The sequence below is a fragment of the Marmota monax genome, unplaced genomic scaffold (assembly GCF_021218885.2).
Source record: "Marmota monax isolate L192 unplaced genomic scaffold, Marmota_monax_Labrador192_F-V1.1 WCK01_AAM20220418_F8-fsc00397, whole genome shotgun sequence".
In the NCBI taxonomy this organism is placed as follows: domain Eukaryota; kingdom Metazoa; phylum Chordata; class Mammalia; order Rodentia; family Sciuridae; genus Marmota; species Marmota monax.
In genome coordinates this window covers 159023-300290 of record NW_026692162.1, presented here as the reverse complement: position 1 = coordinate 300290, position 141268 = coordinate 159023, and the positions used below count along the sequence as shown (strand labels likewise).

At 49.9% G+C, this 141268-nt stretch overlaps 3 protein-coding genes across 6 annotated transcripts; 2 read left to right on the top strand and 1 right to left on the bottom strand.

Annotated features, from left to right (window-relative positions):
- Positions 1 to 42128: 42128 nt before the first annotated feature.
- On the top strand, positions 42129 to 69497 carry Grap (GRB2 related adaptor protein). 2 transcript variants are annotated; one of them, XM_046420666.2, is made up of 5 exons: positions 42141 to 42345; positions 51068 to 51165; positions 56130 to 56252; positions 65707 to 65875; positions 68143 to 68477. In XM_046420666.2, the coding sequence occupies exons 1-5, from the start codon at positions 42268 to 42270 to the stop codon at positions 68326 to 68328; spliced, it is 654 nt and encodes a 217-aa protein (XP_046276622.1). In that variant the 5' UTR covers positions 42141 to 42267; the 3' UTR covers positions 68329 to 68477. The 2 variants fall into 2 exon arrangements, with proteins under 2 accessions (XP_046276632.1, XP_046276622.1); XM_046420676.2 differs by lacking the exon at positions 65707 to 65875 and having other exon boundaries at positions 42129 to 42345; positions 68143 to 69497.
- A 2-nt stretch (positions 69498 to 69499) lies between these two features.
- On the bottom strand, positions 69500 to 135097 carry Slc5a10 (solute carrier family 5 member 10). Of its 2 annotated transcripts, XM_046420644.2 has the most exons (16): positions 134889 to 135097; positions 124596 to 124667; positions 124092 to 124196; positions 123704 to 123763; positions 122881 to 122985; positions 116256 to 116361; positions 115908 to 115988; positions 115617 to 115811; positions 114305 to 114510; positions 109876 to 110011; positions 76910 to 77017; positions 73964 to 74114; positions 70805 to 70973; positions 70430 to 70645; positions 69946 to 70003; positions 69500 to 69856 (listed from the first exon to the last, which is right to left on the bottom strand). In XM_046420644.2, exons 1-16 carry the CDS (start codon positions 135000 to 135002, stop codon positions 69750 to 69752), a joined length of 1989 nt encoding a protein of 662 aa, XP_046276600.1. In that variant the 5' UTR covers positions 135003 to 135097; the 3' UTR covers positions 69500 to 69749. The 2 variants fall into 2 exon arrangements, with proteins under 2 accessions (XP_046276600.1, XP_046276608.1); XM_046420652.1 differs by lacking the exon at positions 115617 to 115811 and having other exon boundaries at positions 134889 to 135084.
- Positions 85179 to 116645, top strand: Fam83g (family with sequence similarity 83 member G). 2 transcript variants are annotated; one of them, XM_046420630.1, is made up of 6 exons: positions 85179 to 85288; positions 85833 to 86502; positions 99645 to 99812; positions 107254 to 107378; positions 108045 to 109314; positions 113855 to 116645. In XM_046420630.1, the coding sequence occupies exons 2-6, from the start codon at positions 85975 to 85977 to the stop codon at positions 114221 to 114223; spliced, it is 2460 nt and encodes an 819-aa protein (XP_046276586.1). In that variant the 5' UTR covers positions 85179 to 85288; positions 85833 to 85974; the 3' UTR covers positions 114224 to 116645. The 2 variants fall into 2 exon arrangements, with proteins under 2 accessions (XP_046276586.1, XP_058428144.1); XM_058572161.1 differs by lacking the exon at positions 85179 to 85288 and adding an exon at positions 85332 to 85485.
- Positions 135098 to 141268: the final 6171 nt, after the last annotated feature.

Genomic DNA, 141268 nt, shown 5'->3' with positions numbered 1-141268 from the left:
CAGGGAAGCCCTGACTGACCACCTTCCCTAGACTGGTGCAGGCCCCTTAGATATCCTCTTCTCTCCAGTAACTCTGAGTCTGTAGGATGGTAGTTATTGTAATCCCTGACTCAGGAGATTGAGTCAGGAGGATCACAAGTTCGAGGCCAGCATCAGCAATTTAGCAAGGCTCCCGTCTCAAATTTATAAAATAAAAGGTGCTGGGGATGTAGTTTAGTGGTAGAGCCCCACTGGGTTCTATACCCAGTACCTCAAAAACAATTAATTCATTCATTAAAAAGAGACGGTCATCTTTTTGTTGTTGTTGTTTTTAAAGAAGGGTTCATATTTATTCCTGCATCATTTAATTGACATTTTCAAGATGTGAAGAGATGGTAATCTTTTGCTTTGTTTTTTTGTCTCATCCACTGCAAAACTCACAAGGACACTGGCATATCTTACCTCAAGCCCAAACCTCTGGGCCAAGAGCAGGGTCTGGCACACAGTAAGTGCTCAATAAAAGCTTGTCAATAAGAGTGAATTATTGTCTAAAACATTTATCCCTGGTTAACTTCTTGCTCTTCTGGTTTAGACTTAAATGCCACCTCTTCCAAGCAGCCTTCCTGATTGCTTCCCTGCTTTGTATTCTGGATTCTCAAGATCTTCCCCGTGTCCTTGCTCTTTCCCCCTTCACCAGAGCTTCCCGGATACTGGTTGTCCAGTAGCTGTCCAGTTATGGGGTCCCCAGACTGCCCCTGCCCCCTCATTCTGCTTTTCCAAACTTGTCCAGACCAGCCTACAGCGAGGGAATGAAAGTCCGAAAGGAAGAGGAAGGGTAAGGAGGCCCAGAAGCATCTAGAAGGCTCCTGGTAGTAGCGGGAGATGCGCCACGATCTGGCCTTAGAGGCCAGATCATTGCCACGGGTGGAGAAGGGAGCTGAGGCCTGGAGGCCGGAAGGAGGAGGGCCGGACGTGGCGCTGGACTGCAGCTCTGGGTTGGTGACGCCAGGCCCCGCAGGGACAGCGAGGGGCGCGGAGGGGGGAGGGGGAGGAGAAGGGAGGCGGGTCTGGTATTTCCTGAGGTCTGGCAGGAAATGCTTGGGGCCCGCGATGGGGCGGGATCGGTGGATGGGATCCGCTTGGGAGGGACCCAGACGCTGCGCCCAGCGCTCCCCTCCACGCGCTGCTTGGGGACTCCGAGCGTCCGCATCGCGCTGGGCTTTCCAATCAGCTTTGCGAACCCTGGTCACCGGCCAGGAGATGCTGTGCAATCCTCATTTTACCGAGGAGACTGGAAACTCAGAGGTGGCCACCGGGCTTCCCGGTCACAGTGGCTCTGGCACACTCCAGCTGACTTAGCTTCGGGACCGGGCTGCGCGCTCCAGGTCCGTGGTCCCTGCAGAGGCCGCCTCATCTAAGCTCATCTACAATCCACCCCGCCTCTAGGAGCGCGCCCCCAGTCCATCCCCGCAGGTGGCTTCGCAGGCTGGGCTCCCTCCCACCAGGAGAAGGGAAGTGGAGACTCGGAGCCAGAGCGAGAGGCGGTTGCGAGGCTGGACGCCCACACACCAGACAGCGCCGCCCCCCGGCCTGCTGGGACAGCAGGTGTCAGCGGGCAGCGTGGGTACAGAGCCTTCTGCGGGCGCGCACTCACACGCCCGCGTCCGTGCTAGCCTCGCCTGCCTCGGCTCTCACAGCAAGGCGGGCTCCCCAGAGACGCATCACTGAAGCCCGGAGAAGGCAGGTGCACTCATTTATTCGCATTCATTCATCTTCCTTTGAAGAGTCAAAGAATCTATCGTGGGCTGAGTTTCACCTGCCGGTTCAAATTCGGCTTGCACTGCCTATTTAGCTACAGAACCTCCAGACCACTTTGCTTCTCTGGGCATCAGTTGCCTCTGAATCACGGGGATAAAGCTGAGCTGTCTCAGAAGGTTGTGATGAGAATTAAATTTGGAGTTGATCCCTGTAAGTTGATCCTGCAACCTGGTATGTGATCAATAAATGTCAGCTATTATGACAGAACGATGCTGAGAACTCTCCCATTTTCAAACAAGTCTCTCTCCTTGGCCTTTATCCTCCACTGACTCCTGCCCAGCCTCTCTTCTTCCCATTTCATCTGAATTTTATCAAATATCCATCTTCTGTAAAAGATTCTGCAAAACAACAACAACAAAAAACAACAACAACAACAAAAAAAAAACAGATCACAATAGTTTAGACAACTAAGGGTTTATTTTCCCCTATCACAGTGAGCCAGGACACCAACCAGGGTCAACATTGTTTCACCAGCCCAGTGACGTCAGAAGAGCCCATCCCCAATGGAATCGAATGAAACTCCTTAGATATTGTTGACCAGAATTGTCACATGGCCACTCCTAGCTGCTAGGAAGGCTGAGAAAGTTTTTTATTTTTCCAGTCCCCAGTGGAAGGAAGCTTGGTGAGAGAGGGATTGAAAATGGCAGTTAGATCAATCAGCCGGTGGTTTCTGCCATACTTTATCCCTGTATCTCCCTGCAGCCCCACCACTTCCCAGGCCCTTCTCTGCCATCACCCCTGATCTCTTCCTTCATCCAATGGCTTCCTGTTCCAACCACTTTGGAAGTCAGAAGTTGACAACTCTGGGCCTGTGCTCCCACAGGGCAGCCATCTGTGGATGCTGAGGAGGGCTGCCTATTTATTTATTTTTGGTACCAGGGATTGAACCCAGGGGTGCTTAACCACTGAGCAACATCCTCAGCCCTTTTTTATTTTGAGACAGGATCTTGCTAAGTTTTTAGGGCATCACTACATTGCTGAGGCTGGACTTAAACTTGCAATTCTCCTGCCTCAGCCTCCCGAGTTGAGTTGCTGGGATTATTGGCAAGCTCCACTGAGCCCAGAAGGGCTGCCCCTTTAGATAAACGGGTTGCCTCTGTTTCTACCACGCCCCATGAGTGAAGCATTCATTTACTTTCCCATCTAGCCCTGGTTGGTGTTAGAATTTGAATCCCTGCATTAATGAATTTGTTTTCCCCTCTTGCTTCATTTCAGGGATTTAACACATGAAAAATACCCCTTTTAGGTTTTTCATAAGCAAAAATTTTTCTTCAGTCATTGAGCCCAGTCACCCAATTCCCCTGCTGTATGTCAGTTTTTCCTGACTATGATAAAATACTTGAGACAGTCAACTTGACCTATTATGTCCCATTTATGGAACACCTAACAAAGTTGAGCAACAAACTGAGTGACAAATAGACTCATTTACTTTCCTACCTAGCTGTCATTGGTGTTAGAATTTGGTAACTTTTAAGTAAATATTTGTTTTCAGGGTTCTATTTTTTTTTTGAGAAAAATAAAAGGTGAATGATAAAATAAAAGGTGTGTGATCATATTCATTAATATTATTAATGACATTAATATTATTAATGACAATAAAGTATGTAGTAAGCTCTTGATGATGATTTCCAACCTATTTTAATGCTCTTGTGTCAGTTTCTTTGAAATATTTGCATAATTGAAAACTTGGTTTTTTTTTTGTTGTTATTGTTTTGTTTTTGTTTGTTTGTTTGTTTGTTTTGTACCAGGGATTTAACCCAGGATGCTTTACCACTAAGCTATATCCCCGGTCCTTTTTCTTTGGATACAAGGTCTCACTAAGTTGCTGAGACTGTTCTTAAACTTGTGATCCTCCCAAATGGCTGGGAATACAGGTATATACCACCACACCCAGCTGAAAATTTGGGATTTAATGGGTTAAAAAGAGGAAAGGTTTATTTTGGCTCACAGTTTTGGAGGCTTTAGTCATGGTAGATAGGCCCCACTGCTTTGGGGCCTGTAGCAGGGCAGTGCGTGATGGCAGGAAGGTGTGGTTGAGGAACCTGCCATATGGCAGCTGCAAAGCTAAGAGAGAGTGCAAGAGGAGGGGCCCTGGTCCTCCAAGCTCTTTCAAGGGCACACCCCAATGACCTAACTTCCTCCCATCAGGCCACCACTTGAAGGTTCCAGCACCTCCTGATAGCACCATAGGCTAGTGACTAAGTCTTTAGCATATAGGTCTTTGGGGGACATTTAAGATCTGAACCGTAGGGCTGGGGTTGTGGCTCAGTGGTAGAGTGCTGGCCTAGCACGTGCAAGGCCCTGGGTTGGATCCTCAGCACCACCTAAAATAAATAAATAAAATGAATGTATGGTGTCCAACTACGACTAAAAATAAATGAATATTTTAAAAAAGGGATAGATCCAAGCCATAAACAAGCCACAGTGGAGCCTGTAATCCCAGCACTCAAGAAGTTGAGGCAGGATGATTACAAGTTTGAGGACAGATTCAGCAACTTATCAAAACGTTGTTTAAAATTAGAAAATAAAAATAAAAAGCATTGGGGATGTAGCTCAGTTGTAGAGCATACTTGGATTCAATTCCCAGTACCCACCCCCCACACTCCAAACCATAGCACATACCTATGAATAAATGATATAACAAATCCCGTGTTAGTCTTTAGACATATTTTATGCACATATAGGAAAATTTACCTATACATGTAATTTATCTATCTCCTTTATTTACTTGTTTATTTATTTATGTACTGGGGATTGAACCCAGGGATGCTTTGCCTTCGAGATATATCCCCAGCACTTCTTATTTTTTATTTTCTTTTTTCTTTCTTTTTTTTTCCTGTGGTGCTGGGGATTGAACCCACGGCCTTGTGCATGTGAGGCAAGTACTCTACCAACTGAGCTATATCCCCAACCCCCCTTATTTTTTTTATTTTTTGACAGGGTCTTGCTAAATTGCCCAGGTCAGCCTTAGAACTTATGGTTCTCCTGCCGAAATCTCTCAAGTAGCTGGGATGATAGGCATATACCACCATGCCCAGCTGTCTGGTTGCTTTTGGTCTATCCTTTTTGACTTGTTCTATCGTTTTATTATGATATGTCCAGCTGTGAATTTCTTTCTGTTTATCTTGCTTGGGATTCATTGCATTTCTAGAATCAATGGAATTGGTGGTTCACCAAAAGATATAAAATCAGTCTTTTTTTTTCTTTACATATTGTCTTTGTCCATTCTTTCTCCTCCAACTGAAACTACTGTCTGCATTAGATCTTTCTCCTCCATCTTCCCTGGCTCTCAACCAACCAACCCCACCCTGCTTCCGCATTTGTGTGTGTGGGGGGGGGGAGGAGGGGTTACTGGGGATTGAACTTAGAGGTGCTCTACCACTGAGCTACATCCCCTTTTAATTTTTTTTTTATTTTGAGACAGAGTCTCACTACATTGCCCAGGCTGGTCTTGAATTTGTGATCTTCCTTCCTCGGTCTCTTGAGTTGCTAGGATTACAGGTGTGCACACTGCGTCCAAATTAACCTTTTTTTTTTTTTTCCAAAAATGCTTTTATTTATTTATTTATTTGGTTTTCAGGATTGCACTCTGGATAATTTCTTTAAACTCATCTTCCAGATCACTGATTCTCTGATGAACTTTGTCTAATCTGCTATTAAAACTACCCTCTGAGTTTTTCATTTCAGAGACTCTGTTAGCTTCTAGATGTCCTAACTGGTTCTCTTTCACATATTTAGTTCTCATCTCACAGCCTTCTGGCTAATTCGTATACAATCCATTCGTTTCCACTTCCAGGAATGCTCCCCCTGACCTCCAGGCTGGATTAATGGCTTTCTCTAACCCTTCTCAGTCCCTTGGGACCTCTTTTTCACAGTAGTGATCATTTGGGGCCATGATTAGCTACATCTAGATCTTCCTCTCTCATTGAATCTGTGTCCTCATAAGCAGGAGCCATGTCTGCAACGTTTTGCCAGGCCCAGCACACAGTTGGTATTCAATAAATGTACATAAAATACCTGGGCACAGTGGTGCACACCTGTAAGTTCCAGAGACTCCAGAAACTGAGGCAGGAAAATTGCAAGCTTGCAGCAAGTCTCTGTTTCAAAAAAAAAAAGGGACGTAGCTCAGTGGTAAAGCACCCTGTGTTCAACTCCAAGTACTGAAAATTTTAATGAAAAAAAAAAAAAAAATGCTGGGCTGGGGGTGTGGCCCAGTGGTAGAGTGCTTGCCTCACATGTGTGAGGCATTGGGTTCAATTCTCAGCACCACATATAAATAATTGAATAAAATAAAGGTCCGTCAACACTCAAAAATATTTTTAAAAAATGCTTATGTAAAATAAAAACAATTGTCTTTTCGTGTTTTTTTTTTGTTGTTGTTTATTTATTTATTTATTTTTATTTTTTGCAGTGTCAGGGATGAACCCAGGGCCTTGCATATGCTGTGCAAGCACTTACACTGGGTTACACCCCCAGCCCTTTTCCTAAGTTTTCACACTTAGCCTATCCATCAATTCCTGTTATTTGTTGATTCATTTACTTGGTTTTTTTTTTTTTCTTTTCTGGGGTGCTGAGGAAGTGATCCAGGGTTTAGCAGGCTAGGCAAATAACTCTCCCACTGAGCCACACCCCAGATCCATTTACTTGCTTTTAAATTCATTAAGTCACTTCCCCTTCTGTTAACTCAATTCCTTACTCATTCACTCATTCACTCCATAAGCCTTTTCTAATTCCTGTGGATGTGGAATAAACTAATAAATCTCCAACAATGAATGGCCAAGGCAAGATGCTGTCAAAAAGATTAACAGCTAGATCTAGGTTTGTGCTCAGTGGTAGAGCATTCGCCTAGCATGTGCAAGGCCCTGGGTTTGATCCTCAGCACCACATAAAAATAATACATAAAATAAAGGTATTGTGTACAAATAATATATATGTATATATTTTTAAATCTAACAGCTAGAAGCCTTCTGGTTGAAGTGACAGTGGAGTAGGACCTGGAAGGAGGGAAGTGGGGAGGAACCTGTGCTAGGAGCACAGGGCAGTGTGAAAGGGGCCCCAGGACAGCCTTGCAGCCTCTGGGATTGAGTTCATGCCATCTAACTGCTCCAGCACACAAGCAATTTATCTTCTTTCTCTTTTTTCCTCAGCTGTCAAGAAACTCAGAGCTCAGCTTGGTGCACAACTGTAGCAACTCCTCTTGACCTCAATGCGTGTGTGTGTGCGCGTGCGTGTGCACATGCAGGTGGGTATTAGGGATTGAACCCAGGAACCCAGGGATGTTCTACCACTGGGCTACATCCGCAGCCCTTTTTAGTTTTATTTTTATTGAGACAGGATCTCAAGAAGTTGCTGAGGCTGACCAAGAGCGGTGGTACAAACCTGTAATCCCAGCGGTTTAGGAGGCTAAAACAGGAGGATTGCACATTCAAAACTAGCCTCAGCAATTTAGTGAGGCCCTAAGCAATTTAGTAATACCTTGTTTCTAAATAATATATTTAAAATAATTAAATAATATATTAAATATATTAATATATTAAAAATAAATTTTAAAAATGGCTCAGTGGTTAAGTGCCCCTGGGTTCAAGCCCCCGGTACCAAATTAAATATTTTTAATCCCTAAAAAACAAATGCCAAATGTCTTCTTTGACATAAGGAGAGCAACTAAGAACACAGTAGGGAGGAAGAGCATGAGAAGAAGATTAACATTAAACAGGGACAGGAAGTGGGAGGGAAAGGGAGAGAAAAGGGAAATTGCATGAAAATGGAAGGAGACCCTCATGGTTATACAAAATTTCATACAAGAGGAAGTGAGGGGAAAGGGGAAAAAAAAGGGGGGAGAAATGAATTACAGTAGAGGGGGTAGAGAGAGAAGACGGGAGGGGAGGGGAGGGGAGGGGAGGGGGATAGTAGAGGATAGGAAAGGCAGCAGAATACAACAGACACTAGTATGGCAATATGTAAATCAATGGATGTGTAACTGATGTGATTCTGCAGTCTGTATACGGGGTAAAAATGGGAGTTCATAACCCACTTGAATCAAAGTGTGAAATATGATATGTCAAGAACTATGTAATGTTTTGAACAGCCAACAATAAAAATTAAAAAAAAAAAGGTGCTGATACTGGCCTTGATACAGCTGGGTGCAGTGATATACACCTGTAATCCCAGAAACTCAAGAGAATGAAGCAGGAGGATCACAAGTTCAAGGCCAACCTGGGCAATTTAGTGAGTTCTCAGCAACTTATCAAGACCCTGTCTGTCTCAAAACTTAGAAACACACACAAAATGGATTGAGAATGCAGCTCAGTGGTAGAGCACCTTTGGGTTCAGTCCCCAGTAACACACACACACATACACACACACACACACACATGATGGATTCAGGATTTAAGAGCTTAAGAATAATATAAGGTTCGTTTCAGCCAGCTATGGCTGCAATAACACCTTGTAACATCCCCAACTCAGAAGCTTAACACCATAATCACGTGATTCTGTCTGATGCCCCTGCAGGTTGGCTGAGGTCTGCTGAACTTGACTGGACATGGTTGAACACCTCTGCAACAGGCTTGGCTTGGGCTCTGGCTGCTCAATGTGTCTCATTCTGGGGCAGGGCTGACTGGTTGGCAGCTGTGCAGATGATCTTACAGCAGAAGCAAAGGAAGCACCCACGCGAGCACATCTTAAGCCTTTGGTCTTGTCATATCTGTTGCCATTTCATGCCAATGACCAAAGCAAGTCACCTGGTTGAGCCCAGCATCAAGAGATTGGGAGTGCACTGTGATCACCCCGAGGTCATGGCCTCAGTACCACATACCCTCCACTCTCATCACCTACCCCCATTTCTTAGAAGGGTGCCCTGGTGTCCAAGGAGTGGTCACCCACAGCGGGTCAGACTGGGATCTAGCAGAGAGTCCTGACTTCTCTTCCCCTTTTCCACAGACAGGCCGTCTGTCCAACAGCCTGACTGATTCCCCTGGACCTGCGGGTAGAAGGACCTGGGTTCTCTCTTGGCTCCTTCATGGCCAGCAGTGGAGTCTTGAGCAAGTTCCCCTCTTTCTCTGAGCCTCAGTTTTCTTCTCTGTAGACTAGATTAATTATAATAACACACCCAGCAGAATGTGTTGGCTCATACTTGTAGTCTCAGCTACTCTGGAGGCTGAGGCAGGAGGATGGCTTGAACCCAGAAATTCAAGACCAGCTTGGGCAACATAGTGAGACTATCTCAACCAACCAACCAATCAACCCACGAAGACCAATAGGAGGACTAGGAGGATTCAATAGCATTTTTGTGTGTGTGTGTGTGGGTGTGTGCATGTGCGCCTGTGTACAGTACTGGGGATTGAACCCAGAACTTAACCACTGAGCTACATCCCAGTCCTGTTGATTTATTTATTTTAATTTTTTTTTTTCAGTTGCAGATGAACACAATATCTTCATTTTATTTATTTATTTTTATGTGGTGAGAGGATCGAACCCAGTACCTCACACAAGCTAGGCAAACGCTCTACCACTGAGCCACAACCCCAGCCCTATTTATTTTTTAATGTTGGAGACAGGATCTCTAAATTCCCCTGTTGGACTTAAAATTGACCAGTCTCAGACTTCTGGAGAGCTGGGATTACAGGTGTGCAACACTGTACTCAGCTGTTTTTTTGTGTTTTTGTTTTTGCAGTGCTGGGACTTGAATCCGGGTCCTTGTGTGTGCTAGTCAAACTCTACTGTTGATGGGCTGGGGTTGTAGCTCAGTGGTAGAGTGCTCACCTAGCACATGTGAGGCACTGGGCTTGATCCTCAGCACCACATAAAAATCAATAAACAAAATAAAGGTATTGTGTCCATGTACAACTGCAAATTAAAAAAAAAAATCTACCACTGAGCTACAACCCCAGCCCTGTATTGTTTTTATCTGATCCTCGCCACAGCCTTAGAAAGCAGGTGCTACTATTATCTTCATTCTACCGAATAGGAAACTGAGGCACAGTGCAGTTAGGTAACATTTCAAATCACACAGCAGAGATTGGTATAACTGGGATTTTAACTCGTAGTGGTCACTCCAGTGCCAGCACTCAGGGCTTGGCAGTACTCAGGGCTTGGCAGTCCTCAGGCCAAAGGAGCTCCGTCTCTGAGCCCTCCAAGTTAAGTCTGTCTGGAGGTGACCCCTGGAGCCAATGGAAGGTCTCTATGCTCAGAGCAGAGCCAAGAGCTGGGGGTTCTTTCTCCCTGATATGGATCACTGGAGTGATCTCAGGGACCCAGAGGCTCAGGAGTCAGGCTGCTCTTTCCCAGCCGTGTGGATTTGGGCAAGTCATGTCCCCTCTCTGAGACTCATTTTCTTCATCTGTAAAAGATTATCATTAAATGCCTCTCACCCATGAGGTTGTGGAGGATTAAGTGGTTAAACGTATATATGAATCATTTCAGAACATTCCTGAAATATAAAACAAAAATAGAAGGTAGAAGAGAAGAAGGAAGAGGAGGAGGAGGAGGTGACAGAGGCTGCCGCAGCAGCATGACATTTACTGACAGCATTGTTCCTGGAAGCTCTTATAACAGGAGACAATTTGCTGGGGAGGGGACCCTAGGAGCCAGCCCTTCCTGCTGACCTGGGACTCAGAACATTGCAGCCAGAAGGGGCCTCACATCACCCCCTAAAACCCCCCTTTGCAGGCGACGAGACAGAGATCTAGGGAGAGACAGCCCCTTGGTCTGGGTCACTTGGCAAAGCAGTCCAGGTGTCCACACTCCTGCTCCCCATGGATCCCCACAGTCCCCAGCCCTGGTTGCTCTAGTCTCTCAGGATGAGGTCATCTCTGCTTCTCCAGCACTGCAGTGACCAGAGGATTTTCAGAAGTGCAAATAGTCCCACCAGACTTCACTTGGGACCTTCAGATACTCCATGACCTCCGTGGGTGACAGTGTCATTGATTCTGCCATTATAGCTGCTTCATGGGGGAAAGAGCATGTGGCCCTGGGGAGCGCTTTCTAGGAGAGGATGAACCTTTTGTCTAGGATCCTGTGCTCAAATAGGCTCAGAGCTGGGGTGAAAGGGACAGGGAGGAGGGATGCAGTTGGGCAGACTTCCCTGTGGGAGGCATCACTGACCCTCACACAGCCTCCTGTTCTGAGGCCAGGAAGTGTCTGGCTCTCTCTCTCCTCCTCCGGGGAGTCGAGAGTGGCTGCCAGAGGCATCTATGTAAAAGGACTCAATCTCTGAGCCTTCTTGCCCCCTGTAACAAGTAAGGACTCAGAAAAGCACCCCGGAAATGGCATCAGAAGTCCAGAAAGATTGAATACGATGCACCCAGAAATTGCTGAGGGTCTCAGTGTCTGGAAGAGGCGGTGGGAGCCCATCTAGCCCTTAACCCTCCTCACCTCCTCCACCTTTGCCTGATGACCATCAGGGATGCCATTATACGTCTCTGGGGGCTCCTTCACACAATGCTGACTAGATTATGGCCCTTGACCAAGTCATACACTCAAACAGTCCCAGAAACCTGCTCTGGGTCTTTGCACCCTCTGTTCCCGCCACCAGAAACAGCACCCTCTACCTCCCATCTATTTTTCGGGGTACAGTTAAAACCTCAACTTCTGGGAAGACTTCCTTCATGCTGCTGGCCAAGGTCCTCCTACCGGCTCCAAGAGCCTCCCTCTGGCCGCAATCTCCCCATCCTGTCACCTGCACCCAATGCTCCCTTTTCTTCCTGAGGTTCCTGAGGTTTTTGACCCATCCCTTCTTGGGCGCGGTCGCGCATCGCCATCGCCCTCTACTGGCGACTCCCGGATAGCAGCGCAGCTTACTCATGCCTGGGACCCACCCCTGCCCCAGCTTGGGGTCCAGGTCCCAACCCTGTTGGAATTCCTGGAACAGTGTCATCCCCAGAGGGACTTCAGTCTTAGAGCTAAAAGATGCCCTGCCCAAATCCCTATCCTTTCTTCTCTTTTTCCTGTGACCTCAGAAAAAAACCACCTTTCCTCCTGTAACTCCTGCAACTTTGCTTTGAACATAGTCCTTGCTGCTCAGCAATTTATTTTTAAAACGAACATGTTTCTTTTTTTTTTTTTTTAATAATTTTTATTTTTTAATTTTGGGCGGACACAACATCTTTGTGTGTATGTGGTGCTGAGGATCGAACCTGGGCCGCTCGCATACCAGGCGAGCGCACTACCGCTTGAGGCACATCCCCAGCCCCACGAACATGTTTCTTTGTCTCCCTCTCTCTTTCTGTCTCTCTCTGCTCCTCCCTAGTCTCTCCTCCTCCCCAATCTCAGGGGAAACAGGATTACATTTCTTCCCCATCCTAGACTGAATTATCTGTCCTTGAGTACACACCCACCATAGGAATAAAGTAATCCAGACTTTGGGGATGGTACCAGAAGATCTCAGTTAATATCTGGCTAATAGATTTCTGAGCCAGCCCTGGGCCAGTCTCTAGCATGAGCAGAAAGATGCTGCTTGTTTTCCACTCTTCTACCAATACCTCTAAGGTCAGCCTTGAGCCAGTCCAAGGCTGGGCAGGGGGGGGACCCAGTCCTGACGCAGGCAGGGATCCTGCCTTCAGGGATCAGTGTGTGATCAAATGAGGGGAGGCACCCAGGAGGCTATAGGAGGCCAAAGGAGCCTGACCTTCCCAGGGGTGGGTGCAAGGTGGGCCTTTTAGTGCTTGCTGACCCAAGACTTGGAAAGTGGATGTGACAAGGAGGAGAGCTGTTCAAGGCAGAAAGAACAGCAATGAAAGACAAGGTGACTGGACAAGGGGGTGCAAGTAGTGGGGGTGACCAGGTCAGGGAATGTAGTGGATGGATTTCAGCTTGCAGTTTAGAGAAGCAGTGCAGTCTCGTGTTAATGAGTGGGTCTGAGCCCCTCTTCCTTCATGTGAATTCTGCTTCTGTTGCTTGGCAGCAATGCGATGTCGAGTAAGTCACTTCACCTCTCTGTGCCTCAGTTTCCATGTGTGTAAAATTGTAACAGTGGTCCCCTTTATGCTTTGAATATAACCCTTGCTGTTCTGCCACTGCAATTTATTTTAAAATGTGTTTCTTTCTCTTCCTCTCTCTCTGCTCCTCTCTAATCTCTCCTCCTCCCTAATTTTAGGGGAAATGGGATTTTAACCTTCTTCCCCATCCTAGGCAGAGTTATCTGTCCCTGAGTTCACACCCAAGTGAACAAGTTCTAAGCCAGCCTCAGCAAGTTAGCAAGGCCCTAAGCAATTCAGCAAGACCCTATCTCTAAATAAAACACAAAATAGGGCTGGGGATGTGGCTCAGTGGTCGAGTGCCCTTGAGTTCAATCCCTGGCACTCCCCCCTCCCCCACCAAATTAAAAATAAAAAGGGGTGGGGATGTCATTTAGTGATAAAGCACTTCTGGTTTAGTCCCCAGCAGACACATACACACATACACAAAAAAGATTGTTCATAAGAAGTAAGTCTCTTTATCTGGAGCATGTATCCAGCAAGTGCTCAATAAATGCTAACTTTGACTATTACAGCTGGGACTCAAGATAATCAGAATTGCCGCAGTCTGGCTGGGCACAATTCAGGAGCCACTTGTCAAAAGAAACAAACTTTATTTTTAGAACACACACACCACTCCACAGGAACTCTTCAGGAAAACCTTCAGAGCCCAACTACCACCACCGGCGTCCCACAAGCCTCTCAACCTCCCCCACTCTTCCTGCTCTTGAGGCCATTGGCTGGGTCCCGTGGGGGGAGCCAAAAAAAGTCCCCCAATGAGCAGCTCTGTGGTCTGAAAGGGCAGGGAAACAGCCCAATGAGCATCACCGCAGAGGAGCCAATCAGTTGGCAGCTAGAAGTTTGCTGGGGCCGCTGTGAGCCAATCATCATCTGGCAGCTGGAAGTTTGCTGGCAGCTGGAAGTTTGCTGGGGCCCCTTCGGCTGTGGCTCTCAACACAGAATATCATTAGAATTGATCAATTCTAATTTATCATTAGAATTGATCTTTCCTGACCTCTTAACTGTTTCCACTCAGGTTCTCCTGAAATAGACCCTGAGACAAGAATTTGGTGCAAGGAGTTTCATTGGGAGGTAGCACCAGTGGGGACATGGGAAAGCAAGACAAGAAAGCATTTTATGGACTGGGATGTGGCTCAAGCGGTAGCGTGCTCGCCTGGCATGCGTGCGGCCGGGGTTCGGTCCTCAGCACCACATACAAACAAAGATGTTGTGTCTGCCAAAAACTAATAAATAAATAAATATTTAAAAAAAAGAAAAAGAAAGCATTTTTAAAAGAAAAGGAGGAGCAGATAAACTTTGCAGAAAAGCTGCCTCATTGCCACGGTGTTGGGGAAGCTCAGACTGGGAAAGCAACCTGCCAAGAGTCCTCAGTCTTCATATGAGCCTTTTCATGTTGCTTTCTGGGCTTCCTCACAACATGGTGGCTAATTCCAGGAAGACAAGAATAGGCAAGTAGGAAAGAATCAAAAGTTACTAGTCCTCTAGAGGTCCTTTTTGGTCAAAATAGCCACAGGGCGAGCTGAAATTCAAGGGGAGAAGAAATAGGCTCTGTCTCTTGTTGCAGTTTGAATCTCCAGATCCCCCAAAGGAGGAGGCTTCATGTTGAAGGCTCTGTGTTGAGGGAGCTCAAACTGAGAATGCAACCTGAGAACTGGCCCCTTTGGGGATGTAGAGATGGCCACATAGTGGCACTATTGGGAGGTAGCCCAACTTTTAGGAGGTGGAGCCTAGTGGGAAGAAGTTAGGTCATTGGGAGCATGCCATTGAAAGGAATATTGGGAGCAAGCGCCTACCTGTTTCTCTTTGCTTCCTCCATTTGGTCCAAGAAAATGGTTTCTTCCATCATGATGTACGTGTGTGTGTGTGTGGGGGGGGAGGTGGGGGTACTGGGGATTGAACCCAGGGGACTCTACCACTGAGCTATATCCCCATCACTTTCTATTTTTTATTTTGAGACAGAGTCTCACTAGATTGCCCAGGTTGGCCTCAAGCTTGCTTTCTGCCTCAGCCTCCTAAGGAGTCTGTCTACAGCCAGTCCCCCGCGGCAGTTCTATCCCCGCCTGGGTCTCTGCGTCTGTGGGAACTGGTGAGTAGATAGCAACAGCCCCCCCCTATTGGGTTCAGATCTGACCACTGGGGGTCCCCCGGGTTAGCGCAGCTCTGGCTGCTGATCATAACCTCACAGAAGGGCTACCTGTAGTTCCAGAAGGCGCCGAAAGGGGGCAGAGGCGGCCGTCAAATAAGGGGTCGCGCTTTGGGGAGCCTCTGGCTGCTACCGGTTTCCGATGAGGAAACCGTGGAGTGAGTCCCGGGAAACCGCGCATCCGGGCGTTCCAGCCCCGGATTCGAACCCAGGCTCCTCCACTTGCCAGGCAACTCTTCTCCCCACCCTGCAAACGGGTCCCTGTAAGGAGTAAATAATATGAATCTAAGGTCCTTAGTTTCTGGACCTCAAGTGGAGAGCATGAACTTCTCATAGGGACTGCGCCGTTTACCTGAGCGAAAAGAATTTAAGGAATTTTTATTTAGCCACTGCCTGATACTGGAGTGCTGAGCAGGGGAATGGCATGATTAGAAAGTGGTGGAAAAGGTGGGGGGGGGGGAAGAAAGAGGAAGGAAGGAAAGGGAGGGGGTTAGGATTAGGGTTAAGGCAAAACAAAGAAAAGAGAAAAAAAAGGAGAGTTAGGGTTTTAGGTCAGTGGTAGAGGCCCCCACCCCCAGCATATGCGAGGCCCTGAGTTCCATTCCTGGTTTTGGGGGCTGGGGCTGGTAAAACCACCACCACCACCATCTACCTACAACCCTGTCTCTCATCAATAACCACAGGAGGTCTTGTCATGTGAATTTATAGTCTTTTTCTCACTGCAAATTCATACACACACACACACACACACACGAATATATGACTATTTGTCCACAAATTTAGAGGTGAAAGAAAGGTCACCTTATTAACTTTTTAAAAATTTTATATAATGACTTTCTCTTTCTCCACCCCACCCCCCCCAACTGGGGATTGAACCCAGGGGTGCTCTACCACTGAGCCACACGCTAGCATTTTTAATTTTTTATATTTATTTATTGAACTGGGGATTAAACTCAGGGCCTCATCACTGAGTTGTATCCCCATCCCTACTTCGGATTTTCCATTTAGAGGCATGTCTTACTGAGTTGCTTAGCACCTGGCCATTGATGAGACTGACTTGTACCACCACCCCCAGCTCCCTAGCAATTTTTATTTGGAGACAGGGTCTTGTTAAATTGCTGAGGGTGTCCTTGAACTTGTGATTCTCCTGTCTTGGCCTCCTGAGAAGCTGGGATTACAGATGTACACCATCAGGACTGGCATTATTGTTCTTTTTATAAAAATAATATATGCTTAACCAAAAAAAAAAAAAAAACAAGAAATTTAGAAAGTATACAGGAAAAAAAAAGCAACACATCACTTAGTATATGTGGGAAAATCATTATGGAATTCTCTCTATACAGCCTCATTCCATCTGTACAGGATGAACAGATGGGTGGACAGATATGATTTCTAAGAATTGGGATCATAAGCATGGACTAGTGGCATGTGCTTGTAATCCCATTCACTTGGAACTCTGAGACAGGGGGATCACAAATTCAAGTCCAGCCTCAGCAAAATAGAATGAGAGTTCTCACTAGACTGCCTGCTTGTCCGGTGAGAACAAGGAAATAGAACAAATAGAAGGAAACCCCAACTGGTTAATACCAGGTTACTTTTTTGAATAGGTTAAAGGGACTTCCTTATTATGCTGACTCAGGTTAGACTAGAATCTCCCTATTTTCATGGAAAAAAAAATCTTTCCAGATCTATTGCTTCCTTTAAGTTTTAATTCCATGAGGTGGCATTTAGCAGGAGTGACACCATTGTGGCTTCATCTGGTCTGTTAGGGTCTAGTTCAGGAGCTCAGTCCAAATCAAGGGTCTTCTATCATTTTATTTAATAAGACTTTTCTTCAGGGAGAGGTTATAGGTTTCCAGAAAATTGGAGCAGAAAATACAGAGAATTCCATGTATCCCCCACCCCCCACCACATCCCATACCTATTTACCTATTATTGACTTTTGCATAATGTGATAACATTCGTTAGAACTGATGCGCTAATACTCAGAGGTAATTATCGAATACAATTCTAGTTTATATTAGAGTTCATTCTTGCTGTAGTACATTCTGTGGGTTTGGACAAATGCATAATGACTCCTCATTATAATATCAGAGAGAGTATTTTCACTGTCTTAAAGATCTTCTGGGGCTGGGGATGTGGCTCAAGCGGTAACACGCTCGCCTGGCATGCGTGGGGCACTGGGTTCGATCCTCAGCACCATATAAAAATGTATCCAACGAATACTGAAAAATAAATATTAAGAAATTCTCTCTCTCTCTCTCTCTCTTTAAAAAAAGAAAAAAAAAAAAGATCTTCTGTGCTCTGTCCATCCTTCCCTCCTCCTAGCCCCTGGTGACTGCTGATTTTAAAAAGTTATTTTTTACTATTTTTAAGTGACACTTAGTGATTGTGCGTTTTTATGGGGTGCAGTGTGACATTCGAATACATGCAGATGGTGTGTAATGATCAGACGATCGATGGTCTTTTCAAGGTCTCCACAGCTTCATCTTCAACAATGTCATATCGTTGGAATCATACAATATGCAGGCTTTCAGAGAGACTTCTTTCACTTGGCAACATGCATTTAACTTTTCTCCATCTCTTTTTGTGGTTTGGTAGCGCATATCTTTTTAGCACTGAATAATTTTCATTGTCTGGATGTGCCACAGTTTATGTTCATTCACCTACTGAGGGACATCTTGGTTGCTTCCACATTTTGGCAAATATGAAAAAAGCTGCTATAAACATCATGTGCTGGTTTTTGTGTGGACATACGTTTTAAGCTCATTTGGGTAGATACCAAGGGGCACGATTGCTGGACCATATGGTAAGAGTATGTTTAGTTTTGTAAGAAACTGTCTTAGCTCAGACTGCCATACAAAAATACTATAGCCTGGGTGGTTTAGACAACAGAAATTTATTTCTCACAGTTCTGGAAGCTGGAAGTCTTAAGATTGAGGTACCTGCAAGGAAGGATTCGTATGTAGACTCTTGGCTTATAGATGACTGTCTTTTTGCTATGTCCTTGCATGACAGAGAGTTTTGAATTTTGATATAATTCTTATCCTTGTTCCTCTATAGGTAAGGTGGGACTAGTTTTGTTTGTTTGTTTTGATTTTGGCTTTTCTTATTTCTCTCTAGCTTCTTTTTTTTAAATATTTTCTAGTTGCCAATGGATTTTCTTTTTTTTTTTTTTACTTTATTTGTTTATTCATATGCCATGCTGAGGATCGAACCCAGAGTCTCATACATGCGAGGCAAGTGCTCTACCACTGAGCTACAATCTCAGTTCCTCCTCTCTAGCTTCTTTTAAGATTTTTCTCTTTGTCTTTGATTTTTCTACCCTTTGAATATAGTAAACCTATATAAATATTTTATTATTTACCCTGATTGATGTTTTATATATATATATAAACTTATTTTTTAGGTGTAGATGAACACAACACAATACCTTTATTTTTATGTGGTGGTAAGAATCGAACCCAGGACTCGCCCGTGCTAGGCGAGCGCTCTACCGCTGAGCCACCATCCCAGCCCCTGATTGATATTTTTGTTTGTTTCTTTCTTTCTTTTAGAGGCAGGTGCTGGGGTTCAGACCCCGGGCCTCATGCATCTCATGCATGCCAGGCAAGTGCTCCTCTATTGAGCTACATCTCCAGTTGGTGGGTATTTCTGAGCATCCTGTGCCTGTGGTTTGTTTTCCATCGCTAATTTTGAGAAATTCTCAGTCACTATTGCTTCAAGTATTTCTTCTTTTCTCTCTCTGTCTCTCTCTCTCTGTCTCTTTCTCTCTCTTGAAATAAAACTCATAAAAACATGCTCTCCCCTACCGGGTCTTCCTAGAATTTTTAACTCTCAAACTTATCCACACCGAATGTCCATCCATTTCTCAATTACAGTTCAGGTTTTTCTACCCAACTACTAGTACTGTCAGTTTCTGCTCTCAAGTTTTTGCTCTTTAAAGTTGTGATTCTCTGTATCTGTTCTTCTCCCCAGTTTTGGGGACCATGTTTTGTCCTGTGACCGTAATTCTTGATGGATCTGAAAAGAAGTATTGATTTTCAGTTGGCTCAGTTTTCTTCTTGTTGCAAGATCAGGTGTGATAGTGACAACTGCCAAGACCTTTGCATGCTGGACCATAAACCAGAATCCAGAATCCAACCTATGCCATTTAAAGAATAAAAGCATTAAAAATCAATTTTATCAGATGTTTTTCTAAGCTAGAGTTTGAAATCAGGAGCATTCTAACATGGAGCCAATCCCCTGCCCTTTTAATTTTTTTTTTTTTAATTTTGAAACCAAGTCTCACAAAGGTGCCCAGGCTAGCCTCAAATTTGTGATCCTCCTGCCTCAGCCTCCTGAATTGCTAGGATTATAGGTGTGTGCCACAGTACTGAGCAATTTTATTGGAATTTAGAAGATGAATAAGAAAAGTGAAATAGAATAAATCCTGTATTTGATATAAGTTTTGTTTTGGGAGGGGTTGTTTTGTTTGCTACAAGAAATATGAGTTCCTTTCAAAGAATCCCTGTGATTAATAGAGAGTTCATGAAACTCATTAACAAGTTGATAGGTTTTTTTGTGTTGTTGTTGTTGTTTGTTGTGTTTTTTGTTTTTTGGTACTGGGGATTGAACTCAGGGGCACTCAACCACTGAGACACATCCCCAGCTCTAGTTTGTATTTTATTTAGAGACAGGGTCTCTCTGAGTTGCTTAGCACCTCGCTTTTGCTGAGACTGGCTTTGAACTCTCGGTCCTCCTGCCTCAGCCTCTGGAGCCGCAGGGATTACAGGCATGAGTCACTGTTCCCTGGCAAGTTGATGGTTTTTTAAAACCATTTTTTTAATTTTTAGTGTTTTATTTTATTTATTCTAATTTGTTATATATGACAGCAGAATGCAATTCAATTCATATTACAAAAACAGAGCACAATTTTTCATGTTTCTGGTTGAACACAAAGTAGAGTCACACCAGTCACGTTTTCATACATGTACTTAGGGTAATGATGTCTGTCTCATTCTACAATCTTTCTTGCCCCCATGCTCTCTCCCATCCCCTCCCTCCCCTTTGCCCTATCTAGAGTTTGTCTATTCCTCCCATGCTCCCCCTCCCTACCCCACTATGAATCAGCATCCTTATATCAGAGAAAACATTCGGCCTTTGGTTTTTGGGGATTGGCTTATTTCACATAGCATGATATTCTCCAACTCCATCCATTTACCTGCAAATGCCATGATTTTATTCTCTTTTAATGCTGAGTAATATTCCATTGTATGTATATACCACAGTTTCTTTATCCATTCATCTACTAAAGGGCATCTGGGTTGGTTCCACAATTTAGCTATTGTGAATTGTGCCACTGTAAACATTGATGTGGCTATGTCCCTGTAGTATGGTATTTTTAAGTCCTTTGGGTATAGACCGAGGAGAGAGATAGCTGGGTCAAATGGTGGTTCCATTCCCAGTGTTCCAAGGAAAACTGCAGGTAAATGTATACTGTTTTCCATATTGGCTGCACCAATCTGCCATCCCACCAGCAGTGTATGAGTGTGCCTTTTCCCCCACATCCTTGCCAACACTTATTGTTGTTTTATTCTTCATAGCTACCATTCTGACTGAAGTGAGATGAAATCTTAGAGAGATTAAGACCATATTTTTCTTTTTCTCTTTCTTTGGTATCATAGATTAAACCCAGAACGCTTTACCAATGAGCCACATCCCCTTTTTATTTTTTTTTTTATTTTATTTTTTTTTTAATAGTTTTATTTTTATTTATTTATTTTTAGAGAGAGAGAATTTCAATATTTATTTGTTTTTTTTCAGTTTTCAGCGGGCACAACATCTTTGTTTGTATGTGGTGCTGAGGATCGAACCCGGGCCGCACGCATGCCAGGCGAGCGCACTACCGCTTGAGCCACATCCCCAGCCCCCCCCTTTTTATTTTTTATTTTGAGAGAAGGACCCAGTTGCTTAGAGCCTCACTAAATTGCCCAGGCTGGCCTCAAACTTGTAATCCTCCTGTCTCAGCCTCCCAAGTTGCTAGGATCACAGGCTTGTGCCTCCACACCCAGTTTTAAATTATATTTCAAATTTAGATTATATGAACAACTACCTGAAGCAAAAGGGAGTGACAAAGTTTTAAAACTTAGGTCTTTTCAACTTTAGGTGTTTTTCACTTTGTTAACATTTAAAACATGGTCAGACAATGTTCTGCAAATATAAATCTTCCAAATGGGTTTTAGTTCTGTATGGGAAGGAATTCAATATTCACCTCCAATTCTTTTAACATGGCTTTTCTGTTTCTGTATTCTTTATTTGGGTTCATTGAAAAAATGGTTGGCCAAATTTTATTGTGTAAGCTTTTTTAGAAGGTCTGGGGAGTACACTATTTCCAGGGTGCAGAGTCTGGTCTAGATGGAGCACAATATGTTAAATGGGAATAATTATATATTATTATTATTATTATTTTTAAAGGGAGAGAGAGAGATAACTTTTTTAAATATTTATTTTCTTTTTAGTTTTCGGCAGACACACCTCTTTGTTGTATGTGGTGCTGAGGATCGAACCCGGGCCGTACGCATGCCAGGCGAGCGCACTACTGCTTGAGCCACATCCCCAGCCCTATATATTATTATTAAGAATGGGGCTGGGGTTGCGGCTCAGAGGTAGAGCGCTCACCTAGCATGCATGAGGCACTGAGTTTGATCCTCAGCACCACATAAAGTAAAATAAAGACATTGTGTCCACCTAGAACTAAAAAATAAATATTAAAAAAAAAAAAATGACCGACTGCCTGTGTAGCTCACTGGTAGATCATGTCCGTATGTGTGAGACCTGGGATCAATTCCTATCACCCTGCCATTCCCCTGGTGGTGGTAGGGGCTGAGAATGACCAGCTATGATAAAAGAGTGACTAGCTATAAGACATAAGAGAACTGTCGTGGTACATGCCTGTAATCCTGGAGACTCAGGAGGCTGAGGCAGGAGGATTGCAAATTTAAGGCCAGCCTGGGTAACTTAGCAAGATACTGTTTAAAAGCCAAAAAATAAAAGGAACAAAAGCTATAAGGGAATTCTCTATGGTGCTGAAGGAGAGAACCCAAGGAAGGGCAAACTTGGAACATGTTCAGATCTCTCTGGGGAAGGTGTTGGAAGTTCTAGTTCCCTAGAAATTCTCTAGTTTAGCCAGGTGGGAGCTGGCATTAAACTGCAGGGCAGATGTTCCAAGTGCAGGTCAGGGTCAGGTGATTAGTAATTACAAGTGAAAAGCAGATGACCTCCCTCACAGGATGTGGTTCTCCCCTGTGGGGAGGACATGGCTTCTTGATGTGTGTGACCCTCTAGGCCACAGGCAACCAAGTACAGACCAGCATAGGGGCTTTAGTTTCCATGTTTGAGATGCTGCAGAGATTTCACCAGGATGAAGCTACAATAGGGTCACAGTTCTATAGCAAGATAGCAAGTCCTCATACCCACATAGCTCTTTCTCTTGTGCCAGAAATTGCAAGAAATTTCTACCTTCTGCAATGCCCCTTCAGACCTCCCTCCTGGGAAGGCTTAGTATTGCAGGCACTTCAAAGGAGAAAAAAAAATGCTTAAAAGAATTCTTTTGGTACTCAGAGAGCCTGTATTGAATGAAGGGTGTATTTGGAGATGTAACTCAATAAATGGAGTCACACACTGAGATTCTGTTAGTCAGTTTTCTGTCACTATACCTGAGACAGTCAACTTATAAAGAGAAAAGGTATATTTTGACTCATGGTTTTGGAGGGTCCACTTCATGATCAGGTAGACCCATTGCTTTTAGACCTTGGTGGGGTGCTGGGTGGCAATGACGGGGGAGCACGTGGTAGAGTAAACTGCTCACCTTATGGCCAGGAAGCAAAGAGAGAAAGAAGAAGGGGTTGAAGTCCTGTTATTCCCTTTGAGGACACGTTCCCATTGACCTGAAGATCTCCCCCTAGGCCTTACTTCTTCAGGGTTCTACCAATTCTGGGGACCAAGTTTTTAGCCCATGAGCCTTTGGGGGCTATTCAATATCCAAGCCACAGAAGGTTCCTTCATGTTTGGGACCTTTGGGTGCCATTTGAATGCTTCATTGGCCTTTTGGAATATAACCTCTGGTTATAACTGAGGAGTATGGCTTCTGGTTAAAAACCTATGTGTGACCTTTGATCCCTGACCATGGCCAATGGCAGGCTTTCCCCGGGGGACATCAAGGGCGTTCTGCCCTCTGCATACACACTCGTCCCACTGCACTGAAGGAGCTGTGGTCAGGACTCAGGTGCCCCACTCGGTCAGCCATGCTTTTTACACAAGAGCGTCATTCCTTGGTCTCCTCCTCTTTATTGAGGAGAGGAGGAAGAAACTTTGGAAACACGTTCCCTTCTCTGACTTACTACCCAGGACTTTTTCACTCTTGAGTTTTCCTTCCTATACTCTGCATCCCTGGGTTCATAAAACTACTGGAGCCTTTTGTTAGGGCTCCTTCCCCAGCGAGACACCCCACTACCATCTTGATCTACCTGACCTTTGATCATGTATCATTCCTTTAAGGACATGGAAGAAGTGGGAGTCAAAGCTTTCTCTGGTTTTAGCCACTTGTTTACACTGTTGGAGCAACGGATTATGGGCTTCCCTCTCCTGTTTGTGGTTTGCTGCTTTAAATCAGGAACTCGGACACTTAGCAGCTCACGTCTCTCCCAGCTCAGCTGAGTTTCTCACCATAACGTTCTTGGTCCACCCTAGTCCTCAGAACACTCTGGCTTTGTGGTAGGACCTCGTGACATGAAATGTGGCTATGAAGAGGGCTAAGGGAAGCCTGTTTTTTTCCTCCCTTTGTACTGAATGTTTAGTTTGGAGATGTGTGTTGTCAGCTTTTTTTTATTCCTGTGATCAAAATACCTGACAAGAGCCACTCGGAGGAGGAAAAGTTTATTTTGGCACACATTTTCACACTTGTCCACGGGGCTGACTTTGGGCCCAAGGTGAGGCAGAACATCATGGAGGCAGGGTGTGGCAGAGGGAAGGGGCTTGGTTCATGGTGACTCTGAAGCAGAGGCTGAGAGGGGAAGGCTCTGCTGAGAAGATGAATCCTTCTAGGGCAGGCCCCTAGTGACACACCCTACAGCCATGATGTTCCACCTGCCTGAAGTTACTACCCAGTCAGTCCATCAAACCAGGATGGACTGATTAGGTCACAGCTTCCGTGATTTAATCATTTCACTTCCAAACATTCCCACATTAACACAGGAGCATTCAGGGGACACCTCATATCCAAACCATAAAAATAGGTGAAAAAATTTTACCAGGCTCTGTTCCTGTTGTTATGTACAAATTTTCCATTCTAAATCTTTCTGGTGTGTGGTCTGCCCTTCACATCCACAATTCATTTGTTTCGAGGACTTTTCATGGAAAAATAATTTTTCATATCCACGGGGGCTTCTCTTTTTCAGAGACACCAATTGTCCTTATTTTGGATCATCCTTATCTTTATTCCTTACGTATCACTTCTTGCAGGTTACGTGAATATCTTTTTTTTTTAAACCTTTGCATTCATTTTGATGTTTTCAAGTCATTCCTTCACGTTTTTAATTTTATTTTTATTCTACACCTGTTCATCCTATTTCTTGGTAAATTTATTAGGACCCTAGTGGAGTTCTTTTTCTTCTCTCCCTCTCTCTCTCTCTTTCTATCAGGGATTGAACTCAGAGGTGCTTAACCACTGAGCCATGTCCCCAGCCATTTTTATTTTTTAGTTTTGACGTGGGGTCTCACTAAGTTGCTTAAGGCCTTGCTAAATTGCTGAGTCTGGCCTTGAACTTGCAAACTTCCTGCCTCAGCTTTCTGAATTGCTGAGATTACAGGTATGTACCACCATGCCTGACTCTAATGGAGTTCTTTGGATGTCAATTATATCCATTCATCTCGTTTTCTGTTCTTCCTGTCACTTGATCCCTTATCATATTCTCTCTTTTTTTTTAAAAACTTTATTTATTTTTTGGCAGTGCTGGGGATTGAACCCAGGGCTTTGTGAATGTAAGGCAGACACTCTATCAACTGAGCTACATCCCCAGCCCTCATTTATTTATTTATACATACTGGGAATGGAACCAGGGCCTGGCACATGCTAGACAAGTACTCTATATCACTGAACTACATCCACAGCCCTTTTTAAAATTAAATTAAGTTTGTTTGTTTGTTTGTTTATTTATTCATTGGTACTGCAAATTGAACCCAAGGGCACTTTGCCATTGAGCTACATCCCCAATCCTTTTTATTTTTTGAGACAGGATCTTCCTAAATTGCTGAAGTTATTGCTAAAATGCTGAGGCTCGTTTTGAACTTGTGATCCTCTTGCCTCAGCCTCAATACGTCACTGAGCACAGCCCTTTTTATTTTGAGACACAGTCTCCCTAAGTTGCTGAGGCTGGCTTTGGACTTCTGATCCTCCTGCCTTGGCCTCCTGAGTCACTGGGGTTAGAGGTGTGGGTCACTGTGCCTGGCTTTTTTTTCTAGTCAGAGCACTTTTGGGGAATTTTCTGCTCTTCATTGGTTTTTCTTCCAGACTAAGTAGGTTTTGTGTTTGTTTTAGTTTGTTTGAATTTTGAGGTTTGGGCCTAATCATACACAAGCCCCCGGACTGTGTGGCTGAGCCATTTCTCTTTATCTTGCTCTAAGTTACTTTGGGCAACTTTCCAATTCATCTCTCCTGGGGCCTCCTGCCACATCCCCTTTCCTTCCACGTGAGGGAGAGATTCTTTCAGCATCTTGAGCCCTGAGAGGGACAGCTGTAAGTCCTCCTTCCTCATGGCACCTTGGACTTCTGCGCCTCCCTCGTATAGGAAGTCTTCCTCTCTCTCCCCCCCACTTCTCCCATTTATGCCCCTGAAATCCTGGGTTATTTAGCCTTTCGTCACTGTAACAAATACCTAAGATAATAAACTTATAAAGAGAAAAGGATTTTTGGCTCCCAGTTCTAGAGGTTTCAGTTCAAGGCCCATTGGTTTCCATCTGTGGTGTGGTATCATGGCAGAGAGTGTGGGGTAGAGCAAAACCTCTTACCTCATGACCAGGAAACAAAAGAGAGAAAGAGGAAGGGGCTGGGGTCCCAACAAGCATACCTCCAGTGACCTGAAGACCTGCCACTAGGCCCCATCTCTTAAAAGATTCCATACCTCCCCATAGCACCACTCTGGGGACTAAGCCTTTAACACGTGGGCCTTTGGGAACATTCCAGATCCAAATATAGTGAGCCCTGACCTTCATACCCTGTAGATTCCTATCATAAGCTCCTACACGAGATTCATATGTCAATAAGAGAGCGCCCCTTCTAGCTCTGAGCCTCAGAAACTTCCCTGAGGGGATTCAAAGGGACTGGCTTCCCTCTAGGAAGTGTCTCGATGGGCAAACGTGCAACTTATGCAGTCGAGGGGGAGAAATAAAGAATGTCCACGTGCTTATGCTTTATTCACTCAAATCACCCAATACAATTTCACTCTATAGGTCCTTAATCAAGAAAATGACAGGGGGCTGGAGATGTGGCTCAAGCGGTAGCGCGCTCGCCTGGCATGCGTGCGGCCCGGGTTCGATCCTCAGCACCACATGCAAACAAAGATGTTGTGTCCGCTGAAAAATAAATATTAAAAAAAAAAGAAAATGACAATCTTTAATGCTAGGCACTGCAATAGACATAATTAATCCACAGCAAATAATTCTAAGCACTGCAAACACTCTTAATCATGACGGGCTCATGACAGACATTCCCTCTGCATGCTAAGCTCAAGTGTCAATCTCAAGTCTCAAGCCTTGGGTTCTAAGGCCAGCAGATGCACATTTGCTCAGACCGCAGTGATCAGGTCAGGGTCCAATGGAGGCTTCTCCTGGGGTGGAGCTGACGGCCAGTTGAGGAAAGGGAAATGTCACCATTCTCACTAAGGTCAAGATGTGACTCCAGGGTTTGAGAGTGGTGAGGATCAGGCAGAGGATCAGGCAGATGATGAGAAGAGTTGGAATGTTAATCTAGGTCCTCATCAGGCTCTCCGGCACGTGGCCATCGGTGTGGGCTGGCTGAATGTCTGTTCATTGGCTCTATCATTTATGCTTAATCTTGGATCTTCTACTCACCCTTTCAATCCCTATCAGCCATTTCTGGGTTTCTCAGTGACGTCTTTAATTCTGGGGTCAGGACATCTGGTCTGGTGGTTTCCACCCTGATCTGTTACCTCTGCCTTTATCAGGATGAAGGCAAGTGGCAGTGACTTCACTCTGAGTTTTATCAGGGTTGTGGAAAATGACTTATTTTTTTCAGGCTAAGCCTGATGACAATATTGGAGGGCTCCGTAGGCGTGCCTGGTGGGGACTGGAGTTTTATTTTAAAATGGAGTTACTTAGGCTAAGGCCCTTCTTAAGTTAAGAGTGTGGGAGTGTTGAGAAGAAAACATAGCCCAAATTGTGTTCAGTTAGGGGAGATTTCAGGTTTTAGCGATCACATGAAGTAGCAGTTGTAGGGATTGCAGAGATGGCCCAGGACCCTGCTGGAGCAACTGGACAGGTGAGGAACCCTTAAGGATATGGAGGGAGAGTGAGTTTTATCTGGGCTTCAGTAGATCTGAGGACTGTCCAGGGGGTGCCTCCCAGGAAGCTCTACAGCAGATCTGTAGGGGTGTCAGTGGCTGTCAGGACAGTGGAGGTGGTTCCTGAGCTGTTACCCATGTCCCCAACCCAAACCCCCAGAACAGCAGGCTTGGGTACAAGTGGCCTCTTCTGCTTTTCCTCAGGACACTTACCTGGGCAGCACTCAGGACCCCAGGTCTGGGACAGGGTGGGGCTCTTCTAGCAGGCTCTCTCAGCCCTGGAAGAATCAGATTCTCCATAATTAATCTTTTCTTTATTTTTTTTCCTTGATTAATGCAGATACATTTTTGTTGATCCTTTCAAAAAACTGATTTTTTGTTTCAATTATTTTTTTTCTTTTTTTGGAGGCGGGTTGTGCTAGGGATTGAACTCAGAGACACTCAACCATGGAGCCACATCCCCACCTCTATTTTGTATTTTATTTTTTAATATTTATTTTTTTAAATTGTAGTTGGACACAATACCTTTGTCGTATTTACTTATTTATTTATTTTTAATGTGGTGCTGAGGATCAAACCCAGGGCCTCGCACATTCTAGACAAGTGCTCTATTGCTGAGCCACAACCCCAGCCCCTATTGTATTTTATTTAGAGACAGGATCTCACTGAGTTGCTTAGCACCTCTCTTTTGCTGAGGCCACTGACTCTGAACTCCTGATCCTCCTACCTCAGCCTCCAAAGCCACTGGGATTACAGGTGTGTGCTACCGTGCCCTGCTCAATTATTTTCTTTATTTTCTACTCTCGACTTCTTAATTTCTGGCCTACTCTTTACGCTTTCTTTTATTCTTCTTGCTTTTAGTTTTTTTTTTTTTTTTGCTTGCTCTTTTCCTAGTGGAAAACTAGGTTATTGATTTGATTGTTTTATTTTTTCCTAATGTAGGCATTCACAGATATCAATTGCCCTCAAAGTACCACTTTAACTGCATCCAATCATTTTGGGCTTCTTCTATCTTCATTTTTATTTACCTCCAAGTCTTGTATGATTTCTCTTTTAATTTCTTCTATGATATATTGATTATCTAGGACTGTGTTATTTAATTTCCATGTATTTGTGAGTTTCCTAAATGTTTTTCTGCCATTGATTTTTTAATTTTTTTAAAGACACACAGAGAGAGAGAGAGAGAGAGAGAGAGAGAGAGAGAGAGAGATTTTTAATATTTATTTTTCAGTTTTTGGTGGACACGTCTTTATTTTATTTTTATATAGTGCTGAGGATCGAACCCAGCGCCCCGCACATGCCAGGCTAGCGAGCTACTGCTTGAGCCACATCCCCAGACCCTCCATTGATTTTTTAATTTCATTTCATTGTGATTGGAGAACACATTTTGTATTATTTTTGTCTTTTTAGTTTGTTAAGGTTTGATGGACAGAGTGGTGCATGCCCGTAATCCCATCTACTCTGGAGGCTGAGATACGAGGATCATAAGTCTAAGACTAGTCTCAGCAATTTAGCAAGGCACTGTCTCAAAATTTTAAAAAAACAAATGGCAGGGTAGTGGTGGTGGTGAGGGGAAGCTTAATGATATGGTACCCCTGAATCACAACAAATTTTTTGGTAAAGATTTGTTTTATGGACTAGCATATTATCTATTGTAGAAAATGTTCCATGTGCCCTTGAGAAGAATTCTGCTATTGTTAGATGTTCCATAGAGTCTGTTAGATCTAATTGGTTTATAGTGTTAAGTCTTCTGTCTCTTAATTGATTTTTGATATAATTGTCCTAACCATTTTGTAAATGAGTTACTGCTGTCTCCAACTCTTTTTGTTGAATTGTCTTATTTCTTCCTTCATTCCTTTCAGTTTTACTTCATGAATATTTGTGCTCTGCTCTTAGGTGGATATTTATTTAAAATTGTATGTATTCATAATAGATTGACCCTTTAATGATTATAAACTATCCTTCCTTATCATAAGCAACATTTTTTGTTGTTGTTGAATATCTATTTTGTTGATATCACTGTAGCCAGTCCAGTTCTCTTGTGGTGTTGTAATATTCCATTTATTTGTATCCTTGAATCTAACGTGTATCTCACCTAGAGAACAGTTTGATCTTTTTAAAAATTCCAGTCTGAGCCAGGCACAGAGGCACATGCCTGTAATTCCAGTGGCTTGGGAGGCTGAGGCAGGAGGATTGAAAGTTCAAAGCCAGCCTCAGCAACTTATCAAGGCACTAAGCAACTCAGTGAGACTGCCTCTAAATAAAATACAAAAAAGAGTTTGGGATGTGACTCAGTGGTTAAGTATCCCTGAGTCCCTGGGTTCAATCCCCGGTAAAAAAAAAAAAAAAAAAAAAAAAAAAAAAAAACCCAGTCTGAATAGTTTCTGCCTTTTGAATGTATTACTTAATCCATTAACATTTAATGTTATTATTGATCTAGCACTTTACTTCCTGTTTTCAATGTCTCAAGTCCTTTTTGTTTTTTGATTCTTCCTTTATGGCTTTGTTTTGCATTAAGTGAATATTTTTTTCTTTTCTTTTCTTTTTAATTCTATAACATTTATTAAGATCATTTTTTTTTCTATTTTGTGCAGCAATTAAAAAGTATAGTGTTTTTCTTTAATTTAATTGATTTTTAAAAAAAATAAATGACAGAGGAATGCATTACAATTCTTATTACACATATACAGCACAATTTTTCATATATATAAAGTATATAAAGTATGTTGACACCAATTCGTGTCTTCATACATGTACTTTGGATAATGATGTCCATCACATTCCACCATCCTTGCTAATCCCCTGCCCCTCCCTTTCCTTCCCACCCCTCTGCCCTATCTAGAGTTCATCTGTTCCTCCCATTTTCCCACTCCCTACCTCACTACGAATCAGCCTCTTTATATCAGAGAAAACATTCGGTATTTGGGATTGGCTAACTTCTTTTTTTTTTTTTTAATATTTTTTACGTAAATCCACAGTTAAAAAAATGTGTGTGTATATATATATATATATATATTTTTTTTTTTTTAAGTGTAGATGGACACAACACAATGCCTTTATTTTTATGTGGTGCTGAGGATTGAACCCGAGTCCCGCCTGTGCTTGGCGAGCGCTCTACTGCTGAGCCACAATCCCAGCCCGGCTAACTTCTTAAGTGAATATTTTTCAATGTAACATTTTGATTCTGTTAGATTTTTTTTTTTTAATTATTTTTTCTTTTTTAGTTTTTTTTTTTTTAACTGTTGCCCTGGTTGATTTTATATCTTATCTGAAACACCTCTTTTTTAATGTTAGTTTTTTTTTTTAAATAACTTTTTATTATTATTATTATTATCATTATCATTATCATTATTATTTTAATGTGGTACTGAGGGTTGAACTCAGTACCTCACATGTACTAGGCAAGCACTCTACTACTGAGCCACAACCCCAGCCCCTGAAACAGTTTCTGATTTGTATTAGCCCAACTCCAGTGACACAAAGAAGTAACTCTTCTATATAGCTATGTCCCTTCCACTTCTTTTTGTGATAATATTGCATGCATTGTTCTGTCTACAGATAAATAGAAACCAACAAGTACATTGTTACAAACCTAACAATACATTGTGATAATGTTATTTCCCCTCTGCATTCATTTTCTTAGCCCTATTTGCTTTCTCCTATTTTCTTTATGCCGTTATTGGCAAATGTATTACAGTTTTACCTGTTAAAGGCCCAACAATATGTGTGATATGAATATAAATAAATATGATATATAAGATATACATTTAATTTTACATATTTGCTCTGTGAATCAGTAGAAGAAGGAAGAAAAATATACACTTCCATTGCATTTTATAATTGTATAATTTCCTTTACCACTGTTCTTTGTTTCTTCTTAACTTTTTGATGTGAATTCACCCTCACATTTAAGATCACTTGCTTTGAGCCTGAAGTGCTTCCTTCGGTATTTCCTGTAGAGTCAGTCTGAAAGCAGCAAATTCTCTCACTTTTTGTTTGTCTGTAAATGTCTTTATTTCATCTTCATTCCCAAGGGACAGCTTTATCAGGCATAGGCTTTTTGATGTCTCCCCACCTCCCACAACCACTTGCCACCCACCAGATTAGCACTTGAAATATGTCATCCCATTTCATTCTCCTTCAGAGTTTCTGTTGAGAAGTCAAATGTTTGTCTTACTCAGGTTCCTTGGTTAGTAAGAAGCCTTTTTTCTCTTGCTACTTTCAATTTTTTCTTTGCGCATTTTGATTGTCATGTCTGTTTGGGGCTTGCTTCCTGTTTATCTTATTTGGAGTTTGTTGATCTTCCTGGATGTGGAAGTTACAGTTTTTCCAACAGTTTTCTGCCATCATTTCTTTGAATTTTCTCCCTCTTTCTCCATCTAGGAGTTCTATTAGAAATCCTATGTTGTGTTTTGGTGTCCTATATTGCTCTGAAGCTCTTTTTATTTTTGATCATGTTTTTCTGTTTTTCAGCTCACATGATCTCTACTATTCTTTCTTTCTTCCTTCCTTCTTTGCTCTTTTTTTTTCCTTTCTTTCTTGCAAGGTCTTGCTAGGGGTCTTGAATCCTTGGGATCAAGGAATCCTCCTGCCTCAGCCTTCCCCTCCATGCTGGGACTATAGATGTGTGCACCTGGCTCATCAATCTGCCTTCAGTCTACTTATTCTTTCTCCTGCCTGACAAATTTACATTCCAACCCTTATAGGGAAAGAAAAAATATATATATATATATTTTTTGTACTGGGGATTGAACCCAGGGATGCTCCATTGAACTACTTTATCTTTTATTTTGAGATAAATTCTTGCTAAGTTGCTGAGTCTGGCCTTGAATTTGTGTTTCTTCTACCTTTGTCCCCCTACTTCCTAAATTGCTGGGATTATAGACATGTGCCAGCATGCTTGGCCCTCCTGGTGAATTTTTAAATTTTAGTTGTTGCACATCTCAACAGCATAGCTTTCATATATGTCTTTTTAAAAAATTTCTGTATTTTTGTGGCTATTTGCTTTTCAGTACAACATTGTCATTGTAAATTACCTATTTATTCATGGTTTTAGTTCTGAGATCATGTATACGATGGCTACTTGCTTGTATTTTATTTTCTCACTATGTTTCTCAGGTTGGCTTTGAACTTGAGATTCTCAGCCTCCTGAGTAGCTGGATGATAGTCCCATGCCACTGTACCTGGATAATGGGCTACTAAAGTCTTTTCCTGCTAAATCTTTGGTCTCTCTCAAAGGCAGTTTGTATTACCTTCTCCCTACCCCCACCCCCCAGGGTATAGGTCATGTTTTCCTGTTTTTTTTTTTCTGGTTTTTTTTTTTTTTTTTTTTTGATAATATTGGAAACCAGACATTTTTAGATAATATACTATAGCAATTCTAATTCTGGACATGATTCTCCCCACTCTAGGACAGGTTATTATTTTCTAGTTTGTTTCTTTAGTGACTGGCTGGATCATTTTAGTGAGTCTATAGTGTTGAGCTTCTCAGGCTGTTCCTCAGACAGGCATAGCTTTGGGTTTGTCCAGTCATGCATATGGCAGTGATGTTAGTAAGGCTCTCTTTGTTCCCTGACCACACCCAACAGTTAAGCTCCACTAATTGCTAACCGATTGCTATCATTTTCTAGAACAACTTACTCTTCAAACAAATCCAATCAAGTCTGCCTTCTTTGAAGAAATGATGTGTGAGGGCCATATTTGGTTTCTTCTTTTTTTAATATTTATTTTTTTAGGTGTAGATGGACACAACACAATGACTTTATTTTTATGTGGTGCTGAGGATGGAACCCGGGTCCCGCCTGTGCTAGGCGAGCGCTCTACCGCTGAGCCACAATCCAGGCATCCTTTTTTTTCCTTTTTGTAGAACTGGAGACTGAATCTAGGGGTGCTCTACCATCGAGTTACATAGTAAGCCCTTTTTATTTTGAGATGAGTCTTTGAACAATTGTTAGGCTGGCCTTCAACTTCAGATCCTCCTGTTTTGGCTTACAGGTGTGCACCACTGTGCCTAGTTACATCAATAATTTTGACACAATAAATTTTGGCTGCATGAGTCAGTAATAAGGATGGCATCTGTCCAAGTTTAGACAGGAAGTTTTCGGACAGATTTCTTTTCAGAAATAGTTTTTGTCCAAGTTTGCAGTGGCCTTTGTGGAAGGTCATGGTGCCAACAGAGTCTTTGGGATCTTTCTTATCATCAGGCATGAGATCACCTGCTTCATAGCTCCCTGGATGGCTGGCTTTCTTTCCTTTCTTTTTTTAAATTTATATGTGGTGCTGAGAATTGAACCTAGTGCCTCACAGGTGTTAGGCAAGGATTCTACCACTGAGCTACTGGCCCCCACCTGACTTTCTTTGTTTCTTCTCTCTCTCTCTCTCTGCGCGCGCGCTTTCAGTTTGCTGAAAGTGACCTCTTTTTGATTCTGACAATGTTCACATGCACTGGGTGAGGCTGTCTGGCTGAGGAACCTCCTTCTCAGCAGCAAGATACAGATGATCAGGGCTACACTTCTCACAGCATCCTGTCCCCTAGGCAGATTCCCCCATCCCTTTGGGGACCTTTGGAAGAAGGCTTTCCACCTTTGTCTTTACTCATTCAGGACTTAGCTTCAGCAACAAGTAGCTGAGGGCAGGACAGGATGGGAAGAATTCACATCCTGTTCTTCCTGGAAAGAAAATGCTCCTACTGGAAACGATTTTCTTGGTCCCCAGGGGAGAGTGGGCCCATGTTCTTGGCTGCTGCTTCCTGGGGTAAAGTCTGGGCTGCACTGAGCTGGGTGGAGGGATATCGGTTCACAGATGCCAGTTTTGGTTTTTGCAACGCTGGGAATGAACCCAGGGCTGAATGAATGCTCTGCCACGGAGCTACGTCCCCAGCCCTTTTGACTTTGTTTTGAGACGGGTTCTTGCTAAGTTTCCCAGTCTGGCCTTGAACTTGCAATCTTCCTGCCTTGGCCTCCTCATTGGGAGCAGCTGAGATTACAGGCCTGCAGCACAGTGACTGGCATAGCTGTCCTATGTCCCTGACTGGCAATGGTTTGACTTACAATTTTTCAACTTTACAACGAAGTGAAAGCAACATGCATTTAGTAGAAACCACACTTTGAATTTGGATCTTTTTCTGGACTAGCTAAACGCTGAATGACACACCCTCTGTTTTCTGAGCAGTGAGCCGCAGCGCCCACGTATCAGCCTTGTGATCATGATCATGAGGTTCAACAACCGAGGCTCTACAGAGTGCTGTATGGCCACTATCTTTTGGATACAGATATTCAATAACCATGAGATATATTTGACACTTTATTATAAAAGATATATTTGACACTTTATTATAAAAGATATATTTGACACTTTATTATTGGATTTGTGCTAGTTGATTTTGATTTTTTTTCCATTTTGAGACAGGGTCTTTCTGAGGCTAAAGTGAGCTTCTGCATGTGTAAGTTCAGCAAGGCTTAGCTTTAAGATTTTTTGGTAGCTTAGTGGATGAAGTGTATTTTTTTTTTAATTCTTGTTGTTTACACATGACAGTAGAATGTATTTTGACATACATACATGGAGTATAGCCTCTCATTCTTCTTCTTGTACATAAATGTAGTTTTGACTTACAATATTTTCAACTTACAAATGGGTCTATTTGTACATGATCCCATGGTAAATTGTGGAGCATCTATAGCTGTCTCTTTATTTTATTTTCACAATCAAGACCATTTCCTGAGGCTTTAAATGGTTGTGTTTACACCAGTTTCAGTGGGGAACTGGTTGTGGAGACCTTCACGCCATCCTGCCAGAAGTTGACCTCTAAAGACAGAGATTTAGTCTCCCCTCACCTTTTCTTTCTTTCTTTTCTTTCTTGGTGCTGAGGGTTGAGCCCATGGGGTGCTCTACCACTGATATACACGCCCAGCCCTTTCTATTTTTTTTTTTTTTTCCAATATTGAGACAGGGTCTTTCTGAGTTGATGAGGCTGGCCTCCAACTTACTATCCTCCTGCTTCAGCCTCCTTAGTATCTGGGACCACAGGCATACGTCACTGATACCCAGCTTTTTATTTTTCTTTTCACTGTTATATACACAAAACCTCATGTAAAGACTGGCATAGAGGGGCTGGGGTTGTGGCTCAGCGGTAGAGTGCTTGCCTAGCATGTGCGAGGCCCTGGGTTCGATCTTCAGCACCACATATAAATAAAGGTATTGTGTGCAACTACAATAAATAAATAAATATTAAAAAAAGACTGGCATAGAATTTATGTTCAAAAAATATTTATTTAATAAATGAGTAGCAGAAAACAACTTGACTTTTCTTCCCATTGTCTTTTTAACTTTCCCTGACAGCTGGGCAAACACCTGTAATTTTAGCAGCTCCGGGGGCTGAGGCAGGAGAATCACAAGTTCAAAGACAGCTTCAGCGGGCTGGGGATGTGGCTCAAGCAGTAGCGCGCTCACCTGGCATGCGTGCGGCCCGGGTTCAATCCTCAGCACCACATACAAACAAAGATGTTGTGTCCGCTGAGAACTAAAAAATAAATATTAAAATTAAAAAAAAAAAGACAGCCTCAGCAACTTAGTGAGGCTTAGCTAACTTAGCAAGAAACCCCGTCTCAAAATAAAAAACAAAAGGGCTGGGAGATGTAGTTCAGTGGTTAAGTGCCCCTGGATTCAATTGCTGGTACCAAACAAAAACCCCCCCCCCCAAAAAAAAAAAAAAAAAAAAAAAACCCTTTCCCTGACAAATGTGCCCTTCCTTGCTCCTCAATAGAAACTCTGGAGGCCCATCAAATGGTTCAGATAAGCTGAACCCCCCACCCCCCCCCCCACCAGCCTCTTTAGAAAGCTCAAGCATCTAATAATGACAGAACTCCAAGCTTCACTGATATGGCAGTCCCCTCTCTTCCAGCTCCCCTCTCTTCCAGCTTCTGTTGCTGCTATAACAAAGTGCCACAAACCTAACATTTAGTAACATGGTATGGTCTTTCTCTATAGTTCAGGACTGCAAAATCTGTTTCACTGGGGTTGGTCAATGTGAGAGTGGGTTCTCTGCCTTCCTCGGCTCCTGACCCCTTCTTGCAGCTTCAAAGTCAGACCATCTTGCTTCTGTGGCCTCCCTCTTATGAGTGATAAGGGCGGGCTGCCTAGCATCACAGACACCAGCACCTTGGCACTGGGCTTTTGCAAGTAGGAAATGCTTTCCTGAGCAGCCAATCAGCAAAGAGGCCTAGAGGTCTTAGCCCAAATCTGCCCCCACGATCATTTGGCGGTAGGGGAATTTGTAGGAAGGGAAAGAGAAGTTGCCTCATTTGATAAGATATGAGAAGGTGGAGCTGCAGGGTTCTTTTGTGCAGGAATAAATGGTTATCGTGCCTCTTTGTGATTACATGTTTCTTGGGGGGGGGGGGGTTATGTTTTGCACAAGGGATTTTTTTTTTCCTAATTCAAATCTTTTTCTGTTTGTTCTAATTAGTTCTACATGACAGTAGAATGCATTTTGACACACCATACATAAATGGAGTATAACTTCTCATTCTTCTGGTTGTACATGATATAGAATCACACTGGTCATATAATAATGTATAGGGTCATAATGTTCCGTTCATTCTACTATCTCTCCTACTCCCCTCCCCCCTCTCCCCACACTTCCCTCTGCCTAGTCCAAAGTACCTCTATTCTTCCCAACTCCCCCACTATTGTGAATTAGTACCCACATATCAGAGAAAATATTTGACCTTCGTTTTTTTGGGAATTGGCTTATTTTGCTTAGCATGTTATTCTCCAGCTCCACCCATTTGCCTGTAAATGATATCATTTTATTCTTCTTTAAGGCTGAGTAATACTTTATTGTGTATATACCACATTTTCTTTATCCATTCATCTGTTGAAGGGCATCTAGTTTGGCTATGGTGAATTGAGCTGCTATAAACATTGATGTGGCTACATTACTGTGGTATGACGATTTTAAGTCTATTGGGTATAAACCGAGAATTGAGATAGTTGGGTCAATTGGTGTTCCATTCCAAGTTTTCTGATAATCTCAATACTGCTTCCCATAGTGGTTGCACCAATTTGCAGTCCCACCAGTAATGTATGAGTGTGCCTTTCCTCCCACATCCTTGCCAACATGTATTGTTGCTTGTATTCTTTTTTTATTGTATTTTTTAAAGTTATAGATGGACACAATAACTTTATTTTATTTATTTTTATGTGGTTCTGAGGATCGAACCCAGTGCTTCACACATGCTAGGCAAGCACTCAGCCACTGAGCTACAGCCCCAGCCTCGCTTGTATTCTTGATAATTGCCATTCTGACTGGAGTGAGATGAAATCTTAGAATAGTTTTGATTTGCATTTCTCTAATTGCTAGAGATGTTGAACATTTTTTTTCATATATTTGTTGATTGATTGTATTTCTTCTTCTGTGAAGTGTCTGTTCAGTTCCTTAGCCCATTTATTGATTGGGTTATTTGTTTTTCTGGTGTTAAGATTTTTGAGGGGGCTGGGGATGTGGCTCAAGCGGTAGTGCGCTCGCCTGGCATGCGGGAGGCCCGGGTTCGATCCTCAGCACCACATACAAACAAAGATGTTGTGTCCGCCGAAAACTAAAAAAATAAATATTAAAAAAAAAAAAAAGATTTTTGAGTTCTTTGTGTATCCTGAAGATTAGTGCTTCTACCTGAGGTTGCACAGGGGATTTTGAGTCACTGATGTCAAAAAGCCACTGACTGGATGAACTGGCTTCTTTAGCACATGCCCTTTCTTTCTTTCTTTTAGCTGTAGAAGGACACACACAATGCCTTTATTTTATTTATTTATTTTTATGTGGTGTTGAGGATTGAACGTAGTGCAGTGCCTCATGCATGCCAGGCAAGCGCTCTGAGCTACAACCCCAGCCCCACGTGTCCATTCTTTCTTTTTTTTTTAATATTTATTTTTTAGTTTTAGGTGGACACAATATCTTATTTTTAGGTGGTGCTGAGGATCGAACCCAGTGCCTCATGCATGCCAAGCGAGCGCTCTACCACTTGAGCCACATCCCCAGTGCCCGCCACGTGTCCATTCTTGAAAAGCCGGTTCCAAACCATCCTTGAGTGGATTCTGGAGGCTTTTCCTGAAAGACAACTTCAACACTTTGCTATTCAAGGAATTTATGTCCAGTTGTGTCCAAGTCTTGTCAATTTCATGAGCACCCATCTGATTATATTTAGGGTCCCAAATTATCTCCCCTCTCAAGACCCTTAACAGAATCACATCAGCAAAGTTCCTTTGGTCATGTAAAGGAAATGTCACAGGAAGTAGGGATCAGGGTGCAGATGTCTTGGGGGTCATTTTTCAGCCTCCTACAGGGGGGTAGGGTTGAGCACCGGGATGTTGGCTAATTCTGCAGGGATATGGCATGACTGTGGCCAACACTGGTATTTTTCTCCTGCTGGCAGGTTTTGACGCCTGTTACTCGCTAAGCCAGTCTCTCTCCCAGGCCTGTCACTCTCCAATTTCTGGGTAACCTGTAAATCTTAGTTTGTATACTGTTAGCCCACCACTCCATAGATAAAACAAAGAGAGATATCATATTTTGAGAAAAATCATAATTTAGGGAACTTTACAGTATTATCAGTATCATCTACTGATCAGATAATGGAGACCACATTTAGGATCCTAAAAACAGCCAGACTACCAGAAACTGCTTTGAGATCACTAGACTGATGTCATCCCCATCTACCTTCCCACACCCACCCCTCACCAATCTTTTTAAAAGAAGAGTCAGAAGGCCAGGCATGGGTGGTGCCTGCCGGTAATCCCAGCAGCTCGGGAGGCTGAAGCAGGAGGATCGAAAGTTCAAAGCCAGCCTCAGCAACTTAGCAAGGACCTAAGCAACTTTGCAAGACCCTGTCTCAAAAAATTAAAAAAAAAAATAAATTAAAATGGCGGAGGGAGTGACTCAGTGGTTAAGCACCCCTGGGTTCAATCCCTGGTACCCAAAATAAATAAATAAATAAATAAAAGAAGAGCCAGGATCTCTAAAAACACATCTCCTGCTCTCGAGATGGCCACATTCTCCCTTGAATGTGTATTCTTTGCTTTCCCATGTAAAGGACTTGGCCCATAATAAATATATATATATATTTTTAAATCAAGAAATAAAACAGCTGTTTGGCTCACATGCTCCAGGGGACCCTAGCTCAGATTTCTAAGGGGAAGCCCTCCCTCAAGCACAGGGTGGAGTGGGTGGACGCCAGCCCTCTGACTGCTGGGTTCTCAGACTGAAACCTCAGCCGAAACTGAGGCGGAAAGAGGCGCCTTAGAACTTCCTGCCTCCCTCTGGGTCTGGGGCAGGCGGAAGGCAGGGAGGGGCTAGAAGAGAGGTGGCATGGAGTCCTGGGATGGGTCAGGGGCCTGAGGCCTCCAGAGCCGGCCATTCATTGGCTTGTTATCTTCTCTTCTTTCCCTTCAACTATGATTTTTAAAAGTACATCTCACTTTTTTTTTTTTTTTAAGTGATGGGGAGGGAACCCAGGGTCTCATGCATGCCCGGCAAGATCTCTACCCTGAGTCACATCACCAGCCCAAACCTTGTATTTTGGGATAACTATTTTACATACATCTCAACTTTTAAAAAAAAATATGTATTTTTTAGTTATAGGTGGACACAATATCTTTATTTTACTTTATGTGGTGCTGAGGTGGAACCCAGTGCCCTATGCACACCAGGCAAGCGCTCTAGCTCTGAGCTCCAGCCCTAGACCAAATCTCAACTTTTTATATAGAAAAAAAAAATTCAAAACTTCAGAAAAAGCTATGAAATGGTACAAACCACCCATTCACCCTTCAAGGACAGTCGCTGATTCATATTTGATTGAGTTCATGTTTTTTAATTTATTTTCCATCCGTATCTACATTGACAAGTAAATATAGATATGTACAAATGCTCTGTCTACTAGAAAATATGTATTGAAAAACTCATTTCAGGGCTGGGGTTGTAGCTCAGTGGTAGAGCGCTTGCCTAGCATGTGTGGGGCCCTGGGTTCGATCCTCAGCACCACATAAAAATAAATAAATAAAGGTATTATGTTCAACTACAACTAAAAAGAATAAATATTTTAAAAAGAAAGAAAGACTGACTCATTTCAGGGCCTGGGGGTGTAGCTCTGTGGTAAGTGCTTGCCTAATATGCATGAAGTCCTGGTTTCAATCCCCAGCACTGAAAAAAAAAAAAAAGGAATATAGTTAGAAAGTCAGGATGTGTTCATGTCAGTTTGAAGGGATCCCATTGGCCAAATTAGGGACAATTTGACCATTAAAATAAATAATAGGGCTGGGGATTATAGCTCATCTGGTAGAGTGCTTGCCTTGCATGCACAAGGCCCTGGGTTCACAAAATAATAATAATAATAAATTATATAATCAGTTGATGAAAATATGAAGCCCTAAATCCATGTCAATATTTGTGAAGGAAGAAAGAAACTTCTGTTTTTTTTTTTTTTGTACTGGGGATTTAATCCATGGGTGCTTTACCACTGAGCCACAACCTCTGCCCTTTTTATTTTTTATTTATTTTTTTAGTATTTATTTATTTTTTTTTTTCAGTTATCGGCGGACACAACATCTTTGTTTGTATGTGGTGCTGAGGATCGAACCCGGGCTGCACGCATGCCAGGCGAGCGTGCTACCGCTTGAGCCACATCCCCAGCCCCTTTATTTTTTGTTTTGAGACAAGATCTCACTATGTTACTGAGTTTGGCTTTGAACTTGTGATCCTCCTGTCTCAGCCTCCGGAGTTGCTGGAATTGGGCTGGCACCATCATGCCCACCTAAGAAACAGTCTTTCTGCAGCGCTAGGGATTGAACCACCACTGATCGACATTCCCAGACCTTTTTTTTTTTTTTTTGAAACAGGGCATCACTAAATTGCCTAGGCTTGCTTCAAATTTACAATCCTCCTGCCTCAGATTCCCGAGCTGTGAATTACAGGCATGTGCCACTGAACTCAGTTTATTTGCACTTCTTTTTGACCTTACAAAGCACAGATACATAGCACAGATAGTGCCCAGTGTTTAAAGCAGAAGAGGTTCCTTCTGAGTTTTTGTTGTTTATTTAAAATATTTTTTTAGATGTTGATGGGCCTTTATTTTGCTCATTTATGTGGTGCTGAGAATCGAACCCAGTGCCTCACACAGGCTAGGCAAGCGCTCTACCCCTGAGCCACCACCCCAGCTCCTGAGTTGGGTTTTAATGGATGAATAGGAGGAGTCCTCTGGGAACAGAGGAGAGGAACAGCAGGCAGGGGGGTGGTGTGTGCAGAAGCCTGGAGAATGGAATGAAAGTGTGGTGCGTCACCTATTGTGGCCGGAGCCCAGGGGCCAAAGGATGAGTGTGAAAGCTACGTGTGGCTGTGATTCACAGGTGGCTTGCACGTCAGATAAGGAGATTGGCCTTAATGTGGCAGGTGCCAGAGAAACATGGGGGACTAAGGTTTTAGAAAACGGGAGGTGACAAGACACAGTGCAAGATGGATCTGTGGGATTTATCCTGTTTGATCATGTGTGACGTGGGTACAAAGGTACCCCATTTCCAGGCTGCACTTGGCCACTGGGGTTAGAGGCAGTGACTGGGTGGCTCACACGTCCTCCCTGCTCGGGTGACATGTCTCTGCTTCCTGTTTCTCCCCCATCAAGGGCAGTTTCGGTCTCGGCTTCAAAGAACAAACACACACTCAAAACAAAGGAAGACAGTCCTTGACTGCAGAGGAAGCAGGAAGCTGCCGGTCCTGCTTGGAGCCCAGCTGCCGGAGCCTGGGGACAGCAGGATGGAGTCCGTGGCCCTGTACAGTTTTCAGGCCACGGAGAGCGACGAGCTGGCCTTCAACAAGGGGGACACACTCAAGGTACAGTGGTGGGCTGGAGCCAGGCTGAGGTGGCCCTGCATGGGGTGGGGGTGGGCTAGAGGCACTGGGTCCCCAGGACAGCCCCCGCCGGCAGGTCTCTGGAGGACGGGTTCGGCTTCTCTAGTTATGGACCGTGTGATTCGGGACAAGCTACCGCCTCCCTTGGAGCCTCAATTTCCCCATCTAGGAAATGGGGAGATAGTTAGTGAGTCCCCCTTTGGGGGGACTGTTGTGAGTATCCAAGGAGATGTTATTAGAGTGGCTGTCAGGGGTTGTTGGTTCAACCCCTAGTTCTCCAGGGAAAAGAAATTTGAAAGAATTGTTGAGAGAACAAGAGAATCGGCTAGAGAAACGAAGAGACAAAATGGGGGTGAAAGAGCGAGAGAGCGCATGTGCTGTACACACACCAGAGGAGGTGTTAGGAAAGAAAGATCACCCAGTGGGGCTAACGTAGCTGACTTCACTGTCAAGAATGAGCTTCCTGGCAGTGTGGAGAAAAGGGAAAATGGACTCATCCTCAATTCATTTCTCTTTGTTTGGGATCCTTTTGAAGGAGATGGTAGGCTTCAAGATGTCATAACAGATGGGTCTGTGGACTCTCTCTCTGGGGATGTTCTTGCTTATCTGTTTGAATCTGACAACAAGAACCCAGAAGCCAGATTTCATGCCAAGATTTGGACACTGGAGCTGCCAGTGTCAGTACTCATCCTAAGAAGTTAGAGCCCTTTCCTGGGCCTGGAGCAGTGGATATTAGATTGGATGTCCCTCCATTCTGGCCCGTTAGCCATGTTCTTGGCTGCAAGCTTCAAGCATGAGAAGGGGCAGGAAACCTCTTTTTGCTACTGGCCCCCACACTCTGCAGTGTAACCAATATCCCCTTTAAGTTATTGGGGTGTAGAGGACTTGCACCCTCATTTTGTGAAACTGAGGCCACGGGAAGTGCTCGGTGTGGGGTCAGATTTGAACCTATGTCCCTTTGACTCTGCAACCCACATCCAGTCCCCTGAGACACGGCACAGGCTGGGCTGGGAGCTGGGGAGGTTAGTGTTGGGGTCCAGAGGAGTTACATGCCCTTGAGGAATTACCCTTTTTTTTTTTTTTTGCGTTAGGATATTGGCACCTCGGTCCACCTGAGTTGCTGGCTCTGGGCCCGTATACACGTGGCCCACTGAGGCTGGGAACAGGCTGAACATCAGGACTGGGTGATGTTCAAGGCCCTAAGCAACTTAACGAGACCCCATCTCTAAATAAAATATCAAAAGGGCTGGGGATGGGGCTCAATGGTTAAGCGTCCCTGAGTTCAATCCCTGGTACCATCATCACTACCACCAACAACAATAACAACAAACTTATGACAAATGACTGATGTCTTTTTGTGAGGATCTAAATCTAGTTCAGAGGCCTCCGCGATTCACCTGAAAGCAGCACGGGATTTCTAGATTTTGGGGTTTGGGAAGGAGGGAGATGGCGAGGATAAGGAATGGAGTAAGAGGCCCACCCAACCAGGAAGGACTAACTGGAGGTGGATGTGAGCAGATCAGTGGGGTCCCCCAAGGCAATTGCTGAAAAGACTGGGGCATCTTTCCTTCTCTCCCAGATTTCTGTGCCCTCCACCTCTAGATGAGTCAGGTTTCCCACTCACCTTCGCTAAGTGTTACCGGATTCTGGTGGGTTTCTGCTAAGGAAGGAGTGAGGTCCTGATCTCCCTTCTCTGACTGTAAGCCCCAGGAGGGCAGGGCCCATGCTGGAGCAGCAGGACCCGGCACACAGAAAGCTTCCAATAAGATATGGGAAATGTGGACCGGAAAGAAGAGGCAGGAGGAAGACATTAGCTGACACTGGGTATTAACTCTACCAGGGGACTTGTATCCTTAGAGAGAGGTGGTAACTGGGGTAATGCAGGCTCAAGGGGGGATGGAGGGGTGACAGGCAGTGGGAGAAGCCGTCTTTTCCTTCATGCATTTCACAAACCCTGAGCTACTGAGCACCCACTCTGTGGTTGAGCACCCACAAGGCATCAAGCTAAGTGCTGAGAGTATATACAGGGAGGTGGCTGTAGAGTAATAGTGGGTAGGAGAAGGGACAGAGGCCGCTTTAGGTGGGCTGGTCAGAGCAGTTTCTTAAAAGAGGTGACACCTCGGTTGAAATCTAAACGATGAGCAAGAACTGGCCATGCAAAGAGCCGGGGGAAGAGAACAGCAGACTGGGGAGAGAGTGGTCAGAGGCTCTGAGGAGGGGCTGTACTAATATGTTTGAAGAATTGGGGGAAAAAAAAAAGACTGTGTCTAAGAAGGAGGGCATAAGGCTGAGGTGGGGAGGCACCGAGGTGGGCAGGAGTCAGGGCCTGTTGCAACGACAGGTGAGAAATGAAAGTAGCTCCGAAGAATTTAAAAACTTACATCAGTCCAGCATGTAATCCCAGCAACTCAGGAGGCTGAGGCAGGAAGATTACAAATTCAAGGACAGCCTCAGCAACTTGGTAAGGCCCTAAGCAAGTGCTCTACCACTGAGCTACAACCCCAGCCCCAGCAAAATGTAATTTTGTTTTTAAATAAAATATAAAAAGGGCTGTGGATGTGGCTCAGTGGTTAAGTGTCCCTGAGTTCAATCCCTAGTATCGCCACCACCACCACCACCACCAACAACAACAACAAACTTATAATAAATATTAATGTCTTTGATAAATAAAGAGATGTTATAAATCAAACAAAAATCACAAATAGCATAATGGAAAAGCGGGCAAAGGATAGGAACAGGAAAATTGCCTGAGAATGTGAGCAATTTCATCCACAAAAAATGAGTAACTTAAGACAAGTAACTCCTTTTCCATTTGTCCAATTAGCAAAATTTAATTAAAAAAATTTCTTTTAGTTGTAGGTGGACACAGTACCTTTATTTTATTTATTTATTGTTGTGTGGTGCTGAGGATCGAACCCAGTGCCTCACAGGTGCAAGGCCAGTGCTCTACCACTGAGTTACAACCCCAGCCCCAGCAACATGTAATTTTAAAAAGAGTCTCTAAGGTTGTTGAGATTGTGGGGAAATGTGTACTTTCACATGTGGATGGTGAAGGGGTAAAGTCGTGCAATCATTTTGAAGGGCATCTGGGAAATATATAAAGAGCCTTAAAAACATTATCCAGGCATAGTGGTGTGAACCTGTAGAGGTGGCTTCTGAGCCTTTTGTATTTTCTTCTTTATTCTTTCTGTATTCCACGGATATTCTGCAATAAGCAAATACAGTTAGTCCTCCAAAGCCACAGGTTCTGTATCTGGGGATCCAACCAACCTCAAATGGAAAATATTTGGGGGAAAAAATTGCTACCATACCAAACATGTGCAGAACTCTTTTTCCTCTTCATCCTCTAAAGGGTACATTATAATAGCTATTTACATTTTATTAGGTATTGTAAGCAATCTAGAAACAATTTCAAGTATTCTCGGGAGGATATGTGTAGGTTATATGCAAATACTACACATTTCATACAAAGACACTTGGGCATCTATGGTTGGCTATCTGTGGAGTGGAAGTTGGGGTCCTAGAATCAGATCTCCCTGACACCAAGGGACAACTGAATTCCCTCCAGGGGGCCAGGATTATGGTGAGGCAGAGGATCTCATTCTCTCAGGTCTGTGCAAGTACAAGGTCAAATTAAGTCATTATTTAAATCTTTTTTTTTTTTAAAGTGTAGTTCCTCCCCCCCATGCCCCCTCCCATTCCCCCCCCCCATTCCCTGCCACCCTTGCTAGGGTTGAAACCCAGGGCCTTGCACATGCGAGGCAAGTGCTCTTCAACTAAGCTACATCCTCAGCCCTTTATTTAAGATTTTGATGGAATTTTTGTATTAAATTTTTTATTAGATTTACAGAAAAATGGAGACAATAGCCTAGTGGGATTCCCACATGCGTGTTCCAATATCCAGCTTTCCCCTTTATTAACATCTTACATGAGCATCATGGTACATTTCTCACCAGGAGTGCACTAATACCGATACACTATTATTAACTAACGCCCACACACAGTTTTGTGTTCATTTTTATTTTTTAACATACTGCCTTAAAATATTATTTATCTTGATTCCTGGGGTTTTTTTGGCATCCTTTTAAATTATGCTAGAGAACTCACCTGCCTCTTGTATATCACCCACTTTTTTTTTTTTTTTTTGGTACCAGGGATGGAATCCAGAGGTACTTAACTACTCTGCCACATCCCCAGCCCCTTTTTAATATTTTATTTAAAGACAGGGTCTCTCTGATTGGTTTAAGGTCTCTATGTTGCTGGGGGTGCCTTTGAACTCGTGATCCTCCTGCCTCAGTCTCCCCAGCCACTGGGATAACCCATGTGCACCCGGGTCCAACACTACCGCCCACTTTTCTAGAACCATTTTGCCCTATTAATGTTACTGCTTTGTTCACCAGGCACAACAAAGCCTAGGGTCTCTCTTGCCTAGGGCCACAGTGAGTGGCTGGTGGCTAGCCCTTCCCCCACTGGGGTCTGGGAGAGGTTGCGAATTCCTGCAAGGGTCCTGGTCTCTGATCCAACAAATGCCTCCTGAGCGCCCCCGATGGGCCAGGCCCTGCTCCTGCAGCACCAGCCGTGCAAGTCAAGTCCCACTCCAGCGCCCTGCAAGGAAGTGGGGTTGTTCCAATGGGAACCTTGGTTTTAGATGAAACCTCAGTGGCAGATGGACTCCCTCTGGACACATGAACGTCACTTCCTGGGACAAGGCCTCCCTCTTTGAAAAGTCAGGCATTTCTAGGTGGACAGGACCCTACTGCTTCTGGCTGGAGGGGGAGACTCAGTGGCTCCACTTCCCTCTCTCCATGGACAGCCTGGCCTTTGGGACCCAGACTCAGGAGCCCCCAGCCTTCTTTACCTCTTGGAGAAGGCTGATGGCACAGGCTGAGCTCCTGCACCAGCTCCTCAACAGCCTGTCATTGAGTCTTGGCAGTTCTGACCATTTCTCAGCACCCTCAGTCCCTCTCCCCTGGTCCAGGCCTCCATTTCCACTCACCTGGAAAGTGCACTCAGAGCCTGTCCCTCCCAACTCTAGACCTACTGGTCTCTTTTCAATCCAGGCCCAGAACTGGTCCCACCTCAGGGCCTTTGCACTGGCTACTCACTGGCTTCCTTCTTATAATTCAGGGCTCAGTCCACATGTCACCTCCCCAGAGAGGCTTTTCTTGACCACTACAGCTGCCCGCTGTTGACACTCTGCCTGCCTCCACCCGACGTTTTACACACGTGTCATCCCGGTGCACAATCGAGCACTTACCCCTACACTAAACCACCTGTTTACTCGTTCCTTTCCTTATTGATGTCTGCCTCTGCCCTCTACAGCGCAAGCTCCTGGTTCCTGTTGCTTCGCCAGGGCTCGGCACAGTGCCAGGTTCACAATAGGTGCTCAGTAAAGAGCTGTTGAGTCAACTCCACGAGGCAGGGAACAGTGAGGAAGGAAGGTCACCTGGGCGGGAGGCCCCTGCCGGTCAAAACCTGAATCATCTTGGGCAGTGGTATTTCATTAGCGCGGAGCCAGTCTCTTGTGGGAATTCCCGCGTCTCCAACTTTAGAGCCATGTTGGCAGAAAGAATTGAGCTCACATCACCATAAGAACATTCCTGGGTCCTCTGAGGTGACAGGAAAACAAGACAACATAAGACCTAGACCTATGACATTCCTGTGTCCACGCAGGGTGTTGTAGCCCCTGAGAGATTGCCATGTCCACCGAAGGCCATGAATGTGGCCATTTAACAGAAGAAGAAACTCAGGCCATGGCTACAGAGAGCGTCAGAAGCAGATAGAGATGCAGATAGGTCCCTAATTCCTGGCTCCAGGGCGCCTTTCTTAGAAGCCAGGGTCAGGGCAAGTGGTGCACAGGCCCTGATTTTCTCATTTGGTTGGGGAAATCATTTTGTTTTGCTTTGAGGGAAAGTTTTCCTGAGCCAGCCACCTGCTTCCGTCTGTCTCTGGGGCTGCCACCTTGTTCAACCCCAGGGCAGGAAGGAAGGGCTCACCCTGGCTTGGTGGCCCGACAGGCCTCAGGCCTGAGCTGAGGGAATGAATCCCAGCTCCACCTGGCAGAATTTCACTAAGTTAGGACCCTTGCATTGGCCTGGCTGCCCTTGGGTGTATGATTAGAAGTGGATTCGTAGAGAAGTCCCTGCTATTGTATTTGAATGTAGAAGAGCTGATACTGGTGTAGGTCCTTCCATGGCTGACGGTAGTCATGGGTGGAGACCAAACTGAGCTGATTTTTCCAGTCTAACAAAGAGAAAGAGATCAGGTCTAAAATTGGTTCTGATATTTGTGGAGAGCTGGGGTGGCTCAGTGGTAGAGCCCTTGCCCAGCATGCACAGACCCTAGGTTCAATTCCCGGGACCATAGGAAAGAAATGGAAAAATCAGTATTTGTTGAAACTCTCATGTGTTAAATGTATATTACTAGTAGAACAAATCCAATATCCCCAATTCAATTATATAAGATACTTGAAGAGCCTTTGTTTTGCATCTGATTGACCCAATCATCATACAATTAATAAGAATCATGTCATACCTACTTCTTCTTGGCTAACGAGGAGTTGAAATAAATTGTTGGCTGTGACCAGAATTTGCATAGTAATAAGGAATATAAGTTAACTTATATTGGGATCTGAGTGCATACATCCTAGAGAAAATTCTCTAATAGGTCATGTGATAAAAAGTGATACTGGGGGGGCTGGGATTGTGGCTCAGTGGTAGAGTGCTCACCTAGCACGTGCAAGGCCCTGGGTTCCATCCTCAGCACCACATAAAAATAAATAAATAAAATAAAGGTATTGTGTCCAACTACAACCAAAAAAATATATATTTTTAAAAAAACGATACTGGTATAAATATTATTGAGAAGTAATTTAGTTTAAAATTTAAATCAAAGAGTAAGTCAGGTGTGGGGGTATATCTGTAATCCCAGGTATTCAGGAGACTGAGGCAGGAGGAGCACAGGTTCAAGGTCAACCTCAGCAACTCAGGGAGACCCTGTCTCAAAATAAAAAATAAAAAGGCTGGGGATGCCGGGCCTGGTGGCACACACCTATAATCCCAGCAGCTCAGGAGGCTGAGGCAGGAGGATCGTGAGTTCAAATCCTGTCTCAGCCACGGCAAGGCATTAAGCAACTCAGCGAGACCCTATCTCTAAATAAAATACAAAATAGGGCTGGGGATGTGGCTCATGGTTCAGTGCCCCTGAGTTCAATCCCTGGTCTCCGCCCCCCACCCCCACCCCCCAAAAAAGGCTGGGGATGTAGCTCAGTGGTAGAGCTCCCTGGTACAGTTTCTGTTTCTCAAACAAACACCTAAGAACAAGATTAAAGGTTTGAATGGTTATTCAGTGTCAATTGGAGATGATAATTTTGTATCCAGTGAAGGAATAAGGCTAACTGTGAAAGCAGAAAAGATAAAAAATGTCTACATAGTGTGAGTGCAAATGATTTTCATGTAAATTAGTAAAAGTTATGATAATGGGAATGTAAGAATAAGGAATGATACTAAAATAAAAGAGGAGAATATGTACCCAGTGTTTGAAGCCTGCTCTAGAAATGACAGGAAAGTTGTACCCTTTGTCCAGAGACAAAGTGGGAGGTAGAGTGGGGGTAAAAAACTGGTAGGCCAGGGGCTGGGGTTGTGGCTCAGTGGTAGAGTGATTGCCCAGCATGTGTGAGGCACTGGGTTCGATTCTCAGCACTGCATATAAATAAATAAAATAAAGGTCCATTGGCAACTAAAAACTATTAAAAGAAAAAAAACAAAACAAAAAATATTTGTAGGCCGGAGTCCCCCTAGACCAACAGAACCCAAAGCCACAGGCTGACCATAGAGGTTCTGCCTATCCCCTGCTGCGTGGCCTTGGCTGAGTTACTTCCCTTTCTGGGCTCATCCATAAAATAGCATTTTAGGTGAAGGTTGCTTGGGAATTGGAGTGACCCATGGAAATTGTGCCTAGGAAATGTAGGCAGGAACCCCAATTTCATGTGGTCACCCTCCTAGGCCCAGACCTGCTCCTCCCCTCTGTTCCTTGGTTGTTCACCCACAGCAACTCGCCACCCCCACTCTGGTGGTTTCAGTTCCTCTCTGCCCACCTGTGAGGCAAAGGAGGCTTCTCGGGCCTGAAAAGGAGCCCGTGGGACCCAGCAACCAGCTTGTGCAGCACACAAACCTTGTTCATTTGTGTCGCAGTGCCTGTCCCTCCCCGTTCTTGCCCCTGAACTTGAACTGTAGAGCGTTTGACATGTCAGTCCCCCTTGGGTAGCCACTCATTTCTGAGCTTAGGTGGGGGCTCCCTGATCTTCCTGGGGACCTCCAACCTTCACCCCAAGGTGCCCTGCATGGTGGGCACACGGGTAAGACCCCGTGCTAGGGGACACAGCTCAGGATCTGAGGAGCCCTAGATCTGCTCCCAAGACCTCAGATCTGGTTGCAGAGCCTGTGAGTCCATCTCCAGCCACTCAAAGCTTTCAACCCCAAACATCTGAGTTTCCAACTGTCCCACAAAAGCTCCTGAAGATGGGACCCAGCTGTCAAAAGGCTGGTTCTAACTCGACCTGGGTGACCTTGAGCAGGGCCCCCTGCCCTCCTCTGTAAATGGGCTCAGAGGATGATCCAGATGAAGCCCACCTGGAGCCTTGCAAGTCGAAGGTGACAGCTATTTCTTCTCAGTGACTGAGTGGCTGTGTCTGTCCTGCTTGCAGATCCTGAACATGGAAGACGACCAGAACTGGTACAAGGCTGAGCTCCGGGGTGCTGAGGGTTTCATCCCCAAGAACTACATCCGGGTCAAGCCCCACCCGTGAGTAGCCTCAACCCCTGACCTTGAGCCTGTGTGTCGCTGCCCAGCTGGCCTGGCCGGGCCTGCTCTGCCAGGAAAGGCATTGGACATCCTGAGGGGAAGTGGACACTGGCTGAGCAGAGTCTGGGGCCTGGGCAGAGTGGGAGTTGTGTCTGGGCCCTAGGTATCCCGGTGCCTGGCACCTACTGGCCCCTGGGAAGTCCTAGGTCAGGTTCTCAGCAGGTAGCACCCAACATCGCTGCCCTTAGGATACTTGGGGCAGAGTCCAGCCCAGAACAGCCCAGGGAGTTTAGAAATCTCTGGAAAAAAAAAAAAATAACAAGTGGAAATGGTTTAAGTAACAGTCATTCAGCAGACATGGCCCTAGCTCCTGGAGACATAGAGGTCAGAAGAGCCCTGCTTCATGGGAGACACAGGACATGAAGGACATAGCACATGAGAGGGTGACTAAACAGGCAACGCTTCTCAGGAGAGAAAATCCCAGTGAGTAGGATTTTGAAGGATGGGTAGGAGTTGGTTACCTAGAAAAAGCACCCACCCTTGGGAAAAGGTCAGGGGTAGCCCAGGGAGAGCGACGAGGGAGGATCCATGATGTGTGGGTCGGGCAGGAGGCCCTCAAACGCCAGGCCAGGTAGCAGAGAGTCACGGAGGTATTCAAGGAAGGAAGAATGCAGTCAGAAGTGACTGAGGTGGCAAGGCTGGTGGGACAGTTGGGGAGCTCTGACGTGTAGCTGGGGGTGGAAGACAAAGGAGGTGCAGGGCCAGGGTGGAGCCCCAGGGGTATTTCCTCTTTATCTTCTTTTGAGTTATTTTTCCAAAGCTGCCACCACCTCCATTTCCTTTGCGGGGGGGGGGGGGGGGGGGGGGCCAGCCCCAACCCGCCCAGGTCCCCAGTCACTCCGCCCCCAGCTATAGGCATTCCCGGCCTCCCTCCCTCCCCCGCGGAGGTGCAGCCTCCAGTCAAGGGAGGGGGCAGGTGGTGCGTGAGGAGAGAGAGGTGGTGAGGACTCCACCAGGGCCTGAGTCCGGGCCAGAGGAGCCAAAAACAAGGACAGGGGCCCGGTGAGCGCCCTGGGCCAAGTGTCAGGCTTCAGGTGGAGGCTAAGGCCTGGCCAAGTTGGGAGGCGGAAGGGCCTCACGCTGCTGAGAAGCCCTGAGCAGAGGGTTCCATTTGCTCAGGTGAGGGACAAAGGATGACAGAAGGTCACACTGCTGAGGCACCACGGAGGGTTCCAGCCTCCTCTGGGGTCAGTTCAGGCTACTTGTGCCTGGGACAGAGCCAGGCTGGGGTCAGGCCCTGGAGGCCCAGGGCTAGTCTCAGCCTGGCTAACCTGAGCACCTGCTTGGTCCCCAGATAGTTCTGGAAACACTCTAGCTCTGTCCCTGAGTCAGCCATGATGGCCTTCGTGGGGAAGGAGGGGACCCGGAAGGCCTTGTGCCTGTGCCAGGTCCCCTCCTTCCCTGAGCACCCAGTGTCACCCCCACCTCCCCCCAGGAGACCATGATGCAGACCCAAATGCTCCCAGAGCCGGCCACATAGGTCAGGGAGGCCCCTGACCTGGCTGAGTGGCCAGTGGGGGCAGGGAGAGCTGAAGGGTGTGTGGGAGGAGGGGCATGAACTACTTCGTCACCCATAGTGGCAGCAAGCACCTGCAGGCAGCCGCCATTTATCCTCCCAGGCCAAAAGGAGGTGAGTACTATCAAAATGGTCTCACAGGCCGGGAGACAGAAGCACGGAAAAGTTGAGTGACTTGTATAAAGTCACACAGTAGAATTGCAGATGGGGTGGTATGGGACCAGGGTGGGGCCGGCCAGGAGGAGGGCTGGGAAAGCTTGTCAGAGCAGCTGCAGGGCTGGGGAAAGTTCCAGACGTGAACTTGTGGGGCAGCCTCTGGGAGGGGCATCTCTCTGAGCCTCGGTTTCCACATCGATGAAAGGGGGACAAGGGCTGGGGTGGTGGCTCGGTGGCAGAGCGCTTGCCTAGCATGCGTGAGGCACTGGGTTCCATCCTCAGCACCACATAGAAATAAATAAAGGTGTCCACCTACAACTAAAAAAAAAAATTATTTAAAAAAAATTGTGTTCACCTACAACTAAAAAATTTATTTAAAAAAAAAAAAGGCGTGTGGGGGACAACACCAAGTGGTTGAAAGAGAGTGGTGTTGGCGTGGAGAGAGGAGCTGGGCTCGGGGGGCCCTTGAACTCCTTCCTTTAAGCTGCCACGGTGGGGGGCAGGGCTGGCAGGGGGTGTGGGGCCTCCCTGGGGTGTGACACCCTCTGAGGGCCATGGCCGCCTACGCCCTGACGTCTCCTGTGGGGGTTTTGAGGGTTCTTCAGAGACATCTGGCCCCCTGGGAAACTCCCATCCAGCCACGGTTGGAGGAGGGGCTATGGCACCTCCCCTCCCTGGTCACCCTGACCTTGGGCCTGCCACTTCCCCATCCTCTAAGACTTGCCCAGGCAGGGGATGGCAGGCAGACTCCAGCCTCCGGGTTTCCCGCCAGTAGGCGGACAGCAGTGACCTAGAAGCTCATATCTGGAGGTGTGGGCTCGCCTACAAGTAGCCCCTGGGAGGCCACGTGAGGAGCAGGGATGCAGACAGGGACGGGAAGGAGCCCCTTGCTGCTGGGCAGCTGGAATCCCATCCCCTTGTGGACGTCAGGGAGATGCGTAGAACATGCTCCTAGGAGTCACACCCCCCCCCCCCCACGCACACCCAGGGGCAGGGAGCTGGGTGTCCACCTCCCTGCTCCAGATCGTCATCACTTGAGAATGTTCCAGGGCCTCAGCCTGCCCTGCACATGGCAGGCCAACTTTGCTCCTGACAGACAAAAGCCCGGGCACGTGCCCGGCAGCCTTTACTGAGTCGAGGCAAGAGCAGGGACACAGGCAGGACACAGAGTACCCTGGCAGCCCTCCTGTCCCCTGCTCTCATCTTTGAGGCCTCAACATCTGGAGACGGCAGGAAAAGTCACACCTTGCATCTCCACCCATGCCAAATGCGCCCTGGCTCAGGAAGTCCTCATGGAAGGAGGGAAGAGGCTCAGGAAGTCCTCATGGAAGGAGGGAAGAGAAACACGAGGGGACACAGGCTCTGGACCCTGCCCTGGCCTATCGTGGTCCCACCATGAGATCTCCAGCTGATCTGGACCCCAGTTTCCCCATGTGAACAACAAAGGGGTCAGAGCTAAGGCTGGGCTAAGGTCCAGGAGTCAGGAAGCCAGTGGGGACCCTCTAGCCTCCCTGTGCTAGGTGTCTTTGATTGGGCTGCTGTATGGGAAGACCAGACTGGGTGGCTGATAAACAACAGATGTTTATTTCTCACTGTTCTGGGGACTGGGAAGTCTAAGATCAGGGCTGGCAGGTTCAGTGTCCGGTGAGGGCCATTTCCTGGTTCATAGATGGCCATCTGGTAGCCATGTCGTCGTTATGTTGTGAAGGGACAAATGAGCTCTCTGGGGTCTTTATTCTTCCCCCTTCGTCCATTTTTTGTTGCTATAACAGAATACCCGACTCTGGGTAATTTATAAAGCACAGGGGTTTATTTAGCTCATGGAAGCTGTGAAGTCCAAGAGCGTGGTGCTAGCTAGCATCCACTTGGCATTTGGTGGGGGGCTTCTTAACAAGGCAGAGGGCATCACAGAGCAAGTGAGCTTGAAAGCAATCACTTTTATAACCAAGCCACTTCCTCAATAATCCACTGATCCATGAGTGGATTACTCTATTAATGAGGGCAGATCCTTCATGACCCAGTTTCCTCCTGGTTGTCCCAAGTCTCAGCACTGCTGTGTTGGAGGCTGTTTCCAACACTTGAATTTTGTGGAGACATATTCAAATCAGGCAGACATAATCCTACTCATGTGGGCACCTCTTCACCTCCCAATGGCTCTACTTTTAAATTCCATCTCATTGAGGAATGGATTTTAGTATATGAAAGGTGGGGAATGCAAGTTGTCAGTCTATACCAGTGGGTGAGACTCGCAAAGAAGGCAGGGGAGGCTGGGTGAGTGGTGCACGCCTGTTATCCCAGTCATCTGGGAGGCCGAGGCAGGAGGATTGCAGGTTTGAGGCCAGCCTCAGCAATTTAGGGAGGCCCCTAAGCAACTTGGCGAGACTCTGTCTCAAAATAAAAAATAAAATGGGCTGGGGATGTGGCTCAGTAGTAAAGCATCTCTGGGTTCAATCCCCAGTATTAATAATAATAATAATAAAGTGTGTGTGGGGGGCACGGCTGCCTGGAACCGTCTTGGGGGGAACTGAAAGAGAAGTTGGATTCCAGTTTCCCTGGGGATCTTCAAGAGACTAGGCATTTATGAGACACCTTCTCTATACTCTTGGTTTACTTACTTGAATCCACCATCACCGGGCATGGTGGCACACGCCTGTAATCCCACAGACTCAGGAGACTGGAACAGAAAGATCGCAAATTTAAGGCCAGCCTGGGCAACTTAGCGGGACCCTATCTCAAAACTTAGATAAATACAAAAATAAGTAAATAGGTCTAGGGATTTGGCTCAGTGGTAGAGTGCCCCTGGGTTCATCTCCAGTACCCCCCCCCTACCAAAAAAAAATCTCTAGGCCTGGGGGACAGTGTAGTAGAGCCCTTTCCCCCACCCAAATCATCTACTATCTAAAACAGAAGTTAGGCTGACATTGGTGCTTATGGTTCATGGGAATTTAATTTTTTTTTTTTTTTGCTCATCTGGGTGCATATATACCTGTAGGAAAGGTTGGTGAGATTCAGGTGCCAAGGCACTGGGGTGGTATCCCAGCTCCTGCCTGCTTCAACTGGCTTTGCGGCTCTAGGCCTCGGTTTCCCTATCTGTGAAATGGGAACAACCCCATCTCCCACATCTTAGGACTGTCTTGCGGATCGGTGACATTGAACACCTCAACATCGTGCAGTGTGTGTGTGGGGGGGGACCTGGCCTGCCCACTGCCTTCACCAGCCCCTTTCTCCACAGGTGGTACTCGGGCAGGATTTCGCGGCAGCTGGCGGAGGAGATTCTGATGAAGCGAAACCATCTGGGAGCCTTCCTGATCCGGGAGAGTGAGAGCTCCCCTGGGGAATTCTCCATCTCTGTGAAGTGAGCTTGGACCTTTGGGGGGTGTGCACCGGAAGGGGCAGGGAGGCAATGTCCAAGTTGAGCCTCTGAGAGTGAGAAGGGTGGGGAGGGCATCTCTGTAGGAGTGACCCCAGTGGAGCACCCCCGGGTGCAGCCCAGAGCAGATTCAGGCCAGCTGTGCAAAACCTTGAAGGTGGAGAGTTCCAGATGTTACTCCCTGAGCAGTAAGGAGCCCTCAAAGCTTCTTTGGGAGGAGAAGGAGGATGTCATTGGGCGGGGTGGTGAGAGATGGCGCATGGCAGAGAGCACTGAGGTGCCCAGGGCAGGTGTCTCGAGTGTACTCTGTACAGGATCCCACCAAATGGTGATGATGAGAGGATGAACCCTGAGGCCAGGCTGGCTGCCTGGGTTCTCATTCTGGTGGTTACAATTTGCTGGCTCTGTGACTTTGTGCCAGTCGCTTAATCTCTCTGGGCCTGTTTCCTCACATGTAAAGTAGGTTATTGCGAAAATGAATGAGGCTGGGAGGCGGGGGCAGGAGGATGGCAAGTTCAAGGTTAACCAGGGCAGTTTAGGAGACCCTGTCTCAAAATAAAATAATAATTTTTTAAAAAAGATCCAGAGAGGGGCTGGGGATGTGGCTCAAGTGGTAGCGCACCCGCCTGGCATGCGCGGGGCACTGGGTTCGATCCTCAATACCACATAAAAATAAAAATAAAGATATTGTGTCCACCTAAAACTAAAAAATAAACATTAAAAAAAAAAAAAGATCCAGAGAGCCTGGCACAGTGGCGCACGCCTGTAATCCCAGCGGCTTGGGAGGCTGAGACAGAAACATCAGCTAAGTAACTCAGGGAGACCCTGTCTCTAAATAAAATACAAAATAGGGCTGGGGATGTGGCTCAGTGGTTGAGTGACCCTGTGTTTAATCCCCATTACCCACCTCCCAAAAAAGATCCAGGGATGTAGTTCAGCAGTAGAGTATTCCTTGATTTAATCCCCAGAATTAAAAACAAAACAGTGCCCCCCCCAAAAAAAAAAAGGAAAAAGAATGACTAAATGAATCAATATGGTTAAAGCTGAGGGAGAAAATATTTTACCCTATTTAGAATAGTGGCATTGCAGCAGGTGGGCGTGATAGGGATTATTTAGCATAGTGACAGGGTGGCTTCTCTGTCCTGGCATGGTGTGGTGGGAATAGAGGTGGAGGTGACGGGGTCAGGCTCCTGGCTGGTCTCTGTCCTTCCTACTCCCAGGGCCCGGAAGAGCATGGTCTAGATGCACAAATCCAAGGACTAGTTACTGAGCTCAGAGCCCTGGTGTGCCAGGCTGCTCCGGAGCTGGGGAAATAGCATTAAAGAAGACACAGCTGTTGTCCTTAAGGATCTAAGTCTTGGCAAGGGAGACAGAGAAAAGAAAACAAATAAATGCAGAATGAACCGAGGGTGGTGGTGGTGGGGACTCTGAGGAGGTGGCAGCAGCATTTGAGCCAAGAGCTGAACGAGGAGGTGGAGGCTACTCAGGTGCCTTCGAACGTGGACCTGGGAGGAGAGGCTTCCAGACAGAGGAACAACCAATGCACATGCCCTGAGATGAGCATGCAAGAGGGCCCGGGGAGGTGATGTCTGAGTCGGGCTCAGAAGCATTAGTAGGAGTTTGGTGCACAAGGAGAGGGGAGGATATTTCAGGCACAGGAAACAGCATGTGCAAAGACCCAGAGATGAGGCAGTGAAGGGTGTGTTTGGAGCCAGGGTGAGCAAGGGCTGGGAACCTAGGGGTTCCTCAAAGAGACAAGCAGGCCAGATGGCAGAGGGCTGACGAGGTTGTGTTTTTCTTTGAGCAACAGGGAGCCATGGAGGGTCTTCAGCAGAGGAGAGGTCTGATCAGCAGCAGATGCCTCTGGCTGATGTGAGGAGGAAAAACTGTTGGGGGTGAGGGGGACAGCAGGGAGGAACCAGGCAGGAGGTGGTGGTGTCTAGGACCTAAGGGGATGAGGTGACTAAGTCTAGGAGGGGGCATGATTGTGTGCAGTGGGACCCACCAGCAGGACTAACTCTCAGGGCTTCTGTGACCACTGTGGGCACAGAGCCTGGCACCAGAGGCACTTGTTGGGCCAGTTCTTATTGCTACTATCAGAGCCAGTATTGGGGTGAAAGATGCCACCTAAATATCACTGGAGCAGAGGTGAGCCCTTTAGTAGCTTCTCACTGTGTGATCAGGGCGTCTTCGGGGAGCACCCCCAGGTAGCCATCTCCCCACCCGGGCAGGAAGGCTGCTCTAGTGGGGAGATCTGATGTCATGAGAGGTCAAACCTCCCCTGTACTTATTCAGAGTCCCTCCTGAGACCCCACCCCCACCCCCAACCAGCCAGCAGCTTGATCCATTCCCCCTGTCGCTGGGAACAGGCTGGTGATCCCCAGGGACTGACTGGGTCGCGGTCTCTGAGCCTGTTTCCCCATCTGAAAAGCAGGGTGCTGCAGCACGTATGTGCGGTGGGGAACGGAAGGGGGAGTCCTGCTAGTAAGTCCTCGGGGCCTGCCTGGATGGCTGTGGGCGTCTGGAGGCCCCGCAGGTTCCCAGTCCCCACGCCCCGCCAGGCTCCCTGCAGACCCCGGGAGTCACTGCTTCCTCAAAGGCAGGAAATGGCAGTTTTCCAAGTGGTGGCTGTCCGGGGGCCTGGTCATCTCCAGGGTATGGCGCCCGCCAGGCGGGCTAGTCTGGATTCGAATGACTGCTGGAACCACCCCCCCAAGCCCAAGGTCACCCAGCAAAACACGGGCTCAGGGGACTCAAACTGCTCCTGGCGCCTGAGCCAAGCGGGAGGCATTGGCCATTGGCTGGTGCTGCCCTCTTCTGGCGGTGCTCTGTAAGTGCAGCCCCAGCCGGGGTGGGGGGGGGTCGGACCAGAACATCTCAGCCTGGGAATTCGTTCCTCAGCCCCACCTTTTTTTTCTTGGTACCGGGGATTGGACCCAGGGGTGCTTAACCACTGAGCCACATCCCTTGCTAATATCAGAGCCAGTATTTATATTTTATTTAGAGACAGGGTCTCCCTGAGTTTGCTTAGGGCCTTGCAAAATTGCTGAGGCTGGCTTTGAACTGGCGATCCTCCTGACTCAGCCTTCCGAGCCGCAGGGATTACAGTCCACACTCTTTTATTTTAGCATTGGCTGTGTGTGCGGGAGAGAAGTCCGATGGGATGGGAAATAGACACCCTCGCCCAGAGGGTTTCTGTAACAAACAGATGAATACAGGAAATGCAATAGACATGCTCTGCAAGAATCTGAAGCATTAGTAAGAGTTTGGTGCACAAGGAGAGGGGAGGATATTTCAGGCACAGGAAACAGCATGTGCAAAGACCCAGAGATGAGGCAGTGAAGGGTGTGTTTGGACAGCAGGTCCAGGTAGGAGGGGAGATGGGCAGTGGTAGGGAGCAATTCTTAAGTAGGGGGAATCAGACCAAGGTGTCCTGGGAAGACAGCTGAGAGTATAACTCAGAGAAATCTTGGCACATGGCCCGGGCTTCTCTATCAGGGCACCCAGACCAGGTGTCCCAAGGTCAGAACCAGCAAGAGCTTCCCAGGCTCAATGGCGGAGGTTTGTGCACAGCACCACCAGGTGGCGATCTCGACCCTTACTTCCTCCCAGGCTGGGCTCAGGTTTCTTGGGTCCTGCTCCTCCTCAGTATACCTCCCCTGTCTTGGGGCTTTTTGTATTCTTTGGAGGGGGTCAGTGAAGGCACCTGAGATTTAAATGGGACTTGTAGTTAGGAGATTTCCAATACCTACTTTTAATGCTGGGCAAGCTATCCTCTGGCCCTGTTTCCTCATCTACAAAATGGACATCTATATGAAGAGATTAGTATGATGAGTAGTATATAGTAAGTGTTCAATAAACACCATTCAAAACCCTCAGGGGCCGTACCATGTGCTGGCAGCGGGGAGTTGGGGGTCCCTTTCTGACCTGGAAGGCGGCTCCCCATCCTCTCTCTGCCCATGAATCCAAGGCTATCAGAGGGGAGACAGTGACCTGGGGAGCCAGCGAGCCCAGGTCCCTTGCTGACTTTTCCCTGGACCTGTTGTGTGACCTCAGGCAGGCTCTGGCCCTCTCTTGTCTCTAACAGCCTCATCTATGACATGGAGAAGACCATGATCCCTGATGCTGTGAAGTCCAGTAACCCAGTGGCCATCCAGGAAAGTCTGGCAGATTGCCCGGCAGATTGGGTTGTGAGGAGTCCTCTGCCCTCGCTGGCTTGATACTCAGGAACTCTGACCGTGCTACGCCTGGCATTCTCCCGCACACTCATGCCAAGCCCTATAAAACTGTAAGAGACGAGGTTTATGAGCCTCACGCTGCCTCACAGAGCAAAAGTGACCATAGCTAGCTGCCCTTTATGAGTTTACAAAGGATTGTGTTCCCCCCCACACCTTCAAGGAGCACATGTGAGCTGGCAGCTAGTGGGCTGGGGGCCGAGGCTGCCATGTAATGTCTGAGCTCCTATCCAGGCCCCAGGGACTCTCCGGTGTTCAATGACAGATTGTCTGCAAGTGAGTGTTTTGCTTCCTTTTTTGGTCAGTCAGTAGTGCCCTGGAGTCAACGGATGTGTGTTTGCCCTGCACATCCAGCCACTGAACACCAGCTGCGTGCCAGGCCCTGTCCTAGGTCATAGGTGCTAGCAGCTCGGCCCCCTAGAAAACAGGTTAAAGCTTCATGACCTCGAGGTACTTGTGTTCTGCTGGGGTGATCTTGGATGATGATAGAGGATCCAGAGGAAAGGAAGCAGAGAAGTCAGGGGTGCCCTTTTAGACATGGAAAGACTGGCTGCATGCACAGATAGGGAAGAAGGGAGGGAATGTATTTGATTCCTGGGAACCTAGTTTGTAGGGAAGGAAGTGAAGCTCAGAGAGATGCAGTAATTTGCCCAGGGTCACACAGCAAAGAATGGCAGAACTGGTGCCTACTGACTTTCTGTGCCCTGACGGACGCTTTCCCTGAAACCTAAACACCCGGCCGGGGTCTCTCTCTGTTAGCTAGCTGTGTCCCACTCCCTCTCAAGGTCAGCTGGATTCCATTTCCTGTCTGCTGCAGTCCTTTTTCACAGATGGGCAAACTGAGGCCAGAGAGACCACGCCCCATAGAAATCCTCCACTGGGCAGTTAGCACCCAGAACTCTGCCCTGTTGGGCCCACAGCCCTGGTTGGGTAAGGGGGGGGGGGCGTCCTGGACTCCTACCCCCACCCACTCAGCCTGGTTTTCCCAATCTAGGCTGCCACCGTCATTTTTTGCTTCTGCTGCTGCCACTAGGCCAGAAAAACCCGCTGGGCAGGACCGGCTGCCCCAGCATTAGACCTGACTTGGTCCCTGGGGTTTTCCTGACAGTCAGGGCCTCAGCCCAGACCCTTGTCCCTTTGGGTATGTGGGTGTCAGGTCACAGGCAGAGACAGACGTACCCATGACTGCTCCTCGAGGGACCCACACATGCAGTCACTTCCCCGGGGCAGGAGACAGGCAGAGACACAGGCCTGAAGCACACACCCTGAAGGTGCTCAGTGGAGACTCACGAAGCCCAGTACGGCCCACTGCAGGGGTTCACACTCACCCCAGGCCCCCCTCAGGCTCCTGTGGCCTCCCTTCCTATTCCAGCTGCCCAGGGCTCACCGCCCAGAGCCATCTGCACCCCAGACAGACCAACAGGGCCACAGTCACCTGCACTCAGATCCCCTAACTCCTGTAGGCTCTGAAGTACCCCTGGGTTCTGGGGCAGGGTTCTCCAGAGAGCAGCTGTGGTCCAAGAGGTCCTCAGATGCCTCCATCTTGGCCCGGAAGTATGTATGACTAAGGCCGAGACCAGGCAGAGGAAAGGGATGAGGCATTATGTCTGGTGAAGGTATGAAGAGCCGGGCCAGAGCCAGGTCAGGCTGGGAGAGAGAACTCTCAGTTGCTGTGCTTGGGGGAGTGGGATGGAGGCAGCCCTACCTGGCCTCCTCCAGCTTAGCGCTGCCAACATGGCTGCCCATGTGGCTGCCCATGTGGCTGTGGGCCAGCTGCTCCACCCTCTGGCCTCCCTCTGCTCAGCTGTATTTAGGAAGTGTGAACAAGGTAGGGGAGAGGACAGGATCTGCCATTTGTTGACAACCTACTGTGTGCTGTGCACAGGCCAGGGGCTGGCATGTTCCCCAGATTTGAGAAGTTCTGAATTCTCAGGTTGGAAAATTCTAGAATTCCCAGGTTTCTTGTCTCTTTGCCTTATCTCATTTCCTGTTCTCTACTCCCTGACCTTCCTATGTGATCAGAATATGCTTAGTTCTGGCTAATTGTCCAGGCCACTGCGGATGACTTTCAAACTCTAAAATGCTCCCAGTCGTGGTTATATTTGGGTCGAGATCTCATTCAAACCTGCCATACCCCTTTCGTTTCCTTACTCGGGTGGGGGGCCTCCTCTACCTCAGCCTCCTCCTTAAGGCCAGCACAGAATCAGGCCTTCTGCCTCTGAACAGGGCGCCCCAGACAGAGTCATTAGTTCCCTATTTCCTGACCAGCCTTAGAGTGACAGCCTTCCCCGTTTACCCTAGCCAAAGTCCAGGAAAACCCCAAGCTCTTCCCGAGCACCATGTTGAGGAGCCGTTGGGCTCACAGGCTGCCTTCGGGCAGCACACGGCCTCTGGGAGGCTACAGCAGGCCAGACAGGGTGGGGCCCCCTGTCCCCGTCTGCCTTCCTCAGCATCCCGGGCACATGGACGCACGTCCCACACCCGACAACACCATCAGCTTAGTCACCAGGAACAATGCTCAGTGATGCCACCGAAGAGACTTTGCCTCAGGTTTGGGGACCATTGCTCCACCTGCTCCAGAGCCTCTGCTCCCACAGGGAAAACTGGCTCCTTTTGAGGGGAGCTGCCCTAAATGTTGGGTACATCAGAGGGGGGTTGGGCCTGCTTCAGGGCACCTGCTTCTGGGTCACGATGCCTGGCATCTGGAACCCCAGTTCAGAACCTCCAGAAGCAGGTTTGAAGAAAAATGTCTTCTGCTGGGCACGGTGGCCCATGCCTGTGATCCCAGCAACTTGGGAGGCTGAGGCTGGAGGATCCAGAGCTTGAGGCCGGCCTGTGCAATTTAGTGAGACCTTGTCTTGTTTTTTTTTGTTTGTTTGTTTGTTGTTTTTTCCTCTTCTCTAGTCAGCAGCAGTATCCATTGGTCAAACACCTGATGTGGCTCATTTTGGGGGGTGGAAAATGGCCTTTTTTTCTCTCTCTTTAAGATCCTGTCTTAGCACTCTTGAGGAATGAAACTTAGGTAGGGATGCTCCATTCCCAGAGTTCCACCTAGAAGGGACCCCAGGGCCTACTCTGCCTCCCTGCCCTTTCAGAGCCCAGTGTGCAAGCCATCGTGAACAGTGTGTCACAAAAAGGCTGCAGGAGGCGCTTAGGGACCTGAGGAACCTCCCGACTCACGAGGGGTTCTGAGCAAAGGTCTGGAGGTGCTGAGAGGGTCCTCCTCTTGACTCTGGCCAGGTGGCGGGAATCCGAGGGTACCTGAAAAGCATCTCTGTCTTCTCCTTCTCCCTGTGGTGCTGGGATTGAACCCAGGGCCTCATACATGAGAGGCAAGTGCCCTACCACTAAGCTATCCCCACAGGCCTCCATTTTTAATCTCAAATCTTTCCTCTTAAACTTGTAACAAAGCAGCACACGGGCCCCAGGGCTGAGAGGTGTAGCTACTGAACAGAAGGCAAGGGCAGGACTGAGCGAGCACGGGTCCGGGTAGCTGAGGGACACCGCACTCAGGCCCAGGAAGACTGTAGGCCTGAAGGAGAGAACCCCATCTTATAAACGCAGTGCATCTGGATTGTTTAGCAGAATTGTAATTCAGAACCCAGGAGGCATTGTGTTTTAACCATCAAGTCTCTGTGCTGAGAGTTGGATCTCACTCATTTTAGCCCCAAATGGGAACGAAACAAGGCGCAGCCCATGGCTCAGGAGGCAGAGGGGTCAACTCCCTCAAAGTGGCCATACTGCGCATCCCCAAGTGGCCTTGTCCCAGCACCCCCAGCTCTCAACCACACTAGCCACCTGCCCTCCGGCCTTCCCCTGGTTGGGAGCAAAGCTGTTCTGGGTTTTCTCTCCAGCCCCCAGCTGGGTCACATGGGCCCAGGACAGCCATGGCAGTGGCCTTGCCTGGCCCTGGTCCCAGGCTACCCTCCCCTCCCCTGTGAGGTGTGTGGCTAGGATCTAGGTTTGGTAGGGGAGGACATCATGGTCCACAGAGCAGCTGTCGAGGCCAGGGAGGGACAGTTCAGGTTTGGCCTGGCAGAGAGAACGAGGGAGGGCGGGCCTGCCTCTGGGGGGCACAGCCCAGGGAGCAACATGGCACAGCAGAATTGGACTGGGAATTCTTCTATCTAGGACATTATTAATATCATAATTGGAATAATGATTGCTATTGTTCTGTGATTCTGATCAATCAGGAAGCACGTTGGAGCCAGTGTGAGCTCAGACGTGGCCCCAGCCCTGGCCTTCCTCGCTCTGTAGCACTGAACTTGGGGCCTCCGTTTCCCCATTGTGCAAAGGGCCTGACCCCCCCCCCCCCCCTCCTGGGTAGTGAGGCAGGCCCTGCTCTGACCCTGCATTTCGGAAGGGAATCACAACCCACGTCAGCACCAACCTCAGTCCCGGCCCTGCGCTGCCCATCCTGGAGTACAGATGTGCCAAGTGTAGGAGGCTTGGGGCAGGTCCCTCTGCCCTGTCACTGCCAGATGGCTGTGTCCTTCTGACAGTTTGGAGGACAGGGTATCTGCCCAGCTGGGCTGGAAGGGACCCAGTAGTGGGCTGGGAGACTTGAAGGTGAGAAAGGAGCCCATTGGCTGCATCATAGAAGAAATGAAGGAAATGAGACTGGCTATGTAACCAGAGCCAGATCTTTAGTCTGAAGGTGCTAAGACTTAATCCTGAGGGAAATGAGGAAGGTTCTTGGGAGAGGGAGAGGGACAAAAAGCATCCGGTATACCTGAGATCCTCTCCTATTAGTAGGCTTTGTTCTGAGTCAGGATGATCTTAGGATTCACTCCTCAAGGGACCGCAGGGATTTGGAATGGGCAAGGGAGGGAGGAGAATGTCACATCTGTGGGGGATAGTGAAGAGGTGTGAGAGAGATTATCTGTTCTGGAGGTAGCCCATTTAATGTTGCCAGTAAACCACTGCATTTTCTGCTCACTTACCCGAAGTGAAGTGCTATCACTAAGAGGAAAGTGAGGTTCAGAGAAGTTCAGGACTAGCCTAAAGACTCAGCAAGAAAGCGGCTTGGTCCAGAGCCCCACACCCTTCACCCCAGATTCCGCTGCCGGGGAGCCTCCTGGGCTCTTCCCCATCTGTATTTCCCTGGCTCCAGGTCTCTCCATGAGAAAGGCCAGGTTCTGGGTGGTGCTGAGCGGCGGGTGGGGAACGTCAGGATCTGAAACCGCTGTGGCCCTCTTTGCTAGCTACGGGGACCAGGTGCAGCACTTCAAGGTGCTGCGGGAGGCCTCCGGGAAGTACTTCTTGTGGGAAGAGAAGTTCAACTCCCTAAATGAGCTGGTTGACTTCTACCGCACCACCACTATTGCCAAGAGGCGGCAGATCTTCCTTCGAGATGAGGAGCCGCTTCTCAAGGTAGGGGTCAGGAGGCGGGGTGGGGTGGGGGTAGGGAGCAGGAGGCAGGGAGTAGGGGGCTGGGTTGGGGTAGGGGAGGGGTTGGAATAGGGGGAGGGATTGGGGTGGGGGTTGGGGGCGGGGTTGGGGTCCGGATTGGGGTTGGGGGCGGGGAGGGGGGGTGCTCTTCCTGCCATCTGTGTCAGAGAAGATGCCCACCATGTGCAGCACACAGGCCTGGTCTCCCTTCCCACTCCAGCCGGAGGAGGGAGCAACCCAGGTTCCAAAGGGACATTCTGGTGGCAGCTGAAACAAGCAAATAGGGAAAAGGGGAAAGATGAGGGACGCCAGGTAAAGCCCATGGGACAAACGGCAGTCTGGCTTGTTGTCAGCTCCTAGAATGGTCTGCTGCTTACAGCTGGTGCTCAATAAATGTTTGTCGAATGAATGGAGTGAGCCCACCGAGTGCCACACACCGCGTCAATCCCATTATACACATGAGGAAACTGAGGCCACATACCCGGAAGGCTCAGTCCAGGTTTCTGCTCCCCAAGGAGGAGGTGGCCTTGGACAGGGTGTTGGGCAGTATGAGCACTTGTGGGCGAGGACCTGGCTGGGCACAGGGTGTGCGTGTGTGTGTGTGTGTGTGTGGGTCCATCATACCTTGTCCTCACAATAACAGCAATTTGCCAGCCAGCCCTTTCATCAAGGGGCCCCAAGGACTAGCTGTCACTCTTATTAGGATGACAACACCAGCCAACGGGGTTATTAGCCCTGACATGCTGTTCTTCTTGGAAACAGGGGTGTTGGCAAAGCCTGGGGCAGGAGGTCAAGACATGAGGACATTTGAACTTGGGCTCTGCAGAATATATGGAGAGCATGATCATAGGAAGGGCCTGGGGAGGGGACGGAGCCAGCCCTGCAGAGAAGTTCCAGTCCTGCAGTTCCCAGCCCCCTTAAAGCCTTGCCATGCGACCTGAGGGCCAACTCAGCCCTCAATTTCCCATCTGCCCAATAGGATTAACCCTGGGGTTTGATATGCCCCCAAAGAGACTCAGGAGGTCCCCACTAGTGCATCCTCTGAAGGGCTTCTCCGCCTGACCCTGAAGAGTGCCCAACAGTGAGCTCCCAGCCCGGGGACTCCTCTCTAGCTGGGGCTCTTGCTCCCAGATACCCCTGCTGCTCACAGCTTGGATCAGCTCTACCCTGGGAGGCAGGATGGAGGTGAGGAGCCTACTGAGGTTCCAGAGCCCCCACAACCTTGCTCTGGCTTGGACCCCATCCGGGGGTGAGTGCAGAGCTGGCTTAGTTCCCTGGTACCCAGGACACCTCCTCCTTCTGGGCAGAGAACGGTTAATTAGAGTCTCTGCTGATCCTATCGCCCATCCTGGATGAGAGTCTGTAGGCTGAGATGAAATCCTGGTGGGACAGGCAGGGCCAGGGTGCTGGATGCCATAATCATGGCACCAAAAAGATGTATTGTAGAGAGCTCCTGTCTGCTGCTGTTCCAGAAATGAGGCCCACAGAGGACAGGGACATGCCCAAGGTCATATTTGGGGCAGGACTGAACCAGACCTGAGAGCTGGGAACAGCTTCAAGGGGCAATCATATTCCTCAGAGTCTGACCAAGGGCAATAGTAGTAAAGACCACTCTTAGCTGGACATCATTTTACAGTTTATAAGGCCCCACCTGTGATTTCATGCCTGGAATCAAAATTTCTTTTCTTTTTTTTTTTGGTATTGGGAATTGAACCAGCACTTAACCACTGAGTCACAACCCCAGTGCCTTTTGGTTTCTCTGAGTTGCTTAGGGCCTTGCTAAATTGCTGAGGCTGGCTTTGAACTCGTGATCCTCCTGCCTCAGCCTCTCCAAGCCGCTGGGATTACAGGTGTGTGACACCTCCCCTGGCTGGAATCAAAATTTCGTGTCTGTTGTAGAGATGGGGAAATGAGACCAGAGAAAGGCAGGTAGGGACCCTCTCCACCCTAGGACTTAGCTGCCCTTCCCCATCAGCCCTATGGTCACAGAAAAATTGGGTCAGTCTATGTTGATGAAGGGTCTGTGAAGCAGGCAGGCCATCAGGGGTCTGACCCAAGTGGAACACCCATTGGGTGAGGTGGTCACCCATCTGGCTTCAGTCAAGATCTGGATGTAGTCGACTGGGATGCTGCCCCAGCCTGCAGAGCCCACTCACTTATGTGGGACCCTCCTGGGGAGAGTCTCCATCAGGACAGCTGGGTCTCAGAGCTTCAAAAAACACCCCACTAACCTCTTCTTCCCCTCACAGTCGCCCCGGGCCTGCTTTGCCCAGGCCCAGTTCGACTTCTCAGCCCAGGACCCTTCACAGCTCAGCTTCCGCCGCGGTGACATCATCGAGATCCTGGAGCGCCCAGACCCGCACTGGTGGAGGGGCCAGTCCTGTGGGCGTGTTGGCTTCTTCCCACGGAGCTACGTCCAGCCGGTGCATCTGTGACCTCATGGGCAGCGGCAGAGCCGGCAGCCCCTTCGGCCAAGAGGTCTTTTTGCAGGAACTGGGGTCCAGAGAGAGGACCTGGACAACCCCACTCCAGGTCACATTGGGCTCAGCAGGAAGCCTTGCATTGAACTTGGCCTCCTAACTGCCTTGTGCCTCTTCATACAGATTGGGACACGCTCCCAGCACCCCAGAACTAACTACTGTGCTTAGAGACCAGGTTGCTCTTGAGGACTTCCTATTGGCTGCCAGTTGTGTGGCATCAGGGGGCGGGGTCTCTGGAGGCCCCACCCACATGCTACTATCAATGGCTCAATTCCTAGGTTGCACAGACTTGGGGCTCAACCCAGAGAACCCTAGGCTTGGTGCGTGGGTTCACCTCGGGCAGACCACTGCTGGGTCTGTCTACCCCTCCCTCAAAAGGCACTTGGATTTATACAGGTGGCTCAGCCCAGAGCACCTGGGATTACTAGGTAAACAGGAGCTTTTCTTGCAGAAAAAATGACTTTGGGCTCCATCTGGGGCATCCAGCCCCCAAAGATGCTTTGGGGTGGGGCGAGAGGACCTGAGGACACGGGAAGGAGCTGGAAGAGGTAAAAGAAAAGAAGTAAGTCCTCTTCAGTTGGCCTTGTGCACACAGACAAGCTCTGAAGAGCCAGGCCCTAGGCCCAGCCACATGGGATACCTGGACTGCACGGGATTATGTTTGTGCAGGTTCTGCCTGGACCAGGGCCCTGGCACTCTGGGAAGGCAGGGCAACCTGCAGGCCAGATGGGATGTTGGGTTTTTTTTGATGCCCTACAGGACCAGAGTTGGCAGGCAGCCTAGGTAGGGGCCAGCCTGAATGAAGATGGAATGGGGAGCCCCCAAGCAGAGCCTGGGCACCTTTGGGAGCAGGACAATTGGAAGTGGGACTTAGGAAGGCCCTGAATCCTAGGCTGATGGAGGCACCATGAGCAGGGGAGGAAGAGAGGAGGTTCCTTCCATTCCCTGGAAGCAAGCTGAGGGAGGAGCCCTGAGGGAGGGGTGCCCCCCCCCCCGGTGTTGTAGGCAGGTGGGGTTCTCCCTCCCTCCAGGGCTGGTCCAAGACCCTTCAAGCCCAAGACCCTGGCAAACCCCACTGCTCCTGACCTGGACCTGTGTATTCAAAATAAAAACCATGAAACCAATATTAGAATGTCCATCAGAAATCTCATTTTCTTTCCAATTATGACTATTTTGGTGCTATTTTTGAAATATCATGTTCTTTTATCCCCCTAATTTTTCAGGGCACCTATTTTGCTAGCCCCAGAGAATCACTGAGCACTGATGCACAGGGTAGCCATGAGGGGAGTCCGTCCCCTTCTGGGGTCAGTGTTCACTTTGAGAGGGGGTGGCCCTGAGGACTCTGGGCCCCCACCTTCCTACCTAGGGTGGCAGGATCAGGCAAAATAGGCATAAAAGAAGATGTTGACGCACATGAGCAGGATGGCGTTGAAGCCACACACACGGGCCCAAAAGGTTCGTTTCTGGTGTGGTTGGCTGTCACCTGGAGGGGTTTCAGGAGGGACAGGTGAGCAACACAGGCTTCATCAGGCACCATGCCTCTCGCTTTGGTGCTGAGAGTCACCCATTTACCTGCTTTGGCTGCCAGGGACAGATCCCGAGCCAGGGTCCACCAGGTAAGATTCTCAATCTGCAAGGAATGAGCAGGGATGGAGGTGTGGCAGGGCAAGGGCAAGCCCCACGCCAGTCAGGGGTCAGAGACAGAAAGATGAAAGTCGAGTTCAAAAAGGCCACAGAGGAGCAGGGTGCAGTGGCTCAGGAGGCTGGGGCAGGAAGATTGCAAGTTCAAAGCCAGCCTCAGCAACTTAGTGAGGCCCTGTCTCAAATAAAAAAATAAAAAGGGCTGGGGATGTGCTTAGTAGTTAAACGCCCCCTCCAAGTGTCCCCCTACCCCCCATAAAAGGCACAGAGGTCAGGGCCATCCAGGGGTAGGGATCAAAGGCTAGAAAATTCTGGAGTCAGTGAGGATCAGGGATCCGAGTGGGACCAGAGTCAGAAATTGTTAGGCGTCAGGTCAGGGATGACCTGTGGGGCTCAGGGGTCAAGGCAGGCTCACCTGAACAGTCTGCGGGGGTGAGGTCAGTAGGCTTCCGGCTGCCGCGACAGCACCCGTGAGCACAAACAGGGCAATGGCGAAGTGCAGGTAGTGGATGCTGCTGAGGATGGCTGGCCGCGTGTCGGGGTCACCACAGGGGGGCACTGGGTTCAGGAATTCTAGCACCAGTCTCAAAGCACCCAGCACCAGCCCTGCCATCAGGCCCCAGAAGGCCCCCTGGGGAGGAAGGAGGCAGGGCTTGTGGGAGGAAGACCAAACCCCCACCTCCTGCCCCAGGCAGCCGGCAAAGATCTAAAGGGACTCTAGCCCATCTGCAGGCGGACGGGAGGTCTCCTAGCTGAGCCTGCTGGCCTGCATCCTGTCCTTCCCACCCACCTGCTCATTGGCACGTGGCCAGAAGATGCCCAGGATGAAGACTGCAGTCACTGGGGGGGCCAGAGAGCTGGTCACAGACTGCATGTAGACGAAGAGCTGCCCGCTGTTGGAACCCTGAAGGATGGGAATCCAGGCCACGCTCACACCAATTAGCACCACGATGACCAGCCTGCGGGCAGCAACAGGTGGCTCTGGATACCCTTCCTTAGCCCCTCCATCTGCCTCTGGTCACTAAGACTCTTCCATCTGTGCCCTGAGGCCCAGCTCCTGGCCGCTGGCCTGTTCTACCAGGAACAGGGTTTGTTCCCCACCCTTCTAGGGCTTCCTGCACCTGTAGGTCCAGTCCCTGGGTCTCAGTGCTGCCTCCTCCTTCCCCTGGGGGGTCTCTGTTGAGTCAGTCCTTAGGGCTCCCTTGTGCCTGGAGGACTCCCACAAAGCACCTGTTCCACCTTCATGTGCACATCAACCTGGGTAACCCCTTGTGTCTCGACTGGAAGCTCCAGGAGGGCAGGAGGCCCTTCTCTTTTTTTCGTGACTAAATATTTGGGGATTGCAGGAACGAGCTGCTCCCCTCACCATGGGGCCAGACTGACCTCATGGTGGTTCCTGAACACAGCATGTTCTCTCCAGCTGCCTGGCCTTTGCAGAAGCCCAGCCTTCCAGCATATTCCTCACCCCCTGCAGCTCTATGCGACAGACCCCCACCCACCGTAGGACAATTTCCATCCTAGGAAGTAAGAGTTGAAGCCAGGCGGCCTGGGCTGGGGCTGGGGCTGGAGCCTGGACTCCTCAGATTTGAAGCTTAAGTCCTTTTGACTGGCCCGTGGGAGACCTGTCCCCTTCCTGGTGGCAGCCACTCTCCCTGTTTGTCCAAGCACCCCTTCACTGCCAGGCTTCATTCCTTCCCTGGACAAAACGCTTGGGAGCACAGCACCTCACCAGAAGCCCTGACTCAGCAGGGAACCGTGCCTGGCTTTGGCCCAGTGCTCAGACCAGCAGAGAAAACAATCAAGGATGCAACCCAGCGGAAGCTGTAATCCAGGAGGGCTTCCAAGAGGGGCGTGCCCAGAGCCTTGAAGGGGTGTGGGACCCGCTAAGGAGACAAGCAGAGGCGCTGCGTCCCACCTGCTCCTTCCTGGCAGAGCACCCCTCAACCCTATGTCCTGAGCCAGTCGGCACACAAGGTGGGAGGTGGTGGGACCTGTTGGATTCCCCAGCAGGGCAGCAGGGTGTCAGGGGCTGTGTGTGCAGCCGGGATGCTCCTTCTCTGTGGCTCTTGGCCTACCTGCCTGACTTCCTTTTTTCCCCTTCTAAGCCTGAGGGAGAGGGTGGAGGAAGGAGGTGCCATCTCGATTAAGGCTAATTAACCCTTACCCTGGTAGCGGCAGGTGCTACCTTCTTCAAAGGCCCAGGCGGACATCCATTAACACGGCCGCCCCACCCTCTCACACAAGGCTCAGCAGCTGAGGGCCCTAGGCCTCTGCAGCCAACGGGCTGGGCCTGGGCCCTCCCCTTTCTCTTGCCCTCCAGAGTTTCCTTTCTGATTCAGCCACCAGCATCAGCCAGCGGGACCCCCAAACCCAGAGGCTAGAATGCCTCTCTCCCACTTCTCCTTAGTAAACCCTCCTGGGCTCCACATGGGATTCTCCCTACCCATCCCATCGTCAGGAGGAATGGGTCCCTCCATCACGCTCCCTGGGGGATGCTGCCTCGGTCACAGGGAAGGTCTTCAAGGCAGGGGGTGGGAGCTGAGCTCTTGGAGTCCTCCACAGTGCCCAGCTGGCCACAGGGTCCCAGGAAGGGGACAGAAGGGGAGGGCAGGGGAGGGCAGGGAAAGAACGGAGGTTCTGTAGGGGGGCAGGAAGAGATGGGAAGGAAGGCCAAGGCATGGTTGGAGGGAGTGAGCCGACACAATCAGGGACCAGGTTGGGACTCTGGCTTCAGGCTCAGCAGGGACAGGACCATCCTGGGCCACATAGCAGCTGAAGAACCACAGGAGGAACAGGGGACCCAGAGGGGGAGAGGCAGGCAGGGGGCTGGTGCCCAGGATGAAGGGACACGGAGGACCCTGCACCAGGGAGAAGAGAGTCCGCCTGTCTGCAGAGGAGCGCGCTCACACTCGCCCGCCTTCTGACAGGTCCCAGCAGGCCCTTCTGACAGAAGCCCCATCTGTTTTGCATCACTGGGACAACCGCCTGAAGCTCTGGGGAAGATCCCACCCCAGGGACAGGCACCCTGAGCTCCTGGATAGAGGCTGCTCTGTTGACAAGGGTAGTGCCCGAAGGATGCCCCCCCACCCCTGCTAGCAGGTCGGGTTCGCAGGCTTGGAGGGACAGGAACAATGGGGCCAGAGGGGTGGAGAGGGTCCAGACAGGCAGGCGTGCACCCTTAGAGACACCTAACCCAAGACCAAGTACCTCCCTACAGGATTTCCAAGGACCCAGCTGGGCATGGGGATATGGGGATGGGCCAGACACTGAGCCTGTCCTCACAGAACACCCAGCGCCCCCACGGGAAGGAGGTTTGGGAAGATCATTTGGTCTTAGAAAGACCCCATGTGCTGTGGGAAGAATCTGCGGGAATGGGAAGAGGGCTCGTTCCTTGGATGGGGATATCAGAGTGGGCTCCGTGGAGGAGGGGGTACTTGGGCTGAATCTAGAAAAATCAAGCTGAGTCGTTGAGGTGAAGGAGGAGAGGACGAGCAGGGCTAGTGGAAATGGTCAGAGCTCAGTGGGGCGGGGGTATGGAGGCCAGGGGGACCCCTGTGGCTTGAGTATGGGCGTCCTGAGTGCTAGATCAGGGACCCTCTATGAGGCAGCTAAAAACCATCAGGAAGGGTAGGGGCCCACATTTTGGGGGAGACAGAGAGACCTCTAGTATGGTTGGGGAGGTAGTTCACCCCAGCAGATAGGGTGAGAGGTGCATCCCGGATGAGAGCCGTGACCCTGAGGGGCTGGACAGAGGAGCCACATGGGAGGTGGGATGGATACAATATCCTCCTCTTTTCTCCCCTCCCTCCCAGCCTTCTCTTTCCTCCACCAGGCAAACTCCTACACATCCCTCAAAGTCCTCCTCTGAGGGGGCGGGGGGCTCGTGAGCTGGTCATGTGGCTGCACGATTCCGCTGTCTCCTGACTCCCTGGCACCCCACCACCCGTACCGTCCCACCATCAGCAGCTCCCGCTCGCTAGCCCAGGGCCGCAGCCGCTTCCAGATGTCCATGGTGAAGAGAGTGCTGCTGCTGTTGAAGATGGAGGTCAGCGATGACATGAGGGCGGCCATCATCACTGCAATCATCAGCCCTCGCAGACCTGGACACGGGGATGGAGACTCACTGGGAACCCCGCCTGGCCCTGGCCCTGGTCCTCAGAGGCCCTCCTGCCTGGGCCCTGGGTTCTGCGGCGGGTTTGCTGTGGAACTCCTTGGCATCCCAAGGACCCTCTCTCTTCACTGGAGGGACAGGAACAATGGAGCCAGAGGGGTGCAGAGGAATAGTGGGGCCAGAGAGGCTGGCTCAAAGGAAAGCCAAATAAGTGGTCATGCCCCGCTGGTGTTGTGGGGTCCACACCGTGAGACCCCCCCAAAATAGGAGGCCCCGGGGGAGGCCAACCAATGCTGAGCTAGAAGGACTTCTGCACTCACTGCCTGAGCTCGCAGCTTGCTGGCCACTCAGGCCCTGACTGCATACTCCCCGACCGTGGGTGTTATTACCAGCCTCTCATTTCTGCAGTCTGTGAGCTGACGAGGCACTTTCACACCCATGACTTCATCCCGGGGCAAGATCATTAGCCCCGTTGGACAGATGAGGAAATGGAAGCTCAGGGAAGGGAACAGAGTCTCCCAGGGATTCACAGCGGGGCCAGAGGCAGAACCTGGGGGCGGGGTGGGGGTGGTGAAGAAGGCTTGGGGTGGGAATCCTTGGGTGGGAGGTCACACCCTGGGCAGGGCACATGCCTCATCCCCATGCACGGTGGCCCAGGCTCTGGAATTTCCTGCCACTTCCTCTGTGTGTGTGTGTGTGTGTGTGTGTGTGTGAGTGTGTGTGTGTGTGTGGCAGGCCCCAGCAGGCATGGTGAGTCCCCTCTGGTTGGCTCTGTGGGAAACAGAGGAAGATTCCCAGAAGCAGGAGAAAGACATGCTATTATTGTCAGGCAAGGGGTGAAGAAGTTCCCTAGCAAAGCCAGGGAGGTCTTCTGGCAAAGGCTTCTGGGAGTAAGAGGCTCAAGAAAGGTCTTAAATAGGGGAAGAGGCACTTGACTGTGAACTCATTTGCTGTGTGGCTTCAGGCTGCTCTTCCATCCCCCTCCACCTCAGGGCTTTGCTCCAGGTCTGTCTCCAAAAACTCCTGCAGTTCTACCTCTTGCCCAAAGATGGGTCTGACAGGGGACCCCTCCCCTGAGGGCTCAGCCTTACGGGTGCCATTTATTTAGCCTGCCTGGTATGTCTGGTCTTGACTATGCATCTGACTTGCTGTGTGACTCCAGACATCCCACAAGCCTTTCTGTTTACTGACTGGGATGGAGCTCATAGGAAAGTTAGTTAAATTATGGTTTTTCTCCCCAAAACATTTCTCAACCCTCCACATCTTGCTCAGGGAGGTAGATAAACTTGGGACTTATTCGACTTCTCAGAGAGCTCAAGGACTAGAGAGGAGTGTTGGGTGTTGCACTAGGGACTTAGTGGGTCCCCCTCCCCAGAGTGGATGGGGCAGGTGAAGCCCAGAGGTGGGAACCCACAGAGTGGCCACAGGTCTTAGGCCGGGCAGCTTCCCTGGGTTATTATGTTTAATCCCAGCAACAAAGCTGAGGGGTGGGTAGATGTCATTATCTGCAATTTACAAATGAGGACACGGAGTCTCCAAGCAGGCAAGTGGCATGCCCTAAATATTTCAGCCAGCAAGTAGCAGGGCCACTATCTGTTCCCAGGCCTGTGCATTGCTGTCCCCTGGGCCTGGACTCTGCTGGAGGAAGGGAGGAGCAGGGGTGGGCCTGACTGGAAGACCAGGAAGCCTCTGGAGGCAGGAGCCGAGGACCTGATCATCCAGAGGAGAGGCTCGGGCTGCTCAGAAAGCTGACTCTCCTCTTTGCTTCAGCTGGAACCTCACACAGCCATTGCTCAGTTGCTTTGGCTTGCACACCTCCAGTGACAAGGAACTCAGTACTCCACATCGGACCAGCAGGGTTGCTGCCACCCGGAGAAATGTGGAAACAGCCAGACCTGCCCATGTTTCTACCCAGGAGCCTGCAGGATCCTGGGGGAGGCAGAGGATGGGGCTTAGGCTTGCAGATACAGAGGGACTGGGGTCTGAATTTCTAATCTTGGCAAAAAAAAAGCAGAGGACCTGGGTTTGTGTCTCAGTTACTCTGTAACCTCCAAGAAGTCACTTACCACTCTCCGTGCCTCAGTTTCCCCATGTGTAAAATGGAGCCAGTAACTAGTATTACATGGGTTGGTAAAAGAGCTTGTTATCAGAACATAAGAGAGAGAGAGAGAGTACAGTATGGGTCAGAGTGACTAGCTCTAGGGGAAGATAAACCAGGTTCAAATTCTAGGCTGGTGGCCTACTTGCCATGTGACCTTGCAAGGTCACTGCACCTCTATGGATCTCAATTTATTGTTATTTATTCAGTCGTACTTGGGGTTGAACCCAGGTGTGCCCAACCAACTAAATGAGCTACACCCGGCTCTTTTTTTGAGACAGGGTTTCCCTAAGTTGCTTAGGGCCTCGCTAAATTACTGAGGCTGTTCGTGAACTTTTGATCCTTCTGCCTCAGCCTCCAGAGCCACTGGGATTACAGGCGTGTGCCACTTTGGCAAGAATTTCTCCATCTTTAAAATGGCGCTGCTACTAACGGTACTGAGGGGGTCTAGAAGAGGAAGTGAGTTCACCCCATGGGAAGCGTGGACAGGCCTGACACCCAGGTACCAACGTTTTGGTTCATGGTTACTTCTCTCTAGAAGAAGGGCCTCCCACTCGATGTCACACAAAGTCACACTGAATCCAGGGTGACCTCCACCGCCCCCCAGCGCCCTTCGCCCTCATGGGGCCTGAGGTTCCATCCCCACTCCAGCTCTGCTCAGACCTCCCAACCCCACCCAGCCTCACCTATGGGCATCAGCTCCATGACCAGCTTGGGATAGGCGACGTTGGAGCAGCCGATCTCAACCCCACAGGCCCGCAGGCACTCGGACGGCACCACACAGCCAACGTCATCTGCAAGACACAGACATTCGGTGCCCATGTCTGCTATACACCATCCCTTCTCTCAGACATGGGCACCTGGGGTGGGAGAGACCAGGCCAGGGTCGCAGTTTGGCTCAGACCTGCTCTGTTCACCACCCCTGACTACTTATTGCTTGATGAGCCCTGGGGAGAGGATGGCATTGGGGACCCTTCTGGCTCTTGACATCCTTGCTCCCTTGCCCTTCTTTCAGTTACCCCTACTCCCCACCCCCAGGCCAGGGGGCTTGCCTGTGGCCATGCCAGCAAGAGCAGCCAGCCTCCAGAGCTTATTGGGCTGCTGGTCTTCCCTGTCCCCTCCACCTGCCCCCAGTCTTTTCCATAAAGGGGGAAATGAGAGGCCTGTGGTAGGGGACTTGCCTGTGGCAGGGTCCTGCCCAGCTCCTTAGCTGCCCCTGGTTTTTCTGGGGATACTAGGGATTGAACCCACTGAGTCACACGCCCAGCCCTTTTTATTTTTTTATTTATTTAAAATTTTTTTTTTACCTTTATTCTATTTATTTATTTATTTTTATGTGGTGCTGAGGATCGAACGCAGGGCCTCGCACATGCTAGGCAGGCAGTCTACCGCTGAGCCACAACCCTAGCCCCTATTTTTTTAATTTTTATTTTGAGGCAGGATCTTGCTCAATTGCTTAGGGCCTAAGTTGCTGAGGCTGGCCTTGAACCTGCGATCCTTCTGCCTCAGCCTCCTGAGCCACTAGGATTACAGGCATACGCCTTGGCACCCAGCTACCCTGGCTTTTGTGTTCAGTCAGCAATACACTGGAGGAGGGGACTTCGGAGGTCAGCTTGGAGCCGCTTGCTTGGGCGTGTAAGTCACTCCTCTGCAGCTAGCCCAACCCGAGCAGGACCATGGTGAAAGTTCAGGAGTCCACACGGCCTGCCTGCTTGACCTTTCCTGTTGTAAGGTGTAGGGCCAAAGCCTGTCCATTCCCCTATCCCCTACTGTGGGGATCAGGCTGCAGGCCAGGCCACTTCCTGCTGCTGTGCCAACTCCAACATGATCAGCCCTTCTGACCCTCTGGCATCAGAAACACCTGACCCTCTGGTTCACATCTATCTTCTCTCCCTTGGCCCCGGGGTTCAGGACCCATAGGCCTCCCCTTCTGCTCCTACTCCCCAGCCCCACACCCACTGAGGCCTGTGCACATTTTCCCCAAAGCCTCACCCCAACACTGATACCCTCACTTACTCCAAGATGTCCTCAGAAGTCCCCTCTTCCAAAAAGGAAAAGAAAGGTGTGTGTGCGTGTGTGTGTGCCATAAAAATCAAAGGGAGCTCAGTGGTGCAGAGGAAGGAGAAAGAGAAATACTGGGGAATGTTATTGGCCGAATTATATTGTCATGTTGTGTGCATGTACAAATATGTGACAACAAGGTCCACCATCATGTACAACTCTAATGCATTATCAAAAAAATATGGGGAAAGATCAAATTAAAAAAAAAATCCCCTGCTCCATCTAAATAAAACCATCCTGCTCTCCCTTTGGTCCTCTCACTCCTCATGGCTTTCCCTCATCTCTTGTCACCCGTGGGATGTCTTGGACATGTTTATTGGGGCTCGTGTCTCTTTCCTTGGGTGGATGAGCCTGGTGAGGTGGGGACCGTGCACAGTGGCCAGCCGTTGAATGCATGGGTGAATTCATGAATTTAAGGCTCACCCGAGACTTGGACAGGACCTTAAATCCAGGTATTCCTAGCAAGGTGCTGAGCAGAGTTCCTGGCCCTGCATTCAGACTCCTGGGGCAGTTGTTGTTGCAGAGCTGTGGCCCTCTGTGTGTCCCCTCTGGGCAGTCATGGATCTCCTGTGCTCTGCAGGACCAGATATCCAGGCTTCCTGAATACTAGCCCTGGCAACACCCGGGTTACCTCCGGCTCAGAATGTCCTCCTTCTTCCTCGTCCCACCACGGCCAGCCTCCCTCTCCTCTCTCTCCGACCAGTCCCACACCTTGGCTTACCCTCCCACACCTCTGGGGCCAGCCCTGCCCACTTCCCTCTGCAACTGCCCCAGCTCCATTGTCTCCTGGCTCCTTTCCAGATCAAAGCTCTCACGACACAGCTGACTTCTCAGGAACCTCCCTCAGACCCCCAACCCTTGGAGCCCAGAACATTCTGGGAAAAAAAAAAGTCCTTTCTATGACATTCAAGGCCTTTGAAAATAGGTCCCAGAACCTCTGTCCCGACACCCCAGCACCTGTGCACCTGCCACCCTGACCTGCCTTGTATTTTCTCAAACACGCCCAGCACTTGGACGCCTCCAGGCTTCTGCAGACGCCATCCGCCTCCCAGGGCAGCACCCTCTTTTGAACACCCACCACCACCCTTGTTTACCTCTTGCTTCGAGGCCCATTGCAAAGGTCTTGTCCTCTGAGGCCCTCCCTGGCAACCCCTCAGCAACCCCCCCCCAGCACCCCAGGCAGGGGCAGGTTCTTCCCTGGGGCTTCTAAGACCAAGGTCTGAATCACTGGTGTTTGTTTACATATTCTACTCCCCCACCAGACCTAGAGCTCGTCAAGGGCAGACACTAGGTTTGAATCATCTCCCGGTTCCAGTATCACCCAGCCCAGGGCTGGGCCCGGAGGAGACAGTTGATGAACAACTGTTGAATGAATGAATGAGTAAGTGAATGAATGGTGGGGGGGAAGGAGGAAAGGGAGAAAGGATCCTAGAAAGAGTCATGAAGGAGTTCAAGCGCGGCTTGATCCAGCTTCCTATCCCACCTTCTTTACCCTCACAAATGTTGTAGGATCAGAAAGGGCAGAATTGCCCGATCTCAGATCCAAGACCCTTGTCCGGCCACTGAGGCCACAAAGGTCCAGGATTCAGAGAGCAGATAGGAGCCCCTACTGAGAGACTCTGGGCCTGGACGGGCTGGCTTGGGCACTGGAGTACCCAGCCCTCCTGGGAGGGACAGGTGAAGCATCATAGCCACATAATGGCTCAGAAAGCCAGAGTCAGGAGATTCTTCCCAAGTTTATTCAGCCCAATTCAGGCTCCTGGCATGGGTACCGCCTCTGGGCATTACAGGTTGGACCAAGTGTTTGTGCTGAACACAAACTGCTTTATGACCGTGGCAGCAGCATGTCGCCATTTAAACACAGTCCCCTGGCATGCTAGCTCGGGGCGAGCAGCCTGGGGCCACAGAGAGTCGGGTAGCTGGGCCTGCAGGCTTTCTCCTGCACGCCTGGGAGTTCCCTGCCAGGCTCTGGTCTAGCGATGGCAGCCGGCTCTGCCAGGACCCACACCAGAGCCCTGGAATTTCACCTCTCCTTGTCCCCAACACCCTTCTTCCCCACGGCCAAGGCTGAGTCCAGCTCAGTTACTGAGTAAACTGGGCCATATTCTCGCTGCCCCTTCTAATGCACCCCTCTTCTAAACCCACCAGTCTCCCTGTGCCCCTCTCTGCTCCCAACCATCTGTGGCTCCCAGGACCCAGCCAGGGGATCTCCAGGCTCCCAATGTGTCAGTCAAGGCTTCCTACCCTCCTCATTACCCTTGCCCCCACCCGATTCCACCCAAACTTCTGGAGAGCACCCCAGGCTCTCTTGGACACCTCTGGGTCACGGTGTTTGTTGTTAACTTTTCCCTCCTTCATAAGCCCAATACTAATTCCTGTCAATTCAGAGATGTCTGGGCTTCCCAGGTTTGGGGGCAACATCCTCCATAGCACCAATAACTTTGTAACCTCTGTGTGTCCTGCCTCTGTATCACATCGTGATTATGGATATCCTGGAAGAAGCCTGGGTCCCAGGAGTGCCCAGCACATGGCAAAAAGTGGTAACTTGTGCTAGTGTTTGTTGACTGACTGCATGATTCTCTTCCAAGGAGGCTACTGGACATACCACCTTGAGTGGGTGTCAAGGTGCTCCTTATGCCTGGTTCAGGCCTGGAAGCCAGCCCAGACACTGGTGGGCAGCAGGCAGCAGGAGAAAGACAAACACACCCCAACCCAAGACCAACTTTTCCAGCCCCTTGTCATGTGATCCTGAGTGATTATTTAAGGTCTCTGAGACTAAAATCTTGCTCTATGAAAACTTTTTGGGGGCTACCTATATTCCCCAGACGTAACCTAAATTCCATACCATCTACAAAAAACGAGCTCAAAATTTATCACAGAATTAAATGCATAATGTTAACAAGGATCCAATTTGGAACAATGGGAGAAAAATCTTCAGGACCTAAAGCTAGGCTGAGTTCTTGGATGTGACACCAAAGCATGATCCATAAAAGGAAAAACTGACACATGGAAACTCATTAAAATTCGAAACTTCTCTGTAAACAAAACCAAACAGCCCTCATCAGTAAAAGAAATGGTCCATTAGAAGATGGGCAAAGGACACAAAGAGACATTTTGTCAGAGGGCATGCGGATGGCGAATAAGACCTAGAAGTTCAATAACAACCCTTAGGAAAGTGCGAACTCAAACTGCAGGGAGAGGGTCAGGACCCAGGCATAGTGGCCCAAGACTGTCATCTCCGAGACTCAGGGACCGAAGGATCCCAAGGAGAAGCCTTCAGGAGGATTGCAGAATCAAGGCCAGCCTTGGCAACCTAGTGAGATCTGGTCTCAAACTAAACTCAAAAAGGGCTGGGGAGGGAGTTGAGTGGTAGAATGTCCCTGAATTCAATATCCAGTACTGTGGGGGGAAAGTGGTAACACCAGGCTCTGGCAAGGATGAGGAGGAATTGGATCATTTGTGCATCGTTGGTGGGAATGTAAGGTGGTGCAGCCACTCTGGAAAACAGATGAGCAATTTGTTTATACAACTACCAGGAATTGTACTCTGGGCCACTTATCCCCAAGAAATAAGACCTTCTGTTATATACAGTAGCTTTATTTGTAACGATTCAAAACTAGAAACAGCTACTATGTCCTCAACAGCTGAAATGTTTAAAAGGACAAGAATGGGCAGTGTGACTGCTGATGGATCCTCAGTTTCTTTTTTCCTTTGGATACTGGGGATTGAATCCATGGGTGCTTCATCACTGAGCTATGTCCCCAGTCTTTTTTTTCTTTTTTTTTTTTTTTTTTTTTTGAGACTGGGTCTTGCAAAATTGCTGAGACTGGCCTCCAACTTATGATCCTCTTGCCTCAGCCTCCTGGAATTATAGGAGTACACTGTTACACCCAGCTCTCAGTTTTTTTCTTTTTTTTTTTAAATATTTTTTTAGTTATACATGGACACAATATCTTTATTTTGTTCATTCATTTTTATGTGGTGCTGAGGATTGAACCCAGTGCCTTACATGCATGAAGCAAGCACTCTGCCACTGAGCCACCCAGCCCTCTCAGTTTCTTTCTTTTTTAAAAATATTTTTTAGTTGTTCATGGATGGACCTTTATTTTAACTTATTTGTATGTGATGCTGAGAATCGAACCCAGTGCCTCACACAGGCTAGGCAAGCACTCTGCCACTGAGCTACAACCCCAGCCCTCTCAGTTTCTTTTTTAAGTGATGAAAAGTTGTTCCAAAATTATATTGTGGTGATGGTTTTTACAACTTCTTGTATAACAAAATACACCAACTATATAATGTAAATGGGTGAATTAAATTACATACGCACTATACTTCAATAAAGCTGTAAAAATAAATCCTGACATTTAAAATAAGACTTTTTAAAAAGTTTAAAAAAAGTTTAAGAGGACTACCTGCATACATGGACTACTAGTCAGCAATAAAAAAAGAGCAAACTAGAGGGGCACAATGGTGCATGCTTATAATCCTAGCAACTGGGGAGGCTGAGGCAGAAGGATCCCAAGTTTGAGGCCAGTCTCAGCAACTTAGCAAGACTCTGTCTCAAAATAAAAAAGTAAAAGGGCTAGGGATGTGGCTCAGTGGTTAAGCACCCCTGGCTTCTATCTCAAAAAAAAAAAAAAAAAACAAAACCAACCCCTCCCCACAGCAAACTACAGATGGTCTCCAATTTATCATTTGACTTAAAAGTTTTTGACTGTGGTGGTGAGAACCTGATATGAGTGCTAAAGAAACTGTTTGCCAAATCTTGGATCTCGAACTTTTCCAGGGCTAGCAATATGTGACCCCATCTTCTCCAGTGATACTGGACAGCAATTGCCAACCGTGGTTCCTACTCAGCCTGCTGGTCACAAGGGGAAATGGTGGGCACTGTGCAGTGTTCTGCTGCTAAGTTGTGATGCTCTGAGGCAAGATGTGCCCAGGGTGTATTCAACTTTCAATGTTTCCTCTTTACCATGGGTTTATCAGAACCTAACCCCACAGTAAGTCAAGAAGCCTCTATACCAATACACACAACTCCCTGGATAAATCACCAGAGAATTATGCCCAGGGGCAAAGAAAACAAAACAAAACAAAACAAAACAAAACCCCACTCCTCAAAGGATACATACTGCATTTCCCACTTATACAGCACTCTTGAAAAACAAAACCATAGAGATGGAGAACAGATTAGTGGTGGTCAGGGGTTAGGGATGGCAATGGTTGGTGGACACATGCCTCTAATGAGGGAAGTCTTGGTGGTGATGGGACAGTTCTGTATCTTAACTGTGATGGTTACACAAATTGGCACCTTACAGGCTGAGCATATGCATGCACACAAATGGACTACAGTGTGTGTAAGACTGGTGAAATTAGAAGGAGCTCTGTGGTTTCTATCAATATTGGTTTTCTGGCTGAGATACTATGCTGAGGCAAGTTGTTACAATGGGGGAAGTAAAGGAAGGGTCCATGTGAGCTCCCTGTTCAGTTTTTACAACTTCCTGATGGGCAGGTCAGAGCAGGAGTCTGAGGGCCTGAGGCCTTTCAGCCCCAAGAGAGAGCTAGGTCTCCACTCATGAACCCCAGGGCCTCCACGCATTGATAAGATCAAAAGGAGAAACTGAGGATAACTGAGGGTCAGGCTGGGGATCCACAGTGGTAGGGGGTATAAACGGGGCTTCAGGACTTGCCTGGCAGAGCTTTCCCATTAGGACCACTGTCCCCCTCTAGACCTAGGGGGCATGTGGGTATGTGTGTATGTCCCTGGGAAGAGTGAGGGGCCTGACCTCTGGGGCCACTCCCTTTGGACAGAGTAAAGTCACTGGGACTGGGGTGGATGCTCAAGGGGAGGGCAGAACTTGAGGCTTGAGGGATCAGTGGTGGGGACTCCAAGGGGTGCTGGGCGTGGAAGAAAACTGCAGTCACTGCTCAAGTCTTTTCAAGGCAAGGAGGCCTGATCCAATGGGGGTGTCTGGAGGGTCTTGGGGGAGGAGCAATGTGATGGCCAGCCCTCAGCAGAGCACAAGAGCAGTGTCCTTAGGGCCTCAAGTCAGCTCTATTCAGAGTCCTGGGGGCTGGGAGGGAAGGACTGACCCAGGCGCCTGGCACACTGGCTGAGGCAGGTGACAGAATCGGAAATGTTTGTTGGGCCAAGTTTAATGGGCTTTGCTGTCCCGCCCTGACAGTCTGCCTTCAGATGTGGTCCCCAGGCTTCCCCTTAACTAGGGTCCCAAGCCCCAGGGACGCTGAGCAGAGAGCTGGTGGGTTTGACTCCAGCCAGCAGCAGGCGCGTCTCCACCCCTCCCTGTCCCAAGGTTCTGATGTGGCACTGCTCCTGGTGCAGGACAAGTCCCCAGGGACTCCTCCCAGCAGTCAGTAGGCTCATTACTAAGAATTGCGTACATCAGGCCTTGTGAAAGCCCCTGGAGTGTGTGTGTGTTTGTGCGTGTGCGCGTGCCCTACCCCTGCCTGGAGGCTTCCAGCCCAGGAACCCAACTCTACTTGCACTACTGGACAGCTAGGTAGCCACAGAGCCGCCCGGACTTCTTGTCCCACCTGCGAGACTGTACACAGCTAAGTGTTGGACCAGGATCACCAACGGACCCTGTGCGCTCGGGGCGGGAGAGGGGGTCCCCATTTTGTGATCCGAGGGAGACCACTGTCCCTCTTTGAGAGCTCCTGGTCTTTGGCCCCTGAAATTTTCTGAATGCAGGCACCTGGGGATGGAGGTGGCGCAGGAGAGGGGGTCGCACAGCCTTCAAAGACTCCTGTCAAAGACTTTTATCTTTGTGTGTGTGTGTGTGTGTGTGTGTGAATCAGCTTCCGGCCCCGCCCCCGGGGCCGCACGTGACCTCAGGTGGTGGCGGCGGGGTGGGCGTGGCAGCACTTAGTCAGCGGCCCGCCCCCGCCCAGCCCCGGGCTGCAGTCGCCGCCTGTGCGCCTCGCTCTGCCCGCGGCTCCTGTGGCCAGCTCCGCGTTGCGCCAGCGCCCACGCCCACGCCCGCCCGGTAAGCGAGTTCCGGCCGCGTCCCCCACGATCCCGGCATCGCGGGTCGTGGCTCCGGCTAGTCGCGCTCCTGGGACTCCTGGACCCTTGTCCGAGTCCCCGGCCTCCTCCGGGCAGGCCTCTCGGGTTTGCCGGCCCCGATCGTGGAGCGAAGACCCTCCCTTTCCGGGAGCGCAGGGAGCCACAGCGCAGCGCCAGGTGGCTCTGTTTCTTGCCTCCTACTCTTGCAAACTTGTTGGAAGTTCCCTGGCTGCGCTAGGGTTCTTCCGGAGGTGCCTGGGACTTCAGGCAGCTCGGGGAATCTGGGATGTTGTTCCCTGTGCCCTTCAGGCACAGGCACAGGCACAGGCACAGTGGGTCCTGGAAGCGGCCCACGGCCCACGGCCCACGGCCCCTCACCGTCGCTTCCCATCGCACCCCCCACCCTCAGCCCGGCTTCTCCCTTCCCCACCTCCTTCCTCCAGCCCCACCCCCAGCTCTGTCGCCGGTTCCCGCCCCTCCTGCCCTCTGACCTGCGCCTTGCGCTCATCAGTTTCTTCCCACAGGATCCTTATGGGCAGAGGAGCTGAAGCCGCTGGGAGGCCCCAGAGCGCGCTTTGCCCCAGCCGGGGCCGGAGTTAGGATCCTGACCTTGAAGAGCGGTGTCACCCATCCACCCCCAGCCGAAGTGCTGGAGCAGGTGACAGCATGGCCTTCTCCCAGGTGCAGTGTCTGGACGACAGCCACGTGAACTGGCGCTCCAGCGAATCCAAGCCGGAGTTCTTCTATAGCGAGGAGCAGCGGCTGGCACTGGAGGCCCTGGTGGCCCGTGGCCCCGAGGCCTTCTACGAGGTGCTAAAGCGGGAGAACATCCGCGACTTTCTCTCCGAGCTGGAACTCAAGCGCATCTTGGAGACTATCGAGGTGTACGACCCGGGCTCTGAGGATCCTCGGGGTTCCAGCCGCTCCCAGGGGCCCCAGGTCAACGGGGTGGGTGATGGAGAGGAAACCAGTGGGGCAGATGGGACCCCCACTGAGGCGGAGCCGCTGCCACTGCCCTCGCTGGAGTACTGGCCCCAGAAGTCCGACCGCTCCATCCCACAGCTGGACCTAGGCTGGCCCGATACCATCGCCTACCGCGGAGTGACCAGGGCCAGCGTCTATATGCAGCCCCCCATAGACGGGCAGGCCCACATCAAAGAGGTGGTGCGCAAGATGATCAGCCAGGCCCAGAAGGTGAGGGGGCCCCTGAGTGGGAGTTCTTACAGAAGTGCTGGACTGCTGACCTATGCTCACTTGGAGCACAACATGGGGACCCCACAAGGTCCCCAGTGGGTCTCTGCTGTTTTTCTGTCTGACTCCTGGAAGGAGGTTTCACCTGCACCTTCGTGGCATTCCTCAGTTTCTTTGCAGAGGAATAGGGTGCCTGGATCTTCTGGCAGGTGACACTGGGCTGCCCCTTCTCCAAGGGCCTTTGTGCATTGTTGAGGAGTGTAATCCCGTTTCCCCAGGCCTCATGAGTGGGTTCCCCAGGAGGCAATGCAATGGAGTAGGGGGTGGTGGGAAAAAAAATGGTAGGGCTCTCACCTACTCTCCCTTAGGACGATTCACATCACTTCTGAGAGTCTAGAGTCTCACACACAATTGGAGCTCTCTGGTGGGGAAGGCTTTTGTTGGGGTTGGGGGACTAGGCGAGGAGACTGAGAAGCAACATAAGCCATCTCAGGCTGGCCTGGGCATCCATGTTCAGTCCCATCTGCCTGTTTCCTGACTGTTGAGCAACTGAGTGAGTTCTGGTTCACCCTCTCTGAGCCATTTTGTAAGCTTTGTCATGGCAGAACTTTTTCGGACCAGGATCCCTGCATGGGTGTGGGTAAAGAGTCCAGCTGAGGATTGTCCACCTGGGTTGAATTTTACTTTTCAGGCCTTGTTTGGACTTCCTTTTCTTGACTCCTGCATGGCTATGTAGTGTCCTGGCTGTGGGTGGCCATTCCCTGCTGACACACTGACACACATTCTGAGGGGCAATGCATGCCACTTACAGAGATAGCCAGGCCAATCGCTGGACAGCCATGACCTTCAGTGGGTGCTTTTTCCTAATGAGCGCCTTTTGTGGTTTTTGAGCACACCCTGGTGTGGTGGAGAAGGCCGGCCTAGTGAGCTGTATATTGAGAAGGATGCTGAAGCCAGCCGTGGCTTCAGTTTGTGGGACAAGGTGTCCTTACCTGAGTCTGACCCTTTCACTGTTTCAGTCCCAGGGTGGGGTGGCGGCTAATTGCACAACATAAGAATGCTAGTTTGGGGGACCATTCTGGCTGATGGGGACACCCGAGGGAGGTTTTAGGCAAAGAAACCAGAAGTGGGTCAGGAGGGGATGAGGTGGCCCTGGCTGAAGTTTCCAGAAAGGTGGAGATGCTGCCCTCAGTTAGCCATGTCGGGGAACCTGGCTCCCAGCCTGCCTGCTCCCCCGCGCCCCTATTGGCTGACCAGACCAGGCAGCTTTGAGGCTTCAGGTTTCTAGTTTGTAAAATGGGGTGGTTTGGACAAAAGCTGCTCTCTGGCTATTGTGGATAGGAGTGAGGAAGGAGTTGGAGGAAGGGGGCGGAGGGGGGCGGAGGAAGGGACCTGCAGACCTGCAGGCTGAATAATCCATCCCACACCTACCAAGGTGTAGGCAGGTGCTGACGTTAGTGCCCTCCCCACTCAGAGGACTTACTGTCAACCCTTGACTTAGCCCCTACCCTCATTTTTAAAATGGGAGACTGAGGCCCTGCTAGATGCCAGGGTTTCCTTCCTCAGTGCCATCTCCCTGAGTGCATCCCTATCCCAACCTCAGGAAGGAGGCAGATCGCACTTCCCAGTTGTGGCATGGCAACAGCCACAGGCTCTGATCTCCCACAGACAGAATGATAGACGGCTCTACCCAGTGATGGGGCCAGATAAGGTGTGCCCAGGGCCAGGCTGGGCACTCAGGGTTTCCCTTGCTGACCCGGGTCTCTAAGTCCCTAGCTGAGATCCCCACCCCCACCATGTGGGTCCTATAGCTTCATTTACATGCCACAGAACTCCTAGGAGGTTATGGGTGTCATCAGCCCAGAAGACACTGACCTCCCGTGTGAGGCCCAGTCTCCTGTGAGGCACTATAATGGGTGATTTCCCTCAGCTCCCAACAGGTAGGCATTGCCCTGTGCTATCAGAACCCTCTGTCACACAATAAGCAGAACTCATGGTCCCACAGGAGGGAGACCAAGCCCCATTTCTCAAAAATGGGGCATCACAGCATGGGGGGGGCAGGGATGACTCTATTTTTTGATCCGGGCTCCCACTTTCTGGCCTTTCGTGCTCCCCGGTCACATCCGTTCTGGATGTGTGACCAAAACTGTGTGGGCTTGGATGTTGACAATAGCTACTGCTGATGGAGTGGAAGGCGCTTCGTAATCTCAGGCAGCATTACCTACATGTAGAAGCTGAGGCCAGACTGGTTAGTTTCTTCCTAAGGTCACCTAGCTAGTTCTTGGGTGGAGGGTGGGGACCCGGCCTGTGTCGTGCTCAAACTACAAGACCTAACTCTTGTGCCTGGTGCCTGGGCAACAGTAGCAGGACGGAGTGACAGGCGGGGCCTGGGAGGGGCCCCTGATCTAGGCAACCTGCAATCCCCCATCTCCCCTGCCCTGCTTGTTGCCTGCCTCTCAGTCTCACAGGGGCAGGGCCAGGACGCTGTGGATGCTGACTGGGCGCTTTGCCTGCCCGCCAGCGGCCTGCAGGAGCTCTCCCTGCCTTATCTGTCTCTATGAATCACCTCTTGTCCCCTCGCCCCCGCCTTCTCTTCTCACCTAGTACCAGTGCAGAGAATACTCTCAGTCCCCTGGGCCTGGGGCAGGGATTTCACTAGCCACTACCTGGGTCCCTTCTCAGGGATTCTTCCGGGCTGTGGCTGCTGGTGGTGAGTCAGGACAGCCCCAGCCTGCCACCTCCTCTCTTACCTTGCCTGACATCAGCACCCAGGCAGACCCCAGGGCAGGGAAGTGACACAGCAGGCACTCAGCCCATACCAACTTGGCTGCCAGGGAGTGGCTGAGTCTCCATCAGGACTACGCCCATTGGATCCCCTTTCCCAAAACTCTCGTGTGGGACTAGTGGGTGATAGTTTCAGGATCCAGGAGAGCCAGGGTAAGGCCCCTGCTATGCTTCGTCCTGGCTGTGGGACCTGGGACAAGCCCTGGCTTCTCTTGGGGCTCCAGTCATCCTGTCTGTAAAATGGGTACAGGCCTCGAAGACTGTTAGGGTCCCTTCGGCTCTGACACCCTGCTGTCCTGTGATTCTGGACTTCTTCGGAACAAGGGATGGGTGGGTCCTGCCTCTGACCCCTTAGCGGTTTGGCCCTGAGTTGGCAGCGTACGCTCTTTGAGGGGCCCTCCGGTCTCAGTGGGTTCTGACTCCAAGGTGGAAGGTCACCTGCCTGCCCTTCCCCCAGCCTCTCTGAGCCCGTGATTTATCTGGGGGAAAAACCTGCTGTGGGGTTCCAACTGCATACCAGAGGCTGGGCCTGTAGAATCACGCCTGGGAGGGACGAGTCCCAGCCTCCCTAGCGGCTGCACTTCGGCCTCAGAGAGGGGTGAGGCTGAGCTGGAGAGGGGTGACTTCAACCAGAAGTGAGTCTAGATGTTCTAGCAAGTCACTCTTTCAGCACATGCTGAGTACCCCCACCTTCCTGTGAACATGGGGGTGAGCCTCTAGCAGGATCCCTTTACCAGTCCCCAACAACCCAGGGGAACAAATCACATGGTCTCCTTTTTACAGTTGAAGAAACTGAGAGAGGAAATGCCAGAGGTAAGACCCAGACTGGAACCCAGATCTCTGCTTGCCAGACCAGGGCTAGCGAATGGAGACCCAGAGATGTTAAGTTTCTTGCCCAAGGCCACACAGCCGGCAGGAAGTTGAGCCCAGGTTTCATGATGCCTGATTAACCCCAGATCTTTTCTGTCAGGTCCCCGCCTTTACATGCTGAAGTTCTGGCCTACAGCTTGGCTCCAGGAGAATAAGAGCAGCTTAATGAGGCATTTATTAAATGCCAACTATATGCCAGGTGCTGAGAGGGCACTTTATTGACACTATGTAATCCTGGCCACAACTCCATACAGGGTGTTGTCTCCATTGTCCAGAGGAGGACACCAAGACTTGGTGGGGCTCAGAGAAGGCGAATAACTTGCCCCAGGCCACAGAGCTGAGAACTGGAGGAGTTGGGCCCAGAACCCAGGTCTGCAGGTTCCGAGAAGCCCCCCCTTTCCCTGGGGGAAGCGGCGAGGGCTGTTCCTTCTGAGCCCTGCCCCTTAATGGGAGCGTCAGGGCCTCATTTCCAGTCCCCAGCTTGACTCAGGACAGTAAAGGCATTTTCACAAGGGCTCCTTGGCACTCAGACACTGGGCTGACGAGGGAGGGGACAGGAGTCTGACCACACTGGGCCCAGTAATGGGGAGCCATGGTAGTGCTGGTCCCAGTGGCCTGGGACCAGGAGGGAGGGCTCTAATCACATCTATTGCTGGGCAGTAGTCACGCACCATATAACAACATTTTGGTCAACCATAGCCGCCTGTATACGTGGCCTGGTGATTTCACAGCTGCCTTATTTTGTGTGAACATGCTGCTCTATGACGTTGACGCAGTGAAATCTAATGCATTTCTCAGAAAGTATCCCCTTCACGAAGCCACGCACAACTATATTAGGACAGCACCCGACACAAAGAGAGGGGCACTGGGGATGGAGGTGGCCTGAGGGGGCAGCAGCAGCTAGCCTGGGCTCGCAGCACAACAGGGCCGGGAACCTGCCTCCTGTCTGCTCTATCGGCTCCCAGCCTGGGGCCCTCACCTGTTAGGGTGGGGAACCATCTGATATCATAATCCCAGGTGTTGGCTCCTGTCTTCTCCAAAGGCTCCCTACCCCATGGCGCTTGCATCTTAATTGAGAGTTGAGAGTCAAGAGCGGCCCTGCCAGGAAAAGAACCTTTGGACTTGGGCATATGAGTGCCTCTGCTGTCATGCAGGTGGTAGCACACCTGCCGCTGTCCTCCCTCTCACCACCCCGAGAGTTGGGGACGGTTCTCATATCGCAGATAAGGAAACTGAGGCTCAGAGTGGGCCACAGCCTTTTCAAGGTCACACCAGGGTCTTTGTTGTGTGGGGACCTGTAATTGGGTTCCCTGGAGTTGCTTGCTGGTCTCCCTGGTTCTGGAGGCTACCCTGAAGCTGAGGGTCTCACCCCTGTGGCCAGCAGAGGGACTGGTTCTCCCCAAAGACTGCCTGTCCCGCTTAGCCACTCCTATGCTGCACAGCCCTGGGTCTCAGTTTCTTCATTTATAGAATGGGGATTGTTTAAAGCGGGGAGACGTGAGTACCTGGAAGTACCACGTACAGTAACCTAATAAGTCCTGGTGAGATTTAAATGGAACAAAAGTGGCTCTGGAAAGCACTCAGTGGGCTGTCTGGCTGGGGAGCTTCCGGGGCCAAATTCTCACCCCTCTTTGGGAGAACTTGGGGTGGAGAGGTGGGGAGCCCCCCCTGTCCTGAGCAGAGTTCAAGCAGGATCTCGGTAGGGTGCAGCAGATAGGACATAGGCATCTGGTGGCCCTGTAGCCTTTACCCTGTCCCGTATGATCTTGGGCAGGTCCTCTCCAGGGCTTCCTGAGGAACAAGGCCGCTCAATGACCCCAGTGCCTGTCACTCTTAAGTCCTGCGGAAGCGGAGGCTTTCAAGTCTTTCCAATCTGTGATTCTGAGATTTCCGTTTTGATTTTCACTGCTTACCGTGAATGCTCTGTCTGAGCAGGTCTTGCACTTACAGGCCCTGGAAGCCCTGAGAATTCTGAGGCCCCACATGGCCGGCGGGAAGAGGGAGAGATCTTGCCCTCTTGCCTCATCCACAGGGCTCAGCCGGTGTCACCTGACAGTCTCTCCTCAGGCTCTGCTGGCCCCTTGTCTCCGCATCATTCCTGAGCCCTGGGGAGGCGGCTGATGTCTCTCTGGGGGAAGTGAGAATAAGCGCCACCGCATCACTGGGTTAGGCTGGGCTCTGGTCAGAGGGCTTTGGGTGTGACCAGCATGTGCCTCCTGACGGATTGCTGCAGCCGTTTGGCACTCAGGAGTCCCCAGCCTCCTTTAATTGGCCTTAATGAGGCTTCTTCCATCTACCAGTCAAAGTGGAGAATGTTTCACATGTCAGATGGGAAAGGGAACAGGGAGGCCATCCAACCCACCTCCCCATGTTAGCAAGAAAGGAAAATGAGACATAGAGGGGGCGGGGAGTGATCTGTTGGACGGGGCTAGGCGTCCAGGGGCATTGACCATCCGGACAGTGCTGATGGCAGGCAGGTTGGAGGAACCCAGGGTGTGCTCTGGGAGGTGGTGGGTGGAGTCAGGGCTGGGAATGGGCATGAGATTCCCTTCCCTGGGAGAAGAGCCTGGGAGCCGAGTAGGAACTGTGCAGCCTGGGAGAGTGACTCCCCCCCGTCCGTCCGTCCGTCCGTCAATCACCATTTCCCTGGATTTCCAGAAGAGGAACGTGCGGGCGGGTTGAGAGTCAGTTGGTGGGCCCAGTTATCCTGGACAGTGGGTGGCTTGGATCACACTCCCTCTACCCTGGGAGCAAGAGTCCCAAAACCAGTCCTCTGTTAGTGACAGGCCTTCAGAGGATAGGATGGGAAAACTGGTTTGGAGGGTGCCAGCACCACCCAGGGGATCCCAGGAGGCCTCCCTAACACCCTGAGAACCTCACTGATCCTGCCTGAATGAGGGGCGGGGGAGCAGGGTGAGAACTCTCAGTGGGAACTGAGACAGACGTCTGGCCCAGCCCTGCTGCTGGAGGAGAGGGTTTAGGGCAGAAGAGTAGCTCTGATCTTTCTGAGCCCATTCCACAGCCCTGGGAAGGGAGGGCAGCAAGATGACCCACCCAAGCACACTAAGCACAGTTGCAATCTCTTGGGCCCTCAGTTTCCCATCTAACCAGGGAGCGGTCATTGCAGCACGGGGTCTCCTTGGGCTGAATTCTTGTGGCTTTTGTGCATCTGAGAAAGTTTTTATTTCATCTTTGGTTTTGAAAGATGTTGTCCCTGGCCACAGAATCCCAGGTGGACCTTTTTCTCCAGTTAAGTACGTTGAAGATGTTGTTCCTTGTCTGCGGCTTGCCTTGATTCCAGCGAGACGTCTGCTTGTCTCGGGTCCTTCCTATGTAGTGGTCTTCTTTTCTTCTGGTTTTTTAAAATTATTCTCCATTCTGATTTTTTTAATGTCTTGGGTTATGATGTGTTTGGTGGTTTTCTTCCTGTCTTTTCTGCTTGGAAGTCATTGAACGTCCTGGACTTGTGAATTTAGTTTTTATCAAAGGGAGAAATGTTTTGGTCATTATTTAAAAAAAAAAATTTTTTTTTTTGTTGGTCTCCCACCCTAACCCCTGCAGCCTTCTGAAACTCCAGCATCTGACAGCTTAAAATTAACCCACAGTGCATTGATGCGCTGATCATGTTTCTTTAGTCCCTATCTCTCTTTATGTCATGTTGGGTATTTTCTATTGATATGTCTTCATGTTCACTAATCTTTTCTCCTATAGTGTCTAATCTATTAATTCCACCCAGTGCAATTTTTTTTAAGATAGAGAGGAGAGAGAGAGAGAGAGAGAGAGAGAGAGAGAGAGAGAGAATTTGTTAATATCTATTTTTCAGTTTTCGGTGGATCTTATTTTTATGTGGTACCAAGGATCGAACCCAGCGCCCCGCGCATGCCAGGCAAGTGCACTACCGCTTGAGCTACATCCCCAGCCCTCCAGTGCAATTTTCATTTTTTTTTTCCTGGTATTGAGGATTGAACCTAAGGGTGCTCTACCACTGAGCTGCACCCCCAGCACCCCCTTTAAGGTTTTTTTTTTTTTTTTTTTTTCAATTTTGACATGGTATCACCTAGTTATTCAGGCTGGATCCTCATACCTCAGGCTTCTGAGTGGCTGGGATTACAGGCATGCTCCACTGTGCTCCAGCCTAGTTTTGGTCTTAAACATTCTTTTTCAGCTCTTGAGATTCAACTTGTTAGCTTTAGCTTTTTTTTTTTTTTTTTTTTAAATCTTCCGTGTCTTTACTTTTTGAACATATGGAATATACTTACATATCTTTGCCTGCTGGTTCTAATATCTGTGTCAGGGTTTGGTTTATTTTGATTATTATTATTTTTTTATGTGAGTCTTGTTTTTCCATTCTTTTGCTTATCAAGCAATTTTCAAGTGAATACCAGACATGATCGGTTTTATGTTGTGGGCTGCTGGTGTTTATTTATTCCTTTTAAATATTTTGATGCTTTGTTCTGGGATGCAGTTAAGTTTCTTAGACACCTGAAGGGGACCCTCCACAGATCTCTGGAGTTCACTTTGTACAGTTTTCTCCCCTCTACTACGCTGTCCTAAAAATCCCAGCTGCCACCCTCTGAGCAAATCCTGTCTTCTCAGCTCAGGGAGACCACTGGTCTCCCCCGGGGGAAGCCACCTGGAGATAGCTGGTGTGTTTTCGGGGCTCTCCTTGTTGGGTTCTCCCTGGGATCCCTGTACCACGCTGCCTGATGGCTCTGGCTTCATAGTTCTGCCTGATTTTTTTTTTATTGCTAAAGCAGGAGGGTAAAATCAGTCTCTGTTGTTCTGTCATGGCTGGGAGTGGAAGTTGTATCTCAGGTCTTGATGGCCATTTCCCCAGCCTTTAAGACTGGGTGACAGTGTTGTCATTCCCATTAGCAGCTGCAACTACGTATCAGTCCCTGTTTCCTGGGCTTCTAGCTGGCCTGGAGAGAAGCAGGAGACAGGGTGGGGGGGGTGTGATAATCCCTGGCCTGTGCACCCCTCAGGGTTCTGTGGTTCTGGTTGTTGGGAGGAGGAGGGGCTGAGTGGAGCTGCTGCTTGGCCCATCCATCCATATGCACTTCCTCACCCCGGTGTCCTTGTGCATGGGGATTGTTACTGTCCCCTTGAGAACTAAGGCACTTGCCTGATGTTACAGCTTCTCAGGAGGAGCTAGGATGGGAGTCAGGTGGTCCCGAGGCCATCCATCATCAGAGCAGATAATTGCAAACCCAGACTCTGTCCCATCTCCTGCACTTCCCAGGTGGGGAAAGTGACTTGTCTGCAGTTGTGCACTGAGTTGAGACCCCTCCAGGGCTCCAGGCTCTGGGGAGGACTGGGATGTGTCTCTCGCCTTCCCCTCTGGAGCACTTTGCCTTCTCAGGAGTCTTCAAGGCCTGGGAGGGTAAGGCAGGTGGGGCTGTTCCAGAGGGCTTGCCATGTACAGGAAATTCTCTTTCTTGACTCCTATCTCAGGTTCCAGGCCTTGGGGAGACTCCATCGCTGTGTATCTCCAGAAATGCATCAGTGATCCGAGCTCAAGCCAGACAGGCTGGAGTGAAGATGGGGGAGCCAGGCAGGAGGAGCACTTGGGTTGGGTTTCGAAGGATGGATGGGAATTGTCCCGATTGAGACAAAATCGGCAAGTGGCCCACAAGGAGACAGCCTGTATGGAGTGCCAGTGGCTTGAGGCAGGACAACTTGGAGAGAGGGACCGGTGGGGTCAGAGCCCCCCAGGAGAGGTGCTGCTGCAGCCGCTGGGCTCATGCACCCGTGGTTTCCAGCTGTTTCTGACCAGCCAGTCTCACCCTGCTCTCCTTGGACGGGTGCTTTCGAGGAGACCTGTTCCACCCACTCTGTAGAGTGGAGTCTGTGGTCAAAGGGAGGCTAGAAAACAGTTGTTGTGGGTGCCGGGAGTCATAGACTGGTGTCGGCACCTGGTGGGGCCTTTGGGGGTGCAGGGAGGTGGGGTGGCCACTGGCACTTCCTGTCACAGGCCCATGGGTGTGGCGAGATGTGCCAGCCAAGCCTAGACAGGCTGTGCTGGGCCGTGGGCAGGGCACAAGGGCATAGAAAGGTGGGGTCCTTCAAAGACATCAGAGAGGAACATCCTGGGCATCTTGTCTTAACCCTCTGTTCTACCGATGAGGAAACTGAGGCCTAGGGAGGGGGCTGCTCATTCACTGCCCCAACCAGAGCACCAGCGCTGGGCCTGCTGTCCCTTTTGCGGGGTGCTCCGTCTGGGGTTGTGGAAGGTGACTGGTGCTCTCCTCTGCAGGGAGGGTATTCAGACTGGTTAGAACTTAGGGGTGAGCCAGGCCCACGCTCCCATTAGGCAGGTGGGGAAACCGAGGGACCAGGAGGGGCTGTGGCTTGTGCCCTGATTACTGCAGTCACTCGTGTGGGCCGAGGAGCCACTGAGTCTCCTTCTCACTTGATCAAAGCTTTCTGAGACCTGCCTCAGGCCATGCCCAATGTTGGGCTCTGCCCTTGATGAGCTCTGTGTCACAAGTGAGCTGGGCCATCCAAACAGATCATTAGGCAGGGGAATGAATGCCACCATCCCTCGGTTTCCTCATCTGCAAAACCGAGAAAAGAACTGCTGCTTGTGGTGTGTTTGTGAAGACCAAAGGAGCCAGTTGCAGTTCTCAAGGTCAGTTGGTAAACCTTCAAGCCAGGCGAGGGCTGGGGACTGGCAGAGGGTGGGAACCCAGGGCCTCAGTTGCTGACTCTGGTCCCAGCTTTCCCATCTATAAAATGGGAAGGCATGATATGTCTCAGGGACCTCTAGGAAACCTTGGTGGCCTGACCAGGGACAGGTCAAGCTGAGAGGGTTGCTGGGAGCACCAGACACCCTGTCCCTATTCTAGCAACATCCCAGAGCCCAGGGAGCCATGTGGCTGGCTGGCCCTGTCACCACCATCAGCTAGCACCTGTTACAAGCCCTCCTTTGACCACTAGGCACATAGCCTAATGCTACCCTGGGGAGAGCCAGCCCCAAGCCATGGACCTGTGGGGGGTCCCCGTTGAGGGGCAGGCCCCAACAGAGCCAGCCTCCAGCACATGCACCCTGAAGCAGGTACGTTCTTGGCTAAGGACAGCTTGGGGGAACTGCACGTGGCACAGGTCCTGTTGGGGCATGTCCCCCCCCACCCAAGCCCAGGGCTAGTACCCATTCGCCAAGGTGCGCAGGGCCTGGAACCTGCCCTGACCGATCTAGGGGTGGGAGGGGGCTGGTGTGCCTCCGGGGAGAGGCGTATTGGCTGTGCCCCATCAGGCCCCTTTCCAGGGCAGCACGTGAGGCCATTTGCCTGCCCAGGAGCGGCTCATTCAAGGGTGTCGTGGGGCTGCAGCAGCAGGCCCCACGTCCTTGCTGCCGTCCTGCCCCCACCTCAGGGTATCATTACCCTCAGCTGGTGGTAAAATCCAAGGTCATCAGAGCCACTCAGCAGACATGATGTCTCCTCTGCCCTCTTATCTACCTCCTCCCAAGCAATCTCTGTCTTTTCTTGAATGCCTCCTGGGTTGGGGAGCTCACTCCCTCTCAAGATACCTGCTCAGCCCTGGGCAGCTCTGGGGGCAGAAAGCACTTCCTCACCTGGTGCTCCCACCTGCCTCCCTCTGGCTTGTACCTGCCAGTCCTGGCCTCTGCGTTGACTGTACCCAAACAGCCCTTCAGACTCGGAGACGGTGACTCTTGAGTCTGTTCCTTAGAGGGTGGGGAGAGGACAGCCTCTGCATCCAGGGAGGACTGACAGGTCCTGCACCCTCACTCTCTGTGCTTTAGCAGAGAGCACCACAGGGACCATGTGTCCAAGGGAAGAGGCCTGAGACCAGCCCTGGCCCGGCTTGGGGTTGGTTCAGGTTCTGCCCTGACTTTCTCTGTGACCTCTAGCAAGTCTGTTGGCCTCACGGAGCCTCAGTTTATCCAGCTGCGTGTGGGATCTCACTGCTAGGGTGCTTGCTGGTGCTGGAGGAGCAGGAGGATTGCCTGTGGCCTGGAAGGTGCAGGAAGGGTCATCAAGTAGGTATCCCTGAGGCTCTCTTCTGTGTCAGGGTCCTTCACACATGTGGCTGTATCTGAGCACGCTCAGTTCTCCTGAGAGATGGAGCCTGTTACATTGATGAGAAAACTGGATGCCCAGAGGGGTTAAGGGTCTTGCTCAGGGTCACACAGCAAGATCATAGCAGGGTAGGCATGGAACCCTTCTCTGTGCAGGAGTTCGGGCTTTGGTGCCAGATGAGCCATGGGTGTAGCAGGGGCCTGAGGCCCAGGAGGAGCCCAGATGGGCCTGCAGGGGCCAGCCTGGTGAGCTCACTGTGGGTGTGCAGGCACGTCCCTGGCAGGCTCCAGGCTGCCTCCCATCACCTGCATGTATAGATCCTAGTGAAGGGAGACCTCCAGGTCACTCTTATGGCAGGGGTAGGGTGAGTTTGGCTCCCCAGCAGGCCTGGATGAGTTCCAGCTTGACTCCCCAGCTTGCTGTGTGGCCTAGGGCACGTTCCTAGCCTCTCTGTGTAAGATTCTGGGCAGTTCTCAGACTCAGGATAGTGGGGCCATCCTGGAAGGGTGGGAGGAACAGGCAGCCTAGAGAGCTGGACACCTGTGTGATTCAACAGTGACAGGCACAGGCTCTGGTCTGGCTGTTGGCCCATGCTGCCAAGTGGCCAGGGAGGAAGTGAGGCTCCACGGCCAGCCCTGTCCCCACGTCCGCTCTGTCCTGTGCCTTTACTCACCTGACCTCCTGCCCAGGCTGGGGAAACTGAGGCCACCCATTGGCCTTGGACAGGCCGAAGATCGGTAGATGCACTACCCGTGGTGGGGACAGATGTTGTCTGGGGACAAGAACGATTCCATGCTGGTCTGATCTCTGTTCAGACCAGACAGGAGTTGGTGGCAGGGGAGGCCTGTCAAAGTCTGCCCCAGCTCAGGGACACGGGGACCCCCAGGCGAGGGCCGCCCCAGCTGCTGCCCTCCTCCCCAGCTGTCTGGTTCATCTCAGTGTCACCAGATATTGGGAAGAGGCAGGGCCTAGCAGGTCCTGACCTGGGCATGTGACCAGCACTGAACCAACACAGAGTCCCTGGGCTGAGCCCCTAGTCTCTCTGGGTCCTCCTGAGTGCTGGTCCGAGCATGTGCCAGGGGTAAAGAAGGAGGTGCCCTGGGGGCCACTGGGGCACGCACAGACCGACGCTTCCCACTCCTCTCTCAGCGCTCCTCACTGTGGGTCAGGTGAGCCATTTTCTGTGGTCTCATTGTTCAGAAAGGGCAGTGCATTGGAATGGCTCTGTTTCCTGCTGTCCCCATGGAGTCCAGCCCAAGGCCCCAGTGAGAATCTCTGTGTTCCGAGTATCCCATCTCGGCCCAGATCACTGTCCAGTCCTGTTCCTGCGGCTGCTGGGCCGGGGGCCAGCATGTGCCTCCGCAAGACGGGGGTGATCTGCCGAGGCCCCATCTACACTGCTGGGTTCTTTGGCAGACCCGGTCTCTCTCTCTCTGTCTCTGCTCCCAGGTGATAGCTGTGGTCATGGACATGTTTACCGATGTGGACATCTTCAAAGACCTGCTGGATGCTGGCTTCAAGAGGAAGGTGGCTGTGTACATCATCCTGGATGAGAGCAACGTCAAGTACTTCCTGCACATGTGTGAGCGGGCCCGCATGCACCTGGGACACCTCAAGGTGAGCTGGCTCTCCACTTGCCCAGGTGGCTGGAGGATGAGGATCATTCAGCCAACAAACACTTGGACACCTTCCTATTGCGGAGGAGTCCAGTAGGTGCACGCTGAGTTCAAGCACCTAGAGCCTGTGGCCCAAAGCAGTCACATAGCTTGAATGGCCAAGGGACAAGATAGTACCTCCAACAGGCAAACACCGATTAAGTGCCTACCCAGCAGCTGCTGATGCTCGCATCAGGAACCCTATCACATTAATATTTCACTGCAGCCTGTGCCACATTTGTAACCTTAGGCAGCCTATGGCTCTATCTAGAGAGCTCGGACAACAGGGAGCTCGCTCTTAGGCTAAATGCAAGTCTGTCTCAGTCCAAGGTCAGAGTTGAAATGGATTTGAGGTGCATGAGCACAGTAGAACAGATGTTGGGTTGGGAGAGATGATGGAACAGAGGTGGAGAAGAGAGGACCCCCCCACAGAATCGGGAGGTGGGGCCCAGGTTCTCAGCATTGCTTAGCTGTGTGTCCTTGAGCTAGTTGCTTCCCCCTTCTGGGCTCCTGGTTCAGCAGAAGGGCAGATGAGATGGTGTGGCTGGGCTCTTCTACTCAGGTACCCTGGCATTTGCCTCCTTTCTGGGGGGGGGGGGGTAAAGGAGAGTCCTTCTTCCATCCAACCAATGCTTGACACCTACTGTATGCAGAACGTTTCTCTGAGTACAGATCAGCATGCCTAGAAACAGTTAATGCTTCTGTAGCATTCGATGTGTGTCAGGCCCCAGATGGAGCACTTCTTTTGTGTTAGCTTATTTAATCCCCCTGATAACCCAGTGGGATTGGTCTGTGTTGTTCCCATTTGGCACATGAGGAAACACTCCTGTGCCTAGGTGCCACTGCTGCTAAGCTAGAGATCAGGGGCTAGGGGGGCTAGCCCCAGGCTCATACCAACCTCTGAGGGTCCCACCTCTCAGAGCTTCAGGCCTGTGATTGGAGCACAGATAGATGCAGGAGGGTGGGCCGCGCTGGGGTGGTTACCCAGGAGCCGGGCACCAGGCTTGTAATTTGCCGGCAATTGTCAAAGCCCCCCACCCCCACCCCAAGCCGAGTTCTTTCAAGTGGGTGTGAGTTCTCGGCTTCGAGTCTCTAATTTCAGGAATATTTTTCATGTGGTCTCTCTGGTAGGTTGACCCTCAGCCCCACGCCTGCCCGCTGTGTAATTAGTGCCGTGATTCCACTCTGGTGGCATATAGCTCATGCCAGAGTCACAGTGTGGAAAAAGAGAGTTTGGGAATTGGACCGCAGAGGTTCCAGCCCTGTGGGCAGCACGTGCCTGGCCAGCCCTTCCTGCACCCAGGAAGAGACCCTGGCAGAGCCACATGCCCACATGCACCTGCCACATGCCCAGTGATTGCTTCACACCCATCGTCACTCAGCCCGCTCATCCCTGGTGTGAGAGGCAGGTACAGCTGTGGCTGCCAAATGGGACCCTGATGCAGAATTGGCCACTGGGGAGGCTTGGGGCCCTGCCCTGTGCTCCGAGGCTCCTTCCCGGCTGAGAAGCCCTCACCGCCCCTGTGCTGAACTCTCTGGAAGTGAGCAGTGAGGGTGGCTGTGATGTCACGGGAGTCTGGAGTGCTTGAGCTACAAGGGGTCAGTGGCCATCTGGACAGGGCTCCCACAGATGAGGAAACTGAGGGAGGCCAAAGACATTCCGCCAAAGTGGGCTGACCCAAAAGCCAGTAGAGAGAAATCGACTCTGGCAAGGAGAGTAGAGAAACACCCGGTGCACACATGGTCTCCCGACCACCGTGTGTGGCTCTAGTCTCTGGGCCTCCAGTGCCTCACGGCTGTGACAGTGCCTCCCAGGGTTACTTGAGGATGGAACTGAAGGATGGTGGTTGTTCAGGCACTTTGAGAGTTGAAAACAGTAATGCATCTGTTGGCAATAACAATAAATTACAAACCCTGGGCCCTGGGCTTGGGTGTGAAGCCATCCCCGCCTCATGTACCACAGGCCTGTCAGCGGGCCCCCTGACCACTCAGGGCAGGGGAGGGGCAGCTCACACAGCTGTTCCTGGGCTTCTCCCCCTGTCCCACTCACCATTTGGCTGTCTCCCTCTCTGGGAAGGCGGCAGGGTTTACAGGGTGGACCTATCCAGGAGCCACACACCTTCATGAGAAAGTGTGAGCCTGGCTTCCTCATTCTCACCTCTAAGCTGCCCCCTCTGCAGCCCTGGGCATGTGGCCAGAGGCTCCTGTGGGCCCAGCCCTGGCCAGGTGTCACCTTGTTGAGGTCCTGCCTGCCCAGCTTCCTCCCTGCCCGCCGGCTGGCTGGGCCCAGACCTGTCTCGGGACACTTCCTTTGCCGGTAATCCCTGGGCCCGCCCTCAGCCACTGGCTGCCCTGGCCCAGCTCTGCACCGACCTGCCCTGAGTTCTGTGAGGCCCAGAGTGCAGGTTGTGCCTGGGGTGGGGGTCATATTAGTGACTATAGGGTATTGGAGGGACAATAAGGGCCATGTCTGAGCCTTACTTTCCTGTCTTTGGGGACAGGCAGGATCCTTCCGATCAGACCCCAGCTGTGGTCTGAGTGCTAAGAGGCTTCCATTTCCATCTGTCTTGAGATTCACCCTCACTTCCTTCCTTCCTCCTGAGCTATGAGCTTGTACCAGTACATTCTGGGAATGGCCACCATGAATGCTCAGACTGACCCGCTCCTGGTCTCCCGAGTGTGAGCGATACGTAAAGCCCCTACCCAGACATCCCGAGCACCCCAGCCTGCTGCTAGGGGGATGATCCTTCCATATTTCAAATGGAGAACAGGCCTTGGGAAGAAGACCCAGCCCGTCACCCAGCTTCTTTGCCTCTTCTAGGGTCACAAGACCAGACCAGAGACTAGGCCCCATTTAGGGGTGCTCTTGGGTGCGGAGGGGTGCCCCAGAGCCAATGGGAGTCATATTGGGCCTTGAGGCTCATGGCCTACACAGACTGGGTACTTTGCTTTGTGCAGCCAAACAGGAAAAACCAGCAGCCACTGGGGCGAAGGCTGGACCCATTTCTACTTAACAAAGAAATGTCAGCCGGATGACCGTGGGAAGGCACACGTGAGGACGCCAGGCTCAGCTGTAGTTCAGGTCCCTCACTGGACAGGCCTGCCTGCCTCTCCTGAGCTGGAGGAGGGGTGGGGGAGGCCCTAAGATGCATCCCAGTCAGTGTGGAAAGCAGGGCACGGAGCCCGATGTGGGAGATGGGCTGGGACCCCCTGCTCCCTTCCCTCTTGGGTACATCTGCACTTTGCTTTCTCTGGCTTTGCTTTTGCACTTTGCTTTTCTCCAGGTCTGGATCTGTGTTGGATCCAGGGTATAGGGAGGGGTCTTAAATAGGAGGTGAAGGGGTGGGGGTCTGCCCTGCTGAGGGCAATGTCCAGAGACATAGTTTACTGTCACAAATCATTTGGCATCTAGGGGTAGAGGCCAAGGATGTTGTTAGTGCCCAGACCTTTCCCCTGAGAATTTCCTCACCTACATCAGTTGTGCTGAGGCTGAGCAGCCCTGGTCTAGAAGACCCAGGTGCCCCTCAGATAAGGGCTTGGAGCTAAACTGGCTCAGCCCTGTCCCATCCCTTCCATCCCCTGTCCCATGAAGATGGTTCATAAAAGACTTCCCGTAGCCACATTATAGAGTGAAACCTGTTCCTTAGTGGAGACATGCGGGCTCCCCTGTCACATTGGATTCTGTCCTCTAACTTCTGCACACTTGTTCCCTGTTCTCAGCCCAGGCCTGGTCGGGGCACATCTGTAGGCCTCCACTCCTCCTCTGACCCAGGATGCCACAGGCCTCTTGCAGAGGACAGACAGCTGAAGACCTGTCCTCAATCCTCTAGTCTGGGCTGAACCCCACCCACTGGGAGACTGTGGGAAAGTCATTTCCTCTTCCTGAGTCCACCTGGCCAGCTGCCATTCCAGATGTTTTCTGGTACCCTTTGTAAGTCACCCACTGCACTGTACAGTTACAGCCTTTGTGCCACCTGGAGCTCCTGGGTCCCTCGGTGAGAGCCAGACACTTTCCAGGACCCCCGCACTTGGCTTTGCAGAGGAGAAAACAGGTGTGGAGAGGCCTTGTTGGTAGCAGGACTGGCTCCCGCATCTGACCAGAGCTCAAGAGTGCCCAGACCCACCCTGCACTAGGGGTCTGGCCTCAGTTGGGTCACATGGTCTTATGAGCATAGGTGGCCTGGTGGTAGTTTCAGGGTAATGGGCTGCAATTTGCCCCCATATGCACTTGGGGAAGAAGCTGCCTTCTGAGAGCAGATGAAGAGCTGTCTGACTGTCTTCCATTCCCTTGCCCTGCTCTGACTTGCCCTTGACCTTCTGAGGTTCCAGAGGCTCCAAGGATGTACCCAGGACACCCACTTGGGCCAGCCTGCCTGTCTTTCCATGCATCTGCCCATCCTATTCTGGGGGTATCCCGGAACCTCGGAGACAATGCAGCTTTGTGGAATCATCCGCCTCTGCTCACGCGAGCCCAGACACATGAGACGTTACTTCATCCAGGACAGGCCTCATGGGGTGGGGCCCACCCAGGAACAGGCTGGGGACAGCCCATGAGGCAGAGGATGGAGGGCCCTGCTGCAAGCCCCCACCTGCTGCTGAGCCCTAGAGTTAGATGAGCCTTTAAGTTTAGGGCCAACCCATCAGGGTGCAGACAGGGAAACTAAAGACCAGAGAGGGCCAACAGCTTGCTTAGAGTCACACAGTGGGTCAGCAGCACAAGGTCTGCCTTATGTGGTAGTTGAGTCACTCCTAAGATGTAAGCGGTGACTTTCCGAGCTTCTCATCAGGACAAAGTTTTGCAGGGAGGAGTGGCACTGGTGAGAGGGGTGTAGAGGCTGGTGGCTGAGGACAGGTGTATGGCCCCAGCACACACCACTGGGCGTGGAAACCACGGGCGGCTGCAGAGCTGGGCTGTGGTTGGGCCCAGGTGACAGGAGAAGGCCTCTAAGTTCTTTATTCTGACCTCTCATCCCCAAGTGTGCTCTTGTGTTGGGTACAAAGTCACGAGTGCTAATTGTCCTGGGTCGTGGCCAGCTGTGCAGACAGGCAGCCTGCGGGGCGGGGGCCTAGAGAGCCTTCCCTGGGAACAGAGGCTTATCTGCCTTCTGGGTTGGGCCCAACAGCAAGACGATTGTTCACCCCACGGCTGGGTGAGCATTGCGTGAGGACCCACCCAGGGGCCCATTCCTGTCATATCCTCTGTGGATAAGCTTGGGGCTGCCCCAGCCAGAGGTGGGTGGGACACAGAAAGGAGCCCTGGAGCAGGGGACAGTGGTGGATGGTCCTCTCCCTCTTTCAGGTCCGCCTCCCTCGCCTGTAACAGCCCCCCCCTTCTCTACCTGCTGTCTCCACACTCGTCTCTTACATTCTCTCCTCTAGAAGAGCCAGAACGGTTCTTGACATTTAGATTTTGCTCTAAATCCTTCCATGGCTCCCTACTGCCCCTAGTGAAGGCTCTTAAGCAGGTGTAGGGTCTTTCCTCAGCTTCAGGCTCAGCCTGCCCTGCAGGCTCCCTCACCCACCATTCCTCCCTGAGGTACTCCTTTGAGCCAGGCCTTTGGAAGTCCCTCTGCCTGGAATGCTTCACCCTTCTCCCACCCTGACCCATGCTGTCTCTCCTGGGAGCCTCCCCCAGGTCACTCCCGGGGTTCCTCATCCTGAGGGTTCCTGATTGTTGCCGTGTTTACTCATCTGCTTCCCCCATAGCAGGATCCTTGCCACTGTCATCTCTGTCCACCCCTGGGGGCCTTAGCAGGGGGTCAATGAACAATTGAACCTGTGGGCAGTTAATAAGCTTGGCCTTGGAGTGGATAAGGGGACAGGTAGATAAGTCACAGCTCAGTCTGACGAAGAATGTGTCACACTGCCTGATGCCCCAAGCTGGTCGAGAGCGAGACTCCTATTGTAGGAGGTGTTCAGTCAGACCAGTCAGGATGCTCTTGAGGTGTCAGGATCCCTGAAACCTGTGTTAAAACTAAATTCCCTGACCAGGTGTGGTGGTGCACATCTTTAAACCCAGCTCCTCAAGTGACTGAGGCAGGAGGATCTCACGTTCCAGGCCAGCAACTGACGAGCACTATCTCAAAGCAAAAGTAAAGGAAAAAAAAAAAAAAAAGCAAAGGGCTTAGGCTGTAGCTCCAAGGTCGGGTGTCCCTGGGTGTGATCCGTGAATGAATAAACCAGCCACACCAAGAACCCCAAGCCTCATCACAGGCCTCCTGAAACAGACTCTGGGGACCCCTGGAGGCCTTCATGCTAGTGCAATGCCCTGGTGAGGCTCGGACCCTATGGCCCCAGGTCCCCTGTCCACCTGAGGCTCACTTCTGAAAGTCCCTGGCTATCCCTAGATGCCTGGGTCTCAGCCAGGCTCACTGTGCACTTCCTGGGTCCACATGTGCAGCACTGGCTGGAGGGACCTCTGACGGTTCCAGAGACTGCTCTCTGGGAAAAGAGACCCCTTACATGGCCAGGGACCAGAGAACAACCAGCAGCTATTTATCCAGCTCTGCTTCTCATGCCTGGGAGAGTCCTCTCCCCTCTCTGGGTCTCCTTTCCCCTCCTGTGGTCCGAGAGCCTTTCTGACCTGCTTCTGAGCCCAGCCCTGCAAGCTTGGTGAAGAATTGAATCTGACTGTTTATTGAACCTGTCTGGGGTGCCAGGAGGTGCCCTGGGAATGGGGAAGTAGGAGAGTTTGCTGAGTCCTGCCCTCAGGAGCAGAACTCAGCAGGGACAGGCATGGCCGGTCACTCATCCGGAGGGACCATGGAGTTGTTAGAGTGGAAGACCCAGATTCCTCAGGGCCATTCATCCCCCTTCCTGCCCCTCACTCTCCTCCCTCATCTCTCATTTGCATAGCCACTGCTGTCCATGGGACCTTTCCAAAATATCACCCTCCCATTTGATACTGTATGACATAGCTGGACACGGTGACGCACGCCTGTAATCTCAGCTACAAGGTCGGGTGAGGCAGGAGGAGCCCAAGTTTGAGGCCAGCCTCAGCAACTTAGCAAGACCCTCAGCAACTTATGAAACCTGTCTAAAAATAATAATAATAATTTTTCAAAAATGCTCCAATGGCTTCTGCCCACTACGGTGGCATTTCGCAAACAGGCCTGGCCACTTAATTTCTGTCCTGTTTAGTGCTGTTCTGTGACACTGGGGGCCAAAGCCCAAGACCATCCTGGCTCAGACCCTTCATCACCAGTGTTGGGTCCTCTGTGTCCCCCCTTTACCTGGACCCTGCAGTCTCGGACACACCAGCCCTTTCCCCATATCTCACGATCTCTTCTTTATCCTTGTCCCCTGCAAAGCCCTCCCTGAGTCCTGGGCAGTCTCCTCTCTACCCAGCCCTGGGATCTCAGTGTGATGGTTGACTGATTCTGCCTCTCTGTCCCCCAACACAGAATCTTAGGGTATGCAGCACTGGGGGAACTGAGTTCTTCACACGATCAGCCACCAAGTTCAAGGGCGCCCTGGCCCAGAAGTTCATGTTCGTGGATGGAGACCGGGCTGTGTGCGGCTCCTACAGGTGATTTCTCCATGGCCGCTGTGAGGAGTTGGAGCCTTTGGTTCCCAGCTGGTTTCTGCCCTTAATCCGGACACCCTGGTTATTCCGGTTCATTGGTCCTAAAACTGCTAAGGTGTATGCAGAGCTGGGCACACCTGGCTGCCTATGTCTGGGGGCGGGCAAGGAGGCTTTTGTCCGAGGAGACGGTTGTTCCAGCCTAAAGTGTTAAACCTGCCTGGAGGTGAGGTGGGGGCCAAGCTGCCCCCTCCCAAGCCCACAGGATGGTCGTTCTGAGTGTCATCAGTAGGGACAGGTGCAACCTTAGGTACCATTAGATGGTGTAGCAGGGCAGGGGCTGCCTACAGTCACTCCAGGGTTGGTGGTAGCTAAGACCCGTGATGGCACTAGCCACCGGGTCCTACTGGACATGAGCGTCTCAATGAATCCAGTAGCAGCCGGGACTCAGTTTTGACTCCACAGCTGTGCCCTGCCCTCTGTGCCCCACAGGCCATTTCTCAGTCCCAGAACCCTGCAGCCACCATCTGGTGAACACCAGCCAGGGGATACACAGTGGACTCTTTGGATGTCCGTTGCAGCAGGGATCAGGAAGGCTCACTAGAATAGGGTTCTTGGGCCGGAGGGAAGTCCCTGTCCCTGACCAGAGCTGCCTCTGCCTCTGTGTTACAGTTTCACGTGGTCAGCTGCCAGGACAGACCGGAACGTGATCTCCGTGCTGTCTGGCCAGGTGGTGGAGATGTTTGACCGGCAGTTCCAGGAGCTGTATCTCATGTCTCAGAGTGTCAACCTCAAGGACATCCCCATGGAGAAGGAGCCGGAGCCAGAACCCATCGTACTACCGTCTGTAGTCCCCCTGGTATCCACGGACACCGTGGCCAAGAAGCTTGTCAACCCCAAGTATGCGCTGGTCAAGGCCAAGAGCGCCGATGAGATTGCCAAGACCTCCTCCGAGAAAGAGGAGACGAAGCGACCTCCAGGGCTGCAGGGCCCCATGCTGGCTGAGCGGCCAGGGGATTTCCCTGAGTTGCTGCCACCTGTCCATCCGGGACTGCTCAACCTGGAGAAGGCCAATATGTTTGAATACCTGCCCACATGGGTAGAGCCGGACCCGGAGCCTGGCAGTGACATCCTGGGCTACATCAACATTATAGACCCCAATATCTGGAACCCCCAGCCCAGTCAGATGAACCGCATCAAGATCCGTGACACATCCCATGCCAGTACCCAGCACCAGCTGTGGAAACAGAGCCAGGAACGACGCCCCTCCCCAGAGCCCTGCACACCCCCAGGGCCCAGTGACCCCCACGATGGGGTCCCAGCTGAGAATGGCCTTCCCCGGGGAGACCCCGAGCCTCAGCTCCCTGTGCCGAAGCCCCGGACAGTCCCCGTGGCAGACCTGCTTGCCCAGGGTGGCAGTGACGTGGACTGGGCTCTGGAGACCCCAAAAGAGGAGACACCTCCTAATGGGACAGACCTCAGGCTACCCAGGACGGTGGACCCAAGCCATCCCCCACTCCAGCGGCAGCTGTCTGTGACCCAGGATGACCCTGATGGCATTGGGTCAGTGTTCCCCAATGGGCTGGATTGTGGGGAAGAAGAGGAAGACGATGATGACTACGTGACTCTCAGTGACCAGGACAGCCTCTCAGGCAGCTCCGGCCATGGCCCTGGACTCCGGCGGCCCTCTGTGGCCTCTTCCATGTCAGATGAATACTTCGAGGTGAGGGAGCGCTCAGTCCCTCTTCGAAGGCGCCACTCAGAGCAGATGGCCAATGGACCAGCCCAACCACCCCGCCGGCAGCTGAGCGTACCCCACATAACCCGAGGGACTTTTGGTGGACCCCTGGGCAGCTCCCCATGGGCACATGGTCGGGGGAGAGAAGAGGCAGGTGCATCAAGGAAGATGCAGGCCCAGCGCTCTTCAGACAAGGCGGCACAGGTGGGTTGGGGTCCCTTGTCCCAGGACTCAAAGGAGTCCCCCCTGCAAGTGACCTGAGAGCCACCATCCCTCGGGCTACTATGTTTCAGACTTGGAAGGCTGTCCTTGTTATAGACGGAAAAACTGCTGAATGGGCTGGGGTGGGAACCACCCAGAGCCAATTGGCAGGCTATTTCTATGCTGGGGACTGTTGGTCTCAGGGTCCTGACAAAGCAACCTTGGGAAATGCACATGTCCACAGCCAGAGGTCCACACACTTGGAGTTGTAGTATCTTTCTGCTGCCTGTCAGGTGGGTAGTTAAGTCCCCTAGTTTGAAGACAAGGGAATGGCAGAGCACAGAGTATAAAGGTCACACAACCATACGTGGTCCTCATCTGGACCTTGTGCTAAGTCATATCTGTGTCCATCCCTTTATGGCCCTGGGGACCACTCCCCGCCTCCTTCCATCTGGGCAATAGCTCACGTCCCTCCTTTGCCTTTCCTTCTAATTGCCTCTGTAGGATGAAGCCTCAGAACCCCGAGTGCCCTGCAGCCCTGGCTCAGCACCAGAGCCTTCCTACCTGGGAATAGTGCACGGCTGATCATGCCTGGCATGATCATCAGGCCCATGGGCAGCATCTTGAGATAGCTGGCAAGGATGGAGCCCGCCTTGGCGTGGTTCAGGTTGCGGGCAGATAGAGATCGCTGCACGATGACCTGGGGGCATGAGCAAGAGGGAGTGAATCCCAGCCCTGGGGGGGGTTTCCTGTGTTAGGGTCTCTCCCAGTGGGCCTCAGAGAGTGGCATGAGACAGGATGCCATCCCATTGGTCCCAGACCTGCCCTAGATAACCACGCAGCGCTGTCACTACCAGCATCCCCCACTGGAACTCACCCTGGTTGGCCACATATCTCCTTGTCCCCAGGAACTCCATCTTCCCATTTGTACAATAGGGAAGCTTGTGGTTCCTGCCTGCTCACCACCTCTGGCAATTGTCAGAGCTGGAGAAGACTGTGGCCTAATGGCATAAGGGTCACAGCCCACCACCCTTATCCCCTGGACCCTCATGAGAGTGGCTGGCCATTCATGCGTGTACCAGGAGCAGACATTTGTGCCAATAGTATGTGCCACAGGCAGAGGTTAGGTATGCCAAGACCTGGGATTTAGGAAGCTTGCAGTTCCCTCCTGGAGAGTCTCAGAATCTGCCTGTGATAACCAGCTCCTTTGGGGGCCTTAAGCAAATTTTTTCCCCCCTTTTTCTCTGTAGGGCTAGGGATGGGACCCAGAGCCTCAAACATTGCTAGGCAAGTGCTGTACTACTGAGCTATACCCCCAACCACGTAGACAAAGCCTAATAAGCCTCAGTTTCCAGATCTGCAGGATGGGAGAAGGAGGGAATCCTAATTCAGACTGATGAATCCCTCCTAGCTCCAACATTATGTTTTTACTTATTAAAAAAAAAAAAAAAAAAGTCCAGTCATGGTGGTACATGCCTGTAACTCCACCGACTCTGGAGGCTGAGGCAGGAGGATTGTAAACTTAAGGCCAGCCTGGACACCTTGCAAGACCCTGTCTCAAAAAAAAAAATAAGACAGGCGTGGTGGTGCATGCCTGTAATCTCAGCGGCATGGGAGGTTGAGACAGGAGGATTTTGAGTTCAAAGCCAGCGAGGTGCTAAGCAACTCAATGAGACCCTATCTCTAAAATACAAAAAAGGACTGAGGATGTGGCTCAGTGGCTGAGTGCCTCTGAGTTCAATCCCTGACACTCACTCCCCCCAAAAAATAAGAGGGCTGGAGATATAACTCAGTGGTAGAATGCCTCCAGTATGGTATAATCCCTAGCAATGTCAAAAAAAAAAGAGAAGGGGAGCTGGGGATGTAGCTTAGTGGTAGAGCACTTGCCTACAATGTGTGAGCCCCTGGGTTCCATCCTTAGCACTGGGGGGAAAAAGAAAAGAAATATATATATATATATATATGTGTGTGTATATATATATATATATATTTATGTGTATATATATATATATATATATATATGCATGTGTATATATGCACATATATGCATATATATATATATATATATACACACACACACACACACACACATGCATATATACATATTTTTTTTAATGTGGACTCTCCCGTGGTTTTTCATGTGTTCATAGGGTTGCACAACCTATAACTCTGAAATGTATTTTTTTTTTTCTGTGCTGTTCCACAGTTTAAATCTCTTCTGCTGTCTGCAACTCAGAAGCAGGAGCTATCTGTGATTTAAACTTCTTTTCCAAGTATGCTCATTCAACAGATAGTTCCCAGCACTGACCCCACAGGTGTGCCTCTCCTGAGACATTCATTAGAGGAAGAGTGTTCACAGGCTGCAAGGCAGCTGATTTCTGTCCTGCCTCTCTGCCAGCTTGCTGTGACTTGGAACCAATTCTTGCCTCAGTTTCCCCATCTGGACAGTGAGGGTATTAGAGGAGGTTCTGTCTAGACTCTTCTCTCCTCTACTGTCTGTGACTGATTGCAAGAGCCCCGAGGCCTCAGTGTCATGCACATCTGTCATCTTTCATCATTGACACGACTCATTGTTTGTCTCCATTATTTCATGCTGTGCTCCAGGACAGGGACTGTCGCCCCAGGTGGAGATGCTGAGGCTCAGTTTCCATGAGCCACAGGGATGCTGCTGTGCGTGGCTCCTCCACCCCTGAGTGTCAGGGACAATGTGTGGACCGTCCATAGTCTCAGTGGGGAAACTGCCTCATAGCACCTCTCACAAGGGACATCAAGTCCTAGCCTGGTCCTCCCTCCCTCCCCGGGATTGGCCTTTTCAGCTCCCTGACCCCATTTCTATCTGCAGAATAGGTTACTGCTGCCAATGCAGGGATTGCTGCAAGGACTAAGTGATGTCACTGGTGTGGACGGCAGAGCTTGTGCCTGTCTGGTCCAGGGCCTTTGGTAGATGTGAGTTCTCTTTCTCAGGATTTTTTTAGCCTTTTCTTAGGGTGTGGCCACTAGCTAGTCATGGCTGACTACAAAGACTTGCAGTCCCTGTTAGGATTGGGGCTGTTGCTGTTGACCGAGGGGAAGATAACTCTGGTTCATACCATAGCATCAGCAGGGGACAGTTTGGGGAGCTACCAGAGCTGGAAGGACCCTAAGAGTCATTCCCATCTGTGCACCATGTGTACATGAGGCTCAGGAAGAGGCAGTAGTAAAACCCAGACCAGGCCAGGACTTTTCCTTCTGGCCCTTCTGCCTCATTTGCTGTTGGTTTTTGTCTCTGATCACAAAACTGTCACCTACTCATTGTGGATGAGGCTGGAAACAGTGAAAAGTTCATAGAAGAAATGAAAAGCCCCCACGGACCCAGCATGGAGAACAGAGCATAGGCAGACCCCTGGGTCCCCAAAAGTCTCCAGGGGCTAGTGTGGGGCCGCCCAAAGACTGGGGAGCCTTGAGTCAGACCTGTGCCCGGAGCTGGACCAAGACCCCACAGCCTTCAGGCAGACCCAGCCCAAGGGGAGGAAGACGGGGTGGACCCTTTTTGGGTCTTAGGCTCCTTATCTGTGCAGTGAGGCCCATCAGTCCTGACCCCAAGGACGACCTTCATAGAAATTCTCCTGGATGACATCCCACTCGGAAGCCTGTGCCGTGCCAGGTCTTGCCACATGGAAGGAGACAGGAGGTAGCTGAGATATAGGGACTCAGCCTGGCAGGGGTGCCCATATGCCCTGCTCACCCTCCACTGCCATCTTTCCTCTAGTCTATTGCCCACCTGGGCTGGCCCTGAGCCTTCCCAGGGGAGCTGGGCAGACATCTGCCATGGGCCACACGTTCCCTGGAAAGTCCAGGCATATTGCATAACTGATGTGGGCATCTAAGGGATGTGGGGTTACAGATGGGGAAACTGAGGCCCAGCTTCCCAGGGCCTCTGTCACTTCCAAGTCTGTGTCACTTCCCACTGTTAGAACCCAGGGAGAGTCATTGGGCAGTCACTGATGGAGCCCCTCTTGCTCAGGAGTCCCGGAAAGTCACTCCACCCTCCACGTCTACCTCTGTGTCTGGGCCTCAGTGTTGTAGCCTGTGAGTGGCCTGCCCGCCTCACAGGGAAGGCAAGAGGTCCCCAGCTTGTGCTCCCAGGACAAGGCCCATGGCCTTCAGGATAAGCAGGCAGAGGCATCATCTGCTTTTGCCCAGTGACAGGAAGTGGCTTTTCTGAGGTCACCTGCAGGGTTCATGATGGGGGGGGACCAGAGTTGTCTTCTGCCCTTAACAGAAATTCAGGTCTCCAACAACCCCGTTCGGTGTTTTTAAACCTCATGCAGCCCTGTGCCCAGATTGACAAGGCTTGGTGGGGATGGTGAGGAAATATGGCAGGAGCTACAACCCCAAAGGCAGAATGATTCTGTGTCACAGATCAGGAAACTGAGACGCACAAACTAGTTAAACCCAATTTGTTGAGTGGCCAAGCCAGAAATCTGTTGCTCCAGGTCTGGCCCACCCTGCGTGCCTGGCAAGGGTCCCTGCACAGTCCTTACTCTTTGTTTCTCTCTTCCAGGGCCAGCAATTCCACCGTGATGGCCCTGCCTCAAAGACCCCAGGAGGTCCCCGGTACTGCCCTGCTGCTGATGGCGCCCAGAGCTCTCCCAGGAAAGTGACCCTGGCCACAGTAGGCCCCCAGCACTGGCAGCCCAAGGGCAGCCCAACAGCCCGCATACTGCCCGATACCCGGAGCCCGAGGCCAGCACGAAACACCCGCATCTTGGCTGATAGCAGAGCCACTGAGGAGCGTCCGAGTCCCTTTGGAATCCCATTTTCCAAACTGTCCCAGTCAAAGCACCTAAAAGCCAGGTCGGGGGGCAGCCAGTGGGCCTCGTCTGATTCTAAGCGGAGGGCCCAGGCACCTCGGGACCACAAGGACCCCTAGCAGCCCCGTCCGGGCTGGACCCACCAGAGCCCATGCTTGGAAGGCAGGAAGGTGGAGAGGGTGGGTGTCGCTGGCACTTGCCTGGTCGGTGCACCAGTACCAGGTGGCCATGATGGTCAGGCCGAAGGTCATCCCGGTCCATGGGAGGTCCCCTGTGTAGGGATCCCGGAACATGTGCATGGCATCTGTGCGTGGCAGGTGGCAGGTGGTGTTGGCGATGGTCCTGGAGGGGATGGCCTGGGCATACGCTGCCTCCAGCTGCCCATAACCACCGATCTGGTCGAAAGCTGGAAGGGTTGGGCAGGACAGGGACAGTTTGGTTGGGTGGCCCTGACTCCCCAGCTCCTGCTGCACTTCCTCATCTCACAAATAACATCCTAATGCATCAAACTGGAATTTTTTCTACCTTGCCTTTCCTGGCATTTGGGAAGGTGTGGTGGGTAGAGGGCTTCAAAAAAAAAAGGTGAAATTAAATAACTATTTTATTTGTATTTAAGATAATACTATTAAATGAGCATTTTGCACATGGACACCACTGTGTCCACTTGGCCTGGTGGGAATCACTGCTGGTCTCCAGATGCCTGTGGGCCTCCGATAAGGGGTTCTCCGCCAGGTTTTGAACTGCCCATTCAAGGAAGCAAAACATTTTTTCTTGGCACTCAAAGACTTTCCTGAGGCATCTAAAGTGTTAAATGTCCTGACCCAGGTTCCAAAAGGTTGTGATTTTAGTAGAGCCAAGAATGGTGGCAGTGATGTGGCTCCTCCAAGATCATGCAGCCTGCTGGGCAGGTGGGGCTCAAGCCAGGGGTCTTTCAAGTCCAGAGCAAATCTTTCCCCTTGTTGTTTCTGTCTACCTCGGGGTCAGGACTCTACATGGCCAAGCCCTGGCCTGTCTGTGGTTTGGCCATAGCCGTGGTCACTCCACTCCCATCCAGACTGGGCCTAGCTGTCTGGGTCCCTCATGTGCAGTGAGGTTTGTGGATGTAGGGTCCGTGGGCTAAGAGGAAGAAGCCTGTCTCTGCCCCAAGCCCTGTTCCCCAGCAGATCATGGAAGAGGGAACCTGTTGCCTACACTAGAAGCCGGGCCAGGATCTGTGTTCAGGGACCTATGTGAGTATCAAAGCAAAGGTACAGATGCTACACAAGGCTTAGAGTTTTCAGGATCTCAGATTCTGAGTCTGGAATCTTTAAAGGCTTTCATTCGCCCTCTGTGGGATCCTCCCGGCTCTGCTTGCGTACTTCAGGGACAGGGAGCTCACTACCTCCACCCTACCCCCCAGCCCCTGGCAGCCCTATAAGCTATTCCCAGACTAATGTCATCACTCTGTCTAAATGCTCCTCACCCCTCCCCTGCCTCTAGCAGTAGGTAGCATCACCTTTCAGGATTCTGTACCTGATCTTAAACAATTGGAGGAGACGCCTGGGCAGTGTTGTGGTCTCCTAATTGCTGCCTCCACATCCTCCGGCAGCCCCACCTTGCTGTCTGTCCTGAGCCAGGGCGGCACACGGCAGGCCCTGTGTTCCTGAGTCAGCTCCTTACCCGGCCCACAGCTGGTGACATCTGGGCAGCGGGGCAGCCAGGAGAGGCCTGCAAGGGATGGTTGCCTAGCAGCGCGACCTCATCAGTCCTGCAGGTTGCTGGGGCAGCCCACCCCCCTCTATAGCCATGGCCCCCAGCCCTTACCTTTGACCGCCAAGATGACAGCCCCCACCACCATGATGATTGTCTGCAGGGCATCCGTGTAGATCACAGTGGCCAGGCCCCCTGTGGGGAACAAGGTTACTGGAGGTGGGGTCCCTTGGCCTCAAAGGAGGCAACTTCTAGAGCTCCTGTTGGGGCAGCTGTTCCCAGATGTGCCCCCTACCCTTTCAGAGGTGGGTGAGCAATGAGCTAAAGCACCTGGTTGCACTCCTTGGGGGGTCTCCCCCGGAGCCCACGGTGCTTCCTGTGCGTCTCCTGGCTCTGCCCAAGCCAGTGGTGGGCAGGCCCTCCCTTCAGGCCCCTGCCCTGACCCTGTTAGAGGAGCCATACCTGCAATGGTGTACAGAGCGGTAATGATAAGTGTGAGGATGGTGGAGAGGTAAAAGTTCCACCCCAGGCAGATGTGCACGAAGAGGGCCCCGGCGTACAGGTCGATCTGAGGAAGAAAGAGGTTTGGGGTAGAAGTCCAAGGTTACCAGGACCCGACGGTCAGAACCCTGGCGCTGCACTGACGGGCCATGTGACCTGGGAAATGCCCTCTCTGGGCCTGGATGCCCCTTGGATGAGGGAGGGGAGACCCCTGTCCACCCACCCGCATCCTGGGGCTGTTGTGAGGGTAGGAGGAAGAAGCGGCCTCGGCAGCTGTGAGCCATGTGCAGATGTACCAGGGATGTACTGTCATTAATAAAGTCCAGGGTGGCCAATGCCCACCAGAAAGCATGGTGTTGTTGAATTTGGTCACTTCCCAATGGATACAAAAGAGCCCTCTCCCCTAGCTTCCTAGAGTGACCTTAACAAGGAAGAGTCCAAGAGGAATTCCTGGGAAGGCTCGTGAAGACTAGTGGGCCTCAGAAGACAGGTGCTGGGGGTGGGCGGGGAAGCAGAGTGGCTTATTGTCCACTCCTTCCCGTGAGGTTGGATCTGAAGCCAGAGTGCTCACAGTCATGTCACAGGCTAGGGCTGGTTAGAGGTCTGGGCCTACAGCTGCACTGTCCCAGACATTGGGCCACATGCGGGTAGGAGTCTCAGTCTGGGGTTAGGCAGCCTCGGTGCCGGAATCAGCCTTACAGACCATAATCCCATTGGGACCCGGGGCCAAATAATGGGCTTCACCTTGCTCCACCCCTGTTGCCATTCTGTGTTGGCTCAGTAGAGGAGGGGATTGCCTGAAATATAGTGTTGGGACCCTGAGAAAGCTGGGACAGGACTGTGGGTCACTGGAGCCCCCAGCTGTGTGGAACAAGTTTGCACAAGACCTGGTCTTCCTAGAGCCCAAGAGGCATGGATCCTAAGTCCTTTGATCTCCCCCAGAGCCTGGCCCAAGTTGGAGCAGCCAGCACTATCTTGAGCCAGGGCCCGGGGACCAGAGCCCCTGGGACAGAGTCCCGGTAAGAACAAGATGGACTCCAGAGCCCATGTTCCCTACACTGCTTCCTCTGGCTCCTCCTTGCTCCTGGAGAGTACAGCCATTTGGGCTTGTGGCTTTAGCGGTGTGCATGAGTGTACATGTGAGGGGTGGTTCAGAGAGAGATTGGGGAGGGGGAGGTTGGCCTCCAGCCTGAGCCGAGAAGCCCAGAAATGCTAACCCTAACCCTTCCTTGAAGGATTCTTGAAGTCCTCACCCCATAGGACGAGGAGAAGTTGAGGCCCCAAGTCAGTAAAGGGACTTCCCAAAGCCAGACCCTGGGACAGGAGGTCTCTGGAAAACCCACTGCAACAGACTGCCTGCCACTGCCCAGCTGCCCTACAGCTGCTGCCGAGAACCCCTCTGGACCCCAGATCCCTGGAATGGAGCCCTGGTCTGTGCACCTGGTCTCCAGGTCCTGGTCACACCAGACTCACCACCCAGCACTTTTGCCGACTCTGGCCTCAGCTCACTAGCCCCATCTGCCCTGGACTGTCCCAGTCTCTGCCTCTCATTTTCAAAACTCACCATCCCAGACCCACACCTCTGCCCCTGGTGGATAGTCAGTCCTCCCTCCCTCCCTTCCTTCCATGGGAGCAGGCTTTCAAGAGCGCTGAGGAGTGGGGAGGACCTTAGCTGAATCCTCTCTGTAGGACCCTCCATGACGTAGGCCCCCCAAGGGCACAACTCCCTGTAACCCCAAAAAGTCCCCTGGTGAGGACCTGCACACATCTATTCCTGCCTGACTCTCTGTTGCAGCCCAAGCCCTCTTTGCTGAGGGTCCAACAAGCTTCTGCCTGGTAGAAGCTAAGACCCACATGGCCCTGGGTCTGTGTTCCTGGTCTGCTATGTCCCAGCCATACAGTTCTGAGCAGGTCACTTCACCCCCCCTAGCCTCAGTGGCCCTCATCTGTAAAATGCAGCAGTCACTTCTGCCAGACCAGCAGGAGCAGTGGCTTCTCCCTCTGCATAGACCTCCCCAAGAGATGCTCTAGAAAGCTAAGCAACCTCCGAGGGGGCTTCCTCCTCTCTGGCCCAGGGGCAGCTGCAGAGTCTAATCGAACCCCCTGAAAACATGGGTGGAGAGACCACAGTCAAGAGTTTGACCAAAGTCAAACTCACCCACTGTGGCATAACCCTGGGAACCAATCAAAAGGACAACACCAGGCAGCTGCATCCCTGTAGATAGGACACTCTCAAGGACCTCACTCCACCACCCAGCATGACCAGAGCCACTGCTCAGACACATGAGAAAGCTTCAGGATGATGTTCAGGGTCCCGACTGGCCCACGCTCAACCCCACCACTGCCCTGCTTCCTTCCAACATGTCTGCCTGTAGAGCGCCCCTGTCCCCTCTCCCTCTATCTTATACCCAGAGACTCTGCTGGTCCTCCGCATCCCCAGTTGTCCCCAAGGAGACCTTCGTCTACTTGCCACCTTTGATAGATGACAAGTGTTCGTGTCTGTAGGCACAGTCCTGAGCATGGTATTCAGAGCCTCATCTAATGCTGTGGCCCTCTGGCGGGTGGCTGTGATGGCCAACTGCACTCCTTAGATGAGGACACTTCGGCACAGAGAAGTTCATATCTTGCTCAAAGTCCATGAGCAGCATGGGGGCTGATCTGTGGGGCTCCCACAGCTTGGAACTCTAAGCTTCCCAGGTTCTGGGGTCTTCACTCCATTTCCCAGTTGGTAGACACTGTCCCCTACAAGGTGCATCAGCAGCCAAAGGCTAGAGACTGCCTGGTGTTTCTGATCCCTTCATCTACTCCCTCTCCCTGTCCCCACCTGGCCACCATGGAGCCCTGCACTGATATTTATGAATTACTGCGTGATTGATTATCCTATTAAGTTGTCTGTCCCCTGTGTCTCCTGCCCAGGACCTTGCTCATTTCTTTAGAGACGATCGCTGTCTCTTGAGGACTCAGAACAGAAACTTCTGGCCACGGCTGTGGATTCTTTCCCCAAACACTCCTGCACTCTTCCCTACCCACTGTGCTGCCCTTGGAGACCCTCACTGCTTCTTCCTGTACTGCTTGTTCTGGAGGAAACTCAGGGCATGCCAGCATTTACACCACACAAGGAATAAAGACCACCTGCCCTGCCCAGCCCCAGGCTCTGTGTGCTGCTGGCTACCCCCTATCTGTCCCATCATGCTCCCCTTTTCCCCATGCCCCTTGCACTCCAGCCCCACCAGCAGCTCCCTGACTCCTTGTGTTTGCCAAACTCTTGCCCAGATAATGCAGCAAAGCTTGAATGTCCACCCCAGAGCGCCCCTGTCCCCTCTCCTCACTATCACCTCCCGAGTTGGCTTCTTGGCTCAGATGTTCACCGTTGCTGTGATGGTATTGCTCTGTCCAGGCATCACACCTATCTGGAAAGGGCTCATTGGGCTGGCCTGCTCACCCAGAGCCAGGCACACAGTAGGTGCACCATAGGTAAGCATGCTTCCAGAGATCAGAGGAAACTGCAGGCCAAATCCAGACCCACCTTATTCTACTATTGGCCACTGCAGCAGAGTTGAGGAGTTGGAACAGAGACTCGATGGCCCCCAAATCCCCAAATATTTACTATCAGGCTCTTTGTAGAAAAAAAATGAGCCGACCCTGGCTTATGTTAACTTATTCAGTTCCAGGAGGTGTGCCAGGCACCAACTGGGGATGCATCAGGGAACAAAGAGAAAAAATGGGGGAGACGGACAATAGACATTCTAAGTCAATGATTCTGTGTAAGAATAGGAAGGAGAGAGAAAAGGTAAGGGAGCTGTCTCCCTGGGGCAGGGGTAAAGAATTTAAAAAGCTTGAGAGAGGTTGAGGGAGCCAAGGGCACAGCTGGGGAACAGGGCTCCAGGAAGAGGCCACAGCAAGTGCTAAAGCAGGACTAGGCCTGGCAGGTTGGTGGCAGTGCAAGGAGACCAGAAGGAGAAGAGGAAGAGGTGAAGCTGGTGGGGTTTTCAGTCCAAGTGGCATAGGGTATTTTGCCTGCCTTCCCTATTTTCCAGAAGTTAAATGTCTGGCCAGAGCTCACGGTTCCTCTAGATGAGCATGGTGGTGATTCTCCATACCCTCCCATGACAGGTCCTCCTGGCAGGCAGGTGCCCCCGCCTGAGGGATGGCTGCAGGCCAATTCTAGGACCTCTGTCCAGACAGGCTGCACCTGGGATGGCTTCTGGATGGGCGGACACATGAGATGTTCCTAAAGCTCAGCCTGGTGTGGTCAGGACCTCTGAGGGCCCGTAGAATGCGTGCACTTCAAACAGCTTCACTCCAAAGCCAGGAGCAGGGCAGCCCGAGTCCCCTCCCAAGCCAAGACCAGCAATTAGCCTTGCTTCAGCTTCGCCCTCTGCCTCATCTAGGCAGCTCCCGCGTTGGTTCCGAAGCCTGGCCTTGATGTGACTGCTCACTCCTCTTTTCATAGCTGGGTCCTTTGAGTCACCCCATCACAAGGTGGAACTTGGAGTGCCACATCCTGGCTATTTGAGGAGCAGTAGTGTCCTTTGGGCCTGGAGGCAGAGACCTGGGTTCTCACAGAACTCTGCCTGGTGGCAGTGATCTTGACCCGGGGTACAGTGTGGGTCTCAGCGGTCACATCTGAACATGGGGAGGAAGGGAGGAAGGGAGGGACGCCTGGAGATGGTAGTCTCCAAGGAGCTCTTCCCTCTGCTGCTCGGGAAGTTCCACCTTAGCCACTCACTTGAAGCCAGCTCCATGTGACATCTACTCTGTACTGCATAGATGTCAGTAGGGTAAACACAGGGGCGGTGATGGTGAAGCAGCCTTGTGCCCACAGCTCACCTTCCCTCCTTCACTAGACTCCTCCGGGGCCCCCCACATGCCTCCCCTCCTCTGTCTCTCCCCTGAAACCCATTCTCTGGTTTGCCTCAGTCTCCAATACTCCCTATTACCTCCCTTCCAGTTTCTCTCTCTCTCTCTCTCTCTCTCTCTGGTTCTGGGCAGGGATTGAACCCAGGGACACTCAGCTACTGAATCACACCCCCAATCCATTTTCTATTTTTATTTTGAGACAGGGGTCTTGTTATGTTGCTTAGGATGTCACTAAATACCCCAGGCTGGCTTTGAACTTGTGCTCGTCTTGCCTCAGCCTCCTGATTCACTGGGATCACAGGCCACTGGGCCTGGCCCAGCTTTTCTCTTCCCTGTTTTCCTATCTGATCTCTAAAGCATCTGACTGAGAGTGGCTGTTAGAATCTAGGCCTCCTGATCCGGCCACCCCCAGGCACATCGTACACATGGCCCCGTCTCCCCTTTAGCCATTCTCCTCTGCTCTTCCACTACCATCTCTTTCTCTGTTGGGGCTCAATTGAGATGCCACCTGCTGAGTTCCATCTGGCCGTGCCTGTCCTTCCTATTTATCAACCTCACTGTAGTGAAGCCCAGGGCAGGCTGGAGACAAGGTGTTATTTATTTCTGTATCCCTGGCTTCCAGGGAGGTGGGATTCAGGAAAGGGATAAGAGGAGGAAGAGTAGTAAAATTCAGAACTTGGTCTCAAGGGCAGCCCAAGGCCAGGTCCCTCCAGACTCGAAAGGAATCCCTGGAGGAAGAAAACCTACTACAGTTCTCTCAGAGTATCTAGTGAAGATGGTGGTGTGATGCTTGCTGGTGAAACTCCCCCTAAACCAGACCACAGTAATAACAAGATGCTCTGAGGACCTCCCCCAGCCCCAGCTGCTGGGTGGTCCCCCAGCACAGAGCACAGGGGGAGGTCAGGCTGAGGCTGCAGAGGGGACACCAAGGAGGGAGAGCAGCAGACCAATGCCCAGTCCTACCACAGACAGGGCCCCTTGAGGGCTCTGGGGACTCTCTCAGTGTTCTGTTCTCAGGTAGTCCCTCTCCCCACAGCTCCTGCTGACCAGAAGGAAACTGAGGCTCACTGTGTCAATGAGGGCAAGGCCAGGACACTTGTCAAGGTCGCTACCTTAGCCCATATCAGGCAGCCCCAACTCAAGCTTGTTCAGAAGCCTGGATGCCCCCAGGAAAGTTAAGAGAAAGTCTGAAAGTCTGGTAAGAGGCTTGGGTCAAGTTCCTTTCTTTCCTGGGCCTCTGTTTCTCTATCTGTAAAATCAGGGTCTTGGACAGGGAAAACACCTCTGATCACCATCCCATTTAAGGTGGGATTATTGCTCTTTAATATTCACGGATCCAGGCCCTGAGGGAAAGCTGAAACCACCTGCTGCCTCCAGCAGTCTTGGTGGAAAGCAGGAGGTCTCCTGGGTGCAGTAGCAGAACCTGCCGGGACCATGCAGGCTTTGGGCGCCCTCTAGTGGGAAATCCTGGCTTACTTTGCTGCTGGTTCCAGAGAAGATGCCCAGGTCTAACCCCTCCTGTTCAGCCCCACTAAGGCAGGATGATGTCCTAGACTGGCTGTGTGACTCTAAACAAGCCATGGGACTCTCTGGGCCTCAGTTTCCCTAGCTGTTCAACAAAGCAGTGATGAATGAGGTGGATGTCAGGTCCGTTTCAGGGGCCCCAGATCAGGGATGTTTCCAGGATACGCTGGTAAAAGGTGGGGCTTGGGGGGGGGCAACTCACCGATATCTTGGTGAAGACAGACAGCAGCAGGGACAGGACAGACAGGTACATGCGTATGCGCTGGCCTCCAAAACGTTTCTGAATGTATTCAGGCAAGGTGACAATCTGGGGGACATACGGGCAAGAAGAGCTAAACACTCCCCAGAGACCATGACAGGTGTCCAGGGCAGGGGCCCATCCCAACCGCTCTCCCTCTCCCTGGACACACAAAGTGGCCATGATCCTCTCGAGAGCAAGGCCAGGAAACTTGCTCCTTACAGTCCCAGCCCCAGGCCCTGAATTCTAGGCTGAGTTTAGACAGGTTGAGGTTGGCTCTTCAGGGCTGAGATGAGGAATTGATTGTAGGAGCCACAGGTGGGAACAGAGGGACAAGTTTGGAGGCTGTTGCAACAAATCCAGAGGATCTATGATGAGGCTGGACAGAGAAGATGGCTGTGGGGGCAGAGCAGTGGGGGAGCATGGAGGTGGAATCCACTGGATTTGGTGGCTGCAGGACTGGGGTTGGGGCTAAAGGGGTGGGTGGAGTAAGGGATAGTGAAGGCAGGTGTGCCACCCAGCTGTTCTGCCCAGTGCCACCCTGCTATGCCACCCAGGTGTGCAGTCCAAATGTGCCACTCAGCTATACTGTCTAGGTGTGCAATCCAGGTGTCCCACCTGACAGTGTCAGGGCAGTAGAAACTAGTCACAAAATAAGCAGGCAGAGGTCTAAGCGGGACGGCCTTACCCAGCTGGTAAAAATCTCAGCTGGTCTAATAGGAAAAACCCAGCTCTGAGGGTTCACCAGCTGGTCACAGAGGCTGGGGAGGACGGGCCCACCACTCACCTCTGAGGAAATATAAATGGGCACGAATATCCACGCCAGAGCCAGCAGCACGTACGTGGCCTGCGGGGATAGGGGAGGTAAAGATCATGTGTGCAGATCCCCAAAGCCTTGCCCCTGAGACTTCTAGATGACCCAGGGACCCCAGATCCATCTGACTTGTGAGAACCTGGGTGGCCCCTCCCTGTCTCTGGGCCTCTGTAGGCAGATGGGTAGGGCCAAGGCCCAAAGCCCCCTTCCGGCCACGCTACAGCATCCCAAAGACCATGTTGCCCAAGGAACACCACTGCCCAGAGCCTGCCTGGACAATGGCTGACACGTCCAGCCAAAGTTGCTGGACTCTCTGGCCCAGCCCTCCCACAGGCTGCACACGCCCTCTCCACGTGCTCACATTCCACTCAAAGCCTGCCACAGCCAGGCCTCCCGCTGCACCAGAGCCCGCCAGTCCAACAAAGAGGCCAGAGCCCTCACTGCTGGCGAACAGGGAGGCTCCAATCTGGAGGAGGAAAGAGGAAAACCAATCAGCACAGGCTTCAGCCACCAGCCCCAGCCTGGACCCAACAACATCTCCTTTTACATCACAGCCTAAGTGGGGCCCCATTTCCACTGAACACATGAGACAACGCCCAGGGGTATGCGTTGATGTACCAGCCACACTCGGACTTCAGGGACTACCCTTTATGCAAATTCCATCTGCTTGACCCTACCCGCCTGCCCCCAGTTCGAGGATCTCCTGCCAGCCTTTGGCCTATCCCATGGAGCTGAACCTGGGCAGTGACCTTGGATTAGGAAGACAGTAAGGTGATATCAGGGATGCAGGTGCCAGCTGATCTAAGGCCAGATACAGCCCCACGGACAAAGGGAGGGTGTGTGTGAAAAGTCAGGGTTCACTCACTGGCCACCACGTCATGTCTCGGCCTGCCAGGAAGTAGCCATCCACTGTGCTCCTCCTAGCTTGACAAGATGACTGCAGGAACAGAAAGAAAAGGTGAAAATTGGAACCTTGTGCATTGTTGGTAGGAATGCTGAATGCTGCTGTTGCTAATTTAAAAAATTAAGCATAGGATTGCCATGTGACCTAGCAAATTCCATGCCCAGAAGAACTGAAATCAGTAGTTCGCAATCAAAACTTATCTAGAAATGTTCGTTAGTAGCATTATTCAAAATAACTGAAAGTGGAAACAACCCAAATGTCCATCAACTAATGAGCAAATAAATAAACTGTGGCATATGCTTACAATGACAATTCGGTCAGCGAAATGAATAAAATTATCCCGCTCCTGACACCAAAAAGGGGAGGGGAGTAGCTGGGCACGATGGCACATGCCTGTCATCCCAGCGACTTGGGAGGCTGAGTCCGGAGGATTGCGAGTTCAAAGCCAGCCTCAGCAAGGGCAAGGTGCTGAGCAACTCAGTGAGACCTTGTCTCTAAATAAAATGCAAAATAGGGCTGGGGATGTGGCTCAGTGGTTGAGTGCCCCTGAGTTCAATTCCCAGTACCAAAAAAGGGGTGTGGGGGGACTGGAATGAAGTTCCAAAACAAGCTATAACTTGGATTTTATGCTAAGTAAAAGAAAGCACACATGAAGGCCACATATTATATGATTTCACTTACATGAAATGTCCCAAATAGGTAAATCCGTGGAGATAGAATGTAGATTTCCAGGGGATGAGGAATAGGCAGACTAGGGAGTGATGTCTAATAAACACAGAATTTCTTTTTGGAGCAATGAAAATGTTTTGGAGCTAGATAGAAGTAATAATTATACAATTTAAATGTTCTAAATGTCATGAATTGAACAGGTTGATACAGTTAAATGGCTCAGGGTGGGGTACTGAGGATTGAACCCAGAGTCACTCTACCACTGAGCTACACCCTTAGTCCTTTGTATTTATTAAAAAACATTATTGGTGCCTTATATTATACCTAATGGTGGGATTTGCTGTTAAATATTCATAGATGTACACAATGTAGCCATATCATTTGGTCAATATCCTTCCCCAAACATTTAAAAAAAAATTTTTAGTTGTAGTTGGACACAATACCTTTATTTTATTTATTTTTATGTGGTGCTGAGGATGGAACCCAGGGCCTCGCACATGCTAGGCAAGCGCTCTACCGGTGACCCACAACCCTAGCCCCAATTTTTTATTTCTTATTTGGAGACAGGGTCTCTTGCTAAGTTGCTGAGGCTGGCCTCGAATTTATAATCCTCCTGCCTCAGCTTCCCAAGTCACTAGGGTTACAGTAGTTCTGGAGGTTAAAACCACAACACCTGCTTCTGCTCAGTGCTGAGGAGGGCCTTGTGGTAGAGGGCATCGCGATGGCAGGAGCATGTGAGAGAGCAATCCCGTAGTGAGGCAAGATGCCAGGGAGCAGCTCAGGGCAGGCTCACTCCTTCTATAACCACCCATTCTCATGAGAACTGACTGCACAAGACCAGCGTTAATCCCTTTTGAGAGCAGTGCCCCCAATCACCTTAGTACTTTGCACTAGATCCCACCTCTTTGATCATGATTATAATCATTCTTCGGAATTCTTTGTCTGATATTTCATCTACTTCAATATCCTTGGGACCAGTTGCTGGTGAATTATGAACGTTAGGAGGCGTTGTGTTACCTTGATTTTCCACATTTCTTGTATTCCTCTGTTGGGTTTTTATGCATCTGTTGGGATGGATTTCTCTTCTACTCCTGTGTGGGGGCCTTTTTAGGGCAGAACCCCATCTTACCAAGGTGTCCTAGTGTGATCTAGATTGAGATCCCCTCGCAGGGGTGGTATCCACAAACTTTGTGTTAATCTTCTGTTTTTTTTTTTGTTGTTGTTTGTTTGTTTGTTTTTGGGTTTTTTTGTCTGTGAGTAGAACCCGAGGCCCCCAAAAAGTTTGAGTATCATTAATTTGTGTGTGCAGCGAGGTGCACTTCTTTTGGCTGAGTTTGGTTCATCGGCAGAGTCTCTACCCTGTGAACCTGTGTCCTTGTAGGTCCCCAGCACTTCACAGAAGAGGGGAAACAAACAATAGCAACAACTGATGCAAAAATAAAATAAAAATACAGCATTCAATACCAGGTTCCCACTATGACATCTACAACATTGATTATCACAAAAAAAAAAAAAAAAAAAAAAAAAAACAGGAATGGCGGGTAGACTCCACCTCTTAAAAGTTCCACCAACTGAACACCACCACACTAAGGACCAAGCCTCCAACACATGAAGCTTTGGGAGACTAACCACACCTGAACCATGTCAGGGAGAAAGTCACACGTGGCTGGAGGCTGAGAGAACCGCAATGAGGGTGTACCCATCACCTTGATGATCCTATGGACCCCTGATCACAGTGCACCTGAAGCCTTCCCTATTATCAGACTTCTCTGTATTTCTGCACTTTGTTCTTAGAGCTCATTTGAAAGTGGTTTTTTAAAAATCACTCGTTAACAGATACCTTCATGATTGCAAAAGTTCTGCTCCAAATCTCTCCCTCCAGGGCAGCATCTCCTCCTTAAGGCTATCGTCCTTGGGCTCCCTGAACTGTACCATTCAAGCATCTGTGCAGAGCTTCACCTGACTGGCTTGCTCGGTCTGCTTCTGAACTGTGAGTACTTGGGCTGCCTCTGTGGGAGGCAGACCCAGGACCCTCCCCGTCTTGTTCTTTTCTGCATGCTCTGTGGCCAACAGCACCCAGCTCAGCCAGTGTGTTCTGCCTAAGGGCCAGGGAAGAACCTCCACAGCTCTGATGATGGGGGCACGGAGCTACATCTCAGAGGTGGGAGAGGCAAGACCTGGGCAGCAAGGGTACCCAGAACATCCTTCTTAGGTGTGTTCTTCCAGATAAATACCCTCCCTGGGCTGGCTGGGAAAGCCTCTCTCCTCTTCCCTTCTCTATGTCTTGCTGACCTCCAGCACCTGGTCCTCATTTTATCTCCCCCAGAAAACTGCCACCACCTGTTCTGCCCTCTACACGCATACCCTTCTCTGACTTTGTAGCCTTCAACTCTTCCAGGAATGTAGAACATTATAGAGCCATCCCCTCCTACCCACAGGGTATGCATCCCAAGACCCCCAGAGGAAGACCCCCAGAATATGCCTGAGACCACCGTTGGTCATTGCCCTATATATTCTATGTTTTTTCATATACACAGACACTCCTAATATGTTTTCCATCTTCGATAAGCATTGTGTCATACTGTGGCTATAACTTTTGAGGTGTGACAACAAAACTAGTAAGAATTTACTTTTCTCCACAATTCATGGACGCAAGGTTAATTTTTTAATATTTTTAAAATTATTTTTTTCTTTATATATGACAGCAGAATGCATCACAATTCTTACTACACATATAGAGCACAATTTTTCATATCTCTGGTTGTATATAAAGTATGTTGACACCAATTCGTGTCTTCATACATGTACTTTGGATGATGATGTCCATCACATTCCACCATCATTGCTAATCCCCTGCCCCCTCCCTTCCCCTCCCACCCCTCTGCCCTATCTAGAGTTCATTTATTCCTCCCATGCTCCCTCTCCTTACCCCACTATGAGTCAGCCTCTTTATATCAGAGAAAACATTCGGCATTTGGTTTTCTGGAATTGGCTAACTTCACTTAGCATTATCTTCTCCAACACCATCCATTTACCAGCAAATGCCATGATTTTATTCTATTTTATTGCTGAGTAATATTCCATTATGTATATATGCTACATTTTTTTAAATCCATCCACTGAAGGGCATCTAGGTTGGTTTCACAGTTTAGCTATTGTGAATTGTGCTGCTATAAACATTGATGTGGCTGTGTACTAAACCAAGGAGAGGGATAGCTGGGTCAAATTGTTGTTCCATTCCCGATTTTCCAAGAAATCTCTGCACTGCTTTCCATATTGGCTGCACCAATTTGCAGTCCCACCAGCAATGTATGAGTGTGCCTTTTCCTCCACATCCTCGTCAATACTTATTGTTGTTTGTCTTCATAATAGCTGCCATTCTGACTGGAGTGAGATGAAATCTTAGTTTTGATTTGCATTTCTCTAATTGCTAGTGATGATGAACATTTTTTCATATAGTTTTTGATTGATTGTATATCATCTTCTGAGAAGTGTCTGTTCAGGTGCTTAGCCCATTTATTGATTAGGTTATTTGTTATTTATTTATTTTTTTGGTGCTTAGCTTTTTGAGTTCTTTATATACCCTAGAGATTAGTGCTGTATCTGATATGTGAGGGGTAAAGATTTTCTCCCAAGATGTAGGTTCTCTCTTCACCTCACAGATAGTTTCTTTTGCTGAGAAGAAACTTTTTAGTTTGAGTCCATCCCATTTATTGATTCTTGATTTTAATTCTTGAGCCAAAGGAGTCTTATTAGGGAAGTTGGGGCCTAATCCCACATGATGGAGATTAGGGCCTACTTTTTCTTCTATTAGATGAGGGTCTCTGGTTTTATTCCTAGGTCAGCAAAGTAGCAGGATATAAAATAAACACTCATAAATCAAATGCATTTCTGTATATCAGTGCCAAATCCTCTGAAAGGGAAATGAGGAAAACTACCCCATTTACAATAGCCTCAAATAAATAAATAAAATACTTGGGAAAACTTAATGAAAGAAGTGAAAGATGTATATAATGAAAATTACAGAGCCCTAAAGAAAGAAATCAAAGAAGACCTTAGAAGATGGAAAAATATACCTTGCTCTTGGATAGGCATAATTAATATTATCAAAATGACCATACTACCAAAAGCACTATACAGATTTAATGCAATTCCAATCAAAATCCCAATGGCATTCCTCATAGAAATAAAAAAAGCAGTCATAAAATTCGTCTGGAAAAATAAGAGACATTATAAAGAATCCTTAGCAGAAGAGTGAAGCAGGTGGCATCACTATACCAGACCTTAAACTATACTTCAGAGCAACAGTAACAAAAACAGCATGGTATTGACACCAAAACAGACTGGTAGACCAATGGTACAGAATAGAGGACACAGAGACTAACCCAAAAAATTACAATTATCTTATATTAGATAAAGGTGCCATCATAGCATGACTGTGGCTGTTGCCTGATGTCCCCCTTTCCCCCTGTAGCTGGTATTTAGCTGGTCAAAAGTTTCTGTATAATAAAAAATGGATTTTCTAACTTCAAAAAAAAAAGTGCCAAAAACATGCATTGGGGAAAAGATAACCTCTTCAACAAATGGTGCTGGGAAAACTGGAAATCCATAAGCAACAAAATGAAATTAAACCCCTATCTCTCACCATGCACAAAACTCAAACTCAAAATGGATCAAGGACCTAGGAATAAAACCAGAGACCCTGCAAGATTAATTTTCTGAAGATCTTATCAATTTCAATGCTAGATTTTTTTTTCCTTATTGAGAACTTTCACTTAAAAGGAGCACATTATGGCTTCTCTTTGGCATGTACAAATTGCCAGCATCACTACTCTTTTTTTTTTTTTATTTATTTTTTAGTTTTCGGCGGACATAACATCTTTGTTTGTATGTGGTGCCAGGCGAGCGCGCTGCAGCTTGAGCCACATCCCCAGCCCAGCATCACTACTCTTGTGCTTTGGGGCCATCATTAAATAAAATAAGGGTCACTCCAACACAAGCACAGTAATACCATGACAGTTGATAAGGTAACTGAGACAGCTCCTAAGCAACGAATGGGCGAGTGTCATAGAAATGCTGGATGAAAAAATGAGTCACCTTTTGGGTAAGATGGAGTGGGACAGCCTGAGATTTTGTCACACTTCTGAAATTACACACAAATTTAAAACTTACAAATTATTTATTTATGGAACCACCCACTTAATATTATCAGATCACAGGTGATTGAAACTATGGAAAATGAAACCTCAGATGAGGGGGGACCATCGTAGTTTGCAACAAATTTTCATATCTGTTGTCTCCTGGATCCTTGCAACAGCTTTGAGAAGTGAGTGGCACTGACACCCACATTATGTATTTGAGGAAATTTAAGCCCAGGGAGGTTAAGTAACTTGCCTCAGGCACAGGCCTGCAAATTGGGTTGGGTTCCCAACCACCACAACCAAGCAATTACAGCAATAAAGCAAGTGGAATGATTTTTTTTTGGTTTCCCAGTGCATATAAAAGTTAACGTTTAGGGCTGGGATTGTGGCTCAGCGGTAGAGCACTCCCCTAGCACGGGCAGGACCTGGGTTCGATTCTCAGCACCACATAAAAATAAAGGCATTGTGTTGTGTCCATCTACAAAAAAAAAAAAAAAAAAAGATTATCTCTCTCTCGCTCTCTCCCTCTCTCTCTCCTTAAAAAAAAAGTTATGTTTACACTATTAGGTGAACAATAGTATTATATCTAAAAAACCAATGTATATGCCTTAATTTAAAACACTTTATTGCTGAAAAATGCCAATGATCATTTGAGTTTTAGCAAGTCCTAATCATTTGCTTTTGGAGGGTGCTACGGTTTGGATACTGAATGTCTCCTTAAGGCCCATGTTTTCTTTTTTTTTTTTTTAAACATTTATTTATTTATTTTTTTAGTTATTGGCAGACACAACATCTTTGTTGGTATGTGGTGCTGAGGATTGAACCCGGGCCGCACGCATGCCAGACGAGCGTGCTACCACTTGAGCCACATCCCCAGCCCAAGGCCCATGTTTTAAGTGTGGTCCCCAGGGTGCTGCTATTGGTGAGGCCTAGTGAGAGGTTCTTAGGTCATTGGGGATGTGCCCTTGGAGGGGATTGTAGGATCCAGATTCCTTCCAAAGTCCTCATCTTTATTCCCTGGCTTGCCATGTATGAGGATTTGATCTACCACCCATTGCCACCATGACGCAGGCCAAAAGTAATGGGCCAATTAATCATAGACTTGAAACTCCAAAACTGTGAGCCAAAATCAACCCTTTTTTCTTTATAAGTTGGTTATCTCAAGTATTTTGTAATAGTGGTGGAATACTGAGTAACGCAAAGGGTCTTGCCTAGATGTTGGTGGCTGTTGACTGATGGATAAGGTGGTGGTGGTAGCTGAAGCCTGGGGTATCTGTGACAATTCCTTAAAATAAGACAACAGTGAAATTTGCCATGTCTGTTGACTCTTTCTTTCACAAAAGATTTCTCCTTAGCATGTGATGCTGTTGGACAATATTTCACCCACAGTAGAGCTTCTTTCAGAATTGGAGTCGATCCTCTCAAACTCTGTTGCTGCTTTATCAATTAAGTCTGTGTAACATTCTAGATCCTCTGTGGTCATTTCAACAATGTCCACGGCATCTGCATCGGGCGGGCGGGGGGGACTCCATCTCATGAAACCACTTTGTTTGCTCATCTATAAGAAAAACTCCCTGTCAATTAAACTTTCACCATGAGATGGCAGCAGTTTAGTCACATCTTCAGACCCCACTTCTAAAATCTCAGTTTTGCCACTATCCCCCCATATCTGAGTTCTTCCTCCATTGAAGTCCTGAACCCCTCAAGTCATCCACGATGCTTGGAATTGACTTCTTCCAAATTCCTGTTACTGTTGATATTTTCGACTTCTTCCCATGAGTCACAAATGCCCTTAATGTCATCTTGGATGGTGAGTCCTTTGAGGTTTAATTGATTTTTCTCAGATCCAGCAGAGGAGTTACTATCGACGGCAGCTAGAGCTTCAGGAAATGTACTATTTAAATAAGAATTGCACGTCAAAAGTACTCCTAGAACCAGGAGCTGCAGAATGGATGTTGTGTTCATAGGCATGAAGGCAGGATTAATCTTGTTCCTCTCCCTCCCAGCTCTTGGGTAACCAAGGGTGATGTCAGTCAATCATATTATGGAAAGGATCTATTTCTTTTCTGAGCTGCAATTTTTCAAGTGTGAGATTAACTAAAATACTCAGTAAACCAGGATGCACACCGATGTCCCTTCATCTGGGCTTTGTGGGGGGGCAGAGTGGCAAGCAAGCATTCCCTTGGGGCCCAGGATGGCCAGAGTGGTAAGGGAGCATTGGCTTCAACTCAGGTCACCAGCTGCATCAGCCCCTACCAAGGAGTCAGCCTATCCTTAGAAGCCAGGCGTTGACTTCTCCCTGCCACGAGAAGGTGGCATCTTCTTCTAACCTGAGGCTGTTCCATCTCCATTGGCAATCTGATGTTCAGAGCAGCCTCTTCCACCAGCTGTGTGAGCTGGATCCTCCACATAACTGGCTGCAGCTTCTCCATCAGCACCTGGCACTTCTCCTGGGCCCTGGGTGTCATGGAGACAGCTCCTCTCCTTAAACCCTAGAAAGGGTTTGCCTGCTTCTAGCTTCTCTACTGCAGATTTCTTGCCCTCTCAGCTTCACAGAATTGAAGAGTCATGGGTCAGCCCTTGGTATGCAGTGGTTGGCTTGATCTTCTACCCAGACCTCTCATCCTTTCTCCATATCAGCAACAGCCTGATCCACTCCTTGTTCGTGTGGTCCCTGGAGTGGCGTGCTTAATTTTCTTCAAGCGTTTTTCCTTGGTGTTCACGACTTGGCTGGCAGCTTGGCACAAGAGGCCTTGCTTTCACCCTAGTTCATGCCCTCCTTACAGAGCTTAAGTATTTCTAGTTTTTGATTTAAAGTGAGAGATGCACAGGGCTTCTTTTTACTTGAATACCTAGAGGCCATGGAGGGTTATTAACTGGTCTCATTTCAATTCTGTGTCAGGAATAGAGAGGGAGAGAGACAGGGAATGTCTGGCTGGTGGAGCAGACAGAATCCATTAAGTTCGTCATCTTATCGGCAAAGTGATGGTGCCCCAGTTACAATAGTCACATCAGAGACCCTGATCTCAGATCGCTGTCAGAGGTACGATAGCGATGAGAAAGATATTTCAATAATTACCAAAATGTGACACAAAGTGAGCACACATGCTGTTGGAAAAATGGTGCCTTAGACTTACTTGCTCAAAACATGTTGCCAAACAACTTCATTTGGTAAACAACAACAACAACAACAACACTTTACCTAGGAAGTGCAATAAACCAAGGTATGTCTACACAGAGCAGAGCCAGGGCCAGAAACCAGAATCACCAATGGCCATACGGGGCCACTTGGGATTTAGTATTCAATCACTTCATAATTAATTTCAGTTACTGCTGCTGCTAACCACTACCACAACCACAGGACTACGTCCGCTACCACCAACCACTACAATCACCATCACCATTCCCACCATCACCACCACCACCACCTCTACCACCTCCAACCACCATCACCATTCCCACCATCACCACCACCACCACCTCTACCACCTCCAACCACCATCACCACCACCACCACCTCTACCACCTCCAACCACCATAACCACCACCACCACCACCACCACCATCTCCAACCACCTCCAACCACTTCCAACCACTTCAACCACTCCTACTGGTACCCCTACTAACGTTGATCCAATGGCAGCAGCAGGGTCCTCTCCCATGCAGGCCCCTTTTATAGGAGACCTCACCCTAGAAGGTAGATGGTGACTCCATCTTACAGATCAAGACCCATCTTACACTAAATCCCAGAAAACTGGAGAGGACATGGCAGATCCCCTATTCCCTAGCCTCTTAGACCAGGGATTATGGAAGAGAAGAAGGAGCACTCATTTTTCTTGGGAAAATGTCAGAGCTCTGGGATGCCACCTGGGAACTCTGGGGTGAGGAGGGGAGCCGACCTCTCCCAACCCTAAATGAGGGTCAGTGAGGTGAAGCATGGCTCACAGGTGTCATCTCCTTACCTGGTGGGAGAATCTCAAAGGTCAGCGTCACAAACATCCTAAAGAGGAGCTTCCTCCTGTCAGGCAGACCTCCTAAGGCAAATCCCAGCCTCCCGCAGCCTCAGCTTCTTCAACTGCACATGAGGTTCGTCTTTTCTGGGGGCCGTTTGTGGATGGGGTACGGGGAAGGGCCTGCCCCTGTGCCTGCCTAGTAGGGACCCTGCTGTCATTATAATCTGCAGATGGGGTCAAATCACCTGTCTCTTATGGAGGAAGAGAAAGGACTTATGAACTAGGGTTTTCCTGGGGAACTCATTAAAAATGAAGATTCCCCAGGCCCTCATGGTCCTCCCTGCCTTAGGATTCTGACCCAGCAGCTCTCAGGTGCAGCTAGATTCTATTATCCAGACAGTGGGCAGCAGGCCACCAGGGGAGACCGATGAGACCTAGTTTGCCATCCCGAGCAGCCACCCTGAGAGCCTGGCTCCCACAAGTTCTCTCACCCATATGCCCACGGCTACATTCAGGGCAAAGTAGACAGCGATAACAACGATGTCAGTCATGCTCAGTTGTGGTCCGGGAGCATGGAGGTCGCTGGTGGAGTTGTCAGCCATCATTCTGTAGCAGGTGCCAGCTCCGAGCCTGAGTGACTAAGGACAAAGCAGGTTGGAAAGGGCTTTCTGACCAAGAATGAATTGATCATTAAACCAAAGGAAGACAGTGGCATCTCCAGCCCACAACGTAGCTGCGTGCAGAGCGACTGCTTCCAAGTGCACTTCTGTCTCTTTCGCCCCCCTCCTAGGGGGCCAATCCCAGAGCGCAGGAGTGCGGACAAGGAGTGGAGCAGCAGGAGGGGCTTCCTGAAACTCAGAGGGAGTTGGGGGGAGAAGAAAGGGAGCTGAGTGGATCTAAAACTCCCAGAGAGCAAAGGCCATTGCCTAACAGATGGTTTGGGCTATATTTAATTTGTATAAGAAGCATGGGGAGTTGTTCCCTTTGGGGACATCACTGTGATGGGAAGTTATCAGAATGAGTAGACTGAGATAGGCTAGGAATGGTGGCTCCTGCATCATGCTTCACTTGCAGCAATAATGGCCCGGTCTCGGAAGTGTCCCCATGTCAGACAATAAGTTCTGTTGTCAACATTTCAGTTCTTTTCCTGGTCCAGTGAGACAGGCCCGAGCCTTTCCATCTGATCATCCATTTAGCACCCTATGACCAACAGGGTGGGGCACCCACTATTTATCAAACCCTGAGGACTTTGCTTCACTTTTCTGTACGTGTCCCTCCCATGCCATGCTCAAGGCCACAACACAGCATAGGTGACATCTCATCCTAGATAAGGAAACAGAGGCCAGGAGACTGGGTCATCTGAGTCATCTGTCATGACCTAGCCATTCAAAGGGGTAGAGCTGGATTCAGCTGCAGATCTGGCTCCAAGTCTCCACCGTGGTGACAATGACAGCTCTGGTTCCATTTGCATTCCATCAAGGCTCCATGCTGAATCTTCATTTTTAATGAGTTCCCTAGGAGAACCCTAGTTCGTAAGTCCTTTCTCTTCCTCCATGCTTAAATTCGTGTCTGGGGCTGGCTGGCCATATCACACCTCTGTGTAGCGACAGACTTTGCTCATGGCTTTGCAAAGTATTTGGAGTTTAACCAGACACGGACACGCAGTACTTCCAGAAGTGTTAATGAGTGAGAGGCTATTGCCGGGAACACCCTGGCCTGAAAATCCAACTGTGCCGTTACTTGGCAACACTGAGGGGGGAGTAAAGGTTAATCCTTCCCATGTAGGACCAGAAATGGGAGTGGGGAATGAGTCACTACTGATAGTAAATCTCAGGCAGGCTCCGCTCACCCTTCCCTAGCTGCACTTGCCTTCAACCAATGAGTTTCAGATGAGGTTGACTTCCAAGCGATTGCTTCAAATGTATTGTAAATCAAAAGCTCAATTTGCAATGATCTGAAGGACCCAGTTGGGTCATATACAGATTTATTAAATATGTCTCATTGAGATAAAGTGCCTGAACCAATAGCATTTCATCTGCTCTCCTTGTTGAGTCTCAGAAGGAAATAAGCCACTTACCGATAATTGTACTGTCTTCCAATCAAATGTCCTATGGACAGGAAGCTGATTCTGCCCTGAAGTACCGAGACAGGAAGAGGATGGCAGAGGAAGACCTGTCCACATCTGCAGGGGAGAAATGCCACCCCCACCCCTGAGCCCAGCCACAAGCACATGCTCTCACCCCAGGAGACTGGGTATGATCGCACTGGGGACCCAGCCCTGCTGATTGACTCGGCCCCAAAAAGATGAAGATTCTCTTAGCCAAGAAACCATCCTTATCACATGTTTTAGTCTGTTTTCTGTTGCTATAACTAAACACAGGCTGAGTAATTTTTAAAGAATAAAAGTTTACTTAGCACACAGTTCTGGAGGCTGGGAAGCCCAAAGTCAAGGGTCTGTATCTGGTGACGTCCTTCTTGTGGTGTGGACTCTGCAGAATCTGGAGGCAGTTCAGGGTTCCACATGGTGAGAGGGGTGCATTCAAGAGTCAGTGCTACATTCTACTGTAAAATAAATAAATAAAGTTAAAAAAATGAGTCAGTGCTAGACCCACCTTTAGAACAGCCCCACATTATGACCTAATCACCTCTGAAAAGTCCCACATGGTCCCACCATTACCATATAACTTTGAGAAATTAAGCTTCTGTAACTTTCAAACCAAAGCACCATGCCACTTTAAGTTGCATATATCCCAAGAGAAAAATCCCCTGGACTTGGGGAGAACCCTTTCCCTGGACAGGAAGTGGGGTATGCAAAGCTGATGGGGCCAGAGAGGATGGTTGTAAAACAAAAAATGGTTTGTCCCTTGGTGAGGTAGAGGTTGACTTCCAAGAGATTGCTTAAAATGTAAACACAATCAGGAGATGAAAGAACCAAGAGAGGTTTATGACTTGCAGCAAGTAAGGAGTGTCCCAAAGCAGAGTCTCCCCAAACACCTGAGGTGAGGGGTTTTATTGGGGCGATTTATGCATATTCATACTGGGGAGACTTTGTCATCCCATGTGGAAACTGGTACGTTCCTGAGCAGGCTTAGTTTCCGATCATGCTTCTTCAAACATTGCGTGTTCAAATATGGTGGACAGGGATGCCCCCAGGGCAGAGAATTTAGCATTATAAAAAGATTATATAACAAGCAAAATTTATTCCAGATTGCTTGGAAGAGGGGCTGGGAAGCCTTGGCTGGTTTCACTCATTCCTTATGGTCTTTTCTGGAAGGAAGAAACAACATGAAGAGATGGCAGTTAGCAGTGTATTCTCCCATAAACACAGGTGCTTCACCCTGCGAGTTCCTGTCTAGCAGATAACAGTTGAAATTATTCTTATCTCTTGAAGGGGAAGGAATGTGTACAGGCTTATCTTCTCTGTTATGTGCTCAGAATTGACAGAGGCATGACCAGCAAACCATGAGGACCAGCTGGAAAGAGATGAGAAGGTCACATATTATGGAAGTCAGAGCCGGTGAACTGAGCCCCCAGGTCCTCTCCTAGGTCTGGTTACCAATCCAGTTCCAGCTTATCTGTTGTCCTGATTTTGGGATAAACACAAGACTTTTCATTCATTCCTGATAATTACCACCTGCCTATCTGTCCTGTAGAAAGATACAAGAGTTCTGAGCTACAAGTGCAAAGATGCTCAGGGCAGCAGAAAATGAGAAATATCCTTCATGACCACCCAGAGCAGATTGAGGGGATAATGGAAAATTCCATGCTACAGAATACAACAACCATTAAAAAACGTGAGGTGGAGGGCTGGGGTTGTGGCTCCGTGGTAGAGAACTTACCTAGCATGCATGAAGCACTGGATCCGATCCTTAGCACACATAAAATAAAGAAAGAAAGAAAGAAAGAAAGAAAGAAAGAAAGATGTTGTGTCCATCTACAACTAAAAAAAAATATTTAAAAAAGTGAGGTGGCTCTATGGGACGACACAGAAGATGATACATTGGCAAGTGAAAAAAAGTGAATTGCAGAAATAGAGAGTTATGGTTTGCATGTAAGTTGTCCCCAAAAAGCTCCTATGTGAGACAATGCAAGAAAGTTTAGAAGTGAAATAATTGGGTTATGAGAGTCTTAACCTAATCAGTACGTTAATCCACTTGAGTGGATAAATAGGGTGGTCACAGGTAGGGTGGCTGGAGGAGGTGGGCCTCGGGGGTGTGCCTTTGGAGTATGTATTTTGTTCCTAGTGAGCAGAACCGGTGTTCTCTCTCTGCTTCCCGATTGTCATGTCCTGAGTTGCTTTTCTCCCACACACCCTTCCACCATGATGTTCTGCATCATCTCGGGCCCAGAACAATGGAGTTATCCATCTATGGACTGAAACTTCTGAAACCATGAGTGCCAAGTAAACTTTTCCCCTAAAATTGTTCTTCTCAGGTCTTTTGGTCACAGTGGTGAAAATGCTGACTAAAAATATAGAGGTAGGTAGGTAGATAGATATATCCTTTCATTATGTAGAAAACGAAGTGTCTGGCTGAAATGTTCAGAAGAATATACACTGAGCTGCTAAGGAAAGGTAATGGGATTTAAGGAGTGAGATTAAGGGGGAATCATCACTTTCTGTGCTTCTGTGCAGTTCAAGATTTTGTAAGGCCTTAGCCTTGGTCATGGCTCTGATGGGCAGACCAGACTGCAACAGTGCCCCCCAATCCTTCCTAGGCTCACCCCATGTGTCATTTTGGACATAGAGAACCTCTGAGGAGAGCCAGGCTGACAGCTTGGTGAAGGGCAGTGGGAAGGAGACCAAGTCTTTATCTCACATGTCCAACCCGAGACAATTAACATTTTCTGAATGCCTACCTGCCACCAGTACCTGGTACCTAGATCTGCATGGGTTCCTCCTCTTCCCACCATCTCTTCCCAGGTAGCCTCCCTTCTCTTCTATTTCTCTGATCCATGGCTGAACTCAGGATCCTCACATCCAGTTCTCACCTGACAGCTCTCTGAGAACCTCTCATGCTCAATGACCCAGCCCTCATCATCCCTCCGTCCAAACCTCCTCATCCCAAAGGTTGCTGGGATTGGTGGATTCCAGCAGCCAGCTTAGGCCCTTTATCATCTTTGTGGCTGCTGATGCTTACTGACTGATCACCATGTAACCTGACACTGTCCACCCTTAACGCTCTCAATTCTTTGATGGATGGAAAACCTGAGACACAGTGAAATTGAGGACCTTGATCAAGGTCACACAACTACTCAGAGGCAGAGAAGAGCTTTGAACCCCAATTGTCTAGCTGAGTCCACTTCCTGGTATGGCCCACTAACAAATGACCCCTGTACTCCTAGTCTACCCAGGCAGTCTTCTTGATTGTGCTTGAAAGGACACCCGCAGAGTCCACACAAAGCCCAAAGACCACACTACACACTGTAATCTCACACAAGAGATTTATTGTCAGTAGCATGAGGCAAAAGACAGGGCTGTCCCTTTGGGGAGAGCAGCAGCGTGTGGGCACTCACAGAGCACCTTTAGAGCATGCAAGAGGAATTCCATAAGCTGCTTAGGGGTGGGGTTGATTATTTAGCAGGCACGGGTTCTTACGGGAAGTTAAGCAACTTTGCCTCAGGATCCAAACTTTGGAGCCTCTAGATAAAATGACTCCCGACCTAAAATGGCATATCTGATGCCATTTTTGATCTGAAGCCGAGAGTGCTATCTAAATATTTCTTGAATCTCACTTAGATTTTGTAATGGTTAATCTGAATTTTCTACTTGATGGGATTAAGAGATGCCTAAAATTAAGAGCTCTGGGTACGACAGTGAGGGTGTGTCTAGGAAGGACTGGCGTGTGGGATGACAAACTCAAGTGTGGACAGCACCATCCCATAGGTTGGAGGCTTGGATGGAGTAAAAGTTGGAAGAACAAGGAGGCAGCAGTAGATGCCACTTGATTCTTCTTGAATAGGTTCTTGATTGCCACTGTGATCACCTGAGATCCTCAGACTCCAGCTCCTTCACTTTTCCAAAGCGGATTTGCACAGCGACTCTCCAGAGAGTTTGGTCCCAGACGGGGGCTGCATCATGGATCCCTCTGGTTCTGAGCCTTCAGCTTCTGGGACAGCTCAGCCATCGATTCCTCCAGCTCTCCAGCCTATAAAATATCCAGCTTCTGGTTGGGTAAATTAATCTAATAAATCCCCTTTTTTATAATCATGTGTACATATGTATCCTGTTGGTTCTGTCCCTCTAGAGAACCCTGTCTAATACAGATCTTGAGGTCTGACTGGTCTCTCTTCCTGTCTAGCACTTGTCAATTCACTCACCTCGTACAGGATGCTATGACAACCTAAAAACCTAATCCTTGATATGAACCAAATGCATCAATTTTGTTTATGTTTTCAAAGAATCAAGTGTGTTGGTTTTCTCTTTTGGTATTCTATTTTCTTTCTTTATTGCTTGCTTTTTACATCTACTCTAATCTTTCATATTTCCTTCTTTTGGCTTAAATTGGGACTTAGTTTGCTGTTCTTTTTCTGGTCCTTTAGGTGTTGATTTGAAATCTTCCTTTTTACATTAGGTGCTATTGATTGATTGATTAATTGTGGTGCTGGGGACTGAAATCAGGGCCTTGTGCATGCAAGGCCAGCACTCTACCAACTGAGCTATATCCCCAGCCCTGCACCATTGTATTTTGAAAGTTCCAGCTTAGAGTTTGCCTTGAATCTCAGAGGAGACTTTGGAGTTGGAGTTTTGAGCAATGCTGGAAAAACTAAGACTTGGGGGATTCTTGGACTGATGGACTGAATGCATCTCCAAGTGAGATGGACATGAGTCTTTGAGAACCAATGTAGAATGCTACAATTTGGATCTGTAATG

Bases quoted from the DNA above. Each gene is read 5' to 3' on its own strand.
- Grap (XM_046420666.2), top strand. From the start codon at position 42,268: ATGGAGTCCGTGGCCCTGTACAGTTTTCAGGCCACGGAGAGCGACGAG. The intron at 56,253-65,706 runs GTGAGCTTGGAC...CCTCTTTGCTAG, and splicing joins GAATTCTCCATCTCTGTGAA to CTACGGGGACCAGGTGCAGC. The intron at 65,876-68,142 runs GTAGGGGTCAGG...TTCCCCTCACAG, and splicing joins ATGAGGAGCCGCTTCTCAAG to TCGCCCCGGGCCTGCTTTGC.
- Fam83g (XM_046420630.1), top strand. From the start codon at position 85,975: ATGGCCTTCTCCCAGGTGCAGTGTCTGGACGACAGCCACGTGAACTGG. The intron at 99,813-107,253 runs GTGAGCTGGCTC...CCCCCAACACAG, and splicing joins TGCACCTGGGACACCTCAAG to AATCTTAGGGTATGCAGCAC. The intron at 109,315-113,854 runs GTGGGTTGGGGT...TCTCTCTTCCAG, and splicing joins CTTCAGACAAGGCGGCACAG to GGCCAGCAATTCCACCGTGA.
- Slc5a10 (XM_046420644.2), bottom strand. From the start codon at position 135,002: ATGATGGCTGACAACTCCACCAGCGACCTCCATGCTCCCGGACCACAA. The intron at 124,668-134,888 runs GTGAGAGAACTT...CTGTTCCTGCAG, and splicing joins ATGTAGCCGTGGGCATATGG to TCATCTTGTCAAGCTAGGAG. The intron at 110,012-114,304 runs GCAAGTGCCAGC...TCATGCCCCCAG, and splicing joins GGTACTGGTGCACCGACCAG to GTCATCGTGCAGCGATCTCT.